The sequence below is a fragment of the Ctenopharyngodon idella genome, chromosome 8 (assembly GCF_019924925.1).
Source record: "Ctenopharyngodon idella isolate HZGC_01 chromosome 8, HZGC01, whole genome shotgun sequence".
NCBI lineage: Eukaryota > Metazoa > Chordata > Actinopteri > Cypriniformes > Xenocyprididae > Ctenopharyngodon > Ctenopharyngodon idella.
In genome coordinates this window covers 31,674,940-31,818,399 of record NC_067227.1, presented here as the reverse complement: position 1 = coordinate 31,818,399, position 143,460 = coordinate 31,674,940, and the positions used below count along the sequence as shown (strand labels likewise).

Below are 143,460 nucleotides of genomic sequence, written 5' to 3'. Positions count from 1 at the left end.
AGATTATTATGGGAATTTTGATTCACCCCAGTGACTTGAAAAATAACTATTTTCTGACATCAGTGGATAACTAAAACATTAAACTAAAATGAGCTTGTTTGCTGTACACCTTGGCACACAGCAGCTTTAAGGCATTGTCCTGTTATTGAGTCAGAAATGACAAGGAGGCAGCCTCACGCAATACAAAGACAATGGAGACAGATGGATTGTCCCGTCGCCACCCCCCGGTGTGGGCGTGGCCTACATGCGCTCTGTACAGTAGATCATTGGTTCACAGCCAAGTACAGAACAGACTTCGCCGCGCCCACTTCCGTAAACAAACCAAATTCGAACATTCTGACCATTCTTGTTTCTCACCTACGTTTGGACAGGACTGAGGATGAAAACGTGAAAATCACTAGAATGGTAGAATTTCGCAGTAAGTTCGTTTTCGCGTTATCAGTCAGAATGTGAAACTACATTGTTTAATATTTTCTAATGAAGTGATAACGCTGCATCTCCGTCTAACCTATGAGACGCACGTGGTCAGTTTTTACGTATTTTAACTTTTACAATGTTGTATTGAGCTTTATTAAACGTTTCAATGCATATTTTTAACACGTAAAAACATCAACTTCCAATGCTTTGTTTACAAGCGTAGGTGGAGAAAGTAATGTCATTTCGCAGGGTTGCCAGGTTTTCACAACAAAACTCGGCCAATTGCCACTCAAAACTAGCCTAAAACTAGCCAAATCGCGTTTCATTCGCGTACTGGGTTTTTTGGCGGAATTTCCCTGGTAAAATCCGCATTCCAGGTGCTAAATATCATGTTATTTGGGGTCGCTTCAACCTGCGGCGTGTTAAAAGTAGCCAAGGTAAACCGGGAAAACCGGGGACTTGGCAACATTGTTATCATGACATCTCGGTGACTCCAGAGGACGCTGAAGTCCCGTTATAAATCTTCTCTATGTCGTGTAAAAATGTTTTGGCTGGCCTGTCACTATTCACATAGCACCGTGCTTTCTATAATTTTCTAAAGCAATTTCGGGATATAGTAATTTTATCCGATTATCCGATATACTTGTTCACTTTGAAAACATCCGCAAAATCAAGAATGATATTGACAATTATGTATATATATATATATATATATATATCAACAAGTAGGAAACAGTATGCAATTGCTATGTCAAGTCCCAGTTATTCTAGCAAAGTGCACATACCAAGGTGTTTTTTTTTTTTAAAGTAAATAAATGGACAGACAGAATAGAAATAGAAAAAGTAAGTGCTAATATTAATGTGTCAAGTGTTGATGAAAAATATGTCTTTAGCCATTTTTTGAAAATTCTGGATCAGTTACAGAGACCTGAGTCCTGACCTTACATGCTGGAAGTACATGCTAGTAATGTTGCATACTGTATATATAGTGAGTGATGCATAGTGATATTTTTGATGTTTTGATACAATTTTGGAAAAATTTAAATTGTCATTTTGCTTAAATAATCATACAACATTACAATAAATAAATAAATAAATAAATATTCTGAGCTTAAATTATACTGAGCTGACTTCATTTGCACTAATTTTTCTTCCAACACTGCTATAACCCTGCTCTACTGTAGTATTAGTGGTTTTTATATTGTTTTTTTTTTTTTCAATTTTAATGATTTAAAATTGATATAATAATTTAATTTAGGTGTTTATTTCATGTTTATAGGTGTATTCTAAAATCACACAAATCGGGGGTTTAAACTGTATTATTCAGATATGTTCTAAATTTTAGTATCAGAGTTTAAAAAATTGCAAACCCTACAGGAAATGGATAGAAGTTAAAACAGCTTAAATAGAATTTATTTTGACTTCCTATGTTTTACATATTCTAACCTTTAGAAAGCTATGGAAGGAAAGAAGAAGATACAGAGAACATCATCTCCAGCACTCAGCGGTGTGTCTATAGAGAGTTCACACTCCATGTATGCACCTCCTGAATTCAGTAATGGAAAGGAGAAGATACAGAGAACATCATCTCCAGCACTCAGCTCTGTGTCTATAGAGAGTTCACACTCCATGTATGCACCTCCTGAATTCAGTAATGGAAAGGAGAAGATACAGAGAACATCATCTCCAGCACTCAGCTCTGTGTCTATAGAGAGTTCACACTCCATGTATGCACCGCCTGAATTCAGTAATGGAAAGGAGAAGATACAGACAACAGCATCTCCAGCACTCAGCTGTGTGTCTATACGGAGTGCAGATTCCATGTTTGCACCTCCTGAATTCACTGATGGATCAGTGCCCTTTGACCCAAGGTAAGGTGCTGCTTCTGTGAAAAGTACAGACTCCCAGGTATGATAGGACACTTAAAATGTAAATTCCTGACATGTCAGTATTGTGGCTTATATTCAAATATATTCAAATCAAGTATATTGCTGTTTGATATTTCTTTATTAAGCTATTTTAAGGTTGTTCAGTGTTTCCAACAGGATTTTGTGTCTGTGGTGGGTGATCTTTGTAGCATCTAGCTGGGTCCAGGGCATTTTAAAGTTAAAAGGTTCAATCTGGTGCACTTTGAGAGCAAAATTAATTATTATTATTATTCTTACTACTACTACTACTACTACAGAAATATATTAGGCTACTATTGTAATACAACTGCACTGTGAAATAAAAATTAATATTTAATCATAATATTAATAAATGTACTTTATAGTAGTAGAATTACAATACTTATGTACAGTACTTAATTTCTCAATTTGGCAGAAAACTGCAAGAAGAACTAAGTTGTGATACACAACTTAGATCAGGCATAACATTATGATCACTGACAGGTGAAGTGAATAACACTGATTATCTCTTCATCACGGCACCTGTTAGTGGGTGGATATATTAGGCAGCAAGTGAATGTTTTGTCCTCAAAGTTGATGTGTTAGAAGCAGGAAAAATGGGCAAGTGTAAGGATTTGAGCGAGTTTGACAAGGGCCAAATTGTGATGGCTAGACGACTGGGTCAGAGCATCTCCAAAACTGCAGCTCTTGTGGGGTGTTCCCGCTCTGCAGTGGTCAGTATCTATCAAAAGTGGTCCAAGGAAGGAACAGTGGTGAACCGGCGACAGGATCATGGGCGGCCAAGGCTCACTGATGCATGTGGGGAGCAAAGGCTGGCCCGTGTGGTCCGATCCAACAGACGAGCTACTGTAGCTCAAATTGCTCAAGAAGTTAATGCTGGTTCTGATAGAAAGGTGTCAGAATACACAGTGCATCACAGTTTGTTGCGTATGGAGCTGCATAGCTGCAGACCAGTCAGGGTGCCCATGCTGACCCCTGTCCACCGCCGAAAGTGCCAACAGCGGACACGTGAGCATCAGAACTGGACCACGGAGCAATGGAAGAAGGTGGCCTGGTCTGATGAATCATGTTTTCTTTTATATCACGTGGATGGCCGGGTGCGTGTGCGTCGCTTACCTGGGGAACACATGGCACCAGGATGCACTATGGGAAGAAGGCAAGCCGGCGGAGGCAGTGTGATGCTTTGGGCAATGTTCTGCTGGAAAACCTTGGGTCCTGCCATCCATGTGGATGTTACTTTGACACGTACCACCTACCTAAGCATTGTTGCAGACCATGTACACCCTTTCATGGAAACGGTATTCCCTGGTGGCTGTGGCCTCTTTCAGCAGGATAATGTGTCCTGCCCATAGGCATAATTTGCGGGTGGGACGGGTGGGACATGTCCCCACCATTTTTTGCCAGGGCAGATATTGTCCCCACCACTTTTTGAAACATCTCGCGGCACGGATGTATCTAAGGGTGTACTCACACTAGGCACGGTTGCCTGAACCGAGCCCGAGCGTGATTGTCCCCCCCTTACCACTCCCCTGCTGGCCTGTACTCACATTGCCCTTAACGTTCTGTGCTGGAACTTACGCCATATTAGATGCAACTTTTTGTATGGAAGAAAACAGGAAGAAATGCACTTTCGCTAAGATATTGCCTAATAGATTTATCATTTATGCCGCGCAGCGATTTTCACTTGCTCGTATCAGAGGATTATTATGAACTACGAAGGCAGATGACATTAATGGAGGATTTGCAGCTTTACTCGCAAACTACAATTCCTGTTCATCAATAAGGTGTGATCCAGACCCGTTATAAACCCAAATACACTCGAATTAAGTACATGAATTAAAAAAGTGTACTATCAAAGTAGTAATAAAGATGTTTGCCGTCGTAATGATGACAGTAGCGCACACAAAGTGGTATCTGTTCCGTGCTCCGGCATGGTTAGCGCTCACACTGCATGCGAACCATGCTCGAGCCCAACCGAACCATGCTCTGGCCCACCTCTTCCAAGCGGGCCAGGGACGGCTAAACGAACTGCGCCCGGGCACAGAAAAGAGTGATCACGCTTGTCAAACGAACCGGGCTTTGGGGGTCAAACGCGCTCTGGCACGGTTCAGAGAGCCTAGTGTGAGTACACCCTAATAAAAGACACATCTCTAGTTGATTAGCAGTTCATTCATTTGAGTTAAATAATAATCTGGCGCTGAGATGTGTTGTTTTTGAAATCATGTTGAGTGCTCGTTGCCGCTGCTATCAGTGGCGCAGCGGTGTTCTCTTGGCGCTCGTGCACACTGCGCAGTCTTCACACAGAGGAGCGTTTCAATCTACCACTTAATGCTGTTGCGGCCGGAGACTATATTTGTTCTAGGTGAAATCACAAAACAAAATGCACATTCGTGTCCCTGCTCTTGATATACAATCACTGATGAACATCTTTGGTTTTAATGAGAAATAGAAATAAATTAAAAATTAATTAAAATAAATTAAAAAATTAAAAATTAAATTAATAAAATAAATTACATGAGGGCGGATTAGAACCCAGAACCTCTGGCATGCTGAACCAAAATTCTACCCCTAGTCCATCAGGACAATATTAAAAGTGGATCAAAGTATTTATTGACTAATGTTAATACTCTCGAGACTAACAATATATTTTATTATAGTAGATGTAAGGACGAAACTATCATATTAAACATGAGGTCTATGTCAATAAATTTTGTGCATTTATTATTGTAATGATACAATTACAATACACCCCCCACCACACACATTCCTGTCCCACCCACTTTTTAAAATAAAGTTATGCCACTGGCCCTGCCACAAAGCAAAAATGGTTCAGGAATGGTTTGAGGAGCACAACAACGAGTTTGAGGTGTTGACTTGGCCTCCAAATTGCCCAGATCTCAATCCAATCGAGCATCTGTGGGATGTGCTGAACAAACAAGTCCGATCCATGGAGGCTCCACCTCATAACTTACAGGATCTGCTGCTAAAATCTTGGTGCCAGATGCCACAGCACACCTTCAGGGGTCTAGTGGAGTCCATGCCTCGACGGGTCAGGGCTGTTTTGGCAGCAAAAGGGGGACCAACACAATATTAGGAAGGTGGTCATAATGTTATGCCTGACCGGTGTATCTAATAATCAAGCATTACAAGTGATGACTGTCAATAATTTAAGTACTGTATTTTTGTATTTGATTTTGTTTGTATTTTTTATAATCATGATATTTAAAGACTACATCTCATTGTTTTAATTTATATATTCATTTAAATTATTGGGATAACCCTACTGTAGTAATGTGCATTTTAATGAATTATTTTTAAATAATTATTTTTTTCTAGTTTGAATTCCAGTTCTGCTCCCCACTACACTGCGTCGTTTGATATGCTCAAGGAGGGACACAAAAGAAGCTTGAAGAGCAAGTATGAGAGCTTATTTGAGGGAACTGAAGAGAATAAAACTTTCCTGAACCGGATTTACACGGAGCTCTTCATCATAGAGAGAGAGAGTGAAGGGGTGAATGAGGAACATGAGATCTTACACATGGAGAAAAATTACAAGACACTACAAGAGACTCCAATTAACTGCAATAAGATCTTTAAACCTCTACCAGGATGTGAGAAGCAGAGAAAAGACAAAATCAAGACCGTTCTTACTAGCGGTATCGCTGGAATTGGAAAAACTGTCTCTGTGCACAAGTTCATTCTGGACTGGGCAGAGGGAAAAGCCAATCGGGATGTAGATTTCATGTTTGTGCTTCCATTTCGAGAGCTGAACTTGATTAAAGATCATCAGTACAGTCTTTACAGACTTCTGATGGACTTTCATCCTGAACTTAAGGATCTGGACTCAAAGATCTTTGAAGAGCATAAAGTTGTGTTCATCTTTGATGGACTGGATGAAAGCAGAATTACACAGATGTTTTCAGAAAATGAGACCGTTTCTGATGTGAATGGGTCTTCATCAGTGGGTGTGTTGATGTCAAACCTCATCAGAGGAAACCTGCTTCCCAATGCTCTCATCTGGATCACCTCCAGACCAGCAGCAGCCAATCATTATCCCTCAAAATATGTTGATCGTGTGACAGAAATTCATGGATTCAGTGATCCTGAGAAGGAGAAATATTTCAGGAAGAAAATCAATGACGAGCATCAAGCCAGCAGAATCTTCTCACACATTAAAAAATTAAGAAGCCTCCACATCATGTGTCATATACCCGTCTTCTGCTGTATCTCAGCCACCGTGCTTCAAAACCTCCTGAAACAAGATGGCAGTGCAGAAATCCCTCAAACTCTGACTGAGATGTACATCCACTTCCTGCTCACTCAGATGAACATGAGGAATCAGAAGTATGAAGAGACAAGTGGAAGAGATCCAGAGAAACTTCTTCAGTCCAACAGAGACACGATTGTGAAACTTGCTGAACTGGCTTACAAGCAGCTGATGAAGGGCAATGTGATGTTCTACGAGGAGGACCTGAGTGAGAGCGGCATAGATGCCACTGACACCGCAGTGTATTCTGGGATTTGCACTGAGATCTTTAAGAAGGAATCTGTGATGCATCAGAGGAAAATCTACAGCTTCATACATTTGAGCTTTCAGGAGTTTCTTGCTGCAATATATGTCTTTTACTGCTTTGTAAATAATATTTCTGAGTTTCTGAATTGTTTTGACTTACTTCCTAATTTGTATAAAGGAGTGATAGACACAGCTCTTCAGAGTAAGAACGGACACCTGGATCTCTTCCTGCGATTCCTGCTGGGCATCTCGCTGGAGTCCAATCAGAGACTCTTACAGGGTTTGCTGAGACACACGGAGAAGAGCTCAGAGAGCATCGGGACAATCACAGCTTACATTAAGGACAAAATTAAACATGAACAGGGTCTCTCAGCTGACAGATCCATCAACCTTTTCCTCTGTCTGCTGGAGATGAAAGATCAGACTCTGTTCAGAGAGATTGTGCAGTTTCTGAAATCAAACAAAGACTCACAGAATAAACTCTCTCCTGCTCACTGCTCAGCAATCGCCTACATGCTCCAGATGTCAGACGAGGCGCTGGAGGAGCTGGACGTCAAGAAATACAACACATCAGATGAGGGCAGAAGGAGACTGGTACCGGCTGTGATTAACTGCAGAAAAGCTCTGTGAGTGTTTACATGTTTACATTTTTTAATACTGAAACATCAGAAATATAGCTTTTGCCTTGAATAATCTGAAAATCAGTTTACAAAAAATTGGTAATTTTTTTTTCATTTAAAGGTGCATTATGTAATATTTTCTGTCTGCTAGAGTCCTATTCGAAACAAAGACGTAGCTTGATTGCGCCAAGTTTGAGCGCGGAATCTTGGGACATGTGGTCTTCACCTCAACGGCCGGTGGAAAAGAATCGGGATGGGACTCGGGAAAAAATCGTGTTCATGGATGCGATTATTAACGTTACTGTAGTATGAAGCAGAGCAGGACCGAGTGTTGTGGGAGCTAAATGAGGCCGCTGGAGCGATTGCGCAACACACGCCTAACGAGCAGCGGAACTTTTATTATGCCACAGTCGCCGGCGCCGCTTCCGCTTTTCTGGTAATGAGTATGAGGTAACACAGCTCTGTTTATCATATTAGAAACATTTGAGTGTGTTGAAAATGATGTTATAACGTTACTCTGTGCGTTCGCTCGGCGGCTGCTGTGAGACACTTGTTACACACTGCAGTAAGATAGATCGATTTTAGTATATCATATTAAATGCTGGATGGATTGTGTTGATAAATGGCATGCAATTAAATTTAAAACATATTGTATGATGGAGAAAATGCTGTATTACTGTTACTAAAAATAAAGCTGCATCTGATTATGCTATGTTAGCTACTTCACAAAGTAGTGTTTTTTCTCTGAGGCATGGTAAAGCATGGTACTCGCAAAAAATCAAGACAATTAGATTTAAACAATAAGACTAAACTTGTTGAGCTATGTAACAATAATTAGTTTTCTGTCTATAAATATATCAAAACAGTTGTTCCCTTGTCTATTAAAACATGTAAATATTAAAGCGTCTTTGGTGTTTCCATGGTTTCTACAAAATAAAAGCGGAAACCGAGGGTAACGCGGGTATGACACAATTGACAGGCGACTCCTCACACGTCCCGGAGCCTTGGTTAAAATGGCAATTTTCTCACAATTTACAAATAGTTGCAAACATTTGGGATGTTGTAAGTACTTAAGTGAACAAAATATATAACACTGGCCTAGTGGTTTTACTGCAAAAATCTTACATATTGCACCTTTAAATGACAAACATGACAGAAATGTGCGGTTCAGGACAGGCTCTTTTCTTCTTATCAAGATCCAGATTACTAATACATTCAGTCATCTATGTATAGGCCTACACTTTTCTCATTTTTTGATTGTAAAATATAATTTTATGTTATTGTTTCTGCACAGCAACAGTGCTCGAAGTGGGCCGGTACGCAGTAACGGTACTTATCTATATTATAAGCTGTAGCATACCCTCACTTTTTTGTCATGAGAAATCGAGTCTCCCCCCAGGAATCGGGTCTCCTTTAGGACCCAGGCAGTAATGCATGATCAAAAGTTATCATGATGTCTTGACTAATTATTGTCACGGTCACCATCTCTCTCACCTTCCCTGAACTCCATTTCCCATCATCCCTCCTTATGCTCACCTGCTCACACTCAGCACTCACCTGCACCTGATCTCCATCACCTCATCAGCACACACTTCACCCTAGCACTTTGTCTGGTCTCGTTGTGAGAAGGATGCACTAACCTGCTACGCTTACCTCTGGATTGTTTATACGTTATTCCTCCATTGTCTCTCCTGATCCTCTGTGTCTCTTTCGTCTCCCAAATCTCCTGTGTCTCCAGCGTCTTCTCCTCCAACTCTCCACTCACCTCTCCAAAGTGTGTGCTCAGCTGCTCACTTCCACAATCTTCTCCAACTACCTGCAAAACAAAGAACTGTCAGTATTATCATTCAGGATTGCATTCCTGCTTTGACTCTTATACTCACCTTCCTGTTTGCTTACCTGCCACATTCAATAAAACTCTGACATTTATTTCTATGTTGTTGTGAGTCTGTGTTCCGTAACAATTATAACCTATTTCACTATTGTATGATGTTTATTACATTAAAAAATGCACAAACAACATGCTTGAAATATAAAATGAATGCCTATGTATTGCATAATAAAACAAACATGGTACCATGCCATTTAAAAGACATTAATGGTCATTATAACACATTTTAAACTATATGAATCATAACGTGATTTTGCAGGAATTATAATCAGGCACTAAAAATACTACCCATTAAAAGTCTATTAGTTTACCCAGCAGTCACTCCTACTAGCAGTGTTGGGGGTAATGCATTACAAGTAACTTGAGTTATGTAATCAGATTACTTTTTCAAGTAACTAATAAAGTAACACATTACTTTTTCAATTTACAACAAAATATTTAAGTTACTTTTTAAAATAAGTTACTTTATCACATTTATTGATTGACAGCTCTCCAGTCACCATGTTGAGAGTGCAGAGGTGTTATGTCGCTGTGTGAACATGATGGGTATTGTAGTTCTAAATGTGAACATGCATTTACTCATCGCACTTGCATGAAACACAGTATTCCTCAATGTATAAAAACGTGAAATGCAATCTCAGAATTTTACACAATCCTGTAATTCACTATATTAAATTACACAAATACACTTCATGTATTTAATCTCACTTTATTAACCAATGTGTTTGCTGCTGACCTTCAGTGATCTAAATCAACCATACTAATAAGCAAAAAATAGTTTAGATTAGGTTTAGAAATAAGAGTGTTAAACTTCCTCCTCTTGTATTCTATTCTTCTTTAATCCAGAATGGCAGAACAGCTGAAAGGTTTGTTTGAGCTGTGCCCTCTACTGTACAGGAGTAAATATGCATTTCCTTCAGCCTGAGGCTCATTCATTTCACTTTTGGTGTGAAAGGGCCTTTATATTTGCCAAAAATAGAACTTTTTTTGTTGTTATTAAACAAACAAGTATGCCCAGCCCAGGTGAGAAAAAGTAATGCAAAAGTAATGTAATGCATTACTTTTAATAAAAAGTAACTAATGTAATTAGTTACTTTTTTAGAGTAATAATATAGGCCTATACATTTTTCAGTTGTAGTCTTTTAAAAAGGCATCTGAAATAATAAACTAAGTGCAATGTAGTGTTGTCACAAATATAGATTTTTCAATACATATCGATACTGAAATATCTGAAATGTTTCCAATACTCATTTTCTGCAGAATAGATACACGATACCAGCTGATCTTTCTCTCATCTCTCTGACAGTGCGTTAACACACAAACCCGCCTCCCCTCACTCATTTCATTTGCTCTGGATGAATATTATTGGTGTTACAGGGCTTGAATTTCGGCATAGGATTGCGCATATCGTACATAATTTTACTCATTCTCGCAGATTTTGTACTCACACCTAAAGTATGCGCACATAAAGCCGCCTCTCAGTACTAAATTGAGTTCTGTTTCGCCTCTTATTGCACTTAAACAGTCAAATAGATACAAAATAATGTCAAAATGCTGGTCTTGACGACTATTCACATAAACACAGTATGTTTTAAGTGAGCATAAACAGTTGCGACAGAAAACGCATGTATAAAAGTATAATGGATCCGTGCGTCATGTCTTAAAGTGACAGCAGCCTAATATACCTGCTGCCAAATTATGAGATAATATTAAAAATATCTGTATGGCAGTATTTTCCCATGGCATCGATGTCAAAATTATGGCCAGTGAAAATGCAGAGTGGCTAGTAACTTTGAAATCCACTAGCCACAGTACCTGGTGAGCAAAAAAGTCAGTGTCAAGCCCTGGTCAGTGCTATTCAGCGTGTTCCTCAGTCCGCAGCACCAGCATCAGAAGCAGAGGACAAGGTGTGTGTTTATTGATAGATTGTCATGATATCTGCATCTGCAGTATTTGGTCATAAATTCTGTTTACATAATGTAATGAGGGAGTGTTTTTCGAGACAGTTTTCCATCCACAAGTTTTCGCTGCCGTCACCCCTCATCACACCAGTGAAAACAGAATGCGAAGACGCTTTAGAAATTGTTATTTTCAATTGAAAATTACATTTTAAAATTAAAATGTATTATTGTGGATGTGGCATTAGATTAACATCATGCACAGAAATTATTAAAGACAATTACACTGTAAAAATGATTTGTTGGTTTAATGTAATAGCCTAGGTTGCCTTTAAAATTGAGTTTATTCAAAGTAAAAATTTGAGTTGAAACAAAGGAGATTAGTTTATTCAGCAGAAATTCAAAATATTGTTATCTGACCAACCTTTGTGAACTTAAGCTGATTTGACAAAAGATTGAATTATAGAAGTGGCAAATTAATAGATTCATGTTGTTGTTTTTTATTTAAATAGAAAACAAAAAAGGAATGGTTTGGTATAAGGCAGATTAAACATTGCCAATCTAGACAAATACAGTAATATTAAGTTTGTCTGTATTCTAAATTAATATTAATGAATATGATCTGGTTAGTTAAAATTATTTTAAATTAAATCAATATTCAGGTATTGACTTGATAGGTAGTGTAGAGCCTATTGTATGTCGTTCCTGCATACACTAGTGTACAAACACTTTATTAAATGTTTTTTTTAATCATACCCTGCCTCGAGGGGGAGTACCAGCACTTTATTTTTTCCACTTCAAGCACTGCACGCCAAAAGACTCTATTTACTTCAGCCTAGATGTTATTTGCCAAAACCTACCAACTAATCATTTAAATTACTAAAATACTAAAATAACAATCATTGACGTTAAAAGCCTAATATAGGTGTCCATTACATCAACTGAAACAGTGTTTATTCTCTTTCAGTCTTGCTGAGTGTAATATCACAGATCAGTGCTGTGAAATCCTGGCCTCAGCTCTACAGTCATCGAATTCACCGCTGATAGAGCTGGACCTGAGTAACAATGACCTGCGGGACGCTGGTGTGGAGATTATCTGTGCTGGACTGAAGAGTCCAAACTGTCGGCTAGAGATACTGAGGTGAGTAAAGGCCCTTTCACACGGGACGACGCAGTGTTTAGTTTGCCGCTTAAACGTAATGTAATGAAATTCCCAGAGTTGTATGATCCATCAAAAATCTCAAAGAGATATAAATAAAAAATCATGGGAGCTTGTGAGTGTACAAGTTGGTTTTAGAAGTAAAAAATACATGCAAAATGTAACTAGTCATTTTCCCATGAGATGATAAATAACAAATAACACGAACACAAAATTTCTGTTATGATTTATTTACTTAGTTTTTAGTAAATACAAATGTGACCTTGTTGATTGTGACTATGGCATTGTTTGCCCAGAGAGACAAGAAATCCCAACCTGATTTTTAATGACTCTTTGTAGATTGTCTGGCTGTATGGTGACAGAGGAAGGCTGTCGTTATCTGGCTTCAGCTCTCAGTTCAAACCCTTCACACCTGAGGGAGCTGGATCTCAGCTACAATCACGCAGAATTCCAGATGTTTTCTGCTCTGCTACAGAATTCAGACTGCAAACTGAAGAAATTTAAGTATGTTGGATTTCATGACACACTGTATGTGTTTTTGGACGCCTTTTAAATATGGAATCAGATTTAGTTTTGAAAGTACAGTTATGTTCAAAATAATAGCAGTGTGTTCAAAATCCTTATAATAACGTTTATTTCAATACAGGCAAATGCATTGGGAACACTGCACATTCTATTCTAAATCAAAACAAGAAGAAACATGAAGAAAAAATGATCAAATTTGTTATTACTTTACAGAAAGTGAAGAAAAAGGAATATTAGGCTGTTCAAAAAATAGCAGTGTCTGCATTTTTCTTTATAAAGTCAAACATTTACTGTATAAACTGAAAAATGCTTAAAGATTTTGCTTTCTTGGGAATCATTGAACTAATATTTAGTTGTATAACCACGGTTTCTGAGAACTTTCACATCTGTGTTGCATGGAGTCGACCAACTTCTGGCACCTGTGAACAGGTATTCCAGCCCAGGACGATTGCACTACACACCACAATTCCTCTGCATTTCTTGGTTTTGCCTCAGAAACAGCGTTTTTGATGTCACCCCACAAGTTTTCTATCGGATTAAGGTCCGGGGATTGGACTGGCCACTCCATAACGTTAATCTTGTTGGTCTGGAACCAAGATGCTGCTCGTTTGGTGTGTTTGGGGTCGATGTTTTGTTGAAACACCCATTTTAAGGGCATTTCCTCTTCGGCATGAGGTAACATGACCTCTTCAAGTATTTTGATGTACTCAAACTGATCCATGATCCCTGGAATCCAATAAATAGGCCCAACACCATAGTATGAGAAACATCCCCATATCATGATGCTTGCACCACCATGCTTCACTGTCTGTGGGGGACTTTGCGGGACTTTGCCGGGGTTTCTTGCCAATAGCTTGGCTTCACATAGGTGTCTTCTAATTATTACAGTACTCACAGGTAACTTTAGACTTTCTTTGATCTCCGTGGAGCTGATCTTTGCCATTTTGGCTATTCTTCGATCCATTCGAATGGTAGTTTTCCGTTTTCTTCCACATCTTTCTGATTTTGGTTGCCATTTTAAAGCATTGGATATCATTTTAGCTGAGCAGCCTATCATTTTCTGCACTTCTTTATATGTTTTCCCCTCTCTAATCAACTTTTTAATCAAAGTACGCTGTTCTTCTGAACAATGTCTGGAACGACCCATTTTACTCCGATTTTCAGAGAGAAATGCACAGTACATTTGCTGCCTTCGTCCTTAAATAAGGGCCATTTGTTTGACATCAGTTTTTTACAGAATTAATTGAATTTGATTCATCTCTAATTGAACTCCACACTGCTATTATTTTGAACACGCCCATTTTAATTAATGATTCAGTTACACATAATCAGCAGCATGCATGTCATGACTGTTGGGTCTGTTGGTTTTCTATTACTCTACTACACCTATTAGTAAAATATTTGCCATGTAGAAATATAATTTCTATCAAAAACAGTGATTGATCTGGTTAGTGATGTTGGACTGCTATTATTTTGAACATAACTGTATGTTTGCTTTTTTGTCCTGATAAATGTTCCTGTTTACATTTGTAATGATTTACAGCTTTTTAAAAAATCTTATTTGATCTAAATAAAGTCTGCTAATATTGTTAAAGTAAAAAAAAAAATACTGTGAGAAAAGTAGGTTGTCCTGAAAGTATTAGAACTATTCCTATTTCATTCCTACATTTCTTTTTCACTCTTTAGTGCAGCCCATTGTGGAGATTTCAGGATCACACCAGGACTGCGAAAATGTAGGTTATATATATATATATATATATAAAAAATAATGATTGTCTGATACACACACACACACACACACACACACACACACACACACACACACACACACACACACAGTGTCTGTTGTTCTAATGTCTCTTGTTGTGTACAGATGCCTGTGATCTCACGCTGGATCCAGACACGGCAAACACTCGTCTCGCTCTGTCCGAGGGGAACAGACGGGTGTCGCTTGTGGAAGATGACCAGCCATATCCCGAACATCCAGAGAGATTTAAGCACCAGGAGCAGGTTCTGTGTAGAGAAACTCTGTCTGAACGCTGTTACTGGGAAGTTGAATGGAGTGGAGGGGCTTATGTTGCAGTAACATATAAAGAAATCAGAAAGAAAGGAGTGAGCGACTGTAAATTTGGGTGGAATGAAAAGTCCTGGAGTCTTTTCTGTACTACTGATAGATATAGTGCCTGGCATGATAATAAGAACACAGACATATATGTCCATTCAGACCCCTCAAAGAGAGTAGCAGTGTATCTAGACAGGCCGGCTGGCACTCTGTCCTTCTACAGCGTCTCCAAAACACACGCGCTCACACACATACACACGTTCAACACCACGTTCACTGAACCGCTCTACGCTGGGTTTGCAGTTTATGGTTCAGTGTTTCTGTCAGGGTGAACAGCCTTCTGCTTTTTAAGACATTAAACATTTCTTAAGTCATTAATAAGTAATTAATAAGTTCATTATGTTTCATAATAAACTCTTGTATGTTACAGGATGTAGGGGCATGTTTATCATAACACTATATTTAATTGAGTGAATGTGCTCCCTTCAAACATCAGGAACACTAAAAGACATCAGTCAAGTTAATTAGCTGCTGTTCTTTCACTTGTGATTCATAGATGAAGCACATATCAGAATGGATTACAATATCGTGGTATATATCAGTTACTGTGATACAAAATTACTTGTTTAGGTGATGTCATTTATTTGATATGTCATATTTATACAATACAATAGAATTTTATTAAAGGTGCAGTAAGCAATTTCTGAGAAACGCTGTTGAAAATTGAAATCAACAGTTTTGTGAATATTTACTAGATATCTGTGCTGTTTGTTGAAAAAAACAGTGCTGGAGAAAAAACAAAGTGGATCGGATTGATCCACGGAGCACCAAAACATTATTGTAGCCAATCAGCAATAGGGGGCGTATCCGGTCATGATGAGGAAGGAGGGAGAGAGAAAGTGGGACATTTGTAGTAGAAAGACAGATAGCTGAGATATTACCATAACCGGTAAAACCTGAAAGCCAAAGAAAGAAAACATCTGTATATTCTACTTTCTTTAAATACTATGGTAATGCCGTAAATGAGTCTGCCGCGACATTTCTACCCTTCCTTCTCTTATAAAAGAACCTTTTTATCATAGTAAAATCTACATATCGTTCGCAACAAACGTATTGTTTAGCCTAAAACATGTTGAAGATTAGCTGACAGGCAGTCGATTCATTAAATGATAAGCTGTTTCCTCACAAAAGCGGTTTATTCAGTGTAGTGAAGCCTCTTCTCCATTGAAATCCATCAAAAAAAACACCAAAATAAAAAACAGCTTCTGGTCTCCTTTCCCGCGAACTGGCAGCCGCATCGTTAGCATTAGCCGTTACGCTTTTTTGGCTAATGGTTGCAGGCTTGCCATCAAATGCTTCAGTTTTTTTGTATTCGCAATGTTGTTCATCACAGAACCAAATACTCAATACTTAAAGACTTGCTATTTATTTTCAAACTTAAACATTTTTTTTATATTTTAACCTGGATTAGCATGCCCTATAGATTAAAAATGTTCTGATTATTTGTTATTGTTCAGTGACATACGGCTTCATTAGTTAACATGTTAATTCATTATTACCAAACTGACAATGAAAAATACTTATGAAGCATTTATTAATCTTAGTTAATGTTAATTGTTACCTGTTGTTCTTTATAATTCTTTTGCACTTTAATAATCTGTTTGAAAATGTTTAGTTTATATTTCTTTTGTGTATTGTGTTATTGTATTTAAACATTCAGAGTTCTTAAACCTGTTATACTATGACAACACTTTTTTTGCAACTTATTTCAATATTGTGATACCATAAAAAAGCTTCAGCAATTATCCGCAACATGAAAATTTGATACCGTCATATGCCTAGTTGTCCTTATTGTTGAAAACCTGAGCTCCTGAAATACAAAAACCAAACTGTAAGTACAGTGCATTATAATACAATGCTGTGTGTGTTACTTTAAGAGAGCAATCAAACATCTGTTTTATTTTCTTTGTTTTTTATATGATTTCATTTTAAAATCATTTATAATTAGTCATTTATGTAGTTGCCATTTGATTTTATAATTTAACCATGTATTCATATTATTTGATTTACATCATTTATTCTTTAATCATTTATTCATCATTTTATTATTAATATTCATTTGTCACTTTGTTTTTATAATTTGTATCACTATATTTCCTTTCTATTGTTGTTTAATATTATGATTGTGTGGTTTGAAGGAATGTTTGTCTTCATGAGTAAGATTTAAGAGAATGTCTCCATTTCAAGATTTTTAACGTCACAGGATGATGTTGTGAAGAAGTGATTTTCTATTGCTTTACCTTTGGTATAATAACAATTGTTGGATTTGTACTAGTCAAACAAAGTCTGAGCATTGAAACTAAGATTATTCAATAAACACTGCTCTTTTTATTATCATCACTTCTTCTCCTGCTTTTTCTTTTGTCTGTCTTTCTCAGTCAAACTCTAAGGCTGATAGACTGTTTTGGGTAGCAGACAAGACTTGCTGATGACAGGTTTTACTGGTTTTGGACACCAGACAAAATGGATATCTTTTCACAGCTTCCGGCATCCGGGGTCAGATCTGATATTTCTGACATGGGGATTCCATCTGATCTAACAACGTGTAAACAGCCCTTTAGCAGAAATATACTTTTGGCCACTGCCTTTATTCAGATATATGTACAACATTTGACAGGATGGATGTCATGCCACACAAATCAGAAAACCCAATAATTACACATTTTGTTTTATTTTCTTTATCAAAATGGAATACAATTTGAAGGCCATAAGAGTTGACAAGCAGTGACCATTTCCTTTGCTTGACATAATAAGACTTGTAGACTTCTGAGCTTTGACAAAGACACTACAAATGTTCAATAAACTCATTTCTTCATCATCACTTCATCTCCTGCCTCCTGCATTAGCCGTCTGGCTGTAAAAGAGACTTTAGCAATCACAAAGATGTTTGATATTCAAAGTAAAATGTGAAGCAAGAATAAATAAAGGGAAAATTCAGTGTGTATTAAGAAGGTTGCTAATAATCTAATAGTAGTTCTGTCCGAATCTATTAAATTGTGTGAAATACTGCTCTTTGGGAACCTGTTTTTTTTTCAATTTTATTATTATTTCAGGTTATTGTATATTTGTCAGTTTCTTCAATGACTCTGCATTATTTCACAGCAATACAAATGTGACTACTATTATTTCACAATACCTTCAACCACCACTAGAGAGAAGCATTTACTTGTGTAAGTCCTTCTGTTAATGTTTTTATCCAGTTTGTTAGTAAGATTTGCCTTTAGGGCTCCTGCTGACTGAGATTTTAGTGGCTTGTGCAGCTGAATATACACAGTTGCACAAAGCCTTTCCTTCACGCCCAGTTCCATTTTAAGATGGCAAAAGTGAAAATATTATACAGATTTCTCATCTCACTACTAGAGACAGTTTAAATGCAAGGAGAACTGATGAGAACTAATACAAAAGGCACAATTTAACGGCCCGTATCTCCTGTTAGAATTGTGTTTTTCCTCTGAAAGCTCTTGAAAGCTTTGTCCTCATTGCCCTTTTTGCTGTGATCTCTCTTTCATCCTCTCTCTCTCTCTCGCATTGCATTGCCAACCCATTTCTGTAATTCCTCCTACACTCCCGAGAACCCATCCCAGCCTGGACTGGAAGGTAATCGATTCATGCTGTCAGTAAAAAGCTCTGCGTCAGAGTCTCGCCGCCTGCTATAAAAAGCCCTACCAGTGCCGCTACATCCTCACAGACCTCTCTCCACAGCAGCAGCAGCAGCACTGCGGAAACCATCTCTGTTCTCTTCTCTCTTCAACAACCATGTGCTCAATGAGTTACAATCCTTATCTTCCGTCTGTGCAGCGGAGGCGGGTGGTGGTGCGTAGCGGGACGCCCTTCAGCAGTCGCTCTCGATCCGTCTACTCGACCTATTCGTCCCCGTCCCGTGCGTCGGTTCTCTCCTCCTCTGCAGGTCTGCAGCGCTCTGCGGCATCGGCAGAGCTGGACCTGAGCCAGGCCTCTCAGCTGAGCTCGGAGTTCAAAGTGGTGCGGAAGCAGGAGAGGGCCCAACTTCAGGACCTCAACGACCGCTTTGCCAGCTTCATTGACCGTGTGCATGGCCTGGAGCTCCAGAACCGTTCCCTGGAGTCAGAGCTGCTCCTGCTGCGCCAGAGGCACTGCGAACCCTCCCGTCTCAGGGGTCTGTACGAGCAAGAGGCGAGGGAACTCCGTGCGGCGGTAGACGAGGCCCGTAGGGAGCGCCAAGCGGCTCAAGAAAGGCGGGACCGACTGGAAGAGGCACTCAAGGCCTTGCAGAGTCGCTATGAAGAAGAAGTCCTGGCCCGTGAGGAAGCTGAAGGCCGGCTGGTGGACGCCAGGAAGGGGGCGGACGATGCGGCGTTGTCCCGGTCTGAGCTCGAAAAAAGAGCCGACACTCTACTGGATGAGCTGGACTTCCTCAAAAGGCTCCATGAAAACGAGATTGCCGAGCTCCAAGCCCAGGTGCAGTACAGCGCCCAGGTGTCGGTGGAGATGGAAGTGGCCAAACCGGACCTCTCTGTAGCTCTCCGAGACATCCGAGGTCAGTATGAGCGCCTGGCTCAGCAGAACATCCAGGCTGCAGAGGAGTGGTTCCGTGGGAAGGTGAGCACCATTACGGAGGACACGGCCAAACACACGGAGAACATCCGCACCGCTAAAGACGAGGCCGGGGAGTACCGTCGCCTGCTGAAAGCTCGAGACCTGGAGATCGAAGCATGCCAGGGCCTCAACCAAGCTCTGGAGAGACAATTGCAAGAGGTCGAGGAGAAACAGAGCGCAGAGATCGCTGATTTACAGGTCAGAATGATAACTACATGTCATCAATTTACATTTATGCATTTGGCAGATGCTTTCTATTTAAAGTGACTTACATTGCACACATTTGATCAGTTCCTGCTATCCTTGGGAATTGAATCCGTTTTGTACACAAAAGTCTAACCTTTTGTCTTTAATTTCTGTCTGGACAGGATACCATCGGTGACTTGGAGAATGAGCTAAGGACCATGAAGAGTGAAATGGGCCGTTACCTAAAAGAATATCAGGACCTTCTCAATGTGAAGATGGCCTTGGACATTGAGATAGCTGCTTATAGGTTAGTAATGTCAACAGTTTTGCTTCATTGCATTTGATATGTATAACCTATATAACATTGTTTACATTTGATCCCCCCATTCTTGAATATTATAAAATATAAAGTCCATTTACATTCCAACAGGAAACTTCTAGAAGGAGAAGAAACCCGCTTCAACGTGGGCGGTATTGGTGGTATCTCCAGTGTTTTCTCTCCCCTCCATCGCTGCCACTCCTTCTTTCGGCCGTCCAGTGTTCTCTGTGCAGGCCAGTCTGAGCTCTGGCGCCCCCTATCTTCTGGGAAGCAGATTGATGAGCTACTCTGCCACTGCGGATGAGATTGTAGAAGCCAGTCAGGCGCAGGAGGCCGGGGCAAGTCCTGAGAAAGAAGAGGAGGAGGAGGAGGAGGAGAAGAAGGAGGTGGTGGAGGAAGAGGGTGAGAAGGAGGAGGAGGAGGAAGAAGAGGGTGAGAAGGAGGAGGAGGAAGAAGAAGAAGAAAAAGGTGAGAAGGAGGAAGAAGTAAAAGAGGAAGAGGAAAAAGAAGAGGGTGAGTATCATTTGTTTTATATATAATTTGTTTTCATATAAAAATTACTACTATTTATTATGTTTTAAAACATTGGTGCATATACAGTAAATGAAAATTATTAATATTATTTTCCCTATATTGTATTTTTTCCTATTATTTGTTCACATTTATCATCATTTAGTGAAAAAGGTTCATTATAGCTAGTTTTTTTTTATTGGATATACATATATATATATATATATATATATATATATATATATATATAAACTTAATTTAATTCATATAAAGATTACTAGTATTTATTATGTTTTGACACACTGGTGCATATACAGTATATATTTTTTCCCATTATGTGAATATACAATACATACATTTAATACACACACACACACACACACACACACACACACATATATATATATATATATATATATATATATATATATATAGTTATAACTCTAATTATAAAAAAATGAGAAATATATTACTGTTGTAAATTACAATAAACTATGAATATTCAATAAAAATGAATGTGATAATATTAATATTTTTATTTTAGGCTACAAGTTAAAATACTAATATTTATGTCTCAAATTCTTTCAATATGTAAATATTTTTTGACACAATTCTTTGGAATGTTCAACATTTCAGTTAAACATTTCAAATCAAAAAGCTTTTATTTTGACAGAATACTGGTGAAATTATGTGACATTTTATTTTATTTCATTTCAAGTAACAAAAATAAACTATAATGACCCTGGTTCTGGGTCAAACTGAATCCAATTGGATTCAAATTAATGCACCAAAAATTACTCAATAATTACAATGTATTTATTTAAATTTTTTATTTTACTTTGTTTTAAAAACTTTTATGTGCTTTCCTGACGTTCAAACACTAGAGCATGGCACAAAATTCACAAGTATGAACTAAAAAATGCATGTACATTTCTTGAAATAAAAGTGTCTGCAAAATGCATAAATCTAAAGTTAAATACCCTCAGAGGGGAGATGAGAAACTGACACTGAACTGACATAAAGGAAAGATACTTTTGTTATTCTTCTAAACATTCACTGTTATTGGCAGATGGCAGATAGTGGCAAAAGCCTGAATATAATTTTTGTAGCACCCACATTTGTACTCTGTTGTCTTTTTTACAGGTGAAGAGGAAGAAGGTGAGGATAAGGGAGAAACAGAAGAGGAGGAAGGAAAAGAGGAAGAAGGAGGAGAGGGTGAAGAAGGTGATAAAGAAGAAGGTGAAGGTGAAGAGGAAGAGAAGGATGATGCTGGAAAAGAAGATGAGAAAAAGAAAGGAGATGACAAGAAAGAGAGTAAGGCTGAGAAAGAAAAGCCAAAAGAGAAGTAAACACACCTGACCAAACCCCCTGGTGCTAGCTGGAGGTGATCAAACCTCGCGCGTTTATCTCACACCTGCAGACGTCTCAACAACAAGTCCACTGTGTCCTGCTGCTCAATTTCAAATTCAGTTCCAATTAAAAGCAATGTGTGCAAACGAGAATAATAAATGCAACGTAGAGATCGCCTAAAGCCAAAGTAGCCTATGCATGAACACATGCCTTACGTTTGCGCTTGGCAGGGAAGTTGTGATTGCAGGTTCTTTGTGTTGGTTTAATTGTTGTTTATTTATTAAAATGCTATTCTTTGAGCATTGTGTCAGTTTGCCTTCAGCATTAATCACACTATCAACTGCCTATGATAACACAAGTGTGCTTAGTATTGAAAATGCCTTATACCAGATCCTCAAAGAAAGGCTTATTGCCTATCAATAAAATCTTGACAAACCTCCTTAACCTAGCGCGTTGTTTTTCTGCTTATGCTGACTGTGCTGTACACTGTATATAATATATATGCATACTGAATAAATACTAAGAGTATAGTATATGCTATTCTACGACCAACTAAATCTGCTTGTATGTAGCCATCAACTCCAGAGCTGCGCATTGATTATTTATTCATGACAGCTGTAATCAATATAATGCAAGAAACCTCAGAGCTCAGCTAAAGTGATTCACTAGAGTGAAGTCATGTGACTATTTTGTGCCCATTCAGCACTGCAGAATTCAGGCAAAGCACAGCTTCTGGTTCCAGTGCACATATATATATGAGGTGAGTGTTGCATAGTGGCTAAAATCTGGGCTGCTAACAGGGAAGTTTTAGGTTTGAAACCACTGTGCACTAAGTAGGGGTGTGAATCGTCACTGGTCTCACAATTCGATTAGATTATCATGTCAACGATTCGATTTGATTGTGTTGCATCCTCAATTTTCAATATGTAGTGCACATGGCCACATTTTTGTCAATGAATACAAGCAGTCAGATAGCCTATATGAACTCCCTTTTTATTTGATCTACTCCAAGAAAGTACACTTCCTATATGTAGCAAACATCAAACAAAACTGAAGTCTGAATGACAGGAGCATTTACAAGTAATAAACACTAAAAGTGCATGAAAATGTCAAATTGTGTGCTTTAAAGGATTAGTTCACTTTCAAATGAAAATTAGCCCAAGCTTTACTCACCCTCAAGCCATCCTAGGTGTATATGACTTTCTTCTTTCTGATGAACACAATTGAAGTTATATTAATAAATATCCTGACGCATCCGAGCTTTATAATGGCAGTGAGCGATACCAATGAGTATGAGCTGAAGAAAGTGTCTCTGTCCACATCCATCCATCATAAACGTACTCCACATGGCTCCAGGGGGTTAATAAAGGCCTTCTGAAGCGATGCGTTTGTGTAAAAAAAATATACATATTTAACCAGTTATTAAGTAAAATATTTAGCTTCCGCCATACCGCCTTCCGTATTCAACGTACGAACAAAGTGTAAAACTCTCGCAGTTCAAAAAGCTTACGCTACGTCCTACACCTTCCCAACTTACGGAAAAATGACGCAATGCCAGTTCCGTTTTTTTTTTTTTTTTTCGAAACTTTATAACTGGTTAAATATGGATCTTTTTTTTTTTTTTACACAAATGCATCAATTTGCTTCAGAAGGCCTTTATTAACCCCCCGAAGCCGTGTGGAGTATGTTCAAAGTCCCTCTAAGACAAGTCATTTCACTCGGTGGCCATCTTTGAAACGCCTCTCAGGCATGCAAGTGCAGCTCCTATCTCTTTGAATGGGGAAACATCAAATTCTCCAAAGCTGTTTGCCAAGCTTTCAATTAAATTTCATATTTGAAATCACCAATGAAATCTGACAACAACTGTCTCATAAATTTTGTTTCTAAATGCTTGAATCTTGACAAAAAATGGTATTTTTCAGGCTGGATCAAGCTAATCAAGCTAAAACGTCTCATTTCGAAAGTGCGCGTTTGACTGTTTCTAAAGGAACCGGAGCTTCTAACGGCCGCTGCAGTGACGCGATGACTTTACCAATCGTTGATGCGGGACTTATTCAGCCATATTTCGCTTTGCACTTTATCCCATTCAAAACAATAAGAGTGACGCGTCTTGTGTTATTCTATAGTCTTTGGTATGTTTATGATGGATGGATGTGGATGGAGGCACTTTCTTCAGCTCATACTCGTGACCCCTGTTCAGTGCCATCATAAAGCTCGGATGCGTCAGGATATTTATTATAATATATCCGATTGTGTTCATCAGAAAGAATAAAGTCATAAACACCTAGGATGGCTTGAGGGTGAGTAAAGCTTGGGCTAATTTTCATTTGAAAGTGAACTAATCCTATAAGTTACAATAACGCTCTCACACATGCTCGAACGCACGCTGCAAATGTTAAAATAATGGGTGCATTTTTTTTTTTATTACTGGCTTTTGTGTTTCGCCCCCCTCCGCCATTTTAAGCTAGCGTGACGAGAAGCGCGTATGCGACGATTCGACGAATGACGTCAGAAAAACGTCAGTAGGCTATAATCGATTATGGTTTATTACTGCATCGATGCAGAATCGTCCACGTCCGCATTGCGATGCACCGTAGAAACGATTTCAACATCACCTAGGCTAGCACTAAGTGTGTTGGATAAGTGCTCTGTCACCCCAGATGTGATCCTCAGCCAGACCCGGTGGTCAGCACAAATCTGTATTGATTTATCATTTGAATTGAAAAAGTAGTGTTTTTAGCATGCAAATCCAATTACTGCTCCCTCAGCGACATCCTTCGCTCAAATTCAGTTACCTGATCAGCCAGAGGACTCGACTCGAGCTCTAACACGCCAGTGCAGCACATGTTCTCCATTATCCTAATTGAGATCTACACGCTGACGTCTAGTCACACTAATGGAGGGGTTTAGAGAGTGAAAAAAAAATGTGATTAATGTCCATGCCATGATGAAACGTTTGTGAGGTTAGTCATGCTGTTGACGTTCTTTCCATTTGCTCTGGTGGAATAAAGGAAGGTTTTATTGCCAACTATTAATCTTAGTTTACATGTAAAGGACTTTATCTTTTATTGGAAGGATAACACTTAATAAATAGTTTTGGTTCATATCTGTGATGTTAATATTTTTATTATCTAGGAAACATTTCATGAAAGCAATTAGATATTAGATGAATTAGATATACAATTAGATATGACATATTGTGAAAAAATAAAGCGGTTGCAATGGTAACTTTGCCGTGCATTGTGTCTAACAAGGCCCTTTAACCATGAATATAATCACAATAAATACCTTATTATGTATCATTTCGGGTTACATGTGGATTTTCCACATTGAAATTATATTGATTTTTGTTAATGTGTCATTGACGAATAAGGTTTTTTAAAAGTGTAAAAAAAACCATAATGGAGATATAAATAATTTTGAAGTTTTATTAAGTGTTAATAATGATATTATGTGGTTTTTATAATCAATTAACACTGCTTTTGTCATTTTTACAAGATGGACAAAATTTGTCACCAAAAAAGTCATTCGGTTTAACCAAAATGTCGGTTTTACCAATTGACACTTTTGGTTATACCGAATGACGATATTTTCAAACAATGCTAACAGGCTGATATCTTGCTAGCTACCTAGCAAAAGGACAATCAAACATTTTATATTTAGTACAAGACTTTTTAAAATATGACATATTCCATGTTTTATAGCGGTTGTACCGAATGACCTGATGTTTCGGGACATGCGTATGAGCAAGTGAAAACATGAATTTTTCAAATAGTTTCAGGACCATGTCGTCCTTTGCAGGTGTCTGAATGATGTCACATCCTGTCACATGATGACTTGATCCAAAATGGCCCCCTTATATTGGTTACTCCAAATGACATCAATGAAATTCTTTTTTCCGGACATTATTTCTCATAACAAAGCAACATGTTGATATATGATGTTATAAAATCATACCAGAATAAAAAATATATACATTTATTACATTTTAAGATATTTTAATCACACATGAAATGGCTGTATTGGCCTTTGGATGGTTAAACCAAATGACCTTTTGACACTTCAAAATCTTTAAAATAAGTTTAATTGTAGCAAAATATAATTAAAACCTTTTGGATTCAATAAAAGAGATCTAGTTGTACTACCTTACATACTGGATGTCATATCGTTGTTGTTTTTTTAAAATTATCATTAAGGCCTTTGCACAAAAAAATGACCCGTCATGTCATTGACCCTATTTTATTTGTATTATATATGTGTTTTTAATTTCCAGCCTATTTTGGGTTAATTTTAAGCCAGCCATATAGTAATTTTTAAACAATAGTTGAGTTAAATAAAACTGCCCAGCAGGTTGGGCAAACAATTAACCCAACCTCTGGGTTTGTCCATTTATAACCCAACTTGGGTTGTTTTTAACCCAGCATTTTTTAGGGTATAGCATAAATACAAACACAGGAGCTTTGTAAGGACTTGATGAGCTTTTATTGATTGATGTAATATTGCAAAGAGCAGCACCTTTAGCTTTCACAGTATCATTGTTAACAGCTTTCATGTTTTGCGTTAACAAACTGACTCTTATCATTGATTCAATGCATTATGTCTTAAGGCAAGAAGTATACTAGATGAAATGTAGTTTCCGGTCAGAGTGAACCTGCGAATGATGATATTGTAGTAGCACCAATATTGCCAAACAGCTGCTGGAGATATCTCTCGGTAACAGAGACGGTTCAAGTCATTAGCAGCATAATGTACTTGCACTTTAATTCAAACGCGCTATAATTTCTGTTTCAGACGCAACAGCTCAGCATGGCACGTCCCCCCAAACCACACATGCAAGTCAATCATTAACACGCATGCAATTATTTCTGCTGCATTTTGCATCGAATAGAATTATTTCTAACAATTGATTATAACTAATTTCCTGTCAAGGACACTTGCATCAGTCTTTTCCTTTGATTTCCTTCTTTGCTTCCGGAGCGACTTTCTCCACCTTTTTGGTGACTTTCTTTTTCTCCTGAGGCTTTTCCTCTGGCTTCTTCTCTTTCTCGGTGTCTGCTTTGGTCTGCTTGTCTCCGTTGGTGATGGTCTCCACCGTTCTGGTTTGGACCTCTTCTTTCGGACTGGCTTCCTCTTTGGCTGGGTCACCACCATTGGGAATGACTTCTTCTTTTTCTTCATCTGCTGGGCTTTCTGGTTTCTCTTTATCTTCATCTGCTGGGCTTTCTGGTTTCTCTTTTTCTTCATCCACTGGGCTTTCTGGTTTCTCTTTATCTTCATCTGCTGGGCTTTCTGGTTTCTCTTTTTCTTCATCTGCTGGGCTTTCTGGTTTCTCTTTTTCTTCATCCACTGGGCTTTCTGGTTTCTCTTTTTCTTCATCCACTGGGCTTTCTGGTTTCTCTTTTTCTTCATCCACTGGGCTTTCTGGTTTCTCTTTTTCTTCACTTACGGGGGACTTCTTTTCCTCTTCCTCAGTGTCGCTTTTTTTGTCGCTCTTCTCCAAATCAGCCTTGGTTTCCTCTCCTCCAGACTCTTCTTTCTGCTCTTTATCTCCTTCGGATTTGGTCTCCTCCTTTTCATCAGCTTCTTCCTTCTCCTCATCATCTTGTTCTTTACCTTCCGCCTCTTGCTCTTCTTCATCTTCCTTTCCTTCTTCATCTTTGTCACTGCCTTCTTTCTCTGCTGATGGCGATTTGTCTCCGCACAGTTCAGTTTCCTCGATCACTTCAGCTTGTACCTCTTCCTCCACGGCCTCTTCTTCCTCTTCCTCCTCAGCAGCCTCTGCTTCTTCTGCTGTTTCTTCCTCATCTCCTCCTTCCTCTTCTTCACCCTCAGGAGCGGCGGAACTCACTTTGGCCTGACTGGCGGCAACAATCTCTTCCTCCTCTTCACCCTCACCAGCTTCTTCTGCCACCTCTTTTGCCAGCTCTGCCAGATCATCATCGATGTCACGCTCTGCTTTAGTCTCCTCAATGATCTCCTCCACTATTTTATGTTTGACCTTAGAGGATTTGGGCTGGCTGTACGCAAACGCAGTGCTTGGAATGCTTCCAGAGATGGTACGGAAGCGCGTCTCCTCGCCCTCCAGTAGTTTCCTACATTTAAAAGAGAACATTTTGTCATAAATCAAACAAATGACAAGCAAAAGAGCAAAAAAAAAGGCAAAAATTCTACCTGTAAGCTGCTATTTCAGCATCCAGTGCCATCTTGACATTGAGCAGATCCTGATATTCCCGAAGATGACGAGACATTTCCCATTTTGTTCCTTTTAGATCATTTTCCAATTGGTGAATCATTTCCTGTTAAAGCAGATGCAGTAAATACATTAGTTTCCACTTGAAGAAATTAGTCAGTATTGACTAAAAAATCTGTTTCCTTAAAGAAACAACTACATATAAATGTATAAAGTTCTCATTTGTTGGCAAATGTTCTCATAGTACCCAAAGTAGCGTTTGTTTTATGATTTGTTTTTATAATGTATACCAGATTTGCCAGAAACTATCACAACAAACCACTAAAACGAAGTGCTGCAGCACTAGTAAAAAAAGTACGCGCATTGCACGCTGCGCATAATTACGCGCGCAGTGCGCAACCACCTGTGAAGTAATGGCTGCGTTTCAAAACCTAGTAAGCAGCATTTTTGGCCATCACGTGTGCTTTCTGTTTTGCAACACAGCCATGTGCATTTGCTTCCATTGAAGACATTAGAATCAAGAAATAAATAAACCCTAAAAACAAAACCGTTCATCGTTCATATCATGAAAAAAGCCATTTTATCACAGGTGGTTTGCACACTGCGTGCGTATTTACGCGCAACGGTGCAGTGTGCATAACATTATAGCTACTAGGGCTGCAGGACTTGATCTGATACAAATTCTAAAACGCATTTTTATTAATTTTATATCAATTTATTTTTGTATTAGCCTACCCTTTCTTATTGAATTAAACTTATAATGTATTCGCTTTTGATGAACTGACCTGGTAACTGGCAACATCGGTGTTGTGGCGGTCTTCGATATCATGCAGCTGCCTTTCCAGTGAATCTTTGGTGCCTCGAAGAGCCTCCAGCTCAATGTTCTTGGCTTGGATCTGACGGCGGTAGTCACCGATCTCGTCCCGTATGGACTTTATAGCATCCTTGTTCTGTTCCGCGGCGTCCGTCAGCATGGCGTAGCGGCACTTAAACACCTCTTCAGCCTGCTGGAGGTTCTTGGAGGAGAGCCCGTCCAGTTGAGCGCGGATCTCCCGAAGCGCGGAGGTAATGTCGGTCTTCTGGAGGTCCCTCATCTCCACCACCGGCACCTGCGCGGCTTGAAGCTGAGCCAGAAGCTCGCTGATCTCCTCCTCGTGGTTCTGCCGCAAGAAGTCCATTTCGTCCACGAGCGCTTGGACTTTCCTCTCCAGCTCCAGCTTCATCAGAACCGAGTCGTCCTTCTCTTTCTTCATGCCTCGGATCGCAGCCTCCATGTGCTCTCTGAGCCTGGATTCATCTTCGTAGCGCTCTTGGATCCGCTGGAGATCCTCGTCCATGTGGTCTGTGTCCAGCATGATCTGCGCCTTCTCCTTGTGGAGCTGCTCCAGGGCGCAGCGCAAGTCTTGGAGCTCGCGGTCGTACGCATCGCTCTGCAGGGACTGCGACACTTTCTGCTGCTTTAGCGCTTGGATCTCAGCCTCGAGCTGCCTGTTTTGCTCCTCGAGGAAGCGAACCTTGTCGATGTAGCTGGCGAAGCGGTCGTTGAGCCCCTGGAGCTGCTCCTTCTCGTTATTGCGCACCGGGTCTCCGTTGAGCGCCGCGCTCAACTCGAACCCTTCCGGAGACGCGAGCACGGATGCAGCCCTTGATGCAGCCACATTTGCGGTTCTTTTGTAAGACAGAGGACTGCTTTTAGCCCACGAGCGCACAGTGGTTGTCGGCTGGCGGATAGTCCGTGTCTCCAAAGCCCTTCGGCGCGAGGTCACTATCATGTCCATGGTGAAGGTGCTTGTGAATCGGTGGTGTGGTGAGGACATGGCTGAGTTCTCTCCTGCTGTATTTATACGCGCGCTTACTTTGTCAACGAGGCAGGAGCGCCACCCTCCCCTCGGAAAATCGATGAAGATGGAGGAGGACTTTGGGTCGTTGGGTTGTTCAGCAGTTCACCTCAATGGTCGAAGTCTTTTAAAATTGTATAAAAGGTGAAGTCAAGAGGCTGTGACTCTCTGCAGCACATGTTTAATGCACTTATTGCATTTTTTTTTTTTTGCACTTATTCACTAACTTATTCTTAATGCATTGCATAGGATCTATCTATCTATCTTTTTATGCACTAGCTGAGCATATAGTTTATATGAAAATAAATGACAACAAACTGTTGTTTTCAGTAAAAAATATATTTATTTGTTCCATCAGTATTCAATAAAAAGAAATATATTTTTCAATCCTCATGCACAACTTGCTTGTAACCTCATTCTAACTTATGGCATGTTTACTGTGTCATTTGGAGGAAACCACCAAGTCAAATTCCTTGTAAGTGCATCTTTCTAGGCCAATAAACTTGAAGTTTGCTTCAAATTCAGTAATATCTTGTTATTTTTATGCATGCAAACTTAAGCAAAGTCAAGTTTATTACACTTTCAGAGCAATGCAAAAAAGAGAAATGCAATTTGTAGTGACTGAACAAAATATTTGCAGAGATATAACAAATATTCATCACAGGCTGAACAATATATACACAGCATTAATTAAAAAGTTATAAATTAAAAAAAGTTTTTTTCAATACCTACATTTTAGCTTAAAATTTTTATGAATATATAGGGAAATTTTAGATGCTGTAACTGGTCACTGTTTTCTGTTTCTAGTTTAAATAATTATGTGTGACAGTACAGATATTCCATGTATAGTCTCTGTATTAATTTGCAGTCAAAAAATGCATACATAATAATTATATATATGAGGGACATGAAAGCACTGCTTGAATACACAAACTAGACACAAAATAGTATATACTGCACTTCTATCAAAGTTAGATTAACATCAGACATCTAAAATCTTTTTACAAAAGCTTTCTAAAAAGCAATATATAGGACCACAAAACCAGTCGTACGTCACACAGGTATATTTGCAGCAATAGCCAACAATACATTGTATGGGTCAAAATTATCAATTTTTCTTTTATGCCAAAAATCATTAGGATATTAAGTAAAGATCACGTTCCATGAAGATATTTTGTAAATTTCCTACCGTAAATATTAAAAAATGTATTTTTGTAAGTGGATATGCATTGCTAAGGACTTCATTTGGACAACTTTAAAGGCGATTTTCTCAATATTTTGATTTTTTTTTGCACCCTCAGATTCCAGATTTTCAAATAGCTGTATCTCAGCCAATATTGTCATATCCTAACAAACCATACATCAATGGAAAGCTTATTTATTCAGCTTGTATGTCTCAAAAAATGTACCCTTATGAATGGTTTTGTGGTCCAGAGTCACATATTTATGGATAACCTCTGATGCATATTAACATTTACCTCTTTAACTGGTCACTTTCTAATTAAGCGTAATTCTTTGATTTACTAGACATTGACACTTGAATTTGTGCAAGATGAACCAGCCAATCTGCTGTCAGCCTCGGCTGATGCATTGAGCATTTGGCATCTGTTGTCAGGAAGGTTCAATAATAATGCAGCAAAGTACCAAGGTTATGAGAAGTTTTCTAATTCATTTTAGAGATCACATGGGAGTCATTTTAGAGATCACATGGGAGTCATTTTAGTTCAGTGCATAATAAAAGACAGAATGCCTTTCTAAAATAATAATTACACTTTCTTCATAAGGAAGGACCCAAATGACCTAAAAAAGCATCTTGAATACTAATATCAATGTAGACCTATCTTAAATGTTATGATATTAATATGTCATTACGGTAAGACTCTGCAGTAATAACACCATAGGAACTGCTGCACTTCAATAATTTAACCAGATAATAGCCATAACAAGTAAAATGAGCAGACACATACTGGAAGGGCATGATGGGAAATACTGTACACATATATCAGAGGTTATTTACGAGAAGCTTTCACCAACTAGATCAATACAAATCATAGATAATCAATAGAAAATATAAATCTGACAATCAAGAGAGGAAAGTGCCTGTTGTTAATGATACTGATGCTCATGATGTGTTTATATATATATATATATATATATATATATATATATACACACACACACACCCTAGTTTATGCCTATATCCTATAGGCTATAATATGTTGAGCTAGCTGTTTGTGCATGATCTCTAGTAACTCATCCGTCTCATATGTCGTTGTTGATTCTGTGATAGGGAATCGCCTGCCGCAGTGGAACACTAGACGCTCGAATGTAATTGTAAGGCCCAACAAAGTTGCTTTTTCGCCGGTTATAAAATTGCACAGTCATGCTTTTAGACAGTAGGTACGACGGTTGATGTTTCAACTAGGCTGTGAGCCAATAGAGGATTGCAGAGATGCTGAGTCAGCTCTAGAGAGCCGATACAAGGCCAGGCAGAGGAACACAGAGCTCGATTACTGTTGCAGACAAATGGGAATGTAAGACAGATAGTAGTACACGATATGCGCGCGCGTGTGTTTGTGCGTGCTGGAGCAGAAAAAAAAGTTGAGAAACATAAACATACTGATACTAGAATGACATTTGTATCATTTCAGCGTGCATGAGTCTCTTTTCGTGAGGTTACTTGGACAACTATTAGGTGTTTTGAGTATTGCATTTCCCACTCAAACCCAGCAGAAGCGAACATAATCTTAGCCCGGCCGTCAGCATCTCTCTCCTCCCGTCAGCAGCTCTCCGGCACCGTGAGCGCTCGCGCTGGCTGACAGCACTGTTTTTCCTGCAGACTCACACGCGCGCTCTTCCCTCCGCTCGTTCACACACTGCTGGGTGTAAATCACAAGCTCCGCCCCTCTGCAGCACACGACTGCACGCGGCGAAATACTCACCGGACACAGAAGTGAGGCAGATATCTTATTTACAGAGCCAGTGTGTAAAGATAGTATTACAAAAATACGCAGTTGTTATTTTTTTTAATCACGATGTTGACTTTGTTTTTATAATGAGCTAATGATATTGTAAACCCCCTACCACTCATAAACCTTTTTACATTTTCATCAGCACATTGCTGATTCTGTTTAATAAGCCGTTTTACTCGTGAGGACCATTTTCTGCACCAGATTTTACTAGTCTTGCGGGCAGTTTTAGTCCCTATAATGTGTAGACGAAAACGAATTCTCTCTTTTTTGATGCATGTAGGCTACACTCTTAAAACTCTTAAAAATAAAGGTTCTTTATTGGCATCTTTGGTTCCATAAAGAACTTTTAACATTCATGGAACCTTTCCTTTCCACAAAAGTTCTTTATAGTGGAAAAAGTTTCTTTAGAATTTTAAAATGTTCCTCATACTAAAAATGGTAAATGGTTCTTTTAAGTAACCTTTAAGAGTATATTTGATACGGTAATATACAGGGTAAATATATATTTTAAAGTGTTGTTCATGTAAATACTACATCAAGTATTCTATTTAAAATGGTTTTAACAATTTAGTTGAATAATTAAGGGTCTAATTATCTTTATGCTTAAAAATAAAAACATTTTTTTACTCCTGAAGTTTAAAAACATTAATATCCCCACAAATCCCTCATTAAAAATAGACGCAAAAATTAACTAAGTGGCCATTTACACAGCACTGTTTTCAACTAAAAAACTTTTTATGCATTTTGGCCGTTCATTTACACGACAAGGTTGATTTGGGGGCCTGAACTTTTGAAAACGGGTTTCAAAGTGCAAGTTTTTGAAAACGATTATCATCTCCGTGTAAACTACAAAAACACGGAGACGTCATGCGCATGCGTATTACGTGTTCAGTCTATAGACCTTATGGGCCAGGGAAACAAGCGTGCCGCCATCTTGTCTTTGAACTTCCTTTTTGCGGTAGCCCTGTATATTTCTGTGGCATCGCTGTCAAAGAATAATTAGCTGGTGAAGTGAATTTACTTGTTGTAGAGTTAATGAAAGTTAACATGAGCATTGTAATGTTTAAAGCAGATGTCTTAACAAATGTCAGTAGACTGGAAAGATTTTAAAACGAGCAGTTCATTCATAAATACGTAAGATCGCTGTGGAAATACAAACCAGAAGACGGAAGACAAAAGACAACCAGCGCAGCGCTGAAAAGGGGCGTGGCTACATAAGATCTATAGGTGCGTAGTGTTTTTTTTTACAAAGTGACATCGCCATCTACTGGTCTGGCATGAATAATACAGTGTTTTTAGTAGTTTTCACGGGTCCATGTGAACTGGGACCCTTTTGACAACGTTGTTGTCTGTACGTGCAAAGGAAAAATTTTTACTACATCGTTGTCGTGTAATGTTGACATTCAGGGTACGTTTACACAACAATGTACTAAAAACGGAAAAGTTTTTTCTTTGTACAGACGACAACGTTATCAAAACTATCCCTGTTCACCAGTGCCGTGTTAATCCTTTGCAGGGCCCTGGGCTAACGAACGCAAAGCGTGCGTGCATGCCGCTATGCCTGTGAGAATTGTCTCGGGAGCCCCCTAGTGTTCGGGGCCCTGGGCTGCAGCCTAATGTTGCCCATTAGGATAACGTGGCCCTGCTGTTCACATGGATCCACAAAAATGACTAAAAACACTGTATTACACATGCCAGACAAGTATTTGGCAATGCCACTTTGTAAAGAAAGAGTACGTGCCTGCGCACACATGCATTCTTTTACAGAGCACTCCTGCCAATCGCGCATGTCAATCCACCTTATTTTTACAGTTTACTGCACTTTGATATTCTTCTCATTATTTCCATATAGCGGCTAATAAATCGGAAGTCTCACAGAAAACACCTTAATTCCGCGTTGACAAATAAGGTGGATAGACTAAACACGTAATACGCATGTGCATGACAACACCATTTTCACAGATTCACGTTTTTGCGGTTTACATGGAGATGATAACGGTATTGTTTTCAAAAACGTACACTTTGAAACCCGTTTTCAAAAGTTCGCATTTTCAGGCCACAAAAACGCTGTTGTCATGTAAATGAACGGCCAAAATGCATAAAAAGTTTTGATTTTAGTTGAAAACGGTGTTGTGTAAACACCTCCTAAGTGCAAGTTTTTGAAAACACTACTGTTACAATCTCGATGTAAACTACAAAAACGCAATTTTTGATGGTGATATACGTATTACGCTTACAGTCTATAGGTGCATAGTGTTTCTTTACAAAGTCACATCGCCAACTACTGGCCTGGAATGAATAATACAGTGTTTTTACTCATTTTCGCCGTGTGAACTGGGACCGTTTTGACAATGTCTGTAGCTACGCAAAAAAATGCGTTTTTAGTAGCCTACATCGTTATCGTGTAATGTTGACATTCAGATGAAATGAGAAAATTAGGAAGAGCAAAGCCATTCATCAGATGTGTTGAGATAAGATTTTGTGCCGTATGTTCAAGAGAGAAAAAACAATCCTCATTTGTTAGCCTATGTAGGATTATATAAAGTCATTACTTGGGTTATATAATTGTCACTTATGATATTTTATTGTATTAAAGGTCCACTTGATAATGATAATCTCTTTTTGATGAGAATCTTTTTTTTTTTTTTGTAGCTACTAAAGCAGTCATACTTTAGTTTTTCATGATAGAGCTCCAGTTCTGTGAGTTTGCTGTCAGTGTTTAACTGACCCATCCTCCGAAAAGATTTAAGCTGCTTCACAATCTGTGCTGAAATGTTCCTCTCAAACTGTTTAAATGATCTGGAGCAGGAGCAACACATGTTTTCATGCAATGAACTTTTTGAGGGAAATGATTGAGGTAAATGATTCCTCATGATATGACCACTGTAATATTGATCAGTTTTCAAACTCAAATCACTCTACAGCAGCAACCTAATGAACTTTTAACACTGTCACTAACAATATATCACTAACAAGAGACAAAATCAATAGTTGATAATCTGATCGCACTACTGTGGATGTTCCAATGAGACTTCTATGTCTCTTCAAATGAACACACCTTGAAACAAGCATGTGAAGAGAATATTCCTTTGTCATGCTCGAGAATGTCTGTCCTTCAGGTCCCACTGTCCATCTGTCGTGTGTAGAGCGCCCCCTATTGGTGTAACAGCAAGAATCACCTGACTAATGCAGGACTCACAGGGGTTAAATGTTTCTAAAGCTCAGGTTTTCAGTGTCTTTCTGTTTAATCAATTTGCAAAACTGTTTAAGTTGTACAGTAATTGCTTTTAGAAAATTTAAAACCATGGTTAAATCCATAGAATTAGAAATGCTATTGTAATAGTTGTGTTTGATTGTTTTTTTTTGTCTAAATTACTGTATTTTGTTCATAGTTTATGTGAGGATGTTAATACTTTTTTGGATCTGGGTCTGGTCAATTTTGAAAAATGTATTCACATGTCAATGGGACTATAAAAATAAAGATAAATATGAAATAAACAGTTTATTTTTGTGCTTTCTGAATTTGGTCCTGGTTTCTCTTGAAAAACTGATTTAATCTCAATAGGACTAACCTGGTTAAAGAGAAATATACATGTGTAATAATAATAATAATAATAATAATGGGACTAACTTAAATAAAGAAAATATGAAAACTACTACTATTTTGCATAGTAATAAAAATGTATTTGATTTTTTCATAGTTTATTTTTGTAAGTATTGAAAAACTGATTTGATCCCAATGGGACTAACCTGGTTATAGATAAATAATAACAATAATAATAATAAAAATAACAATAATAAATACTATGATAAACACGCTTTATCTCTACTTTTATTTTCACCCGAGGTATGTGCACAAGTTCAATAATATAAACTTTTAAGGAAGATTTAAAAATGATTTTGTCTTTTATCACTGTAAATACACATTTGGGGAAAAAATACTCAAGGAAAAATGAGCAGTGTCACATTGTGCATATGATACGGTGGCGTCTGCGGTAAGACTGTACCATCATCTCCTGCTGCAGAGCTCTTATAGGTGTTTAATGCTTCTGCCAAAGAACGAGTGTAACTTCATTACTGCAGTGGATATAAATCTCCCACAAATGCATGTGTGGCCAACACACACACACACGGAGAAGTACGTCTAAGGCCAATGAGCCAAGATGATTAATATTCTCTAGATCCGCGCCAGCTTTTATTGTCATATCCATTATACGACTGTATCGGGACACCTGCCTCACTCTGATGCTGTTTCACTGCAACCAGTAAAAACTATCTTGGGCTGCATGTGAATTATTAACCATGCATTTGGTGCAAAAGATGCTGCATTCTGTTTAGAAATAGTCCCTGACCTTTACCCTCTATCCAGGACCTGAAAGGCAACACCCAGAATCTGCAGTGCTTTCCTCCTCTCTCTCTCTGTCTGTCTCTCAGTACAGTATTGGCAAGTGCAGTCAGTCACAGATGAGGAGAGGTGGTCCCACTTGTGACGTGGGTCAGTCCAAGCACTGCATTGCACCCAGACCACACCTCACAACAGCGGCCACAGCCACACCTCACACAGACTACAATGCACTTACAAGCAGCAGTGACGGACCCCGATGAATCTCTGCATATATTCCAGCCAGTCGTGCTGCAGTGCCGGTTTGAAGCGGATTGGCAAAGCCTAAAGTTTGTCAAGTTCATTTGCTTTACTCTGCCAAGCTCTTGTATCATCTGATCTGTGCTGAAATGCTCAATAATGCGCTGGAGGACATGGCAGTAATTGTCACTGAATGAAGACATAATTTGTAGGGTGGCGTTAAAAGCAATATACAAAGTATTAAAGTAACAATGAGCTAATAGTTGGAATGGGTTGACAAATACAGAGACCGGGAGAGGACGTGTTCGGTTTACTAAGTTTTGTCGTAGCCACGACATATTAAAGGTTTAGTTCACACCAAAATTTTAATTCTGTCATTAATTACTCACCCTCATGTTGTTCCAAACCCATAAGACTTTTGTTCATCTTCAGAACACAAATGAAAATATTTTAAAGAAATCTGAGAGATTCTGTCCCTCCATTGACAGCTACGCAACTGACACTTTGATGCTCAAAAAGTTCATAAAGAGATCGTAAAACTAATCCATATGAATTGAACGGTTTAGTCCATATTTTCTGAAGAAACTTGGTCTCTTTATATGATGAACAGATTTAATTTAGGCTTTTATTCACATATAAACATTGATCAGCGAATATGAACAAAGGCTCAACCGAACCTGAATGACGAGAATGAACCTCATTGGTTCTTCTGGAAGCTCAAACGCCATGCTTAACACCGTGTCCTAACCAGACGATGCGATAAGATTCCAGCGACTGTTCACACTAGACGCGACGCAACAATGAGAAGCGATAAAATCAATCAAAAACCACAGCCAATCAGAAGAGAGTGTGGGCGGGCGCTGTCGGCAAGAGCACAGCAGACACAATGAAATGGGCAAGTACAAAGTAAAATTCATAAATATTACACAATTTAAACATTGTTTAAAGTACACAAGAAGCGACTGAACCGATCTTTGTCATAGAATACACTTGTTTGTTCGCATTGAGTTGACCGTTTGAACGTTCTTGTGCCCATTTATTTATTTTCAAGATCTGAGGTGAATTAGCCAGTTGTTTTCATTATAGCTAAAAAGCTGGAAACATAGAATGATATTCAAACGCTTTTAACATTAAATAAAGCACATAAACAGTACCTGATATTATCAATGCCATACTTTAAGTTGCTGTTTCAGCCGCGACGTCGCGGGGAAATAGAAACCGTTTCTAAAATAGAATATTCGCGTGTCGCAGTCGCGGCTGGTTAGGACAAAAACTCCGATTAACATGGAAAAGAAACCTTTTATCGCGTGTCGCGGCATCGCGTCTGGTTAGGACACGGTGTAACACGAGAATGAACCTCATTGGTTCTTTCAGAAGCTCAAACATGCTGCGTAACACGAGAATGAACATCATTGGTTCTTGCACGTCAAGCGAACATGCTTGAGCTTCCATTTATAACAGCTAATGTGTGAGTTAATGAATGTTTATATGTGAATAAAAGCCTAAATTCAATCTGTTCATCATATAAAGTGATCGAGTCTCTTCAGAAAATTTGGACTTAACCGCTCAGTCCATATGGGTTAGTTTTACGATCTCTTTTTTTGGCAATCATTGGAGGTACAGAAATCGGTCAGATTTAATTAAAAATATCTTCATTTGTGTTCTGAAGATGAACGAAAGTCTTACGGATTTGGAACGACATGAGGGTGAGTAATTAATGACAGAATTTTCATTTTTGGGTGAGCTAATCCTTTAAGTTGTGGGAACGCGATGTTAAGTCGTGGCCTTGATCCTATTTTGAGGAAACTATATTTTTCATATTTTTCTTGTGGCCACGAGTTTAATGTGTAAACAAACCTCTGTGACCATAGCAACCTGGACTACATTTTTAATTAAGAATGACAAAAAAGTGCGGAATTAAGAAATGAATACATTATATTACTGTATTTCATGTCCATTGGTTGAACTGACTCCAAATAACATGATATTTAGCCCCTGGAATGCAAATTTTACTGCGATTTAATGCGATTTTTACCGGGGGACCCCCTTTAAATGCAATTGGACTAGATTTGGGCTAGTTTTGAGTAGCAATTGGATGGTTTTTGTTGTGAAAACCTGGCAACCCTGCCACTGAATAAAAGAATAAAAAATTTAATTTTGAGTTTATATTTCACAATTCTGACTTTTTCCCCCTCGCAATTCCGAGTTTAAAACTCTCAATTCTGAGAAGAAACATTGCGAGATATAAACTCGTTATTTTGTCTTTCTTCCACGGAATAGCAACTCTTTTTTCCCCCTCAGAATTGTGATATAAACTCAAAATTGAATTATAAACTCAGTTATTCCATGGATTTTGCCAGTTTTCCTCCACTTGCTACCACTGTTTTTCTGCCACCACAATGTGCGCGCAGCTGCAAGTGACGTAACTGTGACATCTGCTCACAAATGACTTATATAACAGTTATCTTTATTTTATGTAGAACTTCTAAAAATCTTATCACTACATGAGTAAGTGCACTCTTTTAGTGCACTTATTAGTGATGCTCACAAAGAATTTGAACAAACCCATATAGCCATCCTTTTTGGTGCATTATTTGTTTTGCACTGTTTGTATATATATATATATATATATATATATATATATATATATATTATAGTCTTGAATCATGTGGCTTTCTAAAGAGGGTTGTTGTGCTTTTACTTTTCTAAACAAATAGATTGGACAGTTTTGCATTACTTTTTGCCTGTTCCATATGAAGAGACCAGAAGATGATAGTGACTTCAGGGTGGGTTCATTTTTGGCCAGAAAGCAATCAATTATAATAGAAACTAAACACACTGGGGGAAAAATGGTGAAGCCGATTAGGCTACATTTGACAAATAATTACAAAAAGACAATCCATTGAATTAATGTGAAATCTTTAAGTAGAAAGACTGAAATAGTATTTTCTTGTAATATGCATTTGATAGACACTTTTATCCAAAGGACCTTTCCAGAAAAATCAAACCAATGACCTTTGATGAACTTTGCAACAATTGAGCTGAATAACGACACTATTATCTTCTGTAGAGCTGCTTTACAGCTGAAAATGAATTAGTTTCATAATTGATGAATTTTGCAACATCAACACTGTTATTTTCCTGTTTATTAATGTGAAGCTAAATAAATGTGTTATAGCAATTCTACAGGCAATCGCCACTCACACTTTTTGCAGAAAATAAAAAATAGACTAAGTGCACAGAAACACCAAACTCAGTCATGGACGAAAGAGACACGAGGATCAATACTGAACAATGTATTTTAGCACTCTGCAATGTAAATATCATTTCACAAATGGATGGAATATGAAATTCTAATCAATCCCAGTTTTGGATTCCAAAAAGCAGACGGAGGAATGAGAGCGGTCACATCCATAGAAATGGATCAACACCATCAGCAGTTCCAAGCCCAGAAACGCTGCATTTCCTTGACAAGATTTAAGGTGGAAGTGCTGAGCCTTTGACTTCCACGGAGATGTTTTAGCTGAAAGATGCTGCTCTGGCCGAAAGCACCGGCCGCGGTCACACAAGCACTTACGGATTGGATGTGCCCTGCACTGCTGATCAATTCACTTTAATGGCAGGGAAAGTGGGGTGGGGGGGTTTGAGGAGAGGAAAATTTAATCTAGAATCCATGTACTGTATGTCCTTTTGTACTTTCGCAAAGACATTCGGCTCTCTTTTTGTTAAACTTGTTTTTCACAGATGTCAAAACAGCACTTGTCAGTATAAGAAGCAGATTGCATGAACCTGAAAATGCTTTATGCATTTTTACAAGCAGATGAAAGGCAGCATTAGCTCTTGCAGCGGCTCTTCTCATGCATCTTCATTCTCTTCATTTTTTTGCCTGCTGCGTTTGTTGAAGAATATTTTTGCTTTGATCCAGAGCACTCTCATCATTACTGCCCATCTTACCATAAGACACAAAATCTGTTTAAAGAAATGAGATTAAATGAAGAGTAAATGGAGACTGATTTTGTTCTCCTGAGCAAAAGACTAGCAAATATTCAAATATTCTCTGATATCCAATTTATAGCTCTGCTATTGATGCTATTGATTATGAACTGAATCAACACTGAACTGACTTCAACTGAATAGTGACACAACTGCTTAAAAACAACAACAAAAAACGAATTCATCTCATATTTGATAAAGTGGTAACACTTTACAATAAGGTTCATTTGTTAACAATAGTTACTGTATTAACTGACATGAACTAACCATGAGCAGTACATTTGTTACTGTATTTACTAATCTTCGTTAACGTTAGTTAATGAAAATAGTTGTTCATTGTTTGTTCATGTTAGTTCACAGTGCATTAACTAATGTTAACAAGATTTAATAATGTATTAGTAAATGTTGAAATCAACATTAACAAAGATTAATAAATGCTGTAAAAGTGCAGTTCATTATTCGTTCATCTTAACTAATGTAGTTTACTAATGTTAACTAATGAACCTTACTGTAAAGTGTTACCGATAAAGTTTGCATCATTTATCATTATTTTCCTGTTTATCACTGTGAAGATGCTTTGAAACAGTTTGTATTATTATAATATGCTATATACAGTATAAAGATAAATATATATATATATATATTTCAAATATATGAAAAAATGCCAAAAAAATTATATTTCCTAAAATATATTTTCTACCAATATTTTTGGCCATTATTTGTGTATATATATATATATATATATATATATATAATATTTATTTAAAAAAAACATATATTTGCACTATATATTGTAATCCAAGAAAATATATTCCTGTAGGTCACATTTGAAGGAAAACTTTATTTGTTGTCTATAACACATATGAACATGTTCAATATATATATATATATATGTGTGTGTGTGTGTGTGTGTGGTTTGTTTTTGTGAATGTTTTTGTTTGTTTTTGTGAATTGTGGGGACATTCCATTGGCGTAATGGTTTTTATACTGTACAAAACGTATTTTCTATCGCCCTACACCAACCCTACCCCTAAACCTACTCATCACAGAAAACTGTGCACATTTTTACTTTCTCAAAAAAAAAACTTATGATTTATAAGCCTTTTGAAAAATGGGGACATGGGGTAATGTCCTCATAAGTCACCCTCTCCTTGTAATACCTATGTCATACCCATGACATTATACAAATTTGTGTCCCGATATGTCACAAACACACACACACACACACACACACACACACACACACACACACACACACACACACACACATTATTAAATCATTATTAATATATATTGCATCCACATTTGCATTTAGCCTAAATGTACTGCAAATGTACTTTTCTTACCCCTGAAATACATTTTGAAATATATTTTGGTATATAAGGGTTGAAACTAAATATATTTTCTATTTCAAAAATATATTTAATTGAGCTTCTGTTTACAACATATATTTGGCATATATTATATACAGTTGCAAGAAAAAGTATGTGAACCACTTGCAGAATCTTTGAAAATGTTAATAATTTTAACAAAATAAGGGAGATAATACAAAATGCATGTTATTTTTTATTTAGTACTGTCCTGAGTAAGATATTTTACATAAAAGATGTTTACATATAATCCACAAGACAAAAAAAAAAAAAAAATAGCTGAATTTATTAAAATAACCCCATTCATAAGTTTGTGAACCCTTGATTCCTAATACTGTGTGTGGTTACCTGGATGATCTACGACTGTTTTTTTTTGTTTTGTGATGGATGTTCATGAGTCTCTTGTTTGTCCTGAGCAGTTAAACTGAGCTCTGTTCTTCAGAAAAACCCTCCAGGTCCCAAAAATTCTTCAGTTTTCCACCATCTTTTGCATATTTGAACCCTTTACAGCAGTGACTGAACGATTTTGAGATCCATCTTTTCACACTGAGGACAACTGAGGGACTCAAACACAACTATTAAAAAAAGGTTCAAACATTAACTGATGCTTCGGAAAAAAACATGATGCATTAATAGATGGGGGGTGAAAACATTTGGAATTTGAAGATCAAGGTAAATTGTACTTAATTTGTCTTCCGGGAAACATGCAAGTATCTTCTGTTGCTTCCGAAGGGCAGTACTAATGAAAAAAAAAATGATATTCAAGCGAAATAAGAAAAATTTGGACCTCTTCATCCTGTTCAAAAGTTTTCACCCCCCGACTCTTAATGCATCGTGTTTCCTTCTGGAGCATCAGTGAATGTTTGAACCTTTTGTAATAGTTGTGTTTGAGTCCCTCAGTTGCAACTGTATATATATATATTTTCTTGCAACTGTATATATATATACAGTCAAACCAAAATTTATTCAGACACCTTGAACGTTTCATTCATAAATACAGTTTATTCACTATGTTTTAAAAAACTGGTAATAAAATATGACAAGATCTCAGAGTTAAACTGTGTCAGAAAAAAATAATCTTATATGTCAGATAACACTTAAGTAAAACATGGTCAGGTCAAAGTGTCTGAATAATTTTTGGTTCCAAATTTTTATCGTTTTTATTGGTAGTCCACTGTATGAAGAATTTTTGGGTATAATATGTCACAGTTTACTTTATTTTGCTCTCCTCACTTACATAAATGAACTATAGTGTCCTGAACCCACTAGTAAAAATATATCAAAAATATAAAAAAGGTCTGAATAAGTTTTGGTTTGACTGTGTGTGTGTGTGTGTGTGTGTGTGTGTGTGTGTGTGTGTGTGTGTGTGTGTGTTTGTTGTATGGGCATCCAAGACAAATTTGAGACTACAGTAAAAGAATCGTATCTCAGAACTCCATTAAGTCACTTGAGATACGAAAAAGCCTCTGACTAAGCAATATTAGTTCCTCTTAGTTGCCATAAAATAAATGATCTTCGTAAGGAAACATCGACATCTGACTGAAAACATCTGTTGAATGTGCTATAAATACAAACACCGCGAGGGAACAAACCTCACGACCCTGGAAGAGAAATGAGGAGCAAGCACCTGATTCTGCTGAGGAAACACACGGCATTGATTGTTGAGAAAACTGATTTTTCAACAGCACAAGCTTGCAAGAAGATTTCTGAGGAGGAGGGGAAAACAGACGACATTAACATAAACGTGACAGGAATAAAAGAGGATCAGTGGTGAAATATAAATGGCTGGAGGAGGGGAAAATGATTCATTTGAGAGTCTAATCAAAGCAGAAATCTTGTACAATATTTTGTTGACATTGTTGACAATACATGCTGTTTTACATTGAACTGAACTCTTCAGGACTCTAGTTTGATCAAAGCTTCAGCACTTCACAGTATATCTGACTCACTGAATCTTCTGCAGATGTGGATCTCTGTCTGAAGTACAACAACTCCCTCTACTGGACACTGGGAGCACTGCTTTATCACAGATTTGTCATACATACTACAAAAGACATACAGCAGACATTTTTATTTATTTTGATGTTTTGGCTTCACCTCAGTCTTACTTTGTGTACACACAAAATGTAATGCAGAAATAAATTGTATGTCACATGACCAGTGATTTAAACACAGACCCTGATTAGATAATGCCAGTTGTGTTTTTGCCCATATGTTTCTCTACATTTCAGTAGACAAAATAGATGTTTTTTTCTTTGCAGTTCACAGTTAAATATTGACTCAACATGTTGCTCTGCTAACAGTGTTTGTCAGCTGTTAAACACTTCAGGAAACTTTGGCTTTGGCTCTCTGGGTGAGTCTGAAGGTTTTGTGCACCGGCTAAAGGGCACATTCCTCACTGATTAGTCAGTTAATGACTGAGGAGGTAAAAAAAAGTGTAAAAAAGAAAGTAAAAAAGAAAGAAAGAAAAGCAGTAGTACAAAGTAACCATTCGAATCAATGTGTGATTGTGAAATTTGACTTTTAAGGTGGCATTCTATAATGTTGACAGGTCACGACCTTCAGATTCCATCATGCTGTTCCTGAGGCAAAGTCCAAGCAGAACATCCAAGGATTATAGTTCAATTACAAAATAAAATAAAATAATACTACTAACCTACAAAAAAAATAAATAAATAAAAAAATAAAAAAAATACTACTAACCTACAATAAAAATAATAATAAATAAAATAAAATAAAATCCTACTAACCTACAATAAAATAAAATCCTACTAACCTACAATAAAATAAAATAAAATAAAATAATAAAATAAAATCCTACTAACCTACAATAAAAAATAATAATAAAATAAAATAAAATAATAAAATACTACTAACCTACAATAAAAATAATAATGAATAAAATAAAATAAAATCCTACTAACCTACAATAAAATAAAATAAAATAAAATCCTACTAACCTACAATAAAATAAAATAATATAAAATAAAATAAAATAAAATCCTACTAACCTACAATAAAATAAAATAAAATAAAATAATAAAATACTACTAACCTACAATAAATTAAAAAATAAAATAAAATAAAATAAAATCCTACTAACCTACAATAAAAAATAATAATAAAATAAAATAATAAAATACTATACTAACCTACAATAAAAATAATAATAATAAAATAAAATAAAATAAAATAAAATACTACTAGCCTACAGTAAATAAAATAAAATAAAATCCTACTAACCTACAATAAAATAAAATAATATAAAATAAAATAAAATAAAATAAAATTCTACTAACCTACAATAAAATAAAATAAAATAAAATAATAAAATAAAATCCTACTAACCTACAATAAAAAATAATAATAAATAAAATAAAATAAAATCCTACTAACCTACTATAAAATAAAAAAATAAAATAAAATAAAATCCTACTAACCTACAATAAAATAAATAAAATAAAATAATTAGATTTTTAGATTTATGGCATTCTTGATACTATAATGTTCTTAATATTGCGGAGGGGTTTTTACCTCAGAATCAGAATGCACGATTTGAATAAAGCACTGAGATGACTGTAGTGACTCAGACTGAACACTAGGCGGCACTCTGTCTGAGATGGATGCAGTGACTAAGGATTATAGTTGAATTCCAAAATAAAATAAAATAAAATACTACTAACCTAAAATTAAATTAAATTTGATTTTTTAGATCTATGGCATTCTTGATACTATAAAGCTCTTAATATTGTTTTGCACAGGGGTTTTTACCTCAGAGTCAGAATGCATGATTTGAATAAAGCACTGAGATGACTGTAGTGACTCAGACTGAACACTAGGCGGCACTCTGTCCCTATATAAAAATAAAAAAACAAGCTTTAAGCCCTTTGGAAGGGCCTTTATGACTAATTCTGCATTTTAGTCTAATTCTGATTCTGCATTTCAGTTCTGCTGTTTACTTCTGAAATTCGTTTTCACTGATAAAGAGCACTGACGTTAAACAAAACATTCAGAGCATTTTTATCTTGTTTTAAACTCTAAGATGAAAAAAAAAAAAAAAAAAATCAAATATAGCTTGTGTATCTGTGTAACACAGTTTTATTGACTGGTTGGTGGAGTTCATAAGATTCAACCCAGGCCAGATGTTAATGTTAAAGGAATTACAGCCTAGTGTCCAAATGTGCTGTCTGCTGAATCATCCAAACCTTGCATTTGTATAAAATGAAAGCAGAACAATAAGCCAGAACAGAATGACAGAACGTTCTCTCAACACATTTGGTTGGCAACAGAAGGTCTGTGCGTTTGCAGAAGGATCATGGAATTAGTTTTGTCCAAATAAACCGGAGACACAGAAATGGCAATCATTTGAGAGGGGTAGTTAGTTAAATCCACACTTAAACAGCTGGGGTCCTGCAGGAATCAGGGGGTGGGAAAGAGTCGCCCCTCCACCATACTACTGCACTTACTGTAACTGTTGTTTTCTGTTGTCTTGCTACAGATAAAACCATCAATGATGTGCTTTCTGATGTCCAATGCTTGTTATTCCTATAAACTCACACACACACACACACACACACACACACAGATGTAGCAGTTGCTGTAACAATAGAAGATTCCAAACATTCCTTCCCGTCTCGTCTCATTCTGGCTCAGTTCACCGTCCTTGAAAATATTCCAAAAAGCCGTATGATGTACTAAATCTAAAATGATAATTGCATTTTTTCACGCTGATGAAATACCTATATGGATAGTGTGGGGAAATGTGGATATGCATCCCACGGACTTCCTCAAAACAACCAGAATGACTATTTACTACTCAAAGTCAATGTCAGTTTTATTGTTCATTGTTTCATTCATTCACTCTCTGCAGGGCCAAGAGAAAAAAAGAGATGTAGTTTCCCGGGAAACCTTGGCACAGCAGAATATTACAGACAATAAACAGACAAAAAATAGACAATAAACTCAGACTACAAACTTCAGACAAATTAAGAATAAAACAGCTGGTGCAACATCCTGTTATAAAATCTATCTATCTATCTATCTATCTATCTATCATTCCATCATCCATCCATCCATCCATCCATCTGATCTATCATTCCTTCGTCCATCCATCCATCCGATCTATCATTCCATCCATCCATCCATCCGATCTATCATTCCATCCATCCATCCATCCATCATCCATCCATCCATCATCCATCCATCCATCCATCCATCCAATCTATCATTCCATCCATCCATCCATCCATCATCCATCCATCCATCATCCATCCCTCCATCCATCCATCTATCTATAGACAATAAACAGACAAAAATAGACAACAAACACTACAAACTTTAGACAAATTAAGAATAAAACAGCTGGTGCAACATCCTGTAATAAAATCTATCTATCTATCTATCTATTGAATCCATATAAAAATTAATACACACTCACACACATACGTCTGTATGACTATATTTTTGAGGACATTCATTGATCAATCCCTATCCTCTTACTCTAACCCAATAACCAAATCTTAACTAAGAAATATATAGCACATTGACGACTTTTAGTATTTAAGTATTTAGTATTTTAGTATTTAGCTGTTTTTGTGTTTAAAAATGAAAATAAATCAATAAATAAACTCTTAGATTTCAATCAAATTCTCTCTCTCTGTATGTATGTGTAAGTGCGCGCGAGCCCGAGGGCGCGTCACACACGAGCGCAGCGAGCGGTTCTTTGCGTAACACCGGAACTGTGATGTGCGGACCGCTGCAGCCCTGCAACTCCACAGCACTATTATTGTTCCTATGATTTATTTCACTTCTCTCAAGTTTTCCTGCCATGACGCTCTGGATTCCCACTAAAAGAGAGAAATATGGAGTGGGTGAGTGACTTTCAACGCGCTTTTGTTACTTTTTAATCAATGTTTCACTCTGGAAACTTGCGTTGGAGTTTGAGGAGCGTTCAGCCGCACCTTTACCTGAACACACACGCGCTTCTGATACCTGTATGAAAAGTTGTCAAGTTATTACACACAAACTACTCAGATGGTTTAATATAGCCAAAGGGTTTAGATTTGTTGACATTTCGTAACAGAAGATTGAATGGGTATCTCATCGCACTTTAGGGTCACAAACAACATGTTTATTTTAGTATAGTTTGCTTTATTGTTGTATATAAGTACACAATACAGTGAATGTTGTTCCTGGAGGTTTGACAGGACAATACAATTACAATAAATACAGCAACAGAGCGGCCAGAGTTACAGTGATCACAGTCATAAACAGCATTTCCCTTCCAGTCACATTAATCTGTGCTCATGAGCTCAGGTTAACACACCCATAAAGCCAAACAGAAGGAACTCTCCTATCTCACACTGCTCAGTGACATATAGAGTTGCTGGATTGTTTTGCAAATGTCCTTATCAACCCACAAACAACAAAAAAGGACATTTGCATACAATTGTGGTTAGTTAACATGCTATACTCCATCTAAAACTATTTTTTAATATACATATTATGTGTAAACTACCCTTGTGCAGTTTAATTTTTAGCTGAAACCACCCTTGATTTTTCAGATGCATCTTTATGGAGTTGAATTTATTTTTCCAATCATCCAATTCATATCACATGCTTCATTTGAAATGACTTAAATTCTCAGGACAATTATAGCTCTTACCTATAAGATTAAATCAACTTAAAATGCACGAGATATTATAACACAGTAAAGGCTTCATGTTATTGTCCAGTCTCTGTTTTCTTCACATTTAGTGCTTTCCACATCAGAAATGCACTTTATATTATCTACACATTCAACAACACTTGCCTCTGAACACAGTAATTAAGAACAAATCTGATAGCTGCCGTGTCTGAGGGAATACGTTTAATATTTAATGTTTAATGCACCAGCTAGTTGTGGGAGATTTGAGCACTCTTTCTCTTTCTTTATCTCTCTTAATTTTATATATATATATATATATATATATATATATATATATATATATATAGTGCTGTCAAATCGATTAATCACTTTTAATTGCATCTGACATATAAAATCTGAATATATAATAATTATTTATTTGAGTGTGTGTGTGTGTGTGTGTGTGTGTATATATATATATATATATATATACACACACACACATATAAATGTATATATATTATGTTAGATGCGATTAACAAAAGCATCTAACAAAAGTTGGTATACACACACACATATGTATATATGTGTGTATATATATATATATATATATATATATATATATATATATATATATATATATATATATAGGAACAGTCAATGTATAAAAATACATGTTTGATAATGGTTTGAATCTGAATATGCAATATTTGGACATACTGGACTGAGTTTATGATTTTCATAATTTATAAAAAACACTACTGTTCAATAGTGTAGGGTCGGTACGATTTCTTAAAATGTTCTGCAGAGGCACTAAACCCATATTAAACTCTTCACTATGCAGGCCTAGATTATAATATTATGACATACTGTACATGTTAGATCACAGATTTAGAGCTCATTTTGATATTTTGACCACTTTTGTTGACCTTTTTCCCTTGAGTGCTGATTCATTTCTGACCCCGGTTGTTTCACATGTATTTATTCTATTCCTCTGGTGCAATACTCTACTTAGTGTTTATGCCAAGAGCGGTCAGCTGGCCAGTTTAACACACACAGGAACGATTGTTGTGGTGGAACGCTCTTAAGGGATATGTAATCTTTTGGTCAGACATCAAACAGTCTTGGCCTGTTTTCCTGCCCGAGGACTTTGACATACTCTCGAGGAATTTGAATTAAAGGTGCTTTTTGCATCTGGTGAGGATCTGGTAAAGGGGTCCTATAATGCCCCTTTTACAGGATACAGTATAAGTCTCTGGTGTCCCCAGAATGTGTCTGTGAAGTTTCAGCTCAAAATACCCCACAGATCATTTATTATAGCTTGTCAAATTTGCCCCTATTTGGGTGTGAGCAAAAACACGCCGTTTTTGTGTGTGTCCCTTTAAATGCAAATGAGCTGCTGCTCTAGAAGAGGGCGGAGCTTTAACAGCTCGTGCTTCGGTTGCTCAACACCAACAAAGCTGGAGAATCTCACGCAGCCAAAATGAGGATTGTCAGTAACGGTGTTCAGCCTTACATTGTTCAAACCGGAGTCGACACTGATGGAGAGACTCAGGAAGAAGTTACAACTTTTAGAATGAAACTGGATGTTTCTGAACGGTTAGTGGATAAATTTATGTAGTTGCTGTGGAGTTGATTCAACTCATCGACTAGCATGTGCCGTCATGTTAATCTTTTGTGGAAATCCAGCGTTGAATTGACCCTCGTTTGTGAAGCAGTCCGGCGTAAAATGATGGCATGGCAAAAACATTCTACTACAACAACTCTTCCTCTTCTCTAAAGCAGCCCAACATGGCCTCACCCCCTTTGTTGTGTGTTCTCAGGGGCGGGGTTTATGTAAATTTTGGGGTTAGTGATGTCACCAACCCGGGAAGAAGCTCGTTGTAGTCCCTACCAGCTGTTTGTTGTAGTCCTTAAACAGCAATTTCTGTAAAAGAAAATATCTCTCTTTGCATTGAACTTTGAGCGTCGTAACTTTGCAGATGTTGTTTGTTACAAATAGGACAAATTATTACACAGAAATTTTTCAAGTAGAAAGACTGAAATAGTATTTTCTTGTAAAATGTACTCCAATTATATTTATAACTTTGAAAAATATTTTTTATAGCATAGTGCTGCTGCTGAGCACAAAGAATATTTTGGTAACGTTTTATTTTGGTAGTCCACTTTAGACATTTAATAACTATAAGTAACTGCATGTCAGCTAGCGGTCATTAGAGTATGAGGAGACCGTCTGCTTAATATCTGATAACACACCAACAGACATTCTACTGACTATAAGTAACATTTCAACTACATGTCAACTTATAATACTTACCCGAACCGTAACGCCTAACCTAACAGTCTACTAATACTTTAATGAGAATTAGTTGACTTAGTAGAATGTCTAAAGTGGACCATCGAAATAAAGTGTAACCAATATTTTTGTTTCTTCTGAACTCTAGTCACACACATTGCACCATGACTTCAGCACTTTTTCCTCATGTCACTATAACCACGAGGCATTAGTTTCACAGCCCTTGTAAAGCACCATCACACATCTGCTCTCTGAAATAGCTCGGTTCATCATGGCACAAAGCGCATAAAAATGCTTACGGCAAAATGACAAGTGGTAGTGTGCTGGTGTGTGACTTGCTTGTCAGTGATGTCATAGACGAGCCTACACAAAGACCGGTCAGAATGGAGCCTGTTAGCACAGCCCACATCCCAGCATGCACCAGGCCTCAACACTGTGACACCTCTATGGCCCATTTGGCCCAGACAACAAATCACACGCTCAAATTGTGCCTAGTGTGTGAACTGAAGCATTGTCTGTGATGCCTGGACCTAGACAGCTTTTTTAAGTGATAAAAGGTCTTAATATGGATTAAATAGTATTTTTGTCTTTTTAAATGTAGCCTGAGGTGGTGAAATTCTCCGTTGTGTTTGACACTCCTTTTTGAGGTCTAGATTTGTTTGGGTGTGGACGGGAAGTTTCACACACCTGTATTATAAATGATTAATCTGAGCGAACCAGACCGAAGTTTATAGGCTGATTTTACGAGTTGCGGAAGTTATGAGATATGGTAGCACATTTATTTTCTTCTTCATAGTGCAAAGAACACAGTATGTCAGATTGTAATGAACTTGTTCTGTGCGAACTCAGCCGTAGATTAAACCGAAAGAAGTTGCTTTATACTTCTTTGCCGTGGAAAAGAAGCGGACAGATTTATCGGTTGAGTGTGCTTGAGATCTGCAGTGCGCTAGTGGAAGCATGTTGTGAAACGTAGCCTCAAGCTTTTCGGTTTATCTATGATTCTTTATTTGAACTGAACAATGTGCATGCCTGAACAAGGCCTGAGCCATTTTCCCTTGGGCTGAGTGTCAGCGCGCTGTAGATAGTGCTGCATTGAAAAATACCATTCTTTTTTAGCTGTAGTTTATCTTTACTGTTTAATGCATCAGCTACGAGTGGGAGATTTAAGCAAAACATTTATATATATATATATATATATATACACACACATTACCAGTCAAAAGTTTGGAAACATTACTATTTTTAATGTTTTTGAACGAAGTCTCTTATGCTCATTAAGGCTGCATTTATTTCATAATAAATACAGAAAAAGTGTCACATGATCCTTCAGAAATCATTGTAATATGCTGATTTATTATCAATGTTGGAAACAGTTGTGCTGCTTAATATTATTTTATAACCTGTGATACTTTTTCAGGACTCTTTGATGAATAAAAAGTTTAAAAATATCAGCATCTATTTAAAATAGAAATCTTTTGTAACGATATACACTACCGATCAAAAGTTTGGGGTCAGTAATTTTTTTTCGTTATTTTTTTTTTTAAAGAAATTAATACTTTTATTCAGCACGGATGTGTTAAATTGATAAAAAGTGATAGTAAAGATTTATATTGTTAGAAAAGATTTTTATTTTGAATAAATGCTGTTCTTTTTAACCTTTTATTCATTAATGAATCCTGAAAAAAGGTTCCAAAAAAACATTAAGCAGCACAACTGTTTTCAACATTGATAATAACTGAGTATCAAATCAGCATATTAGAATGATTTCTGAAGGATCATGTGACACTGAAGACTGGAGTAATGATGCTGACAATTTAGCTTTGATCACAGGAATAAATTATATTTTAAAGCATATCAAAATAGAAAACCATAATTTTAAATTGTAATAATATTTCACAATATTATTGTTTTTTTCTGTATTTATTATGAAATAAATGCAGCCTTAATGAGCATAAGAGACTTCGTTCAAAGTCTCTTTCTTATGTTTCCAAACTTTTGACCGGTAGTGTACACACACACACACACACACACACACACACACACACACACACACACACACACACACACACACACACACACACACTGCTGTTCAAAAGTCTCTTCTGCTCACCAAAGCTGTATTTAATTGATTGACAATACAGTTAAAACAGTAATACTGTGAAATATTATTACAATTTAAAAGAACTGTTTTCTACTAGGATATATTTTATAAAAGTAATTTATTCCTGTGATGCAAAGCTGAATTTTCAGCATCATTACTCCAGTCTTCAGTGTTGTTACTGCTTAATATTTTTGTGAAAACTGATACAAATATACATAGATACATATTTTTTATGGATTCTTTGATGAATAGAAAGAACTGCATTTATTTGAAATATTTTATAACATTATGAATCACTTTAGTCACTTTTGATCAATTTATTGCATCCTTGCTGAATAAAAGTATTGATTTCTTTAAAAACATGATCTAAACTTTTGAACGTTTGTGTATGTCTGTCAACACTATACGCACACTGGACTGAATTTATTATTCTCATGATTTTTAAGAACACCTGTCATTGGGTGGGATATATTAGGCAGCAGGTGAACATTTTGTCCTCAAAGTTGATGTGTTAGAAGCAGGAAAAATGGGCAAGCGTAAGGATTTGAGTGAGTTTGACTAAAGACTAAACACGTAAATGAACGGCAAGAACGCATTAATAGTCTTCTGTTTTCAGTTAAAAAGGTGTCATTTAAGAGGCCCCTAAGTTAATAATAAACAATTTTTACCACGGAAGTGATTCAATCAAAAACCTACTTTAGCTCGATAATATCTTTTTCCTAGAGCTGCTGTAAAGCCAAAACAATCTCCGTCCATTAATTTTCCTATTATCACTGTGAAGCTACTTTGAAACAATCTGTATTGTGAAAAGTGCTATATAAATGAAGAAGAAGAAGAAGAGTTTGACAAGGGCCAAATTGTGATGGCTAGATGACTGGGTCAGAGCATCTCCAAAACTGCAGCTCTTGTGGGGTGTTCCCGGTCTGCAGTGGTCAGTCTCTATCAAAAGTGGTTCAAGGAAGGAACAGTGGTGATCCGGCGACAGGGTCATGGGCGGCCAAGGTGGGGAGCGAAGGCTGGCCCGTGTGGTCTGATCCAACAGACGAGCTACTGTAGCTCAAATTGCTCAAGAAGTTAATGCTGGTTCTGATAGAAAGGTGTCAGAATACACAGTGCATCACAGTTTGTTGCGTATGGGGCTGCATAGCTGCAGACCAGTCAGGGTGACCATGCTGACCCCTGTCCACCGCCGAAAGCACCAACAGTGGGCACGTGAGCATCAGAACTGGACCACGGAGCAATGGAAGAAGGTGGCCTGGTCTGATGAATCATGTTTTCTTTTACATCACGTGGATGGCTGGGTGCGTGTGCGTCGCTTACCCGGGGAACACATGGCACCAGGATGCACTATGGGAAGAAGGCAAGCCGGCGGAGGCAGTGTGATGCTTAGGGCAATGTTCTGCTGGGAAACCTTGGGTCCTGCCATCCATGTGGATGTTACTTTGACACGTACCACCTACCTAAGCATTGTTGCAGACCATGTACAGCCTTTCATGGAAACGGTATTCCCTGGTGTCTGTGGCCTCTTTCAGCAGGATAATGCGCCCTGCCACAAAGCAAAAATGGTTCAGGAATGGTTTGAAGAGCACAACAACGAGTTTGATGTGTTGACTTGGCCTCCAAATTCTCCAGATCTCAATCCAAATGAGCATCTGTGGGATGTGCTGAACAAACAAGTCCGATCCATGGAGGCTCCACCTCATAACTTACAGGACTTAAAGGATCTGCTGCTAACATCTTGGTGTCAGATACCACAGCACACCTTCAGGGGTCTAGTGGAGTCCATGCCTCGACGATATATATATATTCTTATAAAAATAATATCTGCTGATATCGTCCTGATATATTGTGTAGCCCTAGTGTTTTGCACCATTGAGATATGATAACGGACAGTTTGGTTAAATCGGTTGGCAAACTGTTTTATTGCCCACCCCTAGTATCAGCCAATCATGTTTCAGTGATTACTTTGTCATGACTCTGTTTCTTTAATGTAATTTAATATATGTATGAGGAATGAGGATGTTAGTCAAGTCAAGTTACCTCTATTTATATAGCGCTTATACAATACAGATTGTTTCAAATTAGCTTTACAGTGATAAACAGGAAAATAACAATTAAGTGTGTTAGTGTGCTAAACTTCCCTAGTTTTAATTTTGTATGCACATACTCTCATTTTTGTGGGTATTCAACAGATGGAAAGCAGTGTGGAGGCAGATGCATGGCACAAGGAAATCTTGCACTCCCACTAAGTGTCCTTCAGCATTCAAGAGGGAGGGAAAACTCAGGCCTTGTATAGTGCAGACATGAACTCTCAGGTTCATCTGCAGTTCAACAGCTCAAAAATGTTACTACTAGTATGAGGAAAGCACTCAGCGGCTCTTAGCATGTGCAAATTCCACGAATCGGCACTTGCGCAGTGCCCAACATTTCAGATGCTGTTTGCGCAAGCCAATATTGCATCCTAGTACATCACAAACTCTCCTGTCGTCTGGTGTATCCCCTACAGCATGGTGAAATTGACTTTTTTTGCTAAGGCAAGCACCATTATTACTATTGCTGACTCTGAAGGACCCAAACTGTTTCTTTGAGGTTAAGCCTTATTTTAAGTTTGCCAAGACAGGATCATCATCAAAACATAATAAATTGCAAGCAATAATAAGTGAGTTAATAAATTACCAACAGAAAATTAATTTTTATTATATAGTATTAGGGATGCACACTATATCAGCCACCATATCGGTATCGGCCGATAGATGTTAAAGGATTTTTTTTTCTAAAAAAATCAAAATGTATGTGCTTTATAGACACAAATGATCGCATCACAAGGGCTTCCACCAGAACACGATTCCGTTTTTTTCTTCAAAAAACTTACGCTAAATGTCCTACGCCTTCCTTATTCAACTTACGGAACGAACGTGGCGCCAGTTCCGTTTTTATATATATATATATATATATATATATATATATATATATATAAAAGCTGATAAATAATGGATTATTTCCTTCTGCTGAGACACTTAATTGGTTTTGAAATGCTTGAAATATGATTGAAATTACTTCAAAAAGGAAAATACAGTCTATGTAATATTATGATAAGAACACTATAATTGTGTGCTTTGGACATGGCTTTTAATGGTGAGATTTTTTTTTTGTAATCAGGCTCTCAAATTATATGAATTTATTTTGATTTAGATTTATCGGCCAATATATCGGTTATCGGCTTTCAAATATGAAGAATTATTGGTTATCGATATCCGCCAAAAATCTTCATATCAGTGCATCCCTATATAGTTTAGTTTAGGGCTGCCTTAACTAAAGATTTTTTAGTTGACTAGTAGTCATTCATTTAAGCGATTAGTTGACTAATCATACGTGTATATTAATAAGCCATATAAATCATAAGAATGAGCCTTTAATTGTCTATATACAATATATAGCCTAATCAATGCTCAATAGCACCAGCAAAAGTAATGATTATTAATGTGTCATGAAAAAACAGCAAGGAGACTGTCTAAACATTTTAACAATTTATTGATGTTTTCTGTGTTTTTGGCTGCAGAGATGAAGTCGACGATGCTGACTCGTCATCTTCACAGTAGTGGACGTGCCTATATGCACGTTTCGTACGGATTACATAATCTGAGAATATTTGTTTTCCACTTAAATTAGTTGACAATCGCTTGACATTACAAACTTTCTACAGATATATTTCTCATGTCTGTGAGGCAAGTATACACTGAGTTTTGGTTTATTTTTTGACGCGCTCAGGTTCACAGAGACCGAGAGTTTACACAAAAATATCCTTTAGTTTCGAATTATGTATTACTCTTATCAGTATGACCAAAAATGACAGAGTATTTTAAGTGGGTTCTGCTGTTATCAGAAAAAAAATGCAAATGATCGCGGTGGCGCCTCCATGTCATGCAGTAAGAGCTATACTTTAGCTTCCACACTCCGCACAAACACTTGGATATGTTTCCAATAAAGTGCACATTTATCGTTAGAGCGAACCGCCATTTCAAAGTTGCTACTAATTGCATGTTTCAAATTATAAGCCATATTTGAGGTCGATGAGGTCGACAAACGATTAGTAGAATATTAGGGGGCTGCCCTAGTATATTTAAAGGGATAGTTCACCCTAAAATGAAAATTATCCCATAATTTACTCACCCTCATCCATCCTAGGTGTATATGACTTTCTTCTTTCAGTCAAACACAATCAGAGTTATATTAAAAAATAATCTGGCTCTTCCAAGCTTTATAATGGGAGTGAATAGTAACTGATATTTTGAAGTCCAAAAAAGCACATCCATCCATCATAAAAGTAATCTGGCTCTAGGGGTTCAATAAAGCATTTTTGTAAGAAAAATATCCATATTTATAACTTTATAGACTACCTAGCGTAAGCTTAGGTGAGAGTATACGCCTCTCACGGTTCAAACAAATAGGGCTGGGCAACAACCTCAAGCTCCTCTGACATTTGTCTTTAAAAATTCTCGTTTTAGACTTCTAATTCATGACCGGTGTTTTGTTTCGCTCTATCCTCTGTGCTTCCACATTTGTCAATACGTCATGCGAACTAGACTAGCGTACGGCCGTTACCAGAAGCCAATTATTATAGTTTAGCAAGTTATAAATATGGATATTTTTCTTACAAAAACCCATTTAGAAGACCTTTATTAACCCCTGGAGCTGTATGATTATCTTTTATGATCGATTGATGCACTTTTTTGGGCTTCAAAAAAAAAAAAAAAAAAAAAAAAAAATATGGTACCATTCACTCCGATTATAAAGATTGGAAGAGCATGCATATTTTTTTTTATATTTTATAACTCTGATTGTGTTTGGCTAAAAAAGAAAGTCATATACACCTAGGATGGCTTGAGGGTGAGTAAATTATGAGATAATTTTCATTTTTTTTTAGTGAACTATTCCTTTAAAGTTGTCTTTATTATATTATAGAGACTTGATGTGGACTCTTTTGACAAATATAACTACCCAGAACACCCTATCACTGCAAAGCAACGTCCCTGCATCATGATGGCATGTTTTTTAAAAGCAAAATAAACTGGCATTATCTTCAAAAAATCATTTTTTTTTTGTTGTAATCTCACTGGGAGTTTGTGTTGCATTTGGCTGTTGTGAGTCATACCGATAGACGTCAGACATGTCAAGTGGCTGTTTCCCTGCAGAACTTGAGAACTTTCCACTTAAGAACTTGTGCAACAGTTGGTGCACTGTCATTTTTTTCCTCTTTCACAGGACAGACAGCAGCCTTGTTGTTTTTTTTTTTTTGGTTTCTCTTTGCTCTCTGCAGTCTCTGACACCCTTTTGTCTAAATTTCAGCTATCTATAACTATGATGCCAAAGGAGAGCCAGAGCTGAGTCTTCAGGTGGGGGACACGGTACACATACTTGAGACGTTTGAAGGTGAGTGTTGAGTTCCAGCGTGTCGTGACACGTCCACCTACACTTTCTGATAGCGTGTTCACACTTGCACTGAACTCATAATCTGGGGTATCCCAGTTCTGTTGATGCTTTGAGAGATGTTTGAATGAACGTGCTCATGGCCTGCAACACAAAAACTGCATACCGTATTTGCTTAGAGGATTTAAAGGGATCATATTTTACACTTTGTAACAGTTTGTTTGACCAAAGTCCGTTTATAATGTTAAAAGAGTTTTTTTTCGATGACCATTTTCTGCTCTCTCAGAATTTACTCACCCGCATGTTGTTGCAAATATGCAAGACTTTCTCTTTTTTTTTTTTTTTCTTTTTTTTTTTTTCTTGTGGAACATACAAGACATTTTAAAAAATGTCCATACAGTGAAAGCCAATGGGGTCCAATGATGTTTGGACCCCAATGTTCTTCAGAATATCTTCTTCTGTGTTCTTCAGAAGAAAGAAAGTCATGCAGGTTTTTGACTTAATTCTGTAATATTGTGAAATATTATTACAATTTAAAAGAACTGTTTTCTATTTGAATATATTTAAAAAGTAATTTATTCCTGAATTTTCAGCATCATTACTCCAGTCTTCAGTGTCACATGATGCTTCAGAAATCATTCTAATATGATGATTTGCTGCTCTTATTATCATGTTGAAAACAATTGTGCTGCTTAATATTTTTGTGGACAAGGGTTTTTAACTTTGCTGTTCACATGCAGCTTTAAATAAAACTACCATCTGATCTCAAAATTCCAGTCCTGAAGGACTTAAACCTTTATGTTTGGAAGTTAAAATTGTGATGTAAATTCAAGTGATTTTTGCCTGATTAAAATGGGACACACTGGCCAATTTCAGTTTTCTCTGTTTTCTGAAAAAGACAGGAAACTTTTTAGCACTAGTTCAACAAAATGAATAGCAAATGATTGTGCATTATGCACACAATTGATGCTTTATCTGTGTATTTTAGCATTCTTGTACTGCAACAAAGCATGATGGGAAATTTAGTGCAAGTCTGTCTCCTTGTAAACTGGATAAATAAGTATTTTCTGGCAAGCTTTATAGATATTCTTCTTCAACAGCACACAAAATGCATTCAAACTAAATTGTCAAGTCAACATTCACAATAAAAACTTTATTATATTACCGATACCATTAAGCTTCCACCATTATTATTTAATTTACACTCCCCCAAATCAGAAAGCTGTGCTTTAAAGGGTTAGTTCACCCATAAATGAAAATTCTGTCATTAATTACTCACCCTCATGTTGTTCCACACCCGTAAGACCTTTGTTCATCTTCAGAACACAAATTAAGATATTTTTGATAAAATCCGAGGCCTCCATTGACAGCAAGATAATTAACACTTTCAATGCCCAGAAAGGTACTAAAGACGTATTTTGTTTCGAATCAGTGGTTCAGAGCGTGAATCAAACTGCCAAAGTCATGCCTCCCAGTGGTGAACAATTTAAATTTCGAAGCACTTATGACGTAACGAAGCCTTGTTTACTGAAATCACGTGACTTTGGCAGTTTGATACACGCTCTGAACCACTGATTTGAAACAAAAGATTCGTAAAGCTTCGAAGCTTCATGAAGCATTGTTTTGAAAGTTTTTGAAGTCATTATTTTGTTTTTTTGCCACACAAAAAGTATTCTCATGGCTTCGTAACATTAAGGTTGAACCACTGTAGTCACATGAACTGTTTTAAATACGTCTTTAGTAGCTTTCTGGTCATCTGAAAGTGTTAATTATCTTGCTGGCAATGGAGGCCTCACTGAGCCATCGGATTTTATCAAAAATATCTTAATTTGTGTTCTGAAGATGAACGAAGGTCTTACGGGTGTGGAACGACATGAGGGTGAGTAATTAAACAGAAATTTCATTTTTGGGTGAACTAACACTTTAAAGGCAATACAGAGTTTCCTACTGGTAATTATGACATTATAGTGTTGCATGTAATGTCTTCTTGTAAATATGATTGATACAAGAATAGAAAACCTGATTTTGTTATTTAGACCTACCCCAAGTTTCAATATATTCGCTAGTGATATTGTTAACTCTGAACGAACAGAACATCTGCCGCATTCTGTTATATAAATAATATAGACCAGCATCTGCCATGTGGCATCATCTGTCTCAAAGATCTGTTCTTTTTTTCTCTCTCCTTCTCCCAGGGTGGTACCGAGGATACACACTACGACAGAAATCACAAAAGGTGTTGGGATAATTATCATCCTACTGATAAAATGACAATCTAATCATTACCTGACATTCTGCAGCAGGCGGAATGAATTGCGTGGGTTCTCACAAATGCTTCTTTGTCTTATTTCAAAGGGCATTTTCCCTGCCAACTATATTCATCTGAAAGAAGCCAAAGTTGAGGGAACGGGGTAAGAGGCAGATCATATGTTAATTGTGCTTTATAATTCATTAATGACAAAATGTCTATCACTTATCACTTAATTAACCATGCGCTGTCAGAAAAGTCTACAGTTCCAGTCATCTACCGCAGGCTTGTGGTTTTCTCGTTTGCTCTCAGAGACCCACTGTTGGACAATTGTAACACTTGTTCAAAGCAGTTAAATAATGCATGATTCATAAATATGGGTTAAAATGCTCTGGAATGTGTCATAGCAACACATTTGGCAAGAAAAATAGTCTGAATCTCCCAGCATGCCAAAGTTACACAACATGGTCATTGCTGACACAATTGCTGACTGTTTTGGACCAAATTGAACAATCTTCTAAGTAAGTGTTTATTTTTTTCTCAATTCTCAACATGTTTAGTCATATACGTATATATATAAATATGATAAGTTTCTCAGAGTTTCTTCTTTGAGAAAATGGAAGAAGTCCAGGAGGTCACACTAAATACTGATTTTTGCTTAAAGAAACAATTTTTTTCAGATTTTTTTTTACATTTTGTGTACATATTTCCTGTATTTTCTGTTTGTATCGTAATAAAGAGACTGAAAAATAAATATGGATAGTTATTAAAACATTGCTAAAAGACTTTTGCACAGTGCTATATATATGTGTGTGTGTATATATATATATGTGTATATATATATATATATATATATACACACACACCGATCAGGAATAACACTCTGCAGTGGTCAGTATCTATCAAAAGTGGTCCAAGGAAGGAACAGTGGTGAACCGGCGACAGGATCATGGGCGGCCAAGGCTCATTGATGCACGTGGGGAGCGAAGGCTGGCCCGTGTGGTCCGATCCAACAGATGAGCTACTGTAGCTCAAATTGCTCAAGAAGTTAATGCTGGTTCTGATAGAAAAGTGTCAGAATACACAGTGCATCGCAGTTTGTTGCGTATGGGGCTGCATAGCTGCAGACCAGTCAGGGTGACCATGCTGACCCCTGACCACCGCCGAAAGTGCCAACAGTGGGCACGTGAACATCAGAACTGGACCACGGAGCAATGGAAGAAGGTGGCCTGGTCTGATAAATCACGTTTTCTTTTACATCACGTGGATGGCCGGGTGCGTGTGCGTCGCTTACCTGGGGAACACATGGTACCAGGATGCACTATGGGAAGAAGGCAAGCAGGCGGAGGCAGTGTGATGTTTTGGGCAATGTTCTGCTGGGAAACCTTGGGTCCTGCCATCCATGTGGATGTTACTTTGACACGTACCACCTACCTAAGCATTGTTGCAGACCATGTACAGCCTTTCATGGAAACGGTATTCCCTGGTGGCTGTGGCCTCTTTCAGCAGAAAAATGCGCCCTGAAACAAAGCAAAAATGGTTCAGGAATGGTTTGAGGAGCACAACAACGAGTTTGATGTGTTGACTTGGCCTCCAAATTCCCCAGATCTCAATCCAATCGAGCATCTGTGGGATGTGCTGAACAAACAAGTCCGATCCATGGAGGCTCCACCTCGCAACTTACAGGACTTAAAGGATCTGCTGCTAACATCTTGGTGCCAGATACCACAGCACACCTTCAGGGGTCTTGTGGAGTAAATTGCCTCGACGGGTCAGGTCTGTTTTGGCAGCAAAAGGGGGACCAACACAATATTAGGAAGGTGGTCATAATGTTATGCCTGATCGGTGTGTATAGATCGTTAAAATAGGGCCCATGGTCTCTCAGGTTTATATAACTGCAAAAGAAATTTTATTTGATTCTCTGAGAACCTGACTGAATCACGTTTTTCTACTAACCTTCTGTTGATGTACAGGAAACAAGAGACTGTCGTACCTACAGATTTGCCCTTGGTCCATGAAATTGGCACCACTCTACGAGAATGGACACAAATATGGCACAAGCTTTACGTGGTACGTGAACCTATTTGAGTTGAACTCATCGTCCGTTTCAGCTCAACACAGAGCTTCCCACGATGTGTTTGTTCAACAAAGACAAATCCCATCCATAGTGTTTTGTAAGCTGTGATATCATTTTTAATCACCTGTTTGTCTGCATACCAGAGCAACAAGACCACGCTGTTCCGGAACGTTCAGCAGATGGCCTACAGTCTGATCGAGTACCGCTCGCAGATTGTGTCCGGCACGCTTCCCAACGACGACCTTGTGGAGCTGAGGAAGAAAGTCACAGCGAAAATCGACTATGGGAACAGGTGCGATATAGCTTCCCGAACCTCATGTCGTTTCACCAAACAGATCTTTTGATAACTTTTCATTTGAGGAGCTTGAATGTCTGAATATGTGATTTGCTGATATCCTCAAGCATAAATATTGAATTATGAACCAAGTTAAGTTGATGGAATGCTTTAGTACAACTGTTTATAATTGATGATAATACAGTTAGGATGTGTCAGTACTTTTGTGTGGTAAAATATGACTGCGGCTGTTGCACAGGATTCTGGGTCTTGATTTAGTGGTGCGTGATGAAGCCGGAAACACATTAGACCCCGAATGCACCAGCACTGTCAGTCTGTTCAGGGCTCATGAGTCAGCATCCCTCAGTATTGATGAGAGGATACAGGAGGAGAAGGTAAAACACTTGTTTTTGCTCTGTTTATTATCAAATTGCTATAATATATATGCTGGTACTAGGAAAATATTTTCTTTCTAGTTGCATGTTGAACCCTGGGTCCAGAATTAGCACATGACTATTGCCAAATTGGATTTGATGAGTAGGCTACTTAAAATAGTTGGCTGTTAATTGTATTATGCATGGTTTGAATTGCAATGTAAATTCACAGGAATAGCTGACTGAATCAAATTAGGAAAGATACAAATGGACTGCTAAAGAAAAAACTGATACACTGGTTGGTTATTCTGCTGTTTTGACAAATAAATAGGCTAAATATCTGTTAACCTTTTATTGCACAAGTAGGTTTTTATTAATCCTTTTTGAAGCATATAATATATGTGCATGCATTTTTTTTATTTAGTACTGTCCTGAGTAAGATATTTTACATAAACAATGTTTACATAAAGTCCATAAGACAAAAAAATAGCTGAATTTATAAATATGACCCAATTCAAAAGTTTATGAACCCTTGATTCTTAATACTGTGTGGTTACCTGGATGATTAATGACTGTTTTTTTTTTATGTTTTGTGATGGTTGTTCATGAGTCTCTTGTTTGTTCTGAGCAGTTAAACTGAGCTCTGTTCTTCAGAAAAATTCTGCAGATTCTTCAGTTTTCCAGCATCTTTTACATATTTGAACCCTTTGCAGCAGTGACTGTATGATTTTGAGATCCATCATTTCATACTGAGGACAAATGAGGGACTCAAGCACAACTATTAAAAACGTTTTAAACATTCACTGATGCTCCAGAAGGAAACACGATGCATTAAGAGCCAGGGGGATGAAAACTTTATGAATTCGAAGATCAAGGTAAATTGTACTTCATTTGTCTTCCAGGAAACATGCAAGTATCTTCTGTTGCTCCCGATGGGCAGTACTAAATAAAAAAAAAAAAGATCCTTCATCCTGTTCAAAAGTTTTCACCCCCTGGCTCTTAATGTATCGTATTTCCTTTGAACTTTTTTTAATAATTGTGTTTGAGTCACTCAATTGTAAAATTTTATGTAAAATATCTTACTCAGGACAGTACTAAATAAAAAATAACATGCATTTTGTATGATCTCATTTTATTCACATTTTCACAGATTCTGCAAGTGATACTTTTCACATACTTTTTCTTGCAACCGTACACATATATAATATATATATATATATATATATATATATATATATATATATATATATATAAAAATAAAAAAAATCTGGAAAAATTTGTCAGCTGGTTAAAACAACTAATCATAAACATATTGGTTTGGTGATAAAACCTTGCTTTTTAAATATTAATTATTATTTATATATATATATTTTTAATCTTTGGTTTGTTGGTCTTAAAATCTTTTTAATATCATTATTTGCATGAAAATGTTAAAACACTGCAAAAAATGCTTTTCTTACTTAAAAAATTGTCTTGTTTTCAGAAAAAAAATAAGTCAAAATTAAGTGAGTTGTACACTCTAAAAAAAAACTGTAAAAGAAAAAGAACAATTGACACGGTAAAATACCATTTTCCATTGAAACAGTAATATACTATAAAAACAATGCATTCTGGGTAATATTTGTCGTTTTTGAGAAAGTAGCCTATAGGTTACTTTCTCGAAAATGACAAATAATATTACCCTGAATGCATTGTTTTACGGTATATTACTGTTTCAGTGGAAAACAATATTTTTTTAAAAAGTTTTTATGGAGTGTATTTTGCTTGTTTTAAGCAAAAACTCACTTAATTTTGACTTATTTTTTCTAAAAACAAGACAATAATTTTTGCTTGTCTAGAAAATGCTTCTTGATATAGGAATTTTTAGATATTTGGACTAGAAACAAGACAAAAATTCAAAGTAAGAAAAGCATTTTTTGCAGTTTCCTCTCAAGCGTCTTTGAAGGTTACATTTAAATTGTCAAATTTTACAATTTATGCATTTGACAGATGCTTTTATCCATTGCGTTCAAGTATACATTTTAATCAGCTCCTGCATTCCCTGGGAATCAAACCAACGACCTTGGCATTGCTAGCGCCATACTCTGCTGTTGTTACATAACTTCAGTCATACTGTCCACTACTTCTGTCTCCATTCCTGAATTTTCTCTGTTCTTTGCCGGTAGATGCGGCTTCAGAACCTGGAGAAGCGGCGTCAGGCCCTCTTCAGCGGCGTGCATACGTACAGCCTCCTAATGAATCTCAAAAACTTTGTATGCAACATCGGCGAGGACGCAGAACTCTTCATGTCATTATATGATCCAGACAAGTCTGAATTTATTAGGTGAGTCTGCTCTTCCTTTTGTTCTATGTGTTGTTTTTTTAAAAAGCAGAAGGGCAAAAGTGTAGCATGTCTGCTGCGTATGGACTCCTGTTTGAAATATGTAAATGCTTGGCTAAGTTTTACTTCTTTAAAAGCTGAAGTACACCAGTATATTCCACAACGAGCAGCTAGTGTGCTTCTGAGGTGAAAAATATTATGGCACGAACTGGACAATGAATGTTATTTTATTTCAGCATGTTATTTTATTTTGAGTTGATTTATGTAAGAGAGACTGAAAACTCCTCTGTTCTTTACAAGTCAACAAAATAGTTTTTCAAAAATTATGTAAAACACCTAGGTCAATGTGGTTCTTTGCTTTCAGTTCTATATTTTCTTTTCTGTGTTATAGTCTTTATATGTAAGAGCTTGTATCATGAATCATCAAATTTTCCTTGACATTTTGAATTAAAAGGGTATATTGAATTATGAAAACGGTAACACTTCAGTATAGTGAATGCATATTCACTATTAACAATACCTTTTGCCTCAATTAACACCTAATTTACTGCTTATATTAATAGGTAGTTTTTGTAGTGTTTACGTTTAGGTTTTGGGTAGGATTAAGGGATGTAGAATATGATCATGCAGAATAAGGCATTAATATGTGCTTTATAAGTGCTAATAAACAACCAATATACTAGTAATATGCATGATAATAAGCAACTAGTTAAAAGTGAGAACTAGACCCTAAAACATACTGGACAAGAACTCAAGTCCATTCAAACTGTTTATTAAAGCCAAACTTAAAAAAAAAAAAAAGTGGCCCATTCTGAAAGCATTTTTTTTTTTTTTTTTTGATTTTTGAAAAATGGTCATGAATATTAAATTGACATTTAGCATTATAAGTGGACCTCAACAAAGTGATAGAAATGTTCAATTTGACCCCTTTAATCTTGTCATATAAAGGCAACCTTTTGTTCACGGACCTAGTTTGGTTAGTAAATGTTTTCGTGACACATTTTGTCTTGTCCTATCAGTGAAAACTTCCTGGTGCGGTGGGACAGCACAGGCATGCCGAAAGAGATTGAAAAACTCAACAACCTTCCTGCACTTTTCACGGTAACAAAGATTAAAAGAACAGGTTTTTGACTACCGCTCAAAAGTTTGAGGTCAGTAAGATTTTTCTTTTTCTTTTTTTTTTTTTTGAAAGAAGTCACTTCTGCTCCCCAGATAAGAAAACATGTGCTTAAACTATGATGGAAACGCATGGGACGGTGTCATGAGAAATCGAGTCCCCCCCAGGAATCGGGTCTCCTTTAGTACCCAAGTGGTAATGCCAATCAAAAGTTGTTATCGTGATGTCTTGACTAATTATAACCTATTTCACTATTGTATGATGTTTATTACATTAAGTGAACAAACAACATGCTTGAAATATAAAATGAATGCCTACGCATTGCATAACAAAACAAACTGGAAACAGATATTGGAAGCAAAAAGCTAAGCTAGCAGACTAATCGGGTAGATGTATGCTATGCTAGGACGTAAGCTAATTAAAAAACAGTAAGAACGAGAAATGCTTGATTTCACAACCTATAGCTTCAGTAATATACTAGTATATGAACCATGTAATTTAAAAGACATTAATGGTCATTGTAATGCATTAAAAAATATAAATCATAACGTGATGCAGGAAAAAGTCAGTTGAACCAATGGGATCACTCAGGGTCTTAAAGGAGACCCGATTACTGGGGGGACTCGATTTTTCACCTCAACAGCATAACTGGACCAACCAGTGGACCAACCTCATTGCACAGTATCTGAAATGCTGTTTTGGTTGTTCTGAAATGCCTGAGCAAAGTCTGTCATCAAAGTGGTTCGGTATAATTATGACCTCTCAGAACTGTCTTACACGACTGCGTTCCCAAACAGCTGACATCTGTCTCTGAAACCATGATAAGATGACTGAACTGCATGCTCTGAGGCTCAAGTACAACCCGAATTCCGGAAATGTTGGGACGTTTTTTAAATGTGAAAAAAATGAAAACTAAGACTTTCAAATCACATGAGCCAACATTTTATTCACAATAGAACATAGATAACATAACAAATGTTTAAACTGAGAAATGTTATACTTTTATCCACTAAATGTGCTCATTTCAAATTTGATACCTGATACAGGTCTCAAAAAAGTTGGCACAGGGGCAACAAATGGCTGAAAAAGCAAGACATTTTGAAAAGATTCAGCTGGGAGAACATCTAGCAACTAATTAAGTTAATTGATATCAGGTCTGTAACATGTTTAGCTATAAAAAAAAGGGATGTCTTAGAGAGGCAGAGTCTCTCAGAAGTGAAGATGGGCAGAGCTGTGAAAGAGTGCGTAAAAAGGTTGTGGAATACTTTAAAACCAATGTTCCTCAACATCAAATTGCAAAGGCTTTGCAAATCTCATCATCTACTGTGCATTACATCACCAAAAGATGCAGAGAAACTGGAGAAATCTCTGTGCGTAAGGGTCAAGGCCGAAGACCTGTATTGGATGCCCGTGGTCTTCGGGCCCTCAGATGACACTGCATCACTCATTGGCATGATTGTGTCAATGACATTACTAAATGGGCCCAGGAATACTTCTAGAAACCACTGTCTGTAAACACAATCCGCCGTGCCATCTGCAGATGCCAACTAAAGCTCTATCATGCAAAAAGGAAGCCATATGTGAACATGGTCCAGAAGCGCCGTCGTGTCCTGTGGGCCAAGGCTCATTTAAAATGGACTGTTTCAAAGTGGAAAAGTGTTCTATGGTCAGACGAATCCAAATTTGACATTCTTGTTGGAAATCACGGATGTTGGTCCTCTGGGCTAAAGAGGAGGGAGACCTTCCAGCGTATTATCAGCGTTCAGTTCAAAAGCCAGCATCTCTGATGGTATGGGGGTGCATAAGTGCATACGGTACAGGCAGCTTGCATGTTTTGGAAGGCACTATGAATGCTGAAAGGTATATAAAGGTTTTAGAGCAACATATGCTCCCCTCCAGACGACGTCTATTTCAGGAAAGGCCTTGTGTATTTCAGCAGGACAATGCAAAACCACATACTGCAGCTATTACAACAGCATGGCTTTGTCGTAGAAGAATCCGGGTGCTGAATTGGCCTGCCTGCAGTCCAGATCTTTCACCTATAGAGAACATTTGGCGCATCATTAAACGAAAAATACGTCAAAGACGACCACGAACTCTTCAGCAGCTGGAAACCCATATTAGGCAAGAATAGGACCAAATTCCAACACCAAAACTCCAGAAGCTCATAACCTCGATGCCCAGACGTCTTCAAACTGTTTTGAAAAGAAGAGGAGATGCTACATCATGGTAAACATGCCCCCGTCCCAACTATTTTGAGGCCTGTAGCATTCATTAAATTTGAAATGAGCTCATTTTGTGCATAAAATTGTTAAATTTCTCAGTTTAAACATTTGTTATGTTATCTATGTTCTATTGTGAATAAAATATTGGCTAATGTGATTTGAAAGTCTTTTAGTTTTAAAAAAAAATTGTATTCAAATTTAAAAAACGTCCCAACATTTCCGGGGACGGAATTCGGGTTGTAATTTATTATAGGCTGTAAGAAAATTATTACATAAAGTGGCTTCTCCTATTGCAGCAACTTCAGTTTTCTTATTGATATTTAGCAGCAGTTTATATCAGGAAGTGACGAGTTTGTTCTCTTCGACTCACTGCTTTATTCGCAAATGTTTTATGCGATTTTCAAATTTAGCGCACAAGTTAAATTCGCAACTTTGGAAGGAAACTGTCACATGATCCTTCAGAAATCATTCTGATATCTTGATCTGTTGCTCAAGAAACACTTCTTAGTGAAAACAGTCAATAGAATGAATAGAATGTTCAAAAGAACAGCATTTAATTGAATATATATTTTTGGAATAAAGTCTTAACTGTCACAAACAAATAAGTAAACAAACAAACGTTCTGACCCCAAATGTTTGAACGGCAAATCTCAAAGCATTGGACCATTTTGAATAATTTTAAGTGTTTCCCGCTGTTCTTCTTCTGTGACATCCCTGTTTCCAGGACCTGAGCAGCAGTGACCTCATCAGACAGCGACTCTTCCTGGTGTGTCAGATCATCCGTGTGGGCTGCATGGAGCTAAAGGACGGAAAGAAACACACAGGAGGGCTGAGGAGGCCGTTTGGAGTAGCAGGTTTTAGACTCTTTATTATTCATAGATGGTATAGCTGTAGAAGATCCAGAGGTTTCCTAGATCTTCTCTTCATTTCACACTTCAGAGAGCGGAAACAAAGTGGACATGCAAACAGACACGCACAAAACATTTACATGATGATGTACTGGGGTGTAACAAACCTTATTGTAAAGTGTTCCCGTTAAAATGAACACAGAACTCTCCGCATATATCTCCATATAGGGTGAAGTAACTTCTGTGCCACTAGCATCCTGGAACAGAATTGCAAAAATATCGATTGTTCATGATCTTCAACTTCGTTTTTGTGGTAATAGATCTTAACCTACACATGTCATGTGTGTGTGAACAAGGGTTTAATTGCATCAAGAGAATCAGTCAGTGTTTCTACACACTTCTACTCTTTTGCTTGTCAGCACTGCCTTGTAATATGTCAAGTAACTGAGCAAAATACATTATTTATCCATATTGCCGATTTGCTGTTGAAAAGAATGACTTTTCCCCAGTCAAGCGTGCATGATGTTTCACATCTCGCTGCTTATAGTGTTCTCTTGCTTTTCAACAGTGAGTTTCTTTCTCCTGTTATCATATTTCAGTTAAAAGTTTTCACTTGTGCAAGTAGACTTGACGTTACTATTATTATCTTTCCTTGTTGGTCTAACTCAATAATATATAACTCAGTAATGCTATATGAAATGATTACATTGTGAATAGATGTAAACCTAAAGGCGACCCACATTTGCTGAAAATAGTTTCTTTTTGTTTCAAAAGGACGTTGTGTCAAGTGTTTTGATCTTTTTTATTTTGCAGCTGAGATACTGTAGACATAAAAACATCAGGTTGAATGCCTGAAATGTATTTTTCAAGAAGAAAATTGAAGCAATTTTTACTGTAAGCTCAACGACATGATTATAACATTCATCCTCTCAAACCTGAGCGCAGACAACACCTGATTTACCTTGTTGTGAACATGTCTGTCCATTTTTCATGGTTGTAAGTTCACAATTAGAGAGCTAAAAGACGTGTGATTTTCAGGAAAAGCAGTTATTGGTAGGCAGCATGATCACAGAATAATGATGTTTTTCTTAGATTTAATAATCTTATTTTGAAGATTATAATTATTCATTGAAAATGAATCCATCCATCCATCCATCCATCGTTCCAATCTATCATTCCATCCATCCATCCATCCATCCATCCATCCATCCAATCTATCATTCCATCCATCTAATCTATCATTCCATCCATCCATCCATCCATCCATCCATCCATCCAATCTATCATTCCATCCATCCAATCTATCATTCCATCCATCCATCCATCCATCCATCCATCCATCCATCCAATCTATCATTCCATCCATCCATCCATCCATCCATCCAATCTACCATCCATCCATCCATCCATCCATCCATCCAATCTATCATTCCATCCATCCATCGTTCCAATCTATCATTCCATCTATCCATCCATCCATCATTCCAATCTATCATTCCATCCATCCATCATTCCAATCTATCATTCCATCATCCATCCATCCATCCATCCATCCATCCATCCATCCAATCTATCATTCCATCATCCATCCATCCATCCAATCTATCATTCCATCCATCCATCATCCAATCTATCATTCCATCCATCCATCCAATCATCCATCCATCCATCCATCATTCTAATCTATTTTTTCATCCGTCCATCCATCCATCCATTCATCCATCCATCCATCCATCATCATTCCAATCTATCATTCCATCCATCCATCCATCCATCCATCCATCCATCCATACATTCATCCATCCATCATTCTAATCTATCATTCCATCCATCCATCCATCCATCCATCCATCCATTCATCCATCATCCAATCTATCATTCCATCCATCCATCCATCCATCCATCCATCCATCCATCCATCCATCCATCCATCATTCTAATCTATTTTTTCATCCGTCTATCCATCCATCCATTCATCCATCATCATTCCAATCTATCATTCCATCCATCCATCCATACATTCATCCATCCATCATTCTAATCTATCATTTCATCCATCCATCCATCCATCCATCATCCAGTCTATCATTCCATCCATCCATCATCCAATCATTTCATCCATCCGTTTATCCATCCATCCATCCATCCATCCATCATTCTAATCTATCATTCCATCCATCCATCCATCCATCCATCACAATGTTTTTCTTAGATTTAATAATCTGATTTTGAAGATGATTTAGAGTCTGATCATTTGACATTTAAGCTTCCAAATCTATAGACTCAAAATGAATCTCTTATCAACATTGAAACACATTCAGGAGGATCAAATGAACAGTTTGCGGCACATATTTGACCTCCGAATACATCTCAAAACCAATACTTAGAAAATGCGAGTTATTTTCTCTCTCTAAGTGAATGTGAACAATACAGAATGTAATAATTAAATGTAATGTATCTGTGGTTTGGATCAGCTCTAGCCTTCTGTTTCTTTGTGTTTACAGTCATGGATATCACAGATATTGCCCATGGGAAAATTGATGATGATGATAAGCAGTATTTCATCCCTTTTCAACAGTGAGTGTGTCCTTTTTGAGATTAGAATATCCTTCATTTGCATGATTGTAGTTTCTCTTTTTATGTTTTTTTTTCTTTGTTCTTCTTCATGCATTGTTGTTTATCTTGGGCAGAGTCCATCATACACTGTTACCCGTAGGCTAGATTTTGATTTTTTTTTTCTTCTTCAATTTTGTCCTTCTACTCTTGGACTCTCTTTTCCTAGGATTGCCATGGAAACGTACATCCGTCAGAGGCAACTAATCATGTCTCCTCTCATCCCGTCTCGTGTCATTGGCGAGAATGAGCCACTCGCTGCCGTCTTCAACAAGGTCATCGCAACGCGAGAGGTTAACCACAAAGGACAGGGTAAATCCAGACCAATAAGCCAAAAAATTTATCTTTGGTCTTGTGTTTATGGCTCTGGGGACAATTGTGACCTTGTGGAAGTTTCTTGATTGTTGTATGAAAGTCGAATGTTTGGAAAGTTTGAGAGAATGAAAACAGGATCACAACTGTTTTACATAGAGACAGAATGAGAGGTGAATATGATGAATTTTTTTGGTCACATGGTATCATGGGTCAACTTGGTGTTTTCATTTATTTAATATTGATTTTAAATAAAAAATGGTAAAGCTGTTCTGCATGAACATTGGTGCAAATGTTACAGTTGATTTTATACTAAAAATTCACTTTATATTTATTTTAGGAGCACTTCATGTAATGCTAATCATATATTTTAATTGTAAAAAAAAAAAAAAAAAAGGGTAAAAATTACAATTTCTATTTTAAAACGTTTTGGTAAAATATCCTGGCTGTTAATTTCAGTATACATCTGTACGTCTCAGTTTCTGTTATTATAAATGTTATTGGCTTCATCACATATCAGCACTCAAATCTAATAATTTTGGGATTGACAATTGAAAAACTGTTTTTCTGGACCAATTTTTATAATAGTCAGAATGATGCAATATCTATTCTAAACAAAATAATCTGCTGTTTTGCATGTAAACACATATTTAGCTTCCTAATGTTGTTTTATATTGAGTTGAAACTTAATTCATTGAAGGATTTTCTTTATTTATTCTCATCCATCCATCCATCCATCATCCAATCTATCATTCCATCATCCATCCATTCATTCTATCATCCATCCATCCATCCATCCATCCATCCATCCAATCTATCCATCCATCCATCCATCCATCCATCCATCCATCCATCCATCCATCCATCCATCCATCATTCCATCCATCCATCCATCCATCCATCCATCCATCCATCCAATCTATCATTCCATCCATCTATCCATCCATCCATCCAATCTATCATTCCATCCATCCATCCATCCATCCATCAATCTATCATTCCATCCATCCATCCATCCATCCATCCATCCATCCATCCATCCATCCATCCATCAATCCATCCATCCAATCTATCATTCCATCCATCCATCCATCCATCCAATCTATCATTCCATCATCCATCCATTCATTCTATCATCCATCCATCCATTCATCCATCCATCCATTCTATCATTCCGCCCATCCATCCATCCATCCATCCATCCATCCATCCATCCATTCTATCATTCCGTCCGTCCATGCATCCATCCATCCATCATCCAACCTATCATTCCATCATCCATCCATTCATTCTGTCATTCCATCCATCCATCCTATCATTCTATCTGTCCATCCATCATCCATCCATCCATCATCCATCCATCCATCCAATCTATCATTCCATCCATCCATCCATCCATCCATCCAATCTATCATTCCTTCCATCCATCCATCCATCCATCATCCAACCTATCATTCCATCATCCATCCATTTATTATATCATTCCATCCATCCATCCATCCATCCATCCATCCTATCATTCTATCTGTCCATCCATCCATCCATCCATCCGTCCATCCGTCCATCCATCCAATCTATCATTCCATCCATCATTCCATCATCCATCCATCCAATCTATCATTCCTTCCATCCATCCATCCATCCATTCTATCATTCCATCCATCCATCCATCCATCATTCCATCATCTATCCATTCATTCTATCATCCATCATCATCCATCCATCCATCCATCATCCAATCTATCATTCTATCATCCATCCATCCATCCATCCATCCATCATTCCATCATCCATCCATTCATTCTATCCAATCTATCATTCCATCATTTCATCCATCCATCCATCCATCCATCCATCCATCCATCCATCCATCCAATCATTCCATCCAATCATTCCATCCATCCATCCATCCATCCATCCATCCAATCTATCATTCCATCCATCCAATCTATCATTCAATCCATCCATCCAATCTATCATTCAATCCATCCATCCAATCTATCATTCAATCCATCCATCCAATCTATCATTCCATCCATCCATCCATCCATCCAATCTATCATTCCATCCATCCATCCATCCAATCTATCATTCCATCCATCCATCCATCAATCCATCCATCCAATCTATCATTCCATCCATCCATCCATCCATTCTATCATTCCGTCCATCCATCCATCCATCCATCCATCCATCCATCCATCCATCCATCCATCCATCCATCCAATCTATCAGTCCATCTGCCATCCATTCATTCTATCATCCATCCATTCATTATATCATCCATCCATCCATCCATCCATCATCCAATCTATCATTCCATCATTCTATCATCCATCCATCCATCCATCCATCCATCCATCATTCCATCATCCATCCATTCCCCGTCTGACATTATAACGGCATATTTTTGCTTTCAGGTTTGTTTGTGACCCTAAAGCTGCTCCCGGGAGACGTGTTCCAGGTTAAAAAAGATTACCCTCATTTTGTGGATCGCACAACAGCTATAGTCAGGAAAATGGGCTTTCCTGAAATTATCCTGCCAGGTTGGTCTGCACATCTTTCAGATTGAAACATCTTCGTCTTAGCAATAGTGCTATTAAAGCCTTTCTGACCCACTTCAGTAAATCCATTTGCAGTCGTCTCTTCACCCAGATCCTCTAGTGACCATTACTAGTCAGCCTTGATGTACAGTGCAACTATTATGTCTCTACAGGCTATGTAAGGAATGATATATATGTTACACTGCTACAAGGAGAATTTGATCGTGGCAAGAAGAAAACTCCCAAAAACGTAGAAGTTATAATGAGCGTGTTGGATGAAGAAGGAAATCCCATGGAGGTAAAGAAACCCCACAACATTAAATATTAACTAACATTAATATCTAAGCGCAATTAGGAGATTCCCACACCATCGCTTGGTAAAGTGCACTAGTTTAAATCCAGTAACTGAATCCCGATTCAAAATAAACGTCACATGACAACAGCTTCAATTACATTTTTTTTTGCATCAGTAATTTGCAGGTGCTACTGTACATATTTAAAAAAAAACAAAAAAAAAACAAGGGATTACAACTTTTTAGGAAATACCATCAAAGTCATTTTAATATAAATGATGTTAATAAAAACAGTTTCTTTGGTTCCATTGTCCTCCGTTCTTCTCGTTTGTGTTGACTAACAGTTTTCGCTCTCACTATTTAGCATGCAGTGCTCATCCACCCCCTTTATCTCTGTGTTTTGACAGCAGAACTGTTGCTGGCATAAAAACAGCTCGCAGATCTTTCTCCTTTATGAAACGGCTGCTGTCTTTTAAATGTCCAAACACACAGCACAGAAAGCTTTTTACAGTGCTGTTCTTGCCAAATGCTATTTCGAGCTGTAATGCACATATATGCGTGTCCTGTTTACACTCGTGAACACCGAAAAATACAAGAAATTCATTCTGAAACATATTTCCTAAAAAGATTTCCCCCTTTTAAGAGATTAAAGCGCGTCTCTCAGTCTTGTTGTCATTTTATATACTGCACATTATGCAACACAGTTTCCTTCAACTCAAGCTGTGCACTGCCAACTGCTGGTCTTGTTAACATTGAACTTTTTTTGCTGCAAACCACTTACTGTATGTGAAAAGAAAAACTATTTTCTTCCAGTAGATCTTTTTATTTACATTCTCAATCTCTCTTCAGAAAGCCGTATTTCCTGGAGCTGGTTATGAAGGGATCACTGAATACAAGTCTGTCATCTACTATCAAGTCAAGCAGCCCTGCTGGAATGAGACGGTTAAGGTACAAACACCAGGACGAAAACAAAATCAAAGACATCGTGTTTTTGAAGTTTTGAAGCTAAAGTCCCTTTCATATGACTCGCAGCAGCATTCTCTAATGCAAAGCATTAATCTACAGCACAACCTCGCTTTATTTTGCGTGCAGGTCAAGCGTTGTGACCTGTAACTCAAAGTTCAACAATATCAACTTTTGGAGCCCCAGTCAAATATGAAAATATTGCGATCTAGTCCTAGGTTTTTGACCCGATCTGAACCAAACCAGTGCATTGAGATTCTCTGGAGTCTGATTGTCAATAATTATCAAAAAAAGGTTGAAATTTCGATTCACGGTCCCTAAGGGCCACCAAAATGTTTGAAGTGGGTGGAGCCACTTTTACTAAAATGGCTATAACTCGTGAACAGAATGAGATATTTTTACCAAACTCGGCACACATATGTAAAAGCTAGTTCTGTGGTCGCGTGAAAAAGGACGTGGCAGCTGGCCACTAGGTGGCGCTATAACAGCAAAAAATTAGGACATTGACGTATCTCAAAAAACATGTCCGCCATTGGCCAATGAAGTTTGAGCAGCTATCAGACAAGGTTAACGGAGGCCGATCGGAACAAAACTCGCTGGGCCTGTTTGACTTACGGCCCTAGAGGTCTGTGAGAAATTAGAAAGAAATCAGCCACCGGGGGGTGCCTTCGCGTTTTTCATATGCACAAATGATCGTGTATCGTGCGATTTTTCTCGCACTCCCACAACATTCATACCACATGGTAGACCTCCTCATTTTGAGCAACTTTGCCTCTACGACCACCACTGTCCATCAAATCATTCGAAAACCAACTTTGGCGAACTAGTCCTAGGTTTTTCACTCAACTCTGATAACTGTTAAAAAGCTTTAAAGGATTAGTTCACTTCGGAATTAAAATTTCCTGATAATTTACTCACCCCCATGTCATCCAAGATGTTCATGTCTTTCTTTCTTCAGTCGAAAAGAAATTAAGTTTTTGAGGAAAACATTCCAGGATTTTTCTCCTTATAATAGACTTCAATGGCCTCCAAACGGTTGAAGGTCAAAATTATAGTTTCAGTGCAGCTTCAAAGGGCTCTACATGATCCCAGATGAGGAATAAGGGTCTTATCTAGAGAAACGATCGGTCATTTTCTAAAAAAATAAAAATAAAAATGTATGGTTACACTTTATTTTACAGTGCCATAGTTACATAACTTAAGTACTGAGTACTATTAATTAACTACATGTACTTACTATAGAGTTACAGTTAGGGTTAGGGTTTAGTTTAGGGTTAGTACTTGTAATTATGCATAATTTACTGTTATTACTATAGTAAGTACATGTAGTAACGTGTAACTACGGCACTGTAAAATAAAGTGTTACCAAATGTATATACTTTTTAACCACAAATGCTCGTCTTGCACTAGCTCTGCGATGCGCCATGCATTATGTTGAAAGGTCACATGTGACGTAGGCGGATATGGAGAAAAATCCTGGAATGTTTTCCTCAAAAACCTTAATTTCTTTTCAACTGAGGACATCTTGGATGACATGGGGTGAGTAAATTATCAGGAAATTTTCATTCAGAAGTGAACTGATCCTTTAAAAACCATAAATTTCCTATGGTAAATTGCCTGTATTGGCTGTAAATGGTCTTTTCCATCTATGATTGAGATGATTACAGGCTTGCTAAATAAAACAAAAAATCTTTTTACGCATGTGCTTAAAGGCCTCAAAACGCTTGAACCCCGTTAATTGCTGCTTGCATCTATATTTTAATGTTGCAAAACCTCTTTGCTAATTCAACCATGCTAATGCATTTTTGCATGAACATTGACACACATTTTAAAGTTGATTTTAAACTAAAAATTCACTTTATTTTTGAAGCACTTTCCATAAGGCAAATTGTATGTTTTAGTTGTAAAAGTTTATATATATTTTAGCGATTTTTAACAAATATTGTGTAAAAATATCCTGCATATTAATTTAAACATGTGTTTCTCTCAGTTTCTTTTATTATAATTTGTTCTGGCTTTAACACATATCGACACCCAACTTTCTAATAAATGTCCGATAATAATTTACAGTAAGGTTTAATTTGTCGCATTAGGTAACTACAGTAGTTAACATGAACGACCAGTGAACAGCATTTATTCATCTTATTTAATGTAAATTTCAGCATTTACTAATAGATTATTAAAATCAAAAGTTGTATTTGTTAACATTAGTTAATGCACTGTGAACCAGTTATATTTTTACTAACAATAACAGAGATTAATAAATGCTTTAATAATATATTGCTCATTGTTAATTCATGTTAGCTTATACATTAAATAATGTTAAACTAATTGTAAATTTTTACCAAAAAAATCTGTATTGCCACTATGTATTATAGTCCCTCAAAGTCAGAATGGTGCAATATCCTGACAAAATGATCTGGTACGTTGTTTTACACACAAATATCAAGACAATCAGAGAGAGTATGTTCCCTTTTTATACTTTCTGCATTGTATTAAAGTGATCGCCAGGATTTTTTTACTTATATTAAGCTCAGATATGTTCCCTCCTCCATATACTTGTACTATTTTCACTGTGTACACCTGCCACATTCATGCTGCCTAGCAAGAAAATTGCCCTTCTGTGATGCTGCCAGCAAGGCTTTTCATGTCATGGTCAATTGAACTCTTGACGCTTGTGTTAAGAGGTGCGTTGAAGCCCTTCACGTGGGTCATGTAAAAGGGACTTAAGAGCTGCAGCAGGCTTTCATTCACTCGTTCTCATCTGTCCATCAGGTGGCCATTCCTATTGAGGACGTATGTCGATGTCACCTGAGGCTGACCTTTAGACACCGATCTTCTCAAGATTGTGAGTCCTTATAGTGCATGACATAAAGGTTTCTAGAACTGCATGTAGAAGTTTAGGACTGTGGTATCTGTTCTGTTTTTTTTGTTTTTCATTAATGCATTTCTGCAGGGTGTTCACAAACTTTTTGTCCAGGTTACGTTTGTATTGTGCATTTCACTTCATTTTAGTCTCAAGAAAACCTGCATATTTTATACACAAGTCCAACATGGGGCTAAATATTATGCTCGAAAAACATTTTTTAAAAAAAAGAATAAATAAGATAGGATTTTTTAGAGCTCTTACTTGAACTCATTAGCATTTTTGCTGACCCCAGGTTGAGAACCTCTGCTCTACTGTGTGTTCAAGCTTGTTTTTATGTTGAACATTTGTCTGCTTACATTTTTGTAGCCAGAGATAAGTCCGAGAAGCCTTTTGGCATGGCATTTGTCCGCCTGATGAAGTCGGATGGCACCACGCTCCCAGATGGAAAACACGATCTCATTGTCTACAAGGTGGGCATCTTAAAGAATGTTCTGGGTTCAATGCAAATTAAGGTCACTTGTGGCATAATATTGATTACTGCAAATATATAGGGATGCAAATATATTAGGGATGCACGATATATCGGTCACCATATCGGTATCGCTGATATATGTTCATTTTTAATGTTTTCGTTATCGGCCCGATAAGAAAATTTGGCCGATATATTAAAGCTGATAAATAATGGATTATTTCCTTCTGCCAATACACTTTTTTGAATTGGTTTGAATTGCTATATATATATATATATATATATATATATATATATATATATATATATATATATATATTGCTTTTATATTATATATATTATATTTTTATATATATATTTATTATTAAATATATATATATATATATATATATATATATATATATAATGAAACCAAGAAATGTGGAGACATTTTGCTTTTATATATATATATATATATATATATATATATGCAAAATGTCTCCACATTTCTTGTTTTTTTTTTTTTTTTTTGAGTAACTAATTTTTACTTTTAACTAACAACATTATGCTGATTGAGCTTAAAGGGTTAGTTCACCCAAAAATGAAAATTCTGTCATTAATTACTCACCCTCGTGGCCGTTTCACACCCGTAAGACCTTCGTTCTTCAGAACACAAATTAAGATATTTTTGTTTAAATCCGATGGCTCAGTGAGGCCTACATAGGGAGCAATGACATTTCCTCTCTCAAGATCCATAAAGGTACTAAAAACATATTTAAATCAGTTCATGTGAGTACAGTGGTTCAATATTAATATTATAAAGCGACGAGAATATTTTTGGTGCGCCAAAAAAAACAATATTACGACTTATTTAGTGATGGCCGATTTCAAAACACTGCTTTCAGGAAGATTCGGAGCGTTATGAATCAGCGTGTCGAATCATGATTTGGATCGCGTGTCAAACCGCCAAACTGCTGAAATCACATGACTTTGGCGCTCGGAACTGCGGATTCGACACGCTGATTCATAACGCTCCGAATCTTCCTGAAGCAGTGTTTTGAAATCGGCCATCACTAAATAAGGTGTTATTTTTTTTTCTTTGGCGCGCCAAAATATTCTCGTCGTTTTATAATATTAATACTAAACCACTGTACTCACATGAACTGATTTAAATATGTCTTTAGTACATTAATGGATCTTGAGAGAGGAAATGTCATTGCTCCCTATGGTGGCCTCACGGAGCCATCGGATTTAAACAAAAATATCTCAATTTGTGTTCCGAAGATTAACGAAGGTCTTACGGGTGTAAAACGCCATGAGGGTGAGTAATAAATGACAGAATTTTCATTTTTGGGTGAACTAACCCTTTAACTTGTATTGAACCAGAATTCCTTAAAGGGAATAAATTGGAATTTAAAATTCTGTCATCATTTACAATCTCATGATGTTCCAGATTTGTTTTAGATGAACCATTTTCTCTGTTCCTACTGTAGTAAAAATAAATACATTGATGTAGGAAGTACATAACTTTAAAGTTGAAGTGATGCCTTGTTCTTTCAGCCATTTTACACTACCTTTCAAGTGTTTGGGGTTTAAGAATTTTTTTATGTTTTTGAAAGAAGTCTCTTCTGCTCACAAAGACTGAATTTATTTGATGCAGAAAAACACACTAAAAACAGTAATTTTGTCAAATATTATTACAATTTAAATGATTTCTATTTGAATATATTGTAAACAGTAATTTATTCCTGTGATCAAAGCTGAATTTTCAGCATCATTACTCCAGTCTTCAGTGTCACATGATCCTTCAGAAATCGTTCTAATATGATGATTTGCTGCTCAAGAAACATTTCTGAAAACAGACATTTTTTTTCAGGGTTCTTTAATAAATAGAAAGTTCACAAGAACAGCATTTATTTGAAATACACATCTTTTGTAACATTATACATGTTTTTACTGTCACTTTTGATCAATTGAAGGCATCCTTGCTGAATAAATGTTTTAATATCTTTCAAATAAAAATATATTACTGTCCCCAAACTTTAGTGTACTTTCTTCGCTGAAAGCTTTTCAGTCAGTAAAACTCGTTTTATTATGTAACCTTTGGATCTCTTCAAAATTTCCTGAACTTCCCTTTATACCTACAGTATCTGTTATTGATCCATGGCCTTACAGTTCAACCGGACAAAAATGTCTCAAACATACAGTGCCACTACAAGTTCCTACACTTCTGTTCCTCCAGGTGGATGTGAAGAAAGCTGACGATGCCAAGACGTATTTGACTCTGCCTGGCACATATGCTGAAGTGGAAGAGAAGGAGAGACAGACGGGAAAATCCTTCCATCATGCCGGCCTCATTCCCATCACCAAAGACAGCTTCCAGATCGCCACCCTCACCTGCTCTACAAAGCTTACTCAAAACGGTATTTCCCTTTTGTAAACACACTTCCACAGTCACTTATTATATTTTTAATTTCAATATTTCCACAATATTTTACCCAAAAATTACAATTCGCTCATATTTTACCCTCATGTCTTTGCAAACCTGAGTTAAAATTAGACTGTTTTTGCACACATTACATTTGGATTTCATTTCCACATTTATTTGTTGAGCGCTTTTCACAATACATATTGTTTCAAAGAAGCTTTACAGAAAATGTGTGTTTCTAGGTTACAATTAAGAGAGGTGACTATGTCAAAGTAATATCCATATGGCAGAAATAAACAGTTCTAGAAAATTCTTCAGTAAGCTAATGTCATGTATTAATTTAAGCAGGAACAATGAGCATGTTAAAGCAGTGATTACATTTAGTGATCATAATGTGATCATAGGATTTGGAATGGCAAGAGGGATGAAAATAGATAATGACAAAAGTTTAATTTGGAGCTAAGAGACATATGTAACAGTGTGAGACTGCAAAGGTCTTGCGGTAGGTGGATTTCTAAAACTTTTTTAATTTCCTCCGACTCAGTTGACCTTCTGGGGCTTCTCAACTGGAGATCAAACACTGAGAGACTTGAAGAAATTCTTCAGAAACTTATGGAAGTGGATGGAGGGGAGATTATTAAAGTAAGGCTGTGAGAAAACACAACACTTGGCCTTCTGCAAAATTCGGCTTTATGATCTGAAGTTTTTGTTGTGTGTTTCTCTAGTTCCTTCAGGACACACTGGATGCTCTCTTTAATATCATGATGGAGACCTCAGAGGAAGAAACCTACGATACACTGGTTTTCAATGCCTTGGCAAGTTTTGATTATTTAACTCACTCTTCAGAGATCCACTCGTTTCCAAACTATGCTTCTGTTTTGGAGTTTTCCCATAATGGAAAACCTGGAAATATCAAGGAACATTCAAATAAATTTCAATAAACGTTTGTGCAGTGATTTGGTCCCAACATGCCACACGAGTGTAAGTATTAAGTATCCCACACAACAAAGTTTAATACTTGTTCAGATCCCAAATAATTAGTATGAGTAACAGTAAAAGTGTCGCTCATTCAGAACGTGCATGACTTTTAATTCATGATCATTGGATAAATATTTTTAAAAATCATTTTGTTCACATTGCTCTGGAAAGAAAAATTCTAGTCCATTAAAACTTTTACAGTCGAGCAAAACTAGAAAAATACATAATGATTATAGAAATATAGATTTCTACTATTTTATAACTTTTAATGACTTTTTAAAGGTGACCTATTATGCCCCTTTTTACAAGATGTAATATAAGTCCCTGGTGTCCCCAGAATGTGTCTGTGAAGTTTCAGCTCAAAATACCCCATGGATTTTTTATTATACCATGTTTTAACTGCCTATTTTTGAGTGGGAGAAAAAATGCGCTGATTTGGTGTGTGTACCTTTAAATGCAAATGAGCTCCTGCACCCAAACTAATGATTCCAATACACTGAGGCATAAATAATACAGGAGAAGCTCACACAGCAAGTATAACTCTCAAAATGGATCATTACAAACTGTTCGTGATGCAGCATATCGGATCACGTAGATATGGCATGTATTTTGTGGATGTTTGCTAACATTTGATTCTGAATGAGTTTGATAGCGTGCACGGCTAACGTGGCTAAAGCTACACACTGTTTTAGAGACTCAATAAGAATGAAAATGCATTTATGAATTGTACTATTATACTATTATAAATGTAATATAATACTATTATAAATATAGCTAAACTGTGCAGGACAGCTGCACTCTAGGACCAGTGTTACTGGTACACCGTTGTCGCTTGGGAAAACAAAATGGTGGCGCTGTGGGTGGAAACATACAGATTAATGGGCAGTAATATTATAATAAGATAAACATGTGAACAAAATTTATTTATTTAAAAAAAAAAAAAAAAAAAAATTTATCCAGTGATCACAAATGAAAAGTTAGAATGAGTGACACTTTTACTGTTACTCATACTTGAGGTCTGGGATCTGAGTAATAAACTTTGGTGTGTATGTTTTCTCATCTTGATATTTCAAATCATGTGGCTTGTTGGGACCAAATCATTGCATGAAAGTTAGATGAAAGTTACCAACTGTAGAAAGAGTGCTCGACCAATTCTGCCGAGTCATTGCGTTACTCGTACCCTTAACGCCATAACGTGCCATATAGCCATCTGCATGTGGGATGTCTTCCCCCTCACAGACATACAGGTCAGATTATTCTGCCATATAATGCGTGCTTGAGGTGCTTGAGGTGCTTGTTTTGTTTTATTTCAGTCAGTTTTTCAACCACTGTTTCAGTTGCATTACATTTGGGATGGAGAGTGACATTTGTGCCTCATAGTCATTTGAGGTTGTGCATCATTAGTTGGTCATTATTATTTTTCCGCGCCCACTTGATCTTGGTTGCAAAAGAAAGGTAGTTTTTGCACAGTTACTTCAATATTCACATCAGTTATTCACAATAAGATACATTTATTAAGAAAGTAAATTTAAATGTCTTGTTGTCTTTAAGTCATGTGATTATAATGTGAAGAGCTAGACCTTGTGTTTTTGCTTTATTTGTCCAGGTTTTCATCATCTCATTGATTGGCGACATAAAGTTTCAGCATTTCAACCCTGTTTTGGAGACCTACATTAGCAAACACTTCAGTGCTACTCTGGCATATCAGTAAGAGTTACTGTCTTGTTTGGATTTCTCTGTCCTTTGTTTCACAGTTTTACAGTGTTTTAATATAACTCGGCCATTTTTGTCCACATTTAATTCTCACTTTGCCAACTCACACTAACACTCTCTTCTTCTCTCACCTGTCCTCTATATACACCTGTCCAGAGACACTCTCAGTTGTGACCTGTATATTTATTTGCAAGTGTGCTGTAATTGCCTCGGTTTGCCTTGTCTTTTCACAGGAAGTTGACCAAAGTGTTGAATTATTTTGTGGGCCATGCCGAGAACCCGGCTCATACAGAGCGGCTGTACGCCGCCTTGAAAGCCTTCAAGTATCTTTTTCGCTTTATTGTGCAGTCTCGAATTCTCTATCTGAGGTGAGTACCAACCCGTATTTGCTCTCAAAAATACCCTCCAAGAGGGCTTGATTGAACTTGTCCTTCATCTGACAATGCAAATGAAGAAGCAACAGTAAAAAAGATACTTTAGAAATCACTTGCTTCTGTATCTGCACAAACACATAGAGCAATTGGAACTCCATTTGGAGCTCAAAAAAAGGCAATTAAATCAAGAGCATTGGTTCAAAGCAGTAGCCTGCTTTACTGCATAATAAAATTTTATTGCTCAGTGTCTAGATAGATAGATAGATAGATAGATAGATCATTTCATTGATGTTTCAATTAAATTCAGTTCATCTTTATTTGTCAATTCTACTATATGTTCAAGACATACAGAAGATTGAAATGACGTTTCCCTCAGACCCACAATATAAATCGGCAACATAACACATAACAAGATTGAAAAATAAATAAAATGCAATACAATACGTACAAAAAAACATATTACATAGGAATTTAAATATGCTTACGTTATAGTGCAACAGTATATAAAAATGTTTGCATGGACAAGCATCACTAAAATGTTCTTTACAAAATGCATTTCTGTTTGTTGTTTGTCAGGTTTTATGGGAAAAGTGAAGATGCAGGGCAGTTTCTCGACTCCATTCGGACCTTATTTCTTTCAATCAGCAATCTGATGGACAGACCTCTGGATGAAGGAGTTAAGATAAAGGCAGGTTTTAATACATGGATATTGACATTTAGAAGAAGATGTCATTTGTGAATATAGCCATTTGTAAAAGCTACAAATGAAGATTTACACTACTGTTCATAAGTTTGTGGTCAGTAATTTTTTTTATTTGAAAGAAAATAATACCCTTATTGCATTCAATTGCTCAAAAGTGACAGTAAAGACATTTATAATTCAAATAAATGCTGTTCTATATCAGAGAATCCTGGAAAAAATGTATCACGCCATGGTTATCACACAATTATTAAGCAGCACAACTGTTTTCAATATTGATAATAATCAGAAATGTTTCTTGAGCAGCAAATCAGCATATTAGAATGATTTCTGAAGGATCATGTGACACTGAAGACTGGAGTAATGATGCTGAAAATTCAGCTTTGATCACAGGAATAAATTATATACAAATTTTCTCTGTTTTTCTTACAGGGAGCAATCCTGAAATATCTTCCCACCATCATCAATGAATTGCAGAAGGTCTTTGACGCTGTAGAGCTCAGGTAAAGTGAATGACTTCTTTCACATTGCTGTGAAAACATCTGTTCATAAATCATGGTTACAGTAAGACACAAATGAATGTAAATAAATTACATCAGTGCTTCTGATGGTTAAAGTTCCATACCACCCTCAGATGTTAAAACTACCAGAGTGTCTTACATTATCAACAAATGGCAAAATGAATGAGATACAAAAAACAAACTAATTTAAAGCTGCAAGCAGCGATGAAAGGGCCCTCGCACCCGTGTCACCGCCACTCGGTGGTTTTAGGAAAACAGAGCACGGTGGGAAATATGCATTGGTAAATATAGGAGGACTACGTCAGTCATTTGTATTTGCCACACTTCCTGCTACCAGCTTGTGGCGATATGACTGTAACTAAATTTTGACGTGTAGATGTCTTCAGGCCAGGGCACTTATTAAACGTGAAGTTTGTCACCCTTCAACGAAAACTCAAGATCTTCGCAATTTAACATCGCAAAGGCCTTTAGATTAGACTGACCAAATATGATATTGATCTGATTAAAGCTCTAGGAGGAGTTCGTTAAAGTACAACATCTGGAAATGACAAAAACTGCACAAATTTTGCAAAGAAAATTCTAAATATCTCACTTCCTGTTGGTTTTCAGATTTTGCTCCCAGGGACTTTTTTTTGTAGGTATTGGGCTGTTACATGTGTGTACTGAATTTCATACTTGTATGTGAAACGTAGTGCGAAGGGCGCTTAATTGAAATTTTGTAAGAGGCGCTAGCGAGTAGTTTTGCCACAACTAATTCTAAAACCCATATCAGACGCAAATTTTCACCTTCATTTCATGAGTTTTTGAGCACGTTTAGGCCCTCAAAAATGTGATTCATTTTGGAGAAGAATGATAATTTACTGAGCAATTACAACAGGGTCCTCACACCATCGGTGCTCAGGCCCTAATGAAATGTACCCTACTGTGGGTAAAGGTCACATCTTTATTTTCAATAACCTCTGGGACCAGATCATATACACACAATGCAGAATTGGACATTTCAGAATTGTACACAAGTTCTTAATATCAAACCACTATGCTCCTCATGCCAGGGTCCAGTATCTCTGAAAGATATTTTATTAAATTGTGTGGGTATAAGTTCTCTTAGGAAATTATTTGGGATGCACCATATCGGTATCGGCCGATATATGTTAATTTTTAATGTTATCATTATCGGCCCGATAAGAAAATTTGGCGGATATATCAAAGCCGATAAATAATGGATTATTTCCTTCTGCTGAGACACTTCAGATGCGCACTGTCCACCATGATGGTTTTGAATTTCTTGAAATATGATTGAAATCACTTCAAAAAAGGAAAATACAGTTAAGTGCAATACACAGCGCAAGTCTGTCATACATAATATTATAATGAGAACATTATAATTGTGTGCTTGGGACATGGCTTTTAATGGTGAGACTTTTGTTTTTGTAATCAGGCTCTCAAAAAATATATAAATTTATTTTGATTTAAGTTTATCAGCCAATATATCGGTTATCGGCTTTCAAATATAAAGAGTTATCGGTTATCGGTATCGGCCAAAATTTTCATATTGGTGCATCCCTAGAAATTATATTACTAAGCAAACACTTTCGAAGACATTTTTAACAGTCATCCCTGAATCCATTTTAGAGTTTTTATCCAAAGCAAACTTTAAAAACCTTAAATTGATCTTTTAAAGTATTTCAACTTGATACCCCCCTTGAAAATAGCCAAGGAAACTGGCATGGCGTTAAAACACCTGTCCTGAAATGTGAAGCTTGTATTTTCGTTGGAGCACTTGCATAAACAATTGAGTAAAATACAGTTTATTTTTAAGAGCTTTAAATTATAAATGTCTTCCTACCATTCTCAATGACAGAATGTGTTTGGCGCTGTAGATCTTGTGGTAAATTGGTTAACATCTAACAGGCTTGTAAACATCCAATGTTTGAAGACCATTTAAGACAAATTAATGGTAGTGTATGTCAGTTCTCTATTTTCTTGTCTAAAATCTGACTTACATTTTCTGTACCATGTTAAAGTTTCTACTTTGCATTTTCGTTGGACACATTTTTTCCCCTTTCTTACTCTCTCTCTCTCTCTCTCTCTCTCTCTCTCTCTCTCTCTCTCTCTCTCTCTCTCTCTCTCTCTCTCTCACAGTATTCAGCTGACTAAGTTCATCGAGAGCATCCCAGATTTTCAGATGGTGAGGCAGAAGCTGGGCTGTTTGGTGAAAATTGTCGAGAGTAACCTGTTCAAACAGCCAGGTAGGACTTGACATAACATATAATTTTCTCATCCACATCACATTAAATGCGTAGTGCTCAAGCTGTGTCATCCCAAACCCCTCATATTCTCTGTTGTGCTTCTAGACTGCAGAGATGTTTTGTTGCCCCTGATCACAGATCAGCTGAGTGGACAACTGGACGATCACTCCAACAAACCTGATCTTGAGGCCTGTGTACAGCTGCTGAGCACTGTACTGGACATGCTGGACTGCAAAAACGTGGTGAGTTATGTGGTAGAACATCCCTTATAACATTTGCCATTTATAAGGAACCTTATCTTAGCCTCAGACCATCTGATGAGCAAAACTGCAGGCACCAAACTAATTGGCTCGCTTTATGCAGTTTCCGGGAGTCAGGGTGTACAGGTTTTATCAGTCCACTGAAATGAATATCTTTGTACATGTTCCCAATAAATTAATCAGTCTGGGCTCCACAAAAAGGTTGGCTCAGTCATTTTTACTTCCTTTGCAAACATTAGAAATATGATTTTTGAAGTATATACGTTTGGGGACTGGAAGACTTTTTAAATGAAGTCTCTTCTGCTTGCCAAGGCATTTACTTGATCAAAATGCTGTAAAAACAGTAATATTGTGAAATATTATTACGATTTTAAAATAACTTTTCTATATTTTAACAGATGGCAAGGCTAAATCACTGAATAGAATTAGATTAATAAAAAGTTCAAAAGAACAGCATTTATTAGAAATAATGTTTTGTAACAATGTAAAAGTCTTTTCAATTCAATGCATTATTGCTGAATAAAAGTATTAATATCTCTTTAAAAATGTACTGACCCACAAACTGGAAATTATACTGCTAAAATGTAAGTGTATGAATTCATGGACACACTTTCATTAGTTGGATGACACTGTGAAACATTATTGATTGGTTTGTAGTTTTCAACACATTCTTACAGATGATTCAGAGATAATCACAGGTCATTTTTTCAGCTTTGATGAAGTAAAGATGTTCAGTTCTTGGCCATCTATATAATGCTGTTGCAAATTTTGTTGATTTGTCACCAAGATAATGTAGAATACGTCACAGAAAACCTGCCGTTTTAGTTTGCAAGACATAAACGTGCAAGATCAATGAATGTAATGCTTTTATTCAGCAGTGACATTCAATTGATTAAAAGTGACAGTAAAGAAGTTTGTAATGTTACAAAAAATATAGATTTCAAAAAAATTCTGTACTTTTTAGCTTTTTTTTTCATCAAAGAATACTTGTTAAAATATAGCTGCAAGCAGCAATTATCGGGGTTCAAGCAATTTAAGGCCTTTCAGCACTTGCGCAAAAAGATTTAACATTTTATTTAGTAAGCATGTAACCACTTAAATTATAAAAGGAAAAGACCATTTACAGCCAATACAGGCAATTTACCATTGAAAATGTATGGTTTTTAAAGCTTTTTAAGAGTTCTTGAGGTTGAGCCAAGAACCTTGGACTAGTTTTGAAATAATCTCCAATATTTAACGAACGATTCGATGGACAGTGGTGGTCCTAGAGGCAAAGTTGCTCATGTGGTACGAATGTCGTGGGCATACGCGGAAAATTGTGCGATACATGATGCTTTACGCACGTGAAAAATGCGAAGGGGGCACCCGGTGGCTGATTTCTTTCTAATTTCTCACAGGCCTCTAGGGCTGTGAGTCAAACAGGTCCAGCGAGTTTCGTTCTGATCGGCCTCCGTTAACCTTGTCTGATAGCTGCTCAAACAGTGGACATGTTGTTCGAGATGCGTCACTGTCCTCATAAACAATAGTGGCCCCTCAGACGAAGATGTTGCACGGCAATTTTCAAGTCGCTCGGACTAACGGTGAAGTTGTTATAGCCGTTTTCCTGTTTTTTTTTCGTGTTATAGTGCCACCAAGTGGCCAGTCGCCGTGTCCTTTTTCACGTGACCACAGAATGAGCTCTTACATAGGTGTACCAAGTTAAAATATCTTCTGTTCACGAGTTATAGCCGTTTTAGTAAAAGTGGCTCCACCCACTTCAAACGTTTTGGCAGCCCTTAGGGACCGTGAATTGGAATTTCAACTTTTTTTGATAATTATTGACAATCAGACTCCAGAGAATCTCGCTGCACTGGTTTGGTTCCGGTCGGGCCAAAAACTTATCATGGTTTTAACCAAAATATCAAGCATTGATAACAATAAGAATTGTTTCTTGAGCAGCAAATTAGAATGATTTCTGAAAGATCATGTGACAATGAAGACTGGAGTAATGATGCTGAATATTTAATTATGTCCTAAAATATGTTCAAATATTCCTCTATTAATTTATGCAAGTTCTCTTCTACATCAGCTCAGCTACAATGTGGTGTCCCTCAAGGGTCAGTTTTAGGACCCTTGTTATTTTCATTGTACATGCTTCCCCTGAGCTTTATTTTTCAGAACCACTGTTACCACTGTTAAGCCGATGATTCCCAATTTTATTTCCCACTGAGTATAGACAAGAAATTGCTTCAAAGATATTAATCATTGGCTGGCAAATAATTTCTTACAATTAAATGAGAGCAAAAACGAAGTCTTGACCTTAGTTTCCTCTTTGTCTTGCTTACCCGGCCTAGTTGCCCAGTCAGGTCCGTTGTCAAACGTACAAGATCTTGTGAGGAATCTTGGAGTGATTTTTGACTCATCTTTACTTTTAAATAAGCAAATGAGTGCTGTTGTCAAGAGTAGTTTTTGCCACCTGAGATCGATCGCTAAAATAGATCTCATACTGACTTGGAAATTGTGATCCACTCGCTTATTTCATCAAGGTTAGACGATTGCAACTCAAAGTATATTGGTGTGCCCCAAACTGCATTATCCCGTCTACAGCTTGTCCAAAACGCAGCAGCCAGGCTTTTATTTTACTTGCTTGATTTGTAAAGCACTTTGGGTTAGCTTCTGTTGTTTTTAAATGTGCTTTAGAAATAAAGGTTGACTTGACTTCACAAATAGAAAACAGTTATTTAAAATACTAATAATATTTCTCAATATCACAGCTTTTACTGTATTTTTGATCAAATAAATGCAGCCTTGCTGAGCATCATGGTGGCTACTTTATAGTGAAATATCTGCCTACACAAGACTATGAGTGACTTTTTGTATGAATACAGACAGGCTGATCTATCAACCATGATGCATTTCACTAGCTTGTTGATATGACGGCACATTTAAGATTGGTTGACATTTCGGTTGATATGTATAGAGACAGGCAGACATTTCAGGTCAAACTCTTGTGGCTTGTGGGCAGTGCTTTGCTGGAGCAGTTGCATTGCAAATTTCCAAAATAAGGTCATTTAAGGCCATTTTATCAGAGAGAGAGTAGTTTCTGGATTCAGTCATCACTCATTCAACCATCCTTCAATGCATCTCATTCACCTTTTTATGCTTTCAGGGTCCCACGTCCGGTCATGTGAAGTTAATTGTGGACCGTCTCTTGCGGAGGGTCAACCGTACGGTCATCAACCTGAGCTTGGACTCTCCCTTCATAGTAAGACACAAGCACGCCACAAAATGGAGCATTCTAGAAAGCTTTAGCAGAGATAAATCAGCTTACCTTCCTGCCAAAGCTAGTGTTATTTCGACCGCACAGCGGCGAAGCCCACACACCCCTGCTGAAACTCATAACAACAACAGTCTGCACCACTGAACCTAACTTGTTTATTTCTTCGCCCAGGCTCGTGGCTATGAGTTTTCTCAGCGGTGTGGGCAGCACATGTAAAGTTATTGATTATTCATTCTCTTCCTCTGGACACAGGGCCAATACCTGGCATGCATGACCGCTATCCTGAAACAAATGGAAGACGCACATTACGCACAATACATCAGCACCTTCAAAACCAGACAGGACATTATCGTAAGTCTCCCGCTCTCTCCGCAGGAACCATCCATCATCGCAGATGCAGAAAGAGCCTTCTGTGCTCTGAGAGTTAAGTTATAAATAATCCACCTTTCGCACAGCTGACTGATGCGACGCATGCGGCTCTGTTCCCTGTCGTTGGTCGAAGTGAGTCAGGGTTTAATAGCAGAATGAGATAAGCATGTTCAAAGTGCGGCTTCAAACTACCATGTGTTTTTCCTGCGTGGTTATATATGTGTGTTGCAAAAATGTAATTTGCCGGTCTGCATCTAATCATAGCGTTCCTTTGCATGCACATACACGCTCTTAAAGGATTAGTTCACTTCAGAATTAAAATTTCCTGATTCCAGGATTTTTCTCTATATAGTTGACTTCAACAGGGACCAACGGGTTGAAGGTCCAAATGTCAGTTTCAGTGCAGCTTCAAAGAGCTCTCCGCACACACATCATCCGACTTCATTGTTTTACCTTTTTTTGTAAAGGCCGTTTGACTTAGTCTTTGCATGTTTACTTTGTTGACACTGGATCGGTACTTACTCGGTACCTTTCCAACGTGATTACTTAATGTGTGGCACATCGCAGAGCAGTGCAAGATGAGCATTTGTGGTTAAAAAGTATAAAATTTTTTTTTTTTTTTTTTTTAGAAAATGACTGATTGTTTCTCTAGATAAGACTCTTATTTCTCGTCTGGGATCGTGTAGAGCTCTTTGAAGCTGCACTGAAACTGACATTTGGACCTTCAACCTGTTGGTCCCTGTTGAAGTCCACTATATGGAGAAAAGTCCTGGAATGTTTTCCTCAAAAACCTTAATTTCTTTTCAACTGAAGAAAGAAAGTCATAAACATCTTGGATGACATGGGGGTGAGTAAATTCAGGAAATTTGAATTCTGAAGCGAACTAATCCTTTAACAACAATAATTCATGTTTTTTGTTCTCTCGTCACCAGGATTTTCTAATGGAGACTTTCATCATGTTCAAAAACCTGATGGGCAACGTGTTTCCACCCGACTGGATGATCATGAATCTTCTCCAAATGAAAGTCTTTCTGCGGGCGATAGACCAGTACTCTGATGTTCTCAACAAGTACTTCCTGGAGTCCGCTCACTTCCACTTACAGGTCAGTTTGACGAGGCCTCGTAAAGGGGTTTCAATTACGCAATTATGCTTCAGGCAAGACCAAGATTATATTGCCGGAAATGCAATAGTGTTTCTGGTTGTGCAAGCCACCAGCGCTTTCCACTTTTGCTCCTGAAACAACTGCACATTGCAAGCAACTCACCAGAACCGGTTATAGAAGACGTTCGGAGGCCAGTGTTGTCTGATGACAGAACAAATGACTCTTCTGAATCATTCTTTTGCACAGTTTGGTGTCAGTAAGAAATAATACTTTTATTCAGTAAGGAAGCATTATTTTGTTAGACAGTAGACATTTATAATGTTACAAAAAATTTCTATTTCAAATAAATGCTGTTCTTTTGAACTTTCTATTTGTTAAAAGAATCCTGAAAAACATCGATGATGATAAATGTTTCTTGAGCAGCAAATCAGCATGGTTTCTGAAGGATCATGTGACACTGAAGACTGGAGTAATGATGCTGAAAATTCAGCTTTGCATCACAGTAATAAATTACATTTTTAAATATATTCAAATAGAAAAGTTATTTGAAATTATAATAATAATTCACAATATTACTGTATTTTTGATCAAATACATACTGTCTTGGTGAGAGTAAGAAACATTTAAAAAAATATACAGACCCCAAACTTTTGAACAATAGTATAGATTAATTAAAAAAACAATTCTAGTGTGATCTGATTCACAAAAGAATGACTCTTATGAATCAAACAAAACTGTGAGGCTTAAATAGTGTAGTTACTGACTGGCACACTTTGTGTTTTTAAAAAAATAAATGAATGAAATGTTTCCATTTTTTTTGTTTTAGTTTTGTTGTTTAATATATAGTCAAGGCCAAATAGAATGTGAAATAAAGACCAAAAAGGTTGTAAAAAATCTGTGTAAATATGCCTCTTGCAGGAATTATTTTAAATTAAATTGCGTTTCTTTTCAAATGTGCAAAACTACTAAATGATCATTAATGGAACCTTTAATGAACCGTAATAGTGCTGATTAAGAAAATAATGAATATTGTCTGTAGTTAAAAGACCTGTGTCGAGAGGAATATTGTTTTTCTTTAATCTTCTGAGATAAAAGAGTTCATTTTACTAGCCATACTGTAATTTTCAGAACTCGTACTTCCATCCCAATCCTAAAAACAGCACTGCTGAATCCTTAGTTTGAAAAACGCTGCCTTTACAGGCAGTTTATAGAGCAGGAAGGCATCAAGGCACATTCAAATCTGATGTTTGCACAACATCCTGCCTGCTAAGACCTGCCTACTTAGTTTTGGTTGTTTTTTGAAGGCAGCACAGATCCTTCAGTCCCAATGATATCCCACAAACCTGAGTTTTGTTGGTTGTAATCAAAATGGCATCTGACAGAGTGGTTAAAAGAAGTAAATAAATGTATAATTGTCCAACCTATGATTCTGTTTCTACCAGGAAATGCACATCATAGTCAATAAATATTCACTCAGTTGTCTCTAAAACTCACTTTAATGTGTTCTAGATCATTAAACAGGACCATCTAAATCCAGTTATCAGTAGCTGAAGTTTATTTAACAAGATCTCGGGTCATTTCAGTCTGATCTTAACAGGATCAGAATTGATTTTGTTGCACATAAACCGTTGTACCCAAAAGCAAACCCACAACCTCAATGTGTAAGTGCAGTTTCTCATTTAATATGTGAACAGGAAATTTATATCTTGGTTAATCGTAAGGGTTTGAAAATTAGTTTAAAAATAGTCATTAAAATCCAATTTGAAATTGACAATCATTATAAGACCAGACATAAAAATAAAACATCTATAATGTTCTGTGTGTGAGATTGTGCAGTAGTGATTTGACCTCAGGCTTTATAATTTGAGTGCTGTGAGTATCTCTGCATGCATCTCTGCAAGTGTGCATGTAATTTTTTGTTAATGTTAGGGCATTTCTATGAAGCATATGAACACTTTCTGATTATTGCATGCTCTTATGTAACATGTTTTAATGATGCCCATTTATGATTATCTTTTGGGAAACCATATGGATTTTGCACCCATGGGAAGCCTCCTGCACTTTAGGCATTTGGGAAATATCATCTGAACCACTGTTGAAAATAACTCAACAGCTAAACTTTCTGTTGCTTGGTTACCATTCATTCAACACCCTGTGCATCCGAAGTATTTCACCCGCAAGACCTCAGGCAATTAAAAAAAGCAATTGCATTACAGTATATCAATACAAACTCATTTGTTTAAATAATCAAAGTGTGACTATGCCTTACTCATCTGTGATATGTAACCTAACACACAAGGATAATTTAAAAGCAGCGTCCAAGTGGATTTCTAGCTCTGGGTTTGTAATAGTAGAAAGAGGACAATTCTGGTCCTTGAAATAATGAAATAGTAAATACAGATTTTTTTTCAGTGCAGTTATTATTGTACAGATCCTGCATATATATATATATATATATATACACACACATATATGTTATACTGTATATATACACACATAATATAAATATATATATACACACACACACACACACATATATACATATATACACAGTGTGTGTGTGTGTGTGTGTGTGTGTGTATATATATATATATATATATATATATATATATATTATATATATATAATATACATACATACATACATGCATATACTGTGTGTGTGTGCGTGTGTGTATATGTTTAAGACATGCTCCGTGGTAATATCATAGTATTCTTATATGCTTACTGTATAGGGCATTTATGCATATAAGATATATATATATATATATATATATATATATATATATATATATATATACACACATACACACACATATATACATACATACATATACTGTGTGTGTGTGTGCGTATGTGTGTATGTGTATGTATATATATATATATATATATATATATCTCATATGCATATATGCCCTATACAGTATGCATATAAGAATACTATGATATTACCACGGAGCATGTCTTAAACATAGTACCATGGTATTTTTAGGTACCTTTTTTAATGAAATGCTTTCATTTGTTCAAGAATCTAAATGATAATGAGACCAAAACTTATCAAAGTGCCAGTTGTCTGAAATGCAGGATATTGCTGTACACATGTTTTGGAGTCACACATTTTTTTAATCTTTGCCATATTCTTATGATATTTTTATTTCCGTTTTGTACTCGGGAAATTGTTTTACAGTGATGATTTCCTGTTGTTTTTCCTCAATAGCTTTGGACCAGCTACTTTCACCTGATTGTTGCCTTCCTTACACACAAGTCCTTGCAGCTGGAGTCCTTCTCGCTTGAGAAACGAGACAAGATTCTCAACAAGTGAGTGAGAGACAATGTTCTGTATATACTTCAAGTGTTGTTTTTTGTTCGTTTTGTTTTAAAGGCTGAAATCAAATTAAACTTGTTTAAATTGTGTTCCTAAAAATGTAAACAGGTACGGAGACATGCGGAAAAGCATCGGCTTTAAGCTGGGACATATGTGGCAGAATCTTGGTAAACACCTTTTTCCTGTGCCTCTTATCTGTTAGAGACAGTGACAATTACAGAAGCTTCAAGTGTAGAGAGGAAGTGTTTTTAAGGACACTATTTTTGTTCAAATTGCTTTTTATAGAGCGTAAAATCACTACTGTACTGTTTGTCTTTAATGGCTGAGGCAAAGTGCAAATTGACATATTGCATATAAAAATTGAAAAGAACATTTTGGCTGTTTTGGGACATCATTGGATATATGTGTCACTTCCAGGATCAGAGAAGTTGAAGTTCATCCCCGCAATGGTGGGGCCGATCCTGGAAGCCACGTTAGTGCCTGAGCCTGACCTGAGGAAAGCCACCATCCCCATCTTCTTTGACATGATGCAGTGTGAACACCATTTTAGCAACAACCACACCTTTCAGAAGGTGAGGGTCACTACTTTGATAGCTTCTGTTCCAAAACCTGTTCCAAAAAATTGTCTACCTAGGCAGCATATTATTTAGGCATCATAGGCACTTGTCTTTTAATATGTTGCCTATGTAGGCTCTTACATGATGGTCAGAAAGTTTGATGACGCATTTATGTGCTTTGCAGTTTGAGAATGAGCTAATCACAAAACTGGACCAGGAAGTTGAAGGAGGCCGCGGTGATGAACAGTACAAGATTTTACTGGAAAAAATGTGAGATCTTTCTCTCCCCCTTACACTCTTAAAGATAAAGGATCCAAAAAGAGGTTTTTGCAGTGATGCCATAGAAGAACCATCTTTGGTTCCCCAAAGAACATTTCAGTGAACAGTTCTTAAAAGAACCATATTTTTCTTAAAAAACATTTTAAAATTCTAAAGAATCTTTTTCCACTATTAAGAACTTTTTGTGGAGGTTCTTCAAGGAACCATAGATGCCAATATCTTAAAAATAAAGGTTCTTCATTGGTTCTTTTTAAAGGGGACCTAAAATGTCCCTTTTACAAGATGTAATATAAGTCTCTGGTGTCCCCAGAATGTGTCTGTGAAGTTTCAGCTCAAAATACCCCACAGATCATTTATTATAGCTTGTCAAATTTGCCCCTATTTGGGTGTGAGCAAAAACACGCCGTTTTTGTGTGTGTCCCTTTAAATGCAAATGAGCTGCTGCTCCCGGCCCCCTTTCCAGAAGAGGGTGGAGCTTTAACAGCTCAAGCTTCGGTTGCTCAACAACAAGAAAGCTGGAGAATCTCACGCTGCCAAAATGAGGATTGTCAGTAACGGTGTTCAGCCTTACATTGTTCAAACCGGAGTCGACACTGATGGAGAGACTCAGGAAGAAGTTACAACTTTTAGAATGAAACTGGACGTTTCTGAATGGTTAGTGGATAAATTTATGTAGTTGCTGTGGAGTTGATTCAACTCATCGACTAGCATGTGCCGTTGTGTTAATCTTTTGTGCAAATCCAGCGTTGAATTGACCCTCGTTTGTGAAGCAGTCCGGCGTAAAATGATGGCATGGCAACAACACTCTACAACAACAACTCTTCCTCTTCTCTAAAGCAGCCCAACATGGCCTCGCCCCCTTTGTTGCGTGTTCTCGGGGGCGGGGTTTATTTAAATTTTGGGGTTTGTGATGTTTCCAACCCGGGAAGAAGCTCGTTTTAGTCCCTATCAGCCGTTTATTGTAGTCCTTAAACAGAGAATTCTTTAAAAGAAAATATCTCCCTTTGCATTGAACTTTGAGTGTTGTATCTTTGCAGATGCTGTTTATGCTCAAACAGCAACATTACACAAAAAGTGAAATCATAATCAACCACCCCTTTAAGAACTGTTTACTGAAAGATTCTTTCTTTGGGGAACAAAAAATGGTTCTTCTATGGCATCACTGTGAAAATCCCCTTTTGGAACCTTTATTTTTAAGAGTGACCATGTGCTGCTACTCTTTCTATATTTTTGATTTCTTTGTGTTTCTATTCTTTCCTGTATTTTGTATTTTTTGTAGTTTCGGTGCCTGTGTGACTCTCTATGTCTCTGTTTGTGTTGTGTCCAGACTGTTGGAACGCTGTCAGCGGCATCTGTATCTGAGTCAGTCTGGTAAGGAGTTGGCTCTGCTCTTGAGTAGCCTACTGGAGAACCTGCTGGCCTACCGCACCATCACCCACGACGAGAGCCCTGAGCTCCGCATGAGCTGCACTGTCAACGTCCTGGTGAGAACCGGACCCGCGTGAACCCAAACACATCTTCAGTTTTCTTAAAACATTCTTTATCATGTGCTCAACCCGCTGAGAAGACCAGCGAGGACTAGCGGTTTGGTGCTGGTCTAGTTTGGTGGACCGTACATTTCATCAGCAGGACTGGAATATTTTTCCTCTCCCCAAATGTGTCACTACTGAAACAATAATATATAATTTAATAAGAGTTACACTGACCTATTAAGATTTTGTTTACATCTATCTTGTAAATATATTTTTTGCTATTTTATTAAAAGGTTTTCACGGGTAAATCAATAACAATTACAATTTTAACAATATTTCAAATGTAATTTATGAGATTTGTTGTATTTTGAATCCAATCTTTATTTGTAAAAGCCATAAAGTGAATTATATTGATTTCAAAGTTAAGGATTCATTAGTTTGAATATACATTGAACCAAACACTATCATAAAATCTTAGTTGATAATTTAATATACTTTATTTTTGACAAAACATCCCATGTTTCAGTAGTGACAGTAATGTGTTGGTAGTCACATTATAGAATTTTAACTTGCATACTAAAACACTAATAAAACATATTAAAATACTAATGTAACTGTACTAAAATTTTGTTTATTTCCCCCAAATAAATGATTATGCGTTTTGTCACAACCAAAACAATGATGTCACTACCGAAACTTCACCACATGTTTCGGTTGTGACAATTTTATATACTTTTGAGCCTAGCTCAAAGATGCTAATCACATGGTTAGCTAGCATAGTTCTGAACTGTTGTACACACATAAAAACTAAATTTTATCAAATAACGCCCAAAAAACAATGATGTCACAACTGAAACTTCACCATGGGACATATTTTATTACATAAAGTTTCATGATTTACAAAGAAAATATAAAATAAATATTTTTTTGACTTCATTTTTTAAAAAAAATCAAAAAGATATTTTTAAAAACAACAAAGGAATTAAATGCAAAAATTATTTTATATCATTTTCACAAGTTGAAATGTAGGGGTTAGGGTTCGGCACAGCCACCTCCCAATTGAAAGTACCCAATAAATGATGATTTTATATATATTAAGCTTACTGATATTTTAAACATTATTGTGAGTTTCAAAAGATAATAGAAGGATCTTAGTAAAAATCTAAGATTTGAATACTTAAATGCCTTTTAAATGTGTTTTTTGGTTGTGGGACAGCAGTGTGCACCAATTCTGCACAAATTTAGTATTAATTAATTGTGTTTTAATTCATTTTTTATTTAATGAATTAAACATACTTAATCACTAGAAATAAATAACCTGTTAAACCCATATTATGCAAACATTAAAGACCTTTCTCATTATAACAGAACCTTTTTGGCATAAAGTGTTCTTTAAAATTGAGTCACGAACCCTAGGGTTCAATATATAGAACCCCATTGAACCTTTTTCTAAGAATGTAGTTGTATTCGTCTAATCAGGAATAAAAGATGTTTAAAGGCTTTGGTAAAAATCACATGTATCTTCTCTCTCATGTCCACAGAACTTTTACAAAGAAAAGAAAAGGGAGGATATTTATATCCGGTAAGTGTGCCAGATGATTGAAAGTCATTGGCTTGTTGATAGCACATTGATCCACACATGAATCTGTATGTTTTGTGGTCTTTCATTAGATATTTGTACAAGTTACGTGATCTACATCTGGCCTGCGAGAATTACACAGAGGCTGCCTACACCCTGCTGCTGCATGCTGAACTGTTGGAGGTTTGGACGTAAAATTATTAGCTTGTGCTGGTTACAATTATGGTTAGATACGACATTTATTTTTATATTGTACTCAGCATAAATGAGTACACCCCCTCTGAACGAACAGATATTTTTCAATTGTATTCTTTAGAATGACAAAAATGTATTTCTTAAACATATACTTAATAAAAACAGAGAAAAACATGTCATCAGTATCTGTAAAGTAAATTATCCAGTTTTGCTTAAATGAAGGGTTTCCAAAATGAGTACACCCTTGAGTAAATTCAACGAACGATCAATCTTATTTTATTTATATATATATATATATATATATATATATATATATATATATATATATATATATATATATATATATATATATATATAATATATGTATGCATGTTGTATATATATATATATATATATATATATATATATGATCAAAAGATGAAGCAAATTAAAACTTAATTAAATAAAAGCAAATTAAAACAAATCTAATTTTTGAGCTTTTTGAAACTTTACATACTTTGTGCTCCTTTTTATTCATAATCTGGTCTAATCATCCATAAAAAATGCTTTTAATTAAAATGTTACTTTTGTAAAAAACAGAATTTGTATTCATAGTTCAAATTTGTCGCTTACAGTAATTTCAAACATTTAAGCATAATCCTTTAGTTGTTTTTAAGTTCATGAGTAGGCATGTGACGGTTTCACATTTTTGAATTATATTGCAAAAACATGTTAAAGATGAACAAACTTCAGTGTTGTCCTCTAAATAATAATTTTAATGACTCTTCAAATAACAAAATGAAGCATGAACATTTAAATATAATAAAACCATACACAATAACAATGTATTACAATTGTAAACAATTGTTTCTAACAGAGTGCAGAAGATCACAAATATGCTTAGAACTAAAAACAATACAACATTTTCAACCAATATCTAAATATCTTTTCTAGGATAGCATGTTTTAGTCCAGATTAAAATGTAAAAATGTATGTGTAAACAAACATTTGAAAATAAGTCTAAATATAAATATATATATATTTGTTGTTTGATAAACACCATAATGAATGCAAAAATCTGAATTGCTGTTTGAAACAAATGATACATATGAAATATGACATTTAAAGAGATTTTATTCACATTTATTCACAATTTGCTAAATTTTTTGACATTTATTATTCAATGACAAGGATGTCAGTAGATTTTGGATATGACATGACCTTTGTTCTGTTTTTCGAACAAAGAAGTTACGGTTATCTGAAGATGTCATCTGTTTGCTTTGGAAAAAAACTAATCAAAGTCAGTTTTTATCCTCAAAATCTATATAAATGCCAAGCATTTACTCCTGTCACTCCCCAAAATCTTATTGTTCTGCTTAACTTAGTCTGTTTGAATTTATATATCTGCACTGAGAAACGTATTGCTCTTGCAGTGTGCTGGGTAAAGTTGCAGCATAGTTTGGTGATTAGCTTATCAGTGTGATTAGGATGTCTGAATTGTGCAATCTCTTTCTAGTGGTCCGACAAGCCGTGCGCGCCCCACCTGATCCCACGGGACGGAGCTCAGGGCTGGACGCAACAAGAGCTAAAGGAAAGACTTTTTCAGGAAATCATGTGCAATCTGGACAAAGGCAAAGTATGTACATCTAAATCTAATGAAAATGCTTCAATTGAATGCCTTTTACATAGGTATTCACACAGTTTTTAGGGTAGTACAGCTGTAAAGAACAGAAAGAGCTGTAGAATTATTTTCATGTTGCTGTTTAACACCATTTAAAAGTTTAGGGTCTGTAAGATTTAATTTATTCCTGTGATGCGAAGCTGAATTTTCAGCATCATTACTCCAGTCTTCAGTGTCACATGATCCTTCAGAAAGTTCAAAAGAACACAAAAGTCTTGTTACATAGCACACAAGTGTATGGACATAAGTCATATTGGTTTGGAACACTGTAAGGGAGACTAAATAATAACAGATTTATCATTATTTGGTAGACTGTTCCTCAAAGAAGTAAGAATAAACACAGCAGATGTGTTGCTGTCAACACACTTTCTCATATGTTGGTTGTTTGTTCTTTCTCCACAGATGTGGGAGAAGGCCATTGAGATGGCCAAACAGCTTGTTAAACTTCACGAAAACCAAATGTTTGATTTCATAGAGCTCAGTCAACTGCTGGTAAGACAGACGCGACAGAATTGCCTCGTTTCTTTGTAAATGCGATCTGAAGGTAACGCCGCAGACAAACGTTCCCTGAGCTTCTGTCAGAACAGGAGATGCTCTGTGATGTACAAACATTTTAGCGAGACAAACCTTGAGCTCGTCTCGATTCAAGCACTTCTTATTTATTCACGTTCTGGGTTGGTAATCCATAACCCTGTCTGCTGGGTAGCAGCCGTCACTCTGCTCAGGAAATAAACATGGCAATTTGCAAGCAAGAGGAGGAAGGAAACTCTGGTGTGATAACAGCTACTGTAGCAGTTACACACTCTCTTCTCAATTCTGCCTTTGGCTCTGTGAAGTTCTCACTTGGCAGCTGACTTTAATTAGATCGGAAAAGTTTGCTGTTTGTGCCGTCGAATTGGGTGGACACCTGCTTCAACTTTTCTGTCCTGCGGGGCATAAAATGTGCCGTACATTAGTTAGGGTGAATTCAAGGTAAATTGGGACAATTTTTGCCATTGAGATGACTGTAAAAAAAAAAAATATATAGGATTAATTTATCCTGAATTAATCCTATATTCCTCATTTCTTGTTTGATTTGAAATCATTTTATGGAATGTACAGTAATAAATACCAAAACTTAAGTATGTAGAACACTTAAAAAATGAAAATTATGTCGTCTTTTACTCATTCTCATCCAGTTTTATTTTTTCTTTATCACCAGAACACACAATGTGATATTTAGCTGAATGTTCAGGCTACATTTAAAGGGGACATGTTATGCCTCTTTTTACAAGATGTAAAATAAGTCTCTGGTGTCCCCAGAGTGTGTATGTGAAGTTTTTGCCCACAGAAATTTTTTTATAGCATGTTAAAATGGCCTTTTTTGGGGGGTGAACAAAAACGTGTAGTTTTTGTGTCCCTTTAAATGCAAGTGAGCTTGTGCTCCCGGCCCCCTTTCAAGAAGAGGGCGGAGCTTCAAGAGCTCATGCTCCGGCATACCGGTGTAGGACAGATTGCCAGAACACCAGCAACAACAAAACAGGACAATCTCACGCACTGAAAGTCCGAAACTGTCAGTAGTGGTGTTCAGCCTCGAACCGGAGTCGTTGAAAAGACCCTTGTTTGTGGAGCAGTCCAGCGCAAAATGATTGGCGCAAATGTCTTCCGGACATTTCCTTTGAAAAAATTACATTTAACCACGATGTCCTCGTGACTCAGATGGCATTGGTACATCCCAAAACAACACTTGTAATGCCTCTTTGTAAAACTCCAGCTGCTACAGCGAGGATAAGAAATGTTGGACTCTGTGCTTCTCACTCAGGGCTGTGTCTATGCTAATTCTCGACTTCTCGACGTCATCGTACGGGGGGGGATCTGAATCAGTTTTTGATTTATGGGAATTATAAAAACATGAGTGAGTGGATTTTTACCATTATAGGCTGGTTGTTCTCACACACTGCGGACACACATCGGTGTTCAAACACCTTATAAAAGTGAATTCTGCAAAATAGGTCGCATTTTACGTGAACTAGAATGCTGTCAAACAGCCATAACTCTCAAAAGGCACATTGTGATGGTTAAAAAAAAAAAAAAACTGAGATGGTTGGAAAAATTATATTTCAGTGCTTTTCCCTTCTCTCACACAACTTCTGCGTTCACCAAACAAACTTTGTGTTTGCTTGCAAAACTTTTGTGATGGAAATAATATGAGGTGGGAGGAAAAACAGGTGAAGGGAAGGACAATTGTAATTCTATTTTTAACAATAAAAGAGCCACATGGTCTGTGAGGTCACAAGAAGAGAGTCACATGTACACAGAGGGGCTTCAAGATCAAATCCATTAATGAATGTATATATAGGACTGAATTACAGGCTCTCGTACCACCTGGAAAATAGGTGAAATTCTGGTCCCACTTTATATTAAGTGGCCTTAACTACTATGTACTTACATCAACAAATAAGTACAATGTACTTATTGGGTTCATATTGAATAGCAAAACACTTCTGCTGCTATTGAGGTGGGATACGGGTAAGGTTAGGGAAAGCTTTGGTGGTATGGGTAGGTTTAAGGGTAGGGTGTAAAGGATGGGTCAACAGTGTAATTATAAATGTAATTACAGAAATTAATTACAGATGCAATTACATGCAGGTGTTTTTAAAATATAAGTACAATGTAAAAACATGTATGTACACAATAAGTGCATTGTATCAAATGATTAATTTAAATGTAAGTACATAGTAGTTAAGGCCACTTAATATAAAGTGGGACCGAAATTCTTTTACAGAATCACAACAACATTCAAAATTATTGGCAGTATTGGCAATTCTTCAGGTTTAAGGTGCCACGATTAAAAGTGTTACGGTAACAAAAGCAATAGTATCAGAGAGCTGTAGGAACAATTACGACAATTTGAACAATTTTTAATGACTACTATGACCTTGGTTATTATTAACCTCTTAAAATAAGCTACTAAAAGGATCACAATTGTTCGTCCAGGGGTTAAGTGCTTTGATCAGAGGCACTATGAGGGCAGATAACAGTAATTGAAGTTGACTGAAGCCTTCGTGTTTGCAGGATTATGAGTCAAACAAGTTACTCATTTGTCAATTAATTATGTTTTTTTTTTTTTTTGGAATCGGATAGAGCGGTCAGAAATGGATGAATATTGGTGATAATATTTAAATTTTTCTCACCCAAAGCTGTCTTATGACTTTACAAGAATTGCAATATAGTTCACAAGTATTATGACCTCATTCACATTCATTGCACAGCAGCGTGAACACACATAAACTTTTACTTTTGTGTTCTAAGGAAGAAAAAAAAGTCAGATTTGAGGGTGAGCAAAAGATGACAGTTTTCGTTTTCAGCTGAACTATTCCTTTTATGCTTGACTTTTAAATGTCTTAAAAATGCAAATTCAAATGTAAAAACACCTGTTGTTTTTGTACACAGAAACAGCAGGCACAGTATTATGAGAACATCATGCACGCTATGAGACCTCAGCCTGAGTATTTCGCAGTGGGATACTACGGTCAGGGTTTCCCGTCCTTCCTCAGGGTGAGTGAATTTTGCTGCTGCAGCCCATAGTTTTAATGGCTTTAATATGGGATATGACAACTTGGAGAATTATTCCCCGATTTGGTGTTCAAATGTCTAATTTTCTGTTGTTCATGCAGTGTGAAATCTGAAAAGTATGGATTAAACGGTGGCACAAACATGCTTGCAGGGTCGGTTCGCTGTTTGGCATTTCAGCATCAAGCATTGCCAAAGGAAAACAGATATTTTGATTGCAGCTCTCCCCAAAGAGCTCTCGGAGTAATTGGGTTTTAACAAGAAAATAATACTTTTGTTCTCACAGTCAGGGGTTTGGAAACCATGGTGCTACACGTTTACAGATACAAGAGCCCCTTAGACATCTAATGAAATGACAGGCTTTGTGCAGTTATTATTGGTTGTGCATGCCAGATATGAAGCCATGAAGAGCACTTCGTCGCCAGGACGTTGATTGCAGTGGTATTCTGAAATGAGGAGGCAAAGTCCTCCAGGTTTTTTAATGTAAACTCATGTTCCAGTTACACTTAATCTTGACACGTTTTTCAGGTTAAATAAATAAACATTACTTTAAGGAAACCACAATAACCACCAATAGAGTAATATTTTTACACATGCTGATGTCGCTGTTGGATAGTGTCACTTTAGAAAATTTGTGTTTTATAACATTTCTGTTACCATATTTTATAATATTTTTGTACTGTGGATTATTATTTTTTGAGGAGGTACTTGCCTCCTCGGAGGAAACACACCTGGATAATAGCTAAAAGTCGCAGCAGATCATTTGGTCAGTTTTATCAGTTTTTTTTACTCTGACTCTTCCAAACAGAATAAAATGTTCATTTACCGTGGTAAAGAGTATGAGTGGCTGGAGGACTTTAGCCTCAAGCTGATGTCTCAGTTTCCCAATGCAGTGAAGATGACCAGCACATCGCCCCCTGGTGACAACATTTGGAACTCACCCGGTCAACGTATCCTTGACTAACCCAGCAAGATACTGATGTTAAAGCTTTTCAAAAGCTAGAATTTCTTATATATATTAAATGTACTGTTAAATGAAATATAGTAACATTCAAAAGTTTGGGGTCAGTCATTTTTTTTAAAGAATATAAGGCACTTAAAGACACAGTAAAGACACTTGTTACAAATGTTTTCTATTTCAAATAAATGCTGTTCTTTTCAACTTTCTATTCAGAATCCTGAAAAAAATGTCATGGTTTCCACAAAAATATTAAGCAGCACAACTGTTTTCAACATTGATGATAATAAGAAATGTTTATGAAAATCATCATATTAGAATGATTTCTGAAGGATCATGTGACACTGAAGACTGGAGTAATGATGCTGAAAATTCAGCTTTGATCACAGGAATAAATTACATTTTAGAGTATATTCACATTGAAAACAGTTATTTTAAATTGTAATGATATTTTGCAATTTTACTGTTTTCACTGTGTTTTGATAAAATAAATGCATCCTTAGTAAGCAAGTTTTTCCAAAAACATTAATCTTACCAACCCCAGACTTTTGAACGGTAGTGTATGTGCCTCACATTAAATCAGTATTGTCCAAATGCTTTTTTGGGCCAAATGAAATGATTGTGAACAGTTTTCTACCCTTAATGAATTCTCCACAGATATTCAGTGTTTTACAGTGAAGCCTGTCCTAAACTTACCTTCACAGTTCAAAGACAAGGGACTTCCTGAACAAATCCTCAAGTATGAATCAACGCACTTGTCAAAATTCACATCTATTGTAAATAATGCTGTTATAAATCTCATTTTCGTTCTTTTGTTTTCTCAGTTACTACAGGACGAACGAGGTGGATAAGTTCCAGTATTCAAGACCATTCAGGAAAGGAGAAAAAGATCCTGACAATGAGTTTGCCGTGAGTTGCAATCATTGAACAAATATTGAATCGCTGAGGCTCATGAGGGTAATTAGGAAATAGCTGATCTCAGATTAAATGACTGAAATTTTTATTTCAACATTATACATTTTTAGCATGTCTCAGTCAAAACTGTTAAGCAAGCTTCAGTTTGAAGTGTCAAGCTCAAACCCCATGAGTGAGTGACTGATGGTTTTCATCAAGATTGTTTGTGACTAAGAAATGAATGCAGGGATCCCACAGTCATGGCAAACCTGAAATCTGTGACTGAAAAAAATTGTTATTCCCAAGTCTAAACAAGTCATTAAAATGAATTAAATGTTAAAGGAATAGTTCAAAGACATCACCAAAAGATGTCAGGCATATATTAAAGGTGCTCCTGAATGTGTACAAATGGTGATTTTTACTGCAAAGCTTCAAAAAGGGGGGAAAAACCCTATAAAATTCACTATACTCCAAGATCCATGAACTGTTGGTTTCATGCTGCTTTTTTGTTGTCTTTGCAGCTTGGCAGGAAGAATTACTCTACTTTTTATCTCTATTCACATTTTGTAAAGAGCTGTTTGGACATTCTAGCATCTCTTTTTATGTTTCTGGGAAGAAAGACAATATGAAAATTGTAGATAAAGTGAATAGAAATATTTCTAGTTATAGCTTATGCTTAATATTAAAGGCACAATATGTAAGGTTTTTGGATTAAAATATCCAAAAACCACTAGAACAGTGTTATATATTTTGTTGACTTTACATTATTCCAGATGTTTCCAAATCCAGAGGAATAAGCAATTTTAACCAGAACACGGACTGTATCCGTGCATTGCCTATCAATGACATCGTACCTGTGTTACACTTTATTTCCGGTTTTATTTTATAGAAACCATGAAAACACCAAAGACGCTTTAATATATTGTCTGTTTTATTAGACAGGTGAGCAACTGTTTGGATACATTCATTGACAGAAAACGAATCATTGTTATAGAGTTCAACACATTTAGTCTTATTGTTTTTAATCTCGTTTTCTTGATTATATTAATATGATATTCTAATATTGATCTAGCTTACTGCAGTGTACAACAAGTGTCTCATAGCAGCCGCGTCACAATATTCCTTATTTAAATAATTCCCGCACAATGCATAAAAGGGGCAGGGCCTGGTTGAGTTATTTAGTATTGTGTTGAAATTTGCAGTTATAATAAGGGGCTTGACATTTCCTAAACAAGATAAGCGGTTGACCAATCACAACTCACTGGTTCAGCTGACCAATCAGAGCACATTGTGCCTTTTCAGAAGGAGGGGCTTCACAGAGACAGGAACTAAACTGACATACAGTCAAAAACAAAATCAAGACTTTGAAAAAGGGCATAATAGGTCCTCTTTAAAAATGTTCTTGATGATAATAATGATTTAGATACCTAAATAATTAGATACCACTTTAAAAAGAAAGCCGCCACTCACTAACACTGAAGAATCGCCTTTTTTGCCAATAATTTTGAATGTTGTTGTGATTCTGTGAACCATTTCTCTAGTTTTCTAGGTGAAATGAGAGCCTGTAATTCAGTTCTATATAATTATTTATAAATGGAGATGATTAACCTTCAGATCTTGGAACCCCTCTGTGTAAATGTGCCTCTCTGCTTTTGACCTCACAGACTATGTGGATCGAAAGGACCACCTTTATTACGGCATATCGCTTTCCAGGAATCCTCAAGTGGTTTGAGGTGAAATCCATGTCGGTGGTGAGTGACTCGTCCTTCTTGGAATACTCTAAAACTGTCTTTTATTGTTAAGTGTCAAACTAAATACTTATCTATAACAAAATACTTGTAACCCTACTCAGTTCTTTAAAAATGCACCTTAAAGGGTTTGTTCAACCAAAAATGACCCTCACCCTCATGTTGTTTCAAACCCGTAAGACCTACGCTCATCTTCGAAACACAAATTAAGATATTTTTGATGAAATCCAAGACGTTTTTTATCCTCAATAGAACGAAATTACCACATTCAAGGTCCAGAAAAGTAGCAAAAAAATCGTTAAAATAGTCAACATGACTACAGTGGTTCAACCTTAATATTATGAAGTGATGAGAATACTTTTTGTGCGCAAAAACAAAAATAATGACTTTATTCAACAAATTTGTCTCTTTACTGTCACTTACTGCCATCCTTGCTGAAAGAAAGTATTAATTTCTTTCAAAAAACAGATCATAATCAGATCTTATCTTTCCGCCAGTCTCATATTGTCCCTCGTTTGTAGGAAGAGATCAGCCCTTTGGACAACGCTATAGAAACCATGGAGATGGCCAATGAGAAGCTGAGTAATCTGGTGCAGCAGCAGGCATGTGACCGCTCTCTTCCTGTGCACCCGCTCTCCATGATGCTCAATGGAATTGTGGACCCGGCTGTCATGGGTGGCTTTTCCAACTATGAGAAGGTCAGTCTTTCTCCCCTGTTTCTCCTCTTCTGCTGCTTCTCTTAATTTCGGACATTAATGTGCAGACATTACTTGTCTTCTGTGATTGCTGTCTTTTTGTCCTGCACCTGAGCCCAATTAAGGTTTGGGATGTGCACACCTTTTTTGTATTTTTGCTTCTATTAATTTTTAACCAAAAGAAATCAAACTATCACCCTGATAATCCTCAGCTGAATTGGTCATATGTGCTCAACAGTTGCTTTGTACCTTTTCTCCTGGTCAGATATGAAAAATTGATGTGTGTCTCGAGGCGTTTGGTCTGCTGGAGCACCGACTGAACCTAATTGAAAATTTTTGTTTCACCCCTCAGGCGTTTTTCACAGAGGCCTACATGAAGAAGAACCCTGACCACCTGGAACGCATTGAAGTCTTAAAACACCTGATCGCATTGCAGGTGACACGTCTGCTGATCTGTATTGTGTTTAAGCATTCACACTAGTGTTGTCAAAAATATTGATATTTCAGTATGTATCGATACTGAAATATTCTGATATCAATACACTGATGTCAGCTGCGCGTTCTCGCTCTCTCTTCTCACCGACGGCGGATTGACACACACCTGCATCCTCTCACTCCCTCGTCTCATTCGCTCTGGTTAAATAGTGTTTGTATTGCGCATAATTTTAGTCATTCGCACAGGTTTCACGCTCACACCGAAAGCTCACGCACCCCTGATGTATATAAGTGGCGCTCTCATAAAGCCGCTTCTCAAACAGCAGTAGTACCAAACTGACTTCTTTTTTTGTGGCTTATTGCGCTTAAATGTTCAAATACATTTAAAATTATGTCAAAATGCCCATCTTGTCGAGTATTCAGGTAAATACAGTCAGTTTTGTAACATAAATAGTTGAGAAACGCAACGCATGTTGTGTAACAGTATATTGGATCCGTGCATGTGCTCTTAAAGTGACAGCAGTCTAATAAACCTGCTGCTGTCTGCCATGTTAATCAAAGAACAAAAGACAAAGAGAAAATCACTCGCTGCTCTTGACTGAAGCATTAATTTGTATTTATTTTTTACAATGAAAACTATTCAATGATTACTTTGATTACTTTCATTTCTGTAGTATTTTTTTACCTGAATACAACTTTTAGACCCACCTGAAAAACTTAAAGCTATGTTTATTTCATTTGTCTGTTTATTCTATTTTATTTATTTGTGCTATCGTTTGCAATTTGTTTTTGTTCTTATTTTTTATTTCAAATAAAGCCTCCCTTGTGCTGTGTGTAAGATACTATTACAACAAAATTACCCAAATTATCAAAAAAATTATGAGATAACAATTTTTCTGTTTCGGTAAGATTTTTGTTATATTTTTTTATGCTTATTTTTCACTGTTCTTCAATGATTGTTCAAAATTATACAAACAAAGAATTGAATGATAGGGTAGCACCAGCTGTTCGTAAAGTGATACTTAAAGGGTTAGTTCACCCAAAAATGAAAATTCTGTCATTAATTACTCACCCTCATGTTGTTCCACACCCGTAAGACCTTTGTTCATCTTCGGAACACAAATTAAGATATTTTTGATAAAATCCGATGGCTCAGTGAGGCCTCCATTGACAGCAAGTTAATTTCTTTTTTCAATGCCCAGAAAGCTACTAAAGATGTATTTAAAACAGTTCATGTGACTACAGTGGTTCAAACTTAATGTTATGAAGCGATGAGAATACTTTTTGTGCGTCAAAAAAACAAAATAATGACTTTATTCCACAATATCTAGTGATGGGCGATTTCAAAACACTGCTTCATGAAGCTTCGAAGCTTTACGCATCTTTTGTTTCGAATCAGTTGTTCGGAGCGTGAATCAAACTGCCAAAATCCCATGATTTCAGTAAACGAGGCTTCGTTACATCATAAGTGTTTTGAAACTTCAATAGTTCATGTTACTCTGGCAGTTTGATACGCTCTCTGAACTTTCTGGGCATTGAAAAAGGGAGTGTTTTTGCTGGCGATGCAGGCTTTACTGAGCCATCGGATTTTATCAAAAATATCTTAATTTGTGTTCTGAAGATGAACGAAGGTCTTGCGGGTGTGGAACGACATGAGGGTGAGTAATTAATGACAGAATTTTCATTTTTGGGTGAACTAACCCTTTAAGTATTAGATAATTATATATAAATTGTATTATCTAAATTTATTTACATTACCGTCCATATGTTTGGGGTTGTTAAGATTTTGTTCATGTTTTTGAAAGAATGTTCATATTCTCACCAAGTCTGCATTTATTTGATTTTTTTTTTTGTGGAAACTGTGATCCTTTGATGAATAGAAAGTTGAAAAGAGCAGCATTTATTTGAAATAGAAAACATTTGTAACATTATAAATGTTTTTACTGTCACTTTTGGTTAATTTAATGCATCCTTGTTGAATTAAACTATTAAAAACAATCTTGCTGAGCCCAAACTTTTGAAGGGTAGTGTATATTTAATAAGCACATGGAACTGCCTATTTTGAGATAATCAAATAAATTAAATTACTTTAATGAAAGTAATCTCATTTTATTATTTTCTCTTTGTATCTGAGATGCAAACCAAAAGATTATGCATAACAAAACCTTTTTTTTTTTTAAAAAAAAAACTAAATGTCTATTAGCTTTAAAACCATCTATATTGTAATGCAAAATTTACCTTTAACAGATTATATTTGCAAATTTATGTATCTCAAAATCTCTTGACACACTTGTACTGTTGCACTGTATGTTTTGAAATCAGGTACTGAAAAAGCATCAAAGTGTTTATTTCAGTGTTCAATTTTTAATGTTGAAAATGCTTTAATGTCTGTTCCATCTCAGGTCCCGTTGCTTGACGAGGGGATTCGGATCCACGGAGAGAAATCCACGGAGCAGCTCAAACCCCTTCACAACAGAATCGTCACCTGCTTCCAGGACCTGCGCGCGAAAGTGGAGAAACTCTATGGTGTCATTACTCTAGTGAGTCTAACGAATACGACTCTTAAGTAGGGATTTGAGAAGAGACAAATTGAGGGTTTGCTGTTTATAGGTGGAAATGTTTTAGATCTGATGAATGATTCATACAGGATATTGTCTAACAATAACTTTGAAGGGGTTTTGAAATTAGCCAGTAGACCACAAGAGGGAGGACGGATGTGCTTTGATGAAGTGATATTTGTCTTTAGCCCTATTCAGATGGTAATTGTTTCTCAAGGAGACGTAAGGTATTTTCAACATTTACAGGGGCTAGTCAGTGAATTTATTGCCATCCAAATCCAGAATGTCAGTGTTTTCTCCCACCACTTGGGTAAAGATCCCCAGCCAAATTACCTACTGTTTTTTGAACAAACACCAAGGTCGTGTAGTGATTTAATTGCCGTCCGAATTCACATCTCTGAGTTTACAAGAAAAGATCAATACAAAATTCACAGTTTAAATCCTTTTTGACCACTGCGGAGCACCGTATGATAGGTGTCGACCTTTGCTGTAATTTGCAAGTGTTTTAAAGACTTTTATGATGGAAATGTTGGCGAGTAGAAAAGAAGAACAAAAAGGAGAGAGAGAAATCACACAACATTTAAAATAGGCCGTTATTGTCAGCAACAGGTGTGCAGTACCATTTAAAAATGTTATATACAATTGTATACATTGAAAATATGCTTACCTCATGCAAATAAAAGGCTGCATTAACTTATTTCCACTAATTTCCCCATATGACATATTTAATACATCCTTGCTGAATAAAAGCATTATTTTCTATAAAAAAATTCTTACTGGGTGGGAAGAACAGGATTTATTTGAAATAGAAATATTTGTAACATTATATATGTCTTTACCATCACTTTTGATCAATTTAATATATTCTTGCTGAATAAAAGAATTATTTTCTATAAAAAAAAGCTTACATAATACATATATTACATGCGTCACTTTTAATGAGGAGACTAAATGGTGCTAAATTCACATTTACTGTATAAGTACTTAGAGTCAAGAGTTATGCTTCAGATAGTTCTCATTTAATTTAATTACTATAGAGGTCATGATATAAATAGAAACATGTTTGTGTTTGTATCTGTATCTCCAGCCCTGCTCTCTGACAGAAAAGAAAAAGAGTCGCGTGGGGTCGATGGTGATGCCGTACATCATGTCCTCCACGCTCAGACGGATGTCCACCATCTCAAACGCCTCCTCCGGACACTCCAGCGGCTCGGGCTCCTCCGACGGAAACTCCTCCAGACCTCAATCCCAGGAGTCAGTATTCTCTCATTCCTAGAAATAACCTCGCTCATTTTCAGCAGTGCACCGAGGGCTAATTTGTCGCAGGACAGAGTTCCCGTGGCCACGGCAAGATCACGGAATGATTCAGTTTCCTGTGTAATTATGCCTCTGCTAGTGGAAAAACATGACATTAATCCGGGTTTAACCTCAATGTTTAATTGGTTCTTTTAGGTGCTGGATAAGTGGGTCCAACAAGTCCTTAATTACCATTGATAAATTTAGATTTCAAAAAAAAATCTAGGCTCAAATCTGAAAATCTTAATGACAACCTTAACCAGTTCTCACTGGTCAGCTTGTTTTCCCTTGAGTATTTGCAGATGAAATTATTCTAAATGAGTCATTCATAACTGGTCTTCCTGGAAATCATTATTGTGCATGAACTAGTGAGAAAGAACATGAAAAGTGCAGTTACTGTTTTTCCCCCTCTCACCTTATGATTAGTTTGATGTCACACGAGTGTGTGCTGCTTTATTTAGAAAATGTACTTGGTAATTAATTCTTATTAATTCTTATTTCCTGTGAGGTCCACTAATAATGCTAGTCAAGGTTTTTTTTTTTTTTTTTTTTTTTTTTTTTGTGCCAATAATTTAGTTATGCCATTTTCCCTCACTCTGATCCTTAGAATTCATTTCAGCTGTTGAACCCTTCACATCAGTTATTCAGTATTTCAATCACAAAGCCTGTTTTACATAGGTTGTTTGTACACCCGACATTAACACTCATTTAATATCCTAGATATTTTTTTTGAATGTTTATTTTGCATTACTTGCATATTGCATGAGAGCGAGAACATACATTATTAACACATTTACTGTTGCTATTCCAGAATATTAAGAATATTAAGCTGCATCGATTCAGTCTTGTGTATTTTGTAGCTTAAGGAAACAAACAAGTTTAAAGCATATAAGCACTGACACCGCAAGGTTGGTCAGTAAAACTAATTTTAACAGAAGGCTAAAAAATTATTTTGGTAAAATTTTGGACTGATTCCCCAATCACCCGCAATCCACACACGGAAAATCAATGACTTTGGGGCACTATTCATTGTGTACATACAATATTCTAAGATTAGAGTAAACTTTATACACTCTAAAAAACACTGGGTTAAAAACAACACAATCTGAGTTGTTTACAACAACTCAACATGTGTTCTGGGTTAATTTTACCCAGCAAATTGTGTTACTTATTTAACCCAGCATAATGGGTTGATTCATTTTTACTATAATACTAGCTTCTTCTTTTTTTTTTTTTTTTTTGTACTTAATACATGAATTAATGTTTACGGATTAACTTAAATCCTCTAAACCTTTTTTAAATACTCCACACAAACAGTGGTTTTCATGATAATTCCTTTATTTTCGATCATATTTTACAGTATAGCATATTTTATATCGTTTTTAATACATATTTAGTGAAATGAGGGAATAATTTCTTAACTCATGGCCACGATATGTCATGTGTGGGGCTCTGTAATATTCATTTAATATCAGTACAATTTTATCGGTTTATCGCCCATGCCATGGAATGAATCAACAATGTGATTTGGAAATTCAAAATGAAGAACGTTGTGACAGATTCATAAAACAATCAGTGCTGAAATGTGTTCCTTAAAATGTTTCAGACTGACATAAACAGAGTTTTAGAATAAACTTCATCCATTTAAATAAACTTGTTCATGTCATAACAGTGAAGAGTTGAGAAGAGTGTTAATGTTTCCTTCTTTGCGTGTTAAAACTTCAGGATTGAATGTTTTATAATGTTTGTGCTGTTGTATTATGACTTTTTCATGTTAGTCAGAAGCAGTTATACTCAAATGTAATGTTTCCAATTTTTATGTTAAAAACATCTTTGGTTCACTGACATTCCGTTCATATCCATTTATGTTTATACACATTAAAGGGATAGTTCACCCAAAAATGAAAATTCTATCATCATTTACTCACCCTCAGGAACTATCCCTTTAACAGTTATATTTCTGTTTTTAGCAGATGTGCTCTTATTGAAATGCCAGTGAAGTGTGTATATCATATATAAGTAGCAATTACTAAGACAGGCAGCTGAGAGAATAAGACATAAGACAATATATCAGGTTGCTATTTGGAGGTTTCTACTTCTGCACCACTCAACCCACGAGTGGCTTACTTGTAGTCAAATGTGTTTCTAGACCAGATTACTAAACTAATACATAACCAGAATCCTGTCGCACAAATGCATAATACATGGCAACGTGCTTGGAGGATTTGTTCAGGTGCGCAAAATATTTCTATCTGATTGTCTCTTTTTTTTTCTCACAGTTCGCTGCTCTCCCGTGTGAGCGACAGCAGGGTTTCGGTTCTCTCCCGCTCAGAGGAAGATAATCGGATAAGTAAGAAGAACAGGAAGGAATGGAGCATGAGCAAGTCTCAAGGTCTTACTGGAGCGACCTGGTGACAGAGATGAGGTGTGCTGATTTCTTCTGTTCATGGCTGTCAGTGAGCTGTTTAACCCTTGTGTGTCAATTAAAAAAGTTACATATAGGTCCATAGTGGACAAAAATGTCCATGTCCAAAAACTGTCATAAAAATTTGAAGCTTGGGAGCACAGAGTTAAGTTTGGTCTCATTTTGAAGAAGACCCTTGGCAGATTATTGATGAAGTAAAAAAAAGTTTAAAAAGTGAAATATAGAATTTTTATGAAATATAGAACGGTTTAAGTTTATGAAAATGTTTTATGAACAATATTTTATATAAAATATATATTTTATGAAACATGTTGAACTCTAAAACTGCTAGAAAATCAAAGCCATACATCTAAATAAGTTGTGTTCCAAATTTGAGGTTGATATCTCAAAAAATGAGCTTTCAATAAAATTTTGTTTGGGCGCAGTACCAAATTTTCCCCATTAGATGTCAGCTAAACTGGTACACACAGTGGTTGGATTTGTGTTTTGCAGTAGAGTAGAGTTTTTATCTCTCAAATATTACATGCACACACAATTTTTTTTTTTTAATACAACACATATAAACCACACTCTGACATCCACACCAACACACCCACACAATTATAGCTGCATCATTTATCTAATTGACTCTATAATATGCAGAAAACAGGAATAAAGCGAGTTTTTGCTTTAGAGGCCAAACATGAGAAAATGGCACCATTTGGTAAAAAAAATAAAATAAAATAAAAATAGTAAAAATGTTTAATTTTGAAGCCTTGCCAACAGAATAAAAAGCCTATTAACAAAGCCTGAATCATTTTATAGTTAAATGGCCCTGAGATTAAAAATTGTTTTGGTTTTGGTGGGTTTCGGTGGGTTTCAGTGGGGACATTTTTGTCCTTTAAGGTCCTGAGAGGAATAATTTTGTGTTACTAATGTAAAATAGATTTATTAAAGGAAATGAGGGTGAATTTGTAAAATTCTAACATGTGCCTAAATTTATGCAGTTGGCATTAACACTGGGAAAATGATTAAAAAAAAATAAAAAAAACTGAAAAAGACAAAAATGTCCATACGGACACACAAGGGTTAAAACATTAAATGTGATGACTCTGTGATGTTTACATGATTATTTGTATCATTTCATACTAGTGAACTCAAATGATTGAGTGGATTAAATTGTAGAATTGTAGACAGTTATAAAATGGACTAATCTAATATTTGGAGACATGATTCATTTATGTGCTGTCTCTATGTCTGTGTGATGACAGATTCCTCCAGAGAAGCAGCCGAGGCCGAAAAGTCTGACGATAGGGGACCGGAGACTCACGCTGTCGCTGTTTCATGGAGAATCATCCAATTTGAGTTTACACAACCCACTCAGCCCTCTGCCTGCCACACCGCACACACCACGCAGCTCGAGTGAGTGCACACACACACACATACACACCACTCACACAAATGGAGTGGGTTTTTGACATGATCTGTGGTTTTACTTTACCATTGTGCATAAATATGGTAATTAGTACATGTCAAAGCAGTATGTTATTTCTGTCTGCTGCCATCTCTATACCATGGTGCCAATACAGTAATGTTTAAAAAATAAAAATGTCCTCAAAATACAATACCATTCAAAAGTTAGAACTTGGTAAGATTTTTGAAAGAAGTTTCTTCTGCTCACCAAGGCTGCATTTATTTGATCAGAAATACAGTAAAAACTGCAATGTTGTGAAATATTATTACAATTTAAAAGAATTGTTTTATATTTAAACATGTTTTAAAAATGTAATTTATTCAGCATCATTACTCCAGTCTTCAGTGTCCTTCAGAAATCATTCTAATATGCTGATTTGCTGCTCAAGAAACATTTCTGATCATTATCAGTGTTAAAACAGTTGAGCTGCTTCATATTTTTTGTAGAAACATGATACATTTGACACATTCTTTGTTGAATAAAAAAGTTCAACATTTAACATTTATTTGAATCTTTTTTTAACAATGTAAATTCAAAAGATGTAATATAAGTCTCTGGTGTCCTCAGAATGTGTCTGTGAAGTTTCAGCTCAGAATACCCCACAGATCATTTATTATAGCTTGTCAAATTTGCCTCTATTTGGGTGTGAGCAAAAACACGCCATTTTTGTGTGTGTCCCTTCAAATGCAAATGAGCTGCTGCTCCTGCACCCTTTCCAGAAGAGGGTGGAGCTTTAACAGCTCGCGTTTCGGTTGCTCAACAACAACAAAGCTGGAGAATCTCACGCAGCCAAAATGAGGATTGTCAGTAACGGTGTTCAGCCTTACATTGTTCAAACCGGGGTCGGACAATTTCTTAAAAAACAATCTTACTGACCCAACCTTTAAACAAACAAAAATTCCTACAGTCATTTGAGGATGCTATAAATACACAGATCATCATGATCTAACGCAGTGATCCAGCACAGGGCACATCTGTGTAATAAACCTCATATTGTTCATCTTCCCGTAGGTTACACGTGTCTCCCGAGCGAGAGTGACTTCAGCGCACCTGACATCACGAACACACCTCCACCAATGCCACCCAAAAAACACCCTCACGAGAGCGAGAGCATCTATAACTCTACTTCTGAGGTAAGACACGACATGTGCAATCTAAACCTGGAAAATGTTTACATTATTAGCAGCCAGTTTCCTTTGTGCATCTAAATGGCATAAAAAGCTAAAACGACATTTTCAAACTGAAAATAATAAGCTTTCCTCTTTTATTTCACCCGTAGATCACGCCTCCTTTACCGACGAAAGCTGAAGTCAAGCCTCCACCGCCGCCACCCAAAACACGCAAGTCCATGCTTCCCAGTTATGAGAGCAATCCACAATAAACACACTCCGGTTCTCCCGTGGTACCCGCGTCTCAAATAATCGCGTGCTGTGCGGGTTCGATTTATGGAGGAAAAACTTCTGAACGGTACTTGCTCATGTTTTTAAATGTTCTGAGCTGAGAGAGATTGTTTTTGTCATGGTTATCTGGGATTTCTGCTGAAAATTTGACTGAAGATTATCATTGATTTTTTTTTTTGTAGCAGTTTCATCATGATAAAATGCTGTTTCTTATTTGGAAATGAACCTCTAGTGTGTATTTATTCATCACTGCTGGGCAGGAACGTGACCAAAGGTTGGTTTGTTTGTTGAATGTTCAAATCAGCCTCACATCCACTGGATTCATTAGTTGATCTAGACCTGTAGCTGTGCCTTATGAATAGAGAGATTTAATGTTATTGAAGTTTTTACTTCCTCTGTGCACGTATTCACTTTGCACGTTGCTCATAATTGTCGAGTTGTGCGTTTATGCAATTAACCCTTTTCTAGTTGAACTTCTTGAACCAATAATTAAGAAAAGACTGATTGTCTTTCTGTTTTCACTGTAGACCGCTACATTTGTATGAAAAACATTTAAAGGATTAGTTCACTTCTAAATTAAAATTTCCTGATAATTTACTCACCCCCATATCATCCAAGATGTTTATGTCTTTCTTTTTTCATTCGAAAAGAAATGAAGGTTTTTGAGGAAAACATTCCAGGATTTTTCTCCATATAGTGGACTTCACTGGGGTTCAACAGGTTGAAGGTCCAAATGTCAGTTTCAGTGCAGCTTCAAAGAGCTCTACACGATCCCAGACGAGGAATAAGGGTCTTATCTAGCGAAACGATCGGTCATTTTCTAAAAAAAAAAAAAAATGTATATACTTTTTAAAGACAAATGCTCGTCTTGCACTGCTCTGTGATGCGCCACGCATTACGTCATCAGGTTGGAAAGGTCACGCGTGACATAGGCGGAAGTACCGATCCAGTGTCTACAAAGCAAACGTGCAAAGATTAAGCCAAACACTCTATACAAAAAAAGTTAAAACAACGATATCAGATGATTTTGAAGTTGGAGGAGAAAATGAGATGGAGTTTTTCGCCCTACTGCGGTACTTCCACCTACATCACGCGTGACCTTTCCAACGTAATTACGTAATGCATGCCGCATTGCAGAGCAGTGCAAGATGAGCATTTGTGATTAAAAATGACCGATTGTTTCTCTAGATAAGACCCTTATTCCTCATCTGGGATCGTGTAGAGCTCTTTGAAGCTGCACTGAAACTGACATTTGGACCTTCAACCTGTTGAACCCCAGTGAAGTCCACTATATGGAGAAAAATCCTGGAATGTTTTCCTCAAAAAACCTTAATTTCTTTTCGACTGAAGAAAGAAAGACATAAACATCTTGGATGACATGGAAGTAAATTATCCGGAAATGTTAATTCTGAAGTGAACTAATACTTTAAGAAAGCCTGTGAACTGAATTTGGTGGTAGAGAATGCAAAAAAAAATGCATGTCTTGCAAAAAAGCAGATCAGATATTTTTGAATTCAGGAATACTACCTAATGTGTCAGCACTTAAATCTCACCTAAGTAAAGAGTTTCACTTCGCAGAACGGTACATTTAGTTTGGAGGTTTGAGATCATTAAATCATATTTAAGGTTTGCTTGTTCATGTACCTCAAGTCAAAATATCACTTCAGTAGTATCGGCACTGTATGGAAAAGCTGTATTTGTATACTGTATTTTTTGCTCATGATGTTCTTTTATTTCTTTATATGATACAGATGTTTAGATGTTTTTATTTTGTGATTCAAAATTTGTCTCTTGTCCATTGTGATAGAATGCAGCTGCAACTTTGGATGTGTAAATTATTCATTGTAATGTTTTTGAATACAGCGCTCCAGTTATGAATTTGTTTGTAGAATAGCAGGATCTGCACAGTCAAAGTTCACTGGGTAAAAACTACACGGCAATAATGTTGTTTGTAATGGGTTCTTATAGTAAGGTAATTTGCATAAAGACTGCATAGTTTTGTACTTTAAGAGAGTGTTTTTTTTTTTTTTGCAAATATGGTAATAATATTTAATTGATGTGCACATGGGAAATGCTCTTTCTGCATGAAATGTTTTGTACATTCTGTATTAAACCATCAAATTATCAGAACAAATGCGATAGAGATTACACACAATTCCAGGGAAACCAGAACAATTTTTATAAAGGGATTGTAGGTGTAAATATAGAATTATTCTTTACAGGATTATTTAAACTTGAAACTGTAATTTAAATTCCATTTGAATGAATGAATTAGTGTTTTTTATTTTAGTTTGTTTCATTCTGAACAAAAATACAATCCACTGGGATTCTGGCCTGGATCATTTCAACATTCAAACACATTTTTCAGTTTAGTAAATGCATGTTTTTAAGGTAATTATTTATATTTTTGTGGTCAGGCAGTGGGCAGGCAGAAACCCACGAATGAACAACAATCAAAACTGTTATTTGAGAATTTTTGCACTCCAGTTTGAATAAAAGTGCCAAAAAAAAATCTTGAATCAAACTGTTTACTAGTTTTTCCCACTAATGGAGTTTAATAGTTGAGTGAAATACCTTTCAGTCTAAATAAATCTTTTTTTTTTTCAAAACTTGACAGTGTGAGATTTGGTAAAATTTGTTCTGTTTAATTGTTTAGAATTTGCAGGTGGAATCAAATTAGAAAGAAATTAACACTTTTCAAATAATCACACTGAAAATTAGTTAATCGTTAATAGGCCTATAAAAATATTATTTCCTATGGAAGACATAGTTGTCCTTGCCCGAACCACTTCTAATCCTTGAGTTACAGTGCCTATAGAAAATCATTATATCCCTTTGAAATAGTTACTTTATCTGTCATACAGCCTGAAATCTGTAACAGATTGGAGTGGGACAACGGAGTTGGACATCCACGTGCAGGCTTTAATTACAGGAAGAGCGCAGCTGTACAGGCAGTGGGTCAAACACCAGCAAACAGATACAGGAAGGCAAGGCAAAAGAGAAATCCAAAACACAGGCAAAGGTCAAGGCAGGCAGCAAACGATCATCAAACAAGGAAACAGTCCAGGGTCAAAAACACAGGCAAGGACAAGGAACAAACAGAATGCAAACAAAGGCTAGACACTAGACAGGGCAGAACACTCCACAAGGTAGAAACAATACTCAGCAAAGTGTGTGTGTGTGTGTGTGTGTGTGTGAGTGCAGCTTATAAAGGGCCACTGATGGGAAACAGGTGTGAGTGCATGATTGGTTCCTAGGTGGGGAATTGTGGGAAATGGAGTCCATATAATGAAAACAGAGCATGGACCCAGGGCACATGTAACAAAATCAAAACTCATTCCAAAATATAAACCTTTTCCAGCTTTTTTACAAATGTTTACCTTATAACAAAAAAGAAAAGAAAAAGGCAACAGTTCAAGTCCACCGAGGTTAATCTTCTAACTCCTGACTGCTTTGTCGAATAAAATGGCGGATTCGGCGTTATGATTGGTTAGATCGCTTGTCAATCAAACTCATGGCGAAGGGTCAATTGGCCAGGTGTTTGATCTGGAAGTTGATTGGTTGCACCTGAGCAAGTTTATAATGGTATACTCTAAGGGGCTGATCACTTTACCAAACCAGGTATTTCACTAATTAATTTTTAATAATTCTCCAGAATGTTTTAAAATGTTATTTTCACTTTGATGATGAGGGTTATAATGTGTACATACAGCTCAAAAAATTTGGCTTATTTTATTTATTTTTTTCAGGATGTAATGTGACAAAAGGTAAAGATTTTCACAGGGTATGTTGACTTTCTACAGGCACTGTATACAAGAAAAAATCATTCAGTATTAATATTTTTGGTAACACTTTAATATGGAAGCTTATTTCCGCCACTGAATAAAAATTTTAAAAGGTATAATTGTGACTTTTTATCTCACAATTCTGACTTTTTCTTTTTTCAATTTGAGAGTTAAAAAGTCTGAATTGCGAGATAAAAAGTCGCAATTACCTTTTTTTTCTTTTTTTTTTGGTGGCAGAAACAAGCTTCCATAATAAGGTCTCATTTGTTAACGTTAGTTATGAGCTAACAATGAGCAATACATTTAGTATTTATTGATCTTTGTTAATGTTAATAAAAATACAGTTATTCATGTTATTTACAACTTTTAATGTCAATTTTTTGTTGAAATGAACATAAACTAAGATTAATAAATGCTTTAGAATTATTAATTCTTAGTTCATGTTAACTAAAGTAGTTAACTAATGAAATCTTATTGTAAAGTGTTACCCATCTTTTTAGACTAGCTTTTGCTTGATGACTTTTTATTATTTTATTCATTGTTTTATGTATTGTTTATCTTGTGTACAATGCCTTGAGAAGCTGCTTTTTAAAATATTATTAATGCAATATTCATCTATGGCTTTATTGAACATAAGCATTGTTTTATTTTGCTATTTGCAGTGGCCCTAAAAGAATTTGAATCTGTTCACAAAAATCTAAAATCATTTTAAATATATATTTTTAATTATACATGCACCTCATATTGACAACATATTTATAATTTTTAAAAATTGGCACACTGCAATGAACTAGTGAAAGCAAGAAGGCGATTATACAGTGTCTAAAATCATTGTGACAAGTTACTCTTTATTCACTGAAGTTGTTATATTGTTCTGGAGTCACAGAAGACCCCTGACTGTAAGGTAATGACTGCTCATCTAGTGAGTTTACGGTGCCCCAGGATGACATTATACACAAGACATCTGTTCTCTCTTAGTGGCCAGAAATGGAGGTCGTGAGTGTGAGTGGACGCAGCGGCAGATCAAAGCTGCTCTCCATCCCTCAGGCTGGAGATTACAGAGGGAATCTCGCCTGTGAAGGTGTCGCTCTTTTTCTGAAATGGATACTTCTCTCTGTTGTTCTGCACGATATGAGCCACGCAAAGTCAAGTATCCTCTAGACTAGAGCGGCAAATCATTTTATGTTTTTTTTTAATATTGAATGTTGAAGATATGATTTCGTTTGATGCCAAACCAGAATAGATCATATTAAACGTGCTGTTCTCCTTCTGGAAAAATGCTTGTTGCTTGATGCTTGAACATCATATAGTCTCCATAAGCCTGTAAAATGATTGACTGCTAAATAGCCTTTAATCTTACATTCCACTGATGGATATCTCCATGGTAACACCATGCCTTCAGAACAGGAGATCCTCAGTTTTTCAGTCGGAGAAAAAATAGATGTTAACCATTATATATTTATATTATTAGCTTAATAAATGCTTTTTTTTTTTTTTTTTTTTAATCAAGTGTTTTTCTTCATTCAAATGTGGTCCATTAGGTAGTGTGGTTTCTGGTCAGTGATGTCAATGACGAGAGGTTGAAGCATTGCCTTCTGTTGAAAAGGTTTTTATTTATTTTTTTATTTTTTTATCCCAGGCAGTTTTCTCATGTACTTGAGTCTCTTTTGATCTTTTCTCTCATTTCTCTCTGCATCAGGAAGTGTTCCCTGTGTCTATTGGCTCAAGATTTTTATATATTTTTTAAAGAAATTAATATTTTTATTCAGCATGGATGCATTTATAATGTTACAAAATTTCAAATTAATGCTATTCTTTTGAACTTTCCATTCATCAAAGAATATATCATGGTTTCCATAAAAATATGAAGCAGCACAACTGTTTTCAACATTGATAATAATCAGAAAGTTTCTTGAGCATCATATCAGCGTATTAGAATAAAGCAATAAGCCCCAAGGACAGAAGCCGTGGTTTACAGTGAATTTATAACAGCTAAGGAGCATTGTTACACAACGCGGAGCTGTTATAAATTCACTGTAAACCACGGCTTCACGGGGCTTATTGCTTTTATAAAACAGTTACCACACAATACATATTAAAGCCAAAAAATATGTATCAATGCAACTTTCATGAAGTAAAATCATTAAAAAGCATTCCTTCCACTGGAAAAAAATAGTCCCTGACTGTGAACAGCAACAGAAATGACGCCTCTAGATGGCGGCAAAGATGAGCGAGAACAAACATATGTTTACATAATGACTAAGGGTGGTTGCTAAGTCAGACGCAACATATACACTCAGTGGCGCAGAGATACATTTGTAATGCGGTCAGCTGTATTTTCGGGAATCTTACAACGGCTTTGGACGCGGCTCAACCAATCAGAATAGGCTATATGCACTGTTACTTCCTGGTTGTCGTTAAGCCAGCTCGGGCATTTCCGGTGAACTGTTAGCTGTTCATTCTGTAGTCGCTGTACATCGACACAAAACCATCAATGGTTGACTTTTTAATGTATTCATATTTTAATGCAGTTATCACATTTACCTAATTTAACAATAAACCAGTTTTATTGATTGCAATAAAGACGAAGCTATTGGGACCATTTAAAAAAGCTGTGTCTGTAATTAGACATGCACACGCATTTCCCCCCCCCAGCACTTCAAATGTTATTTTTAATGTGATGACCACAAACATTATTTGTTCATCCTTCTGAGATTGTCCCCATTATAAAACCGAACATTTAAAAATGTAGGAAATTCAACATTTGATACAGAACACTTATTTAAAAATAAAAAAGACAATAATTACCACTTTAACCAGCAGGTGGCGGCAAAGTAGCATTTATTTGTGCGTATATCAGTCATTTCCTCTAATCGTTTTTCACTTCGTTTTTGACTAAATAAAATAACTAGGTTTAAATACATTTTGTCAATGTGAAGTATGAAATACTCAAAAAATCTTAAGAAAAACAACAACTTTTCTTGTGAATGAAGGACACAGAAAGCGAGCACTACGCTTTCCCTGACTGTCAGTCAGTGCAGCGCAAGATCAATGATTTCAGCACACTTGTAAAAACACACATTTTATTCAGTAAATCTAACTAAAGTGCACAATAAATATTTAATTTTTGAAGCTTATTTTCACATAAAAGTGTGAAAACTGATGGTCGAATTGAATTTAGCTGAGGAGGAACACTGAGGTACGTCTTTATTTATTTATTTTTTATGCCGTCTTACGTTTGAATAGCTAAATTATTGCTATGCCTGACTATTTAAGTGACTATATTCTGATTATAAATTAAGTATTACACTACTGATGCTAAACACACCAGCAAATGACATCTCACCGGAAGTTTTCGAGCTGGCTTATATTATTGCGGAAGTTCTAAAGAACGCTCCGTGCATATAGTCCATCAAGGGCCGGAAATAGCCTATCCGTTATATAATGACTTCTGAAGGATCACTGAAGATTTATTCCATCACATTTTAAAATATATTCCAATAGAAAACTTTTTTAATTGTAATAATATGGCAAAATATTGCTATTTTTACTGTATTTTTGATTAAATAAATGCAAAAATATTTTATATTTATGATCGATAGAATGTGTAAAATTTAGTATAACTTATTTAAAAGTATTTAAACACTTGCGCCACACTTAAAATGTCTGAATGTCAATGCATTAGTTGAAAAAAAATCAAAGCAAGTGGCATTTACTTTAAAGAAAAATAGCACTTTTAAAGAAAAATGTTTAGTTGCTACATTTTTCCGTAAGGTCTAAAGTAATACACTGATGTTGTTTTTTCTTCTTCTTCTTTTTTGTATCTTGTATCTTTGTACTTAAAATGCTTGCTTTGGTTGTCAGAAATGAGTGTAATAATCGTGAACCCACTTCAAAATCAATTTCTCCTGTGAGGTTTTTTGAGGAGAGAGAATCTGACCTGAGCAAAAAACTTTTACTCTGTACAGATTTGTGTCTCTTTTACAACTCTTTTCTCCCTCAGACGCCTAGTCTATAAAAATAACATAGATGTAAAGTCTTTCATCGATGTTTCTGTGCTTAACAAGCTTGATGAAAGAGTCTGTCAAACTATTGTAAGAACCACTGTGGTGCTTTATGTAAAAATTTTGTTTTGTAACTTTAAAAATGAATAAATGAACTGCAGTGCATTTGCACAAAGACGATGCAGCACGTTTCAGCCCACAAAGGAGTCTTTTTACACAAAAGGCAAAGGAACAAATGTTTTTGTACTTTATTCATGTCAACCGATGACCAGTTACATTAACATGAATCTTCAAGGACTAGTAGAGCAGAATGATTGTGCAAACTTTCATGGCAACACAATGTACAATAACATATAAAGCTCAGACCTTAAAGAATGAGTTGAATGAAAATCTCAAGCGAAAAAATAACTAAAAATGCCTTTGCCATGGAAAAATGGCAAGAAGCTACACAAGCTACTATAAAAATTCTAAAGGCCAGTTCACACCAAGAATTAAAACTATAACAAGATAACTATAACAATATTAGCGTCCACACCAGCAGACGATATCATTCTGTTTAAGCGCGCTGCAGTTTTGTCGTCTCGAGCTCATAAAGCAGCATGGATTCCGATTGGCTGTCAATGTTTTTATCATTCATCGGCTGAAAAAAAAAAAAAACGTTTTGAAAGTGATTTCAAAGATATTGTTTCTCTGTGCCGTTATCTTTATAGTTGTGGTGTGGACTTTGCTATTCTTTTATATTTAGAACGAATTTTAGAACTATATCTTTATCATTATCATAACAATATCTATATTAGCGTCCACACCAGCAAATGATATCGTTCTGTTTATTCTAAGCATGCTGCAGTTTTGTCGTCTGCCACTTTAAATGCTCAAGCTCGTAAAGCAGGATGGATTCTGATTGGCTGTCAATGTTTGTTTTTTTTTGTTGGAAAAAAACAAACATTGTTTTCAGCTGGAAAAAAAAAAACATTCTGTGCCGTTATCGTTATAATTATGATGTGAACTCTGCTATTCTTTTATATTTAGAACGATTTTTAAAACTATATCTTTATCGTTATTGTTATAGTTAACTGTAAAGATAACTATAACGATATCTACATTAGTGTCCACACCAGCAGATGATATCATTGTTTATTCTAAGAGCACTGCAGTTTTGTCGTCTGCCACTTTAAATGCTCAAGCTCGTAAAGCAGGATTGATTCTGATTGGATGTCAATGTTTATATCGTTCATCAACGTTCTGAAAGTGATTCCAACGATATTGTTTTTCCGTGCCATTATCATTATAGTTGTGGTGTGAACTCTGCTATTCTTTCTATAAAGTTTTTTTAAAAACTATGGGCCCTATTTTAACGATCTAAGTGCATGGTCTAAAGCGCACGGCATAAGTGCACTTAGGGCGTGTCCGGATCCACTTTTGCTAGTTTAACGATGGAAAAAATGGTCGGCGCACTCGGCGCATGGTCTGAAAGGGTTGTACCTGGTCTCTTATTCAGTTATGGGTGTGTTTTGGGCGTAACGTGCAATAAACCAATCCGAGTGTCCCATTCCCTTTAAAAGCCGCACCAAGGCGGATTCGCTATTTACATGGTGGAATTTGCAAGTGGAAAAACAGAACGCTTCTCTAGTGAGAAAATGGATCTGCTCGTGCGCAAGCAGACCATCTACTGGACAAGCCGGATTCCACCAAAGCATTTTTATCTTTATGCATAATCTTTTACAGTGTAATCCTTTTATTTTTAATATTTGGCATGTTTGTGTGCTGCTGCGCATCCCTGTGTTTGTAATAAGCAGAGTGTACGCGAGTTGTGCACCCGCATATGGGCGCATATTACTAATGTGCTCTTTAAATAACAAAAAAAATACTGCACCATTGACTTTAGAGCAGATTTTTGTTGGTCAGTGGCGCAGTCATTTTAAGTTGCCTCAAAATAGCAACACGCCAACAATGCCTCTGAACACACCTCGTTTTCAGACCAGCACACCCATGGGAGCACAAATTTGCGCAAATGCATTTGTTATTTAAACAACGTGGTGCAGGACATGAAAATGATAACTGTACTGGGCTGAAACTAGCAAAAAACACTTGCGTCGCGCCTGGTGCTGCATTGTGCCGGTTGTATGATAGGGCCCTAGATCTTTATCATTATAGTTATCGTCCTTGGTGTGAACGGGCCTCAACTCTGGGTTAGTGCCCATGGCTGTGCTCGTGCGGTTCTGTTTTGACCTCTTCGACCTTCATTCTGCTGAAACAAGGGTACTCATCTAAAAAGAGGTTATAGGAGGCGATCAGTTCCTTCCAGTAGCTTTTTTTACCGTAAACCAGCACGAACGCGCTGACTGTGGTGTAGATGCTGGCGAAGAGAATGGTCAGTGCGAGTGTGTTCTGCCTCAACAGCACCACCGTCATCTGCGTGTAGATGTCCACGGCCACAAAGCAAATGTACACAACCACCAGGCTCAGGGTCATCTTGATGACCCGCATCTGCGTGCCTAGCTTGGGCCCGTGGGCGCCATTGCTGCTGGCCTTCATGTCCAGAAGATGTTTTGCCAAGTGGTATGAGATCGAAATGCTGCATTTGACCATCACGATGCCTGGAACGATGTCGGAGATGATCACGTAGTAGAAGACGTAGGCGAGCCCGGTCGTATCGCTGGGCATGATAGACCCGCAGTCACCCAGTTCGGTGGCGGTGCCATTGTAATAAGTGAGAACGCTCAGCAAGGGAACACAATTGGCGAAGCCGCTCACAAAGATCACAGCCAGGGCGGTGTGAACGTGCTTGACGATGGCCTCCTGGATGCGCGTGTAGCAGTGGACGGGCTCCACCACCAGCTTAGTGCCGTAGTAGAAGGTCAGGAACGCCGTGCTCCAGAATATGATGAGCTTCAGGCTGAAGATGAGCACCAACAGGATGGCCTCCGTCAAGCTGATTCGGCACACGGTGTCGATCACGTCCATCGTCTGCCATAAGTAAGTGAGAACCTGCTGGGAGATGCTGGCCAGGGCGATGGCCGTGATGATAAAGTCGGCAGGGTTGAGCTTGTGCTTCTTCCGGTAGCTTCTGTGGTTGACCAGAAGCAGGTACATGTTGAAGAAGATGGTGAGAATTGCCAAGAAGCCCGTCAGCACCCAGGCGACGAGTTTATCCACAGACGACAGCATAATCGATGGTCAGATTGATGGTCTTAACATACACACAGGAAAGAAAAGGAGATCTCTTTAAAATATCTTCAATGATATCAAATGCTCAGGTGTCTGTTTAGATGTTTCTCCTGAGAAAAAGACCTCAGTAATCTTCTAGAGCTTCAGAAAAAATGTCAAACAGTGTTGTTATTTGTTAACTAAAAGTATGTAAAAAAAGGTTTTCGTTAATTAAAATAAAGCAAAATAAAATATAAATGTTAGGTTAAAAACTTATTACAAACATTAAAATAAGCTGAAGTACTAAAACGCAAATAAAATACTGTAAATGAAACTAAATCAAAATTTTAAATGAAAGTAAAATAATAAAATGACAAACTAAAATGAAAACTGAATATATTTATATATATATATAAAAAAGCTAATTCAAAAGTACAATAATAGTGTGTGTGTGTATATATATATATATATATATATATATATATATATATATATATATACTTAGATATACTTATATATACTTAGATACACACACACACACGTGTGTGTGTGTGTGTGTGTGTATCTAAGTATATCTAAGTGCTATCAAACGATTAATAAACGTTTGTTTACATAATGTGTGTACTGTGTATATTTATTATATATATGTAAATATGCATGTATATATTTAACTATGTATGTATATATATATATATATATATATATATATATATATATATATATATATATACTAAAATAACACTGGTCTTAAACTATAAAGAAATGCCAAAGTCTGCACTCAAAAGTCTGCTGAAATCCATATTCATTTTATAGCTCTATTTTCTTACTGTATGACAACTACTGACTCATTTGTTTTTATTTCTTTAAATGAATTTAAGGAGAAACATCTGAGACAACACTGATGGACAAATGAATATGAACATACATTTTCTCTGTGAACCTGGGTTATTGTCAACTATAACTATTGAAATAATTTATTTAAATGTAAATAAAGTTACAACCCGATTTCCGGAAATGTTGGGACGTTTTTTAAATTAGAATAAAATGAAAACTAAAAGACTTTCAAATCACATGAGTCAATATTTTATTCACAATAGAACATAGATAACATAACAAATGTTTAAACGGAGAAATTTTACATCTTTATCCACTAAATGAGCTCATTTCAAATTTGATGCCTGCTACAGGTCTCAAAAAAGTTGGCACAGAGGCAACAAATGGCTGAAAAAGCAAGAAATTTTGAAAAGATTCAGCTGGGAGAACATCTAGCAACTAATTAAGTTAATTGATATCAGGTCTGTAACATGATTAGCTATAAAAGGGATGTCTTAGAGAGGCAGAGTCTCTCAGAAGTGAAGATGGGCAGAGCTGTGAAAGAGTGCGTAAAAAGATTGTGGAATAATTTAAAAACAATTTTCCTCAACATCAAATTGCAAAGGCTTTGCAAATCTCATCATCTACAGTGCAAAACATCATCAGACGATTCAGAGAAACTGGAGAAATCTCTGTGCATAAGGGACAGGGCCGAAGACCTTTATTATATGCCCGTGGTCTTCGGGCCCTCAGATGACACTGCATCACTCATCGGCATGATTGTGTCAATGACATTACTAAATGGGCCCAGGAATACTTCCAGAAACCACTGTCAAAGTGGGAAAGTGTTGTATGGTCAGACGAGTCCAAATTTGACATTCTTGTTGGAAATCACGGATGTTGGTCCTCTGGGCTAAAGAGGAGGGAGACCTTCCAGCGTATTATCAGCGTTCAGTTCAAAAGCCAGCATCTCTGATGGTATGGGGGTGCATAAGTGCATACGGTACAGGCAGCTTGCATGTTTTGGAAGGCACTATGAATGCTGAAAGGTATATAAAGGTTTTAGAGCAACATATGCTCCCCTCCAGACGACGTCTATTTCAGGAAAGGCCTTGTGTATTTCAGCAGGACAATGCAAAACAATGCAATGCGAAACATACTGCAGCTATTACAACAGCATGGCTTCATCGTAGAAGAGTCCGGGTGCTGAATTGGCCTGCCTGCAGTCCAGATCTTTGACTCGATTGCTCCTGTCTGCCTCGCTGCTCAGATTGGTTTGCGTCTGTAACTCCGTATAGCTTTGTTTTGAATCTCTTACTTTTATTCATTGTTGCTTATTTTTTTATTACCTTATATGTAATATTGCCTACCACACTAATCTGACGTCGCTAGCTTGTAATATTTGAATCTAAATCGCTGTTACAACGCATTTGCATTTGCAGCGCTAGCTTGTTAACCTGCTAACAGTCGCTCGCGCGCTCCTTTTTCAACGCGTTCTTCAAACAGCTGTGGTAAGTCGGATCAGTCTACAAACACGGTGAGTCATGTCATCCTCTCCCAGCATTGCTACCTGTTCCATTTGCCACATGTTTACCATAGCTCTCTCTGTCAGCGACGAGGGATTTACATGTCATAAATGTAGGGAAATAGTCAGGCTGACAGAGAGAATCTCAGAATTAGAGACACGCATCCAAACTTTAATCGAGGATAGTAAGAATGCAAGGGCTTCAGATACTGTTTTGGATGCGACTAGCTTAGTGAACTCTGTACATTGTTCGGTTCCGGCTGTAGAGCCCGCGCAGCAGGGCACTTGGGTAACGGTGAGGCGGCCTAGCCGCGGAAAACACCACTCTTCCGTTCCAATAAGAACATCAAACAGGTTCTCCCCACTCAGTGATACACCCACTGAGAATCCTGTTGAAAGTGCCCTAGTTATTGGCGATTCTATTACACGGAACGTGAAAATAGAGACACCAGCCACCATAGTCACATGTTTGCCGGGAGCCAGAGCACCTGACATCAAAGCAAATTTAAAAGTGCTGGCTAATGCTAATCGTAAATACTCTAAGATTATTATTCACGTCGGCACTAATGATGTTCGACTTCGCCAGTCGGAGATCACTAAAATTAACATTAAAGAGGTGTGTGAACTCGCAAGTACAATGTCAGGAGAAGTAATTTGCTCTGGCCCCCTTCCTGTTCGTCGGAGTGATGAGATAGTTAGCAGATTATCATCACTCAATGGCTGGCTGTCTAAGTGGTGTCCGCAAAATAATATAGGTTTCATAGATAATTGGAAAAGTTTTTGGGGCAGACCTGACCTGTTAAAAAGAGATGGTATTCATCCCTCCCGGGATGGTGCTGCTCTTCTCTCTAGTAATATGGCACATAGTCTTAGAACTGAAACATGACAAACTGGGGCCCAGGTCAGAAAGCAGACAGACTGGCTAAACCGACCGTCTGCTAGCTGCCTCACGTTACAGAAGTCAGAAAATTCAGATAACTCTCAACACATAGAAACTCTTACACCTAGATATTTTCAAATAGAGACTGTGTCTGTACCCCGAATTAGTAAAAACAAAAAACTTCCAAACCCATTTAATGGTAAAAATTTAATTGATGTTCAACAAATAAAAAATAGAGATAATAATGCTAAACAAATGATAAAACTCGGGTTGTTAAATATTAGATCCCTTTCTTCAAAATCACTTATTGTTAATGATATTATCAAAGATAATAATCTAGATGTGCTGTGTTTGACAGAAACTTGGCTAAAACCGGACGATTACATTACTTTAAATGAGTCTAGTCCTCAAGGTTATGATTATCGACACAATGCCCGTCAGAAAGGCAAAGGGGGAGGTGTTGCTGTAATCTATAGTAATATTTACAGTATTAGTCAGAAGTCTTTCAAATATAATTCCTTCGAAACTATGGTACTTTACGTAACATTATGTAAGTTGACATTTGTGCTGGCTACTGTATACAGGCCACCAGGACACAATACAGACTTTATCAAAGAATTTGCTGACTTTCTATCAGAGTTAGTACTAGCTGCAGATAAAGTCCTTGTTGTTGGTGATTTTAATATTCATGTAGATAATAAAAAAGACGCATTAGGATTGGCATTTGCAGATATTCTAAACTCTATTGGTGTTAGACAACATGTGTCAGGACCCACTCATTGTCGTAATCATACTTTAGATCTAATATTGTCACATGGAATCGATATTGATGCTGTTGAAATTCTGCAGCAGAGTGACGACATCTCAGATCATTATCTAGTCTCGTGTATACTACATTTAGTCAAGGCGGCTAAACTGCCTCCATGCCATAAATATGGTAGAACCATCACTTCTACCACTAAAGATTGCTTTATAAATAATCTTCCTGATCATTTTCATCGCCTTAGCATACCAGACAGCTTAGAAGACCTCGATGTTGCAACAGAAACTATTGCCTCTGTCTTTTCCAGCACATTAGACTCAGTTGCTCCTTTGCGTTTAAAAAAGATTAAGGAAATTAATCCAATGCCATGGTACAATGACCACACTCGGGCCCTAAAGTTAGCAGCCAGAAAAATGGAGCGCAGCTGGAAGAAATCAAAACTAGAAGTATTTCGTATTTCGTGGAGAGAGAGAATGATTGAGTACAGAAAGGCCTTAAAATCTGCTAGATCTGCCTATTTTTCTAAACTCTTAGAAGAAAATAAACACAACCCTAGGTATTTATTTGATACAGTGGCTAAATTAACAAGAAATAAAGCTTCAACTTCTGATGTTTCCAAAGAGCACAGCAGTAATGACTTTATGAACTTCTTTACTTGCAAGATTGATAATATTAGAGAAAAAATAATAACCATGCAACCGTCTACTACAGTATCGTGTCAGATAGTGCATTGTAGTGTCCCTGAGGAAAAATTCAATTCATTTACTGCTTTAGGAGAGGAAGAATTGTCTAAACTTGTTAAATCATCAAAATCAACAACATGTATGTTAGACCCTATACCGACTAAGCTATTGAAAGAAATGCTTCCAGAGGTCATAGACCCTCTTCTCAATATCGTCAATTCATCTTTATCATTAGGATACGTACCAAAAACTTTTAAGCTGGCTATTATTAAACCTCTTATTAAAAAACCACAACTTGATCCTAGAGAATTAGTCAATTACAGGCCGATCTCAAATCTCACTTTTCTGTCAAAAATACTAGAAAAGGCAGTATCATCACAGCTATGTTCCTTTTTAGAAAGAAATGGTATCTGTGAGGATTTCCAGTCAGGATTTAGACCGTACCATAGTACTGAGACTGCTCTCATTAGAGTTACTAATGATTTGCTCTTATCATCAGATCGTGGTTGTATCTCTCTATTGGTGTTACTGGATCTTAGTGCAGCATTTGACACTATTGATCACAATATTCTTTTAAATAGACTCGAAAATTATGTTGGCATTAGTGGAATTGCATTGTCATGGTTCAAATCATACTTATCTGACCGTTATCAGTTTGTAGTAGTAAACGAAGACATGTCATATCGATCACAAGTTCAATATGGAGTACCACAAGGCTCAGTACTAGGACCGTTACTGTTCACTCTGTACATGCTACCCTTGGGAGATATCATTAGGAAGCATGGCGTTAGTTTTCACTGTTACGCTGATGATACTCAGCTCTATATTTCTTCGCGCCCTGACGAAACTTACCAATTCACAAAATTAACGGAATGCATAGCTGATATAAAAAATTGGATGACCAGTAATTTCCTACTACTAAATTCAGAAAAAACAGAGATTCTAATTTTTGGACCAAAAACTTCTTCACGTAATAACCTAGAATATTGTCTAACACTTGATGGCTGCTCTGTTAAGTCTTCGTCGTCAGTTAGGAGCCTGGGTGTGCTTTTTGATACCAATCTTTCATTTGAAGGCCATGTTACTAGCATCTGTAAAACCGCATTCTTCCATCTTAAAAATATATCTAAACTACGACATATGCTCTCAATGAAAAATGCAGAACAGTTAGTTCATGCGTTCATGACCTCAAGGCTAGATTACTGTAACGCTCTACTGGGTGGTTGTTCTGCTCGCCTGATAAATAAACTACAGCTCGTACAAAATGCAGCAGCTAGAGTTCTTACTAGAACCAGGAAGTATGACCATATTAGCCCAGTTCTGTCAACACTGCATTGGCTTCCTGTTAAACATCGTATAGATTTTAAAATCTTGCTAATTACTTACAAAGCACTAAATGGTTTAGCTCCCCAGTACCTGAGCGAGCTCCTAATTCATTATAGTCCTTCACGTCTATTGCGATCTCAGAATTCAGGCCAGCTGATAATACCTAGAATATCAAAATCAACTGCAGGTGGTAGATCCTTCTCCTATTTGGCACCTAAACTCTGGAACAATCTTCCTAGCATTGTTCGGGAAGCAGACACACTCTGTCAGTTTAAATCTAGACTAAAAACGCATCTCTTTAACCTGGCATACACATAACACATTACCAATTTATATTTCCAAATCCGTTAAAGGATTATTAGGCTGCATAAATTAGGTCAGCCGGAACCGGGAACACTTCCTATAACACCTGATGTACTCGTTACATCAGAAGAAGAATGGCATCTACGCTAATATTAGTCTTTCTGTTTATCCCGAGGTTCACCGTAGTCAACCGGATCCGGGCCGTATCCAGGTGAGACCAAGGACCTGCACCTTGACACGACCACAACGCAGCCCTGAAGTATCAGCAGAGATTGAGTCAACTAGATCATCCCCTGTGAAGGCCTCATCGACACGACAGCCACGACACAGTTCCTCAACAACCGTCCATACCGGCGTGATGAATACGATCCTCAATTGGATGGAACTGAAATAAATACTTTTAATGTTGCGATCCTATTGGACTTATGATAGCAACCTGAATTGTAACAAAGCACTGTTGGCCAGAGGAGAACTGGCACCCCGACTAAGCCTGGTTTCTCCCAAGGTTTTTTTCTCCATTTTAACACCAATTTGCCCCTTGTCTGCCACCTGATGTCACCTGATGGAGTTTGGGTTCCTTGCCGCTGTCGCCTCTGGCTTGCTTAGTTGGGGACACTTGACTTGACATTTGATATTCAACAGTGCTTTTGATCTGCCTGCATTGACACTATTCTTTAAGAGATGCTGTGCAGCCAAACAATGTACCAGTTATCAATGTAAAGCTGCTTTGACACAATCTACATTGTAAAAAGCGCTATATAAATAAAGGTGACTTGACTTGACTTGACCTATAGAGAACATTTGGCGCATCATTAAACGAAAAATACGTCAAAGACGACCACGAACTCTTCAGCAGCTGGAAACCTATATCAGGAATGGGACCAAATTTCAACACCAAAACTCCAGAAACTCATAACCTCGATGCCCAGATGTCTTCAAACTCTTTTGAAAAGAAGAGGAGATGCTACACCATGGTAAACATGCCCCCGTCCCAACTATTTTGAGACCTGTAGCAGGCATCAAATTTGAAACGAGCTCATTTTGTGCATAAAATTGTTAAATTTCTCAGTTTAAACATTTGTTATGTTATCTATGGTCTATTGTGAATAAAATATTGGCTCATGTGATTTGAAAGTCTTTTAGTTTTCATTTTATTCAAATTTAAAAAAAACGTCCCAACATTTCTGGAATTCGGGTAGTATAAATATTAGGTGTAACATTTTACTTGAAAAACGAAAATGATAAATGTCAACTCACTGAAATAAAAAGTTATGCTGAAATACTAAAAGTATCAAAATTACTAAAAAACACTCAAACATCAATATCAGCTTTCATTTTTTTGCTCTGTTCTCTTACTGTACAACAACTATTTACTCATTTGTGTGGTTCTATTTCTTCAAAGAAGAAATAAAGGAGAAACATCTGACACAACATTGATACATACATTAAATGAATATGAACACATTAACATAAGAGTTATAATTCCTTCAAAAATAACATTTCAGTACCTTGTTTTTGGAGGTCTCAAATATTTTCCCTCATGTTCACTGTGCTTGAGCTCCTTGTGCATTTAGGGGATGAAAATACCAAAAAAATTATGTTCTGTTGTCATGGCAAAATGCATTTTTTTTTAAAGAAATATTAAATAATATGGAGGAAATTGAAGGTGAATTGCTATAGTTGGTGCTGAAAGCTCTTGAAAATAGACAAGTGACTTTTATACACCAGATTTGAAGGACAATTTTCATATGCTGACCATAACCATATTTAAAGCAGTGTGTTTTTAATGGCGCAGAAGCATGACTAGTATTCTATCCACTAGCTGACCAGACATTGTGGTACAATTCAAATGACTATTGGGGGCTTGTGGGCCTTTAGTTTTGGGTTTTACACAAAACACACATGAACTTACATAAAAAGCTAAATACTGTACAAATGTGATTCAAAGGCTGGTGAGAAATGCTTCAGTATTAATTCAGCCAGATTCATTTCCTTTCTTATACAAAGCTTTATGTTGTCAGACACACTTTTTCATTTGGTAACAACAGTCTGTGTTTACTTTGAAGATTACAGCATTTATACAATCTAGTTAATGATTTATTTTTATAGTTATTAATAATGAATTATTAAGGGCCACAAGTTATTTTCTGATACTCATAATACTGTTGGTTATTGCTGCTGCTGCTGCTGTAATTGCTGTTTTTGGTTATTGCTGCTGCTGCTGCTGTTATTGTTGGCTCTGTAATTGCTGCTGCTGTTGGTTATTGCTGCTTCTACTGCTGCAGAGCAAGTACGGGACTTGCTACTGCCAATACATACACAACATGCTGCTGCGAGAAAGTAAGACATGCTGCTGCTTAGGCTTGCTACGGTAGTGTTCAGTTGCAACACCGGTTTCATCACTTGCCCACCGCGGCACCGAGGTTAATTTTTTTCCCCCACTTTAACGCGTTAAAAATATTTGCATTTAATGCAATTAACATAGTATCCGTTTTCTGCGTTATATGATCAAGCTCTTATTCATGCTAATGCTTTTAAACCATTCAAGTGCGACAAGGCAAAAGAGAACGCGTTGTCTTGTGAATGTCCTGCCTATGTGACACACACACACGCACACATAACGTGCGCGCACCAGTATCGAGTTCTCTTCTGCTCTTAACAAACCATAACACACACAAATTATGCCAAAATGTCTGTTTTGTCGAGTGTTTTTCAGTAAGAGTAACCCACCATTCAAGCAATTGCCGTTAATTTGAAAGTGAAAGTCGGCCTTTCCATAACAAAACATCGAAAGCTCAGCAGCTCAGGTTTTTATTTTTCATGTCAAAAAGTTCATGGTTGCATTGCAATGACAGACGCCACGGGAGCGCAAGCGCTTTGGAAACAAGGAGAAAGCGACATGGCCGCGCTTTCCACGCGTTTTTAGATGCGATATGTGAACAACCCCGTAAGCGGTTTAAAAAAAAAAAAAAGAGGTAGAGGCCCCGCCCCCCGGTGACACCGGTATTGCCATTGTTGTCACATGTCGATTAACCGGTGGGAAAATTTTCTCACCGTCACATCCCTACTGCCGCTATATAATATAGCATTCATGAATTACCCATAGCAGATCTATACAGGTGGAGCTGTCATACCACTGTAGCTGAATAAACAGAAGATTGAAACGCTTTGATTGATTAAACATGACTAATAAACACACGACTGCCTTATTCTGTGTAAGAAGCCACATCATCTCACAGAAGGGTGCTCAGCTGTCGTTATGAAGTGAGTTTGGAGTAAAGACATGTTATTAAATATTGTCTTTTGTTGGACAAGATGTTAATAAATGCTTCTCACGTTTGGAAAGATGTTTGACGCGTGTTGCTTTTTCAAATGCACATTATAAGCGGCTCAAACTCAGATGGATTAGTTTTTGGAGCCATACTTCATTGACAAGCTGCGCATAAAAAAATAACCGTAGCCTTTGCGATTTCATAATCGCACTAAGAATCGCGTTTAAGCGATAGTCACGTTTAAGTTCAATGTTATTTTTCATATCGTGCGATCGTGCAGCCCTACTACTGAGACAGCAGGAACCAATCAGCTGTGCCCTATAGAGAATGATGTGATTACAAGCAGATTGAGTTAAGGATCTACCATCTAGAGTGTCATGACAGAACTTTGTATTTATCTGACAAACTTATTTGGCAAAAAAGTGGTAAACTACAGCTACAGGTTTGGCATGTTTCATTGCGTTTTCACAAATAAAACAATTAAATTCAAGCACTACGCAACATGCTTACAAATTCTTTAATAATAATTGAATAAAGGGTGAAGACATCAATTTTTGCCACTACTGTATTAGAGGTGACCTTTTTAAATTTATTTCTAACAAGGCTGTAAGAACTGAGATTTTAATATAGCCTATATTCATCTTTGTTTCTGTGCCATATGTTGAAAGGCACCTGCACAAAACTGCTGTTCTCATTATGAATTCATATTGTGTAATTATTCAGATGTGCTCAATGTAAATCGAAGCCAAATTCTGTGGTGCTCAAACTGCTTTGCCTGCACCCGTCCTTCCTGTGCTAATGCACCCTGGATGTAAAGAGGTTTTATTTGACTAGCACACATACCACCACTGAGACTCATAATGAGAAGATCGAGTCCTGAGAAAAACTCCCACCTCATTCACAAGACAAATATAGCTCATCTGACATTCACATGCACGACACACCTTAATTGGAATATCGCTGTCTAACATGCAGGTGATAACATGGCCATGTAAACGTGTTGCTCTTGAAGAACTTTAGTACTTTCTTGTTAATTTTGTTCAAAACATTCAAACACCTCCAGCAGTCCTTGCCTTCAGCCAAACGTCTTCTCGTTTCCTTAGTAACCCAGCAGTCGGGTTTTCTCGGCTTCTTGTCTGATAGTGAGAACACTTACATGACCCTGACATTTTACCCACAGATCCAACAGATTAAAGCCTCGGATAATCAGGAGAACCTTCAATATTCTGTTTGTGCATCTGAACATCTCATAAGCCACGAAAGCTGTAATGGGTATTAAATAATAAATCATACTGCATTCATGTAGAACCATACAAAACTGATTTATTCAGACAAACACACAGCTAGTTGCTTTTGAATAAGATAAATGGTACATGAAAACAGGCTATTTATTAGGATATATTCCAATTCCTTCATTATTTTCTTTCTCTGATCAAAAATGTTTCAGTTGTTAATTCATTTATATATATATATTTTTCTGTATTTCCTGTTATGGTGTGTGTGCACACCAAAAGCGAATTTAATTATTTGTGCGAGTATATTACATGCAAAGTCAATGCAAAGACGCGAATAGATGCGAATTCGCGCTGGGTGACGCATCTGACGAGACTTTGGC

The 143,460-nt window shown here is 36.8% G+C and overlaps 5 protein-coding genes across 5 annotated transcripts; 3 read left to right on the top strand and 2 right to left on the bottom strand.

Annotated features, from left to right (window-relative positions):
• Positions 1 to 274: 274 nt before the first annotated feature.
• On the top strand, positions 275 to 17,392 carry si:ch211-255g12.8 (protein NLRC3). Its single transcript, XM_051904455.1, has 7 exons — positions 275 to 418; positions 1,870 to 2,288; positions 5,661 to 7,463; positions 12,214 to 12,387; positions 12,745 to 12,909; positions 14,617 to 14,663; positions 14,804 to 17,392. Exons 2-7 carry the CDS (start codon positions 1,876 to 1,878, stop codon positions 15,322 to 15,324), a joined length of 3,123 nt encoding a protein of 1,040 aa, XP_051760415.1. The 5' UTR covers positions 275 to 418; positions 1,870 to 1,875; the 3' UTR covers positions 15,325 to 17,392.
• Positions 17,393 to 17,781: 389 nt separating this feature from the next.
• neflb (neurofilament light chain b) lies at positions 17,782 to 22,436 on the top strand. The gene is given in 5 exon segments (XM_051904460.1): positions 17,782 to 19,825; positions 19,996 to 20,120; positions 20,244 to 20,301; positions 20,303 to 20,645; positions 21,786 to 22,436. Coding segments are annotated over 5 exon segments (1,749 nt in total). The 5' UTR covers positions 17,782 to 18,808; the 3' UTR covers positions 21,992 to 22,436.
• A 4,009-nt stretch (positions 22,437 to 26,445) lies between these two features.
• nefmb (neurofilament medium chain b) lies at positions 26,446 to 30,008 on the bottom strand. The gene is made up of 3 exons (XM_051904456.1): positions 28,968 to 30,008; positions 28,164 to 28,288; positions 26,446 to 28,084 (listed from the first exon to the last, which is right to left on the bottom strand). The coding sequence occupies exons 1-3, from the start codon at positions 29,997 to 29,999 to the stop codon at positions 26,932 to 26,934; spliced, it is 2,310 nt and encodes a 769-aa protein (XP_051760416.1). The 5' UTR covers positions 30,000 to 30,008; the 3' UTR covers positions 26,446 to 26,931.
• Positions 30,009 to 48,626: 18,618 nt separating this feature from the next.
• dock5 (dedicator of cytokinesis 5) lies at positions 48,627 to 123,676 on the top strand. Its single transcript, XM_051904448.1, is given in 52 exon segments — positions 48,627 to 48,807; positions 59,306 to 59,389; positions 61,582 to 61,622; positions 61,742 to 61,797; positions 63,608 to 63,704; positions 63,855 to 64,003; positions 64,245 to 64,380; positions 66,525 to 66,682; positions 67,699 to 67,780; positions 70,746 to 70,875; positions 73,374 to 73,446; positions 73,652 to 73,794; positions 76,215 to 76,340; positions 76,511 to 76,635; positions 77,480 to 77,578; positions 80,369 to 80,441; positions 80,829 to 80,932; positions 83,153 to 83,333; positions 83,883 to 83,980; positions 84,064 to 84,153; positions 85,923 to 86,023; positions 86,263 to 86,397; positions 86,980 to 87,095; positions 87,540 to 87,606; positions 89,767 to 89,873; positions 89,979 to 90,115; positions 93,282 to 93,377; positions 93,645 to 93,743; positions 94,694 to 94,864; positions 98,081 to 98,181; positions 98,297 to 98,355; positions 98,606 to 98,760; positions 98,930 to 99,015; positions 100,352 to 100,508; positions 102,038 to 102,078; positions 102,168 to 102,258; positions 103,766 to 103,885; positions 104,333 to 104,422; positions 107,363 to 107,467; positions 108,291 to 108,432; positions 109,098 to 109,179; positions 109,265 to 109,349; positions 110,999 to 111,085; positions 111,604 to 111,780; positions 112,130 to 112,213; positions 114,615 to 114,752; positions 115,858 to 116,024; positions 118,346 to 118,457; positions 118,459 to 118,491; positions 119,742 to 119,892; positions 120,956 to 121,077; positions 121,224 to 123,676. Coding segments are annotated over 52 exon segments (5,604 nt in total). The 5' UTR covers positions 48,627 to 48,764; the 3' UTR covers positions 121,326 to 123,676.
• Positions 123,677 to 131,323: 7,647 nt separating this feature from the next.
• LOC127518123 (uncharacterized) lies at positions 131,324 to 132,594 on the bottom strand. Its single transcript, XM_051904481.1, has one exon. It carries the CDS (start codon positions 132,299 to 132,301, stop codon positions 131,324 to 131,326), a length of 978 nt encoding a protein of 325 aa, XP_051760441.1. The 5' UTR covers positions 132,302 to 132,594.
• Between the last annotated feature and the right edge of the window lie 10,866 nt (positions 132,595 to 143,460).

What these genes read in the sequence shown, in the direction of transcription:
- si:ch211-255g12.8 (XM_051904455.1), top strand. Translation starts at nt 1,876, where the DNA reads ATGGAAGGAAAGAAGAAGATACAGAGAACATCATCTCCAGCACTCAGC. An exon ending in TGCAAACTGAAGAAATTTAA is followed by an intron (nt 12,910 to 14,616) that starts GTATGTTGGATT and finishes TTCACTCTTTAG; the next exon opens with TGCAGCCCATTGTGGAGATT. An exon ending in CACACCAGGACTGCGAAAAT is followed by an intron (nt 14,664 to 14,803) that starts GTAGGTTATATA and finishes TGTTGTGTACAG; the next exon opens with ATGCCTGTGATCTCACGCTG.
- nefmb (XM_051904456.1), bottom strand. Translation starts at nt 29,999, where the DNA reads ATGTCCTCACCACACCACCGATTCACAAGCACCTTCACCATGGACATG. An exon ending in CCGATGTTGCCAGTTACCAG is followed by an intron (nt 28,289 to 28,967) that starts GTCAGTTCATCA and finishes CTGCTTTAACAG; the next exon opens with GAAATGATTCACCAATTGGA. An exon ending in GCTGAAATAGCAGCTTACAG is followed by an intron (nt 28,085 to 28,163) that starts GTAGAATTTTTG and finishes TTTTAAATGTAG; the next exon opens with GAAACTACTGGAGGGCGAGG.
- LOC127518123 (XM_051904481.1), bottom strand. Translation starts at nt 132,301, where the DNA reads ATGCTGTCGTCTGTGGATAAACTCGTCGCCTGGGTGCTGACGGGCTTC.